Source organism: Staurois parvus, unplaced genomic scaffold (assembly GCF_062004578.1).
Source record: "Staurois parvus isolate SC_StPar_1 unplaced genomic scaffold, SC_StPar_1.0 ptg000601l, whole genome shotgun sequence".
Lineage (NCBI taxonomy): Eukaryota > Metazoa > Chordata > Amphibia > Anura > Ranidae > Staurois > Staurois parvus.
In genome coordinates this window covers 1,055,613-1,199,791 of record NW_028318397.1, presented here as the reverse complement: position 1 = coordinate 1,199,791, position 144,179 = coordinate 1,055,613, and the positions used below count along the sequence as shown (strand labels likewise).

The 144,179-nt window shown below is 44.7% G+C and overlaps 2 protein-coding genes across 3 annotated transcripts; one reads left to right on the top strand and one right to left on the bottom strand.

The window, feature by feature from the left end:
* Nucleotides 1-34,877: 34,877 nt before the first annotated feature.
* On the bottom strand, nucleotides 34,878-51,157 carry HSPE1 (heat shock protein family E (Hsp10) member 1). The gene is made up of 4 exons (XM_089692700.1): nucleotides 51,000-51,157; nucleotides 39,242-39,406; nucleotides 35,116-35,205; nucleotides 34,878-35,025 (listed from the first exon to the last, which is right to left on the bottom strand). The coding sequence occupies exons 1-4, from the start codon at nucleotides 51,000-51,002 to the stop codon at nucleotides 34,975-34,977; spliced, it is 309 nt and encodes a 102-aa protein (XP_089548826.1). The 5' UTR covers nucleotides 51,003-51,157; the 3' UTR covers nucleotides 34,878-34,974.
* Nucleotides 51,158-51,166: 9 nt separating this feature from the next.
* Nucleotides 51,167-92,051, top strand: HSPD1 (heat shock protein family D (Hsp60) member 1). Of its 2 annotated transcripts, none has more exons than XM_089692698.1 (12): nucleotides 51,167-51,299; nucleotides 51,892-52,076; nucleotides 69,529-69,781; nucleotides 71,921-72,003; nucleotides 73,068-73,163; nucleotides 73,861-73,954; nucleotides 84,653-84,821; nucleotides 85,374-85,473; nucleotides 88,426-88,671; nucleotides 88,803-88,977; nucleotides 90,153-90,331; nucleotides 91,617-92,051. In XM_089692698.1, exons 2-12 carry the CDS (start codon nucleotides 51,903-51,905, stop codon nucleotides 91,773-91,775), a joined length of 1,728 nt encoding a protein of 575 aa, XP_089548824.1. In that variant the 5' UTR covers nucleotides 51,167-51,299; nucleotides 51,892-51,902; the 3' UTR covers nucleotides 91,776-92,051. The 2 variants fall into 2 exon arrangements, with proteins under 2 accessions (XP_089548824.1, XP_089548823.1); XM_089692697.1 differs by lacking the exon at nucleotides 51,167-51,299 and adding an exon at nucleotides 51,381-51,576.
* Nucleotides 92,052-144,179: the final 52,128 nt, after the last annotated feature.

Sequence of the window (144,179 nt, the reverse complement as noted above, 5' to 3'; positions counted from 1 at the left end):
GCCGTGTCCGAGGTGCACGGTCGGTGACAGATCGCACTGCTGCGCCGCTCTGCATTAGCGCAAACTGCGCATGTGCGGGAGCACGCCAAATGGCGTGCACCCAGAGTGCAGAGACACCTTTGAAGCCGCCAAACGGCCATTGGTCGGGCGGCTAATGGTTAATGACACAAAAATGCTTAATGATCTAATGGAGTTGTGGGATGAGGGGAATCGTTCCGATTAAACATCTGCTGCCCTTGAAGCAATTGCGGATGTGGTCAGCTCCTCCCAGGGGGCTGCCGGTTTAACCCCATGGATTTTCCCACCCCCCAACTTTATATAACCCAAATCTAGAGTATTTCCTACATTACAGGGAAATCTCAACATATGGTCATTTACTCAGCAAGTGACTAAAGAAATTGAACAAGTGACATGGAAGGGAGGATCAACACCAAATTTAACATCAGCTCAAATGACAGTTGTGTCGAGTTTGAAACACAATCACCACATTGTTATCAAGCCATCCGATAAGGGTGAGAATCTGGTAGTGATGGATTATAAACAATAGAAGGAAATGGTACTAGACATCTTAAACAACTGGGAATGGTATAAAAAGATTTCTGAAACCTATGTTAATCAAGTGATTACAAGATTAGAAGTTTAATTAGCCAGACATTTAATGAGGGCATTATAGACAAGAAGACTTGGGGATATTTGAATGTAAAATCTCCCAAGACACCAACTCTATATGCTTCACCTAAAATCCATAAGAGCTGGACCCATCCCCCTGGAAGACCTATAGTATCGGGAAGGGGCTCCCTTACTGAACCTGCTAGTCAATTAGTCGATGACTATTATCTATGCCCACATGTTCAAGCTTCGACTTATGTTCGAGATATAATGGATCTACTAAGGACCCTGGATGGGATTTGTATCCCAGAAGGGGCTTGGTTGGTAGCAGTAGATGTGGAGGCCCTCTACAATTCAATCCCCCATGACATGGGGGGTGGAGTTGTAGAGTGTTTAATTGCAGAGCCAATACAATCAAACAGGCCACTACAATAAGTTTATTCTTGATCTTTTATGGTTTGTTTTGACAAACAATATATTTATGTTTTGGCGCTCCCACTACCTCCAGGTGCAGGGAGTGGCGATGGGGACATGTTGTTGCCCATCATACGCTAACCTCGTTTACAGAGAGGACATGCATGAATATCTGAATAAGGTGTTAATTTGGCGCAGATTTATGGATGCTGTCTTCATGATCTGGACTGACTCATTAGTGGAATTACAGGCATTTATGTCAATTCTGAGGCAGAATAGTTTCAACCTCAAATATACAAAGAATTGTCATCAGGAGACACTTCGTTTTCTGGATGTCTAGATTTTTGTTGACGGTAGTTTAGGCTCTGCCCTCTATAGAAAAACATCCTTGGGGAATACTCTCTTATATGCTACCAGCTCTCACCCGGAGCCTTTGGTGTCAAGTATACCATATAGCTAATATCTTCATTTAAAAAGGAACTATACTGATCAAGGGGACTTTGAGATAGAGGCCAGGGCCCTTCAGAACAGATTAAGGGAAAGGGGCTATAGCAAATCGTATGTCAAAAAAGCTTGTCAAAAGGGCTAATGGTCAGGACAGACAATCTCTGATCCATCAGAAGAAAAGAACTAGATCCAACACTCAGAATGTCAGGCTCATAATGTGGTACTCAATGAGACACAAACAGGTCCATCAAATGCTGAATAGATATTGGTATATCACTGTCATTGGCGGACGATACAGTATCAAAATACTATGTAAAGAGTTACCCAGAAATAACATATAGAAGGTCTTCATCACTTAAAAATCAACTGGTCCAGAGCCATTATTCAACTAAATTTAAGATTAGGCCTAACATCACTGGTACAGTCCCCTGTGGTAGGTGTAATTTCTGTACATTCATCTCTAAAGCATGTCAAATTACCTTACCAAATGGCCTTATGTACAGTGGGGAAAATAATGATTTGATCCCCTACAAGATTTGGCAAGTTTGCCCATTTACAAAGAAATTAAGGGTCTATAATTTATATTTTAGGTGTATTTTAAAATGATAGAGCCAGAATATCAATCAAAAATCCAGAAAAAAAACATGATATAAATTGAGTTGCAGTTCAGTGAGTAAAATAAGTATTTGATCTCGAAGCAAAAAAATGACTTGATACTATGTGGAGAAACCCTTGTTGGCAAGCACAGAGGTAGTTGGTTACTAGGTTTGCACACATCTCAGGAGGGATTTTGGTCCACTCTTCTTTACAAATTTTCTCTAAATCCTTAAGGTTTCTTGGCTGTCACTTGGCAACTCAAAGTTTCAGCTCCCTCCATAAATTTTCTATAGGATTAAGCATAATGTTTTCACCTTCATGCTGGACTGTAGGGATGGTGTTCTTGGAGTCATATATAAAAAGGGGAAAAAAAAGGAGGGGAAATATAGAGAAGCCAGGGAGTCCACTAGAGTTCAAGAAAAAATGATGAGGTGCCTCCAGGACAATCTGAAAGGGGAGCTACCTAAGACAATACTGTAGAAAACAAAGGTAAAATGAAAAAAGGCTACACACCTAAAAGGCTAATCTCAAAACTTATTTATTCTTAGAAAACATACAAAGTAAAATCACATTGCATCAGGGACCTGGTGCTCACTCCCAATCAAGAGCCCCCTTCCCCAGCATGGAGGTAATCTCCCTCAAAGGACACTCACTGATGGTGCAAACAGTGTCCCCTGTGTGCATACCACACCCGCACCTCCCAGATGGAAACCCAACTCACCCCACCTAATCACAAACACCCCCAAAAATACCTCCCAAGTACCCCAACTGTCCTCAACAAGCCTCCTACCCCTAAAAAACAACAAATCCCCGAGAAGACCCCCCTAAGGTACCCCAATGCTCCTCCCACAATAACCCTCATGAACCCACCTAGCCAGCCACCTCGCTCCCTAAAAGGGAAAGAAGGAAGCTGAGGTATAAACACTAGCCCACTATCGCACCCCTTCCCCCCAGACCCCGCTAGATCAAATGTCCAATCCCCCAACACACCTGGCATATCAAGGGATATACCTATGGATGGTAACAAACTACAATAGAACACAACCTGTACACATGAGCAATGCACTGAACCACTGAAAACCTGAAAGACATGAATAAGTATGATGGGCTATAGCCTCTGAAGTCCAATCAAACAATCAGGTAACTAATGCACTAGAAAAAAAGTAATGTTCTGGTTTGGCCAATCCAAAGAAAAAGGTATATCTGTGATGTTATCTAAAGGAGTATATCCACTGTACCATGAACATGAGGATGTTGAACAGACAGCCTGCGATAGTAAAAACAGGCTGGGCGCCAGGCATGGACAGATAGCACTCAGTAGAATTGAGCCTCTAGGATGAAATCCAATCAGCATGGGAGCAAAAGGATGTGGTGTCAGCACTTGTGGTAGTGAGCTCTCTGATCCACAACTTGGGGTTCCCCAGGGCGCAGAGTCTAAGCCCCAGCCTGCTTGTTCACCAGGGCCCCTGATGGTGGGGATGGACTTGGAGCAGGCTGGGACCAGGTCGCAGCCCCCAGGTACACCCAGCTGAGGTAGAGGAGACCGCTAGCAGGGTACAATGGAAGAAGACACAGGGAATCCAGTAGGCAAGCCGAGGTCAGGACAGGTGGCAAACAAGCAAGGTTAGGAACGAAGCTGGGGTCGGTACACAGATAGACTATAAAGAATTCACGAGATAAACACGTGGGAGCTCCGACAACAGACGTTGCTCAGGCAAAGTGAGACCCACTGAGCATGTCTTAAACAGACAAGCCAGCTAGGAGGCAGGCCAGGAAGTGATGGAAGGGAAGGACATAAAGCCAGAGGATAGCAGACGACACGCACAGGTGAGCACAGAGAACACACACATGAAGGAAACAGGAACAGCAAGGAGTTAAGACTAAACAAACAAGAGGCTGCAGTCTAACTTGTGACAGTACCCCCTCCTCTTACGAGGTCTCCCCACTTTTTTTTTTTTTAGGGCCAGGCTTAAGGGGAAACTTCCGATGAAAAAATCCCACCAGACGGGGAGCAGAAACATCAGTAGAAGGAATCCAACACCTCTCCTCAGGACGATATCCCTTCCATTCAATAACATAGAATCCAAGATTTGCTTGACTTCATACTGATCCGAAGTACTCGCTATTGGGGAAGGATGACGATGAGGACGGTAAAACCTGTTGATAATATACGGTCTCAGAAGGGAAACAAGGAAAACATTAGGGATTCTCAGATGTGAAGGGAGGAAAAGTTTGAAAGCAACAGGATTGACCTGGCGGAGGATGGTAAACGGACCAATGAAACGAGGAGCAAATTTCATAGAGGGTACTTGTAGATGGATATTCTTGGTAGAGAGCCAAGTCTTGTCACCAGTGCGAAATTTGGGACTCACGCGGCGATGGCGATCTGCAGCCGTTTTGTACTTGGAAGCTGCCAGATGTAAATTCTTGGAAACCTCTGCCCAGATGGAATTGAATGATTGTTGTGACGGGAGTGACTTTTGGGAGTGGGGGGACCTCTGTGTCAGCTCATGTTCTCCCCATTATGTTTAAGGCACCCTGTGCCTGTTAGGGGGTACAGGGTATAAATGTCCTAGTATTGTGTATTGGTGTGTTGTCCTTTATTCTCGGCCATGTGGCTGTCCTTTGTCCTTGCCATGTGCTGCAGCCCATTGTTCTGTGTCTTGGTTGGATGGGGAGGGGTGATGTTTCCTGTAGCCCTTCCCACTGATGGGGTGGGCTGATGATGTGTTTCCTGTTCCTGGTTGTGTTTCCCCACCCTGTGTATATAACTTGTTTGTGTAGAAATAAAGAGTTGACTTCCTGTTTTAAGAAGAGTTGAGTGCTGTCTTTACTTTCCTGCATGATCAGCGGTGGTGTGGTCCGTGGATAGCGTTCGGACAGGGGAAGCTGCGGTATAACGGAAGTGGTCGGGATTCGGTTCCGTTACAATCATTGTTTATCTGCAGCCACGGGTACCGTAAAGGAGATAGGAACAGGAAATGGCACCAAAGGATGATGACCACACACCGTGAAGAAGGGGGACTCACCAGTACTGGCACGGTTATTAAGGGCAAACTCTGCCCATGGTAGAAGGTCTACCCAATCATCCTGATGGGCAGTTATGAAGGCACGAATATAGCGTTCCTTGTTCTGGTTGACCCTTTCGGTTTGGCCATTAGACTGCGGGTGAAAGGCTGAAGAGAAGTCCAACTCGACTCCGAAGGACGTGGCTAGAGCCCTCCAGAAGTGAGCTGTAAATTGAACCACTCTATCCAAAAAGATGTGAGAAGGCATACCGTGAAGATGGAAGATTTCTTTAATGAAGGTGGAGGCCAACGTGACGGCCGAAGGAAGTCCCGGAAGTGGCGTTAGGTGGCACATTTTAGAAAACCTGTCCACAACCACCCAGATAACAGTGGAACCAGCTGAAGGGGGTAGTTCAGAAATAAAGTCCATGGAAATGCAACGCCAAGGTTCATCTGGAACCGGTAGAGGTAAAAGAAGACCTGCTGGAGCAGACGTGGAGGACTTAGATTGCACACAGATGGAGCAAGCCTGGACATATTCTTCAACATCCTTCCGCAGTGAGGGCCACCAGTAATGACGCTGCAGGAAGGCACAGGTGCGTTGTACCCAGGATGTCCAGAAAGTTTAGAGCCGTGTGCCCATTTGAGTAGCTTGGGACAAAGGGCGGGAACCACAAAAGGTATTTCCGGGTGGGATGCGGTTAAGCAGAAGATGAGTGGTGGCTAGAATCTGATTAGCAGAAATGATAGGCTCCGGTTCAATATGACACTCAGAGTCAGCACTGCCAAATGATCTGGACAAGGCATCCGCATGGGCATTTTTGGAACCGGGCCGGAAGGTAATGTCCAAATTGAATCTGGAAAAGAAGAGAGCCCATCGTGCTTGTCTGGGATTCAAACGCCGGGTGGACTAGAGATACTGGAGGCTCTTATGATCAGTATAAATCAGAATGCGATGTGGGGATCCCTCCAGCAGATGTCGCCATTCCTGCAGTGCCAGCTTTATCGCCAGCAATTCCCGATCATCGATAGTGTAATTCTTTTCAGCATCCAAAAATTTCTTAAAGAAGGCACAAGGACAGAGTTTACCATCATGCATTTGGAGCAGGACGGCCCCCACTCCCAAAGATGAAGCATCTACCTCCAAGAAAAAAGGCTGAAAAATGGCCGGACGTATGAGAATTGATGCAGAGAGAAAGGTGGATTTTAGTCTGTGGAATGCATCGACTGCCTCAGAAGGCCAGGTTCTGGTGCTGGAATCCTTTTGAGTCAAAGAAGTGATTGGGGCCACCAGCGAAGAATAGTTAAGAATGAACTGGCGATAGAAGTTAGTGAATCCCAAGAAGCGCTGTGTGGCTTTCAACCCAGAGGGCTGAGGCCAGTTGGAAATGGCTTGGAGTTTGGCAGGATCCATAAGCAAGCCTTTATCTGTGACTATGTAGCCTAGAAAAGGAACCAGAGTTTGCTCGAAGAGACACTTCTCCAACTTTGCATACAGGCGGTGTTCCCGAAGACATAGGAGAACAGTACTCATGTGCTGATGAGGAGTTTCTAAATCTGGAGAAAAAAATGAGTATGTCATCGATAGACAATGACACAAACATACAGATCAGAAAAAATGTCATTAACGAAGTTCCGAAAGACGGCTGGAGCATTGCACAAGCCGAAGGGCATCACAAGATATTCATAATACCCGTCTCTAGTTTTGAAAGCTGTCTTCCACTCATCACCCTCACGGATCCTAACCAGATTGTATGCTCCACGGAGATCTAGCTTAGTGAAAATTCAAGCATCACGGAGTCTGTCAAAGAGTTCAGAAATCAGAGGTGATAGCATTGAGACCCCTATAATCAATGCAGGGTCGTAGCGAACCATCTTTTTTCTCCACAAAGAAGAAGCCAGCCCCAGCAGGAGAATTGGACTTACGAATAAATCTCTTTTTGCAGATTCTCCTGGACGTATTCAGACATGGCTTGAGTCTCAGGAATGGAGAGAGGGTCAACTTTACCTCGTGGTGGAGAAGACCCAGGTTGGAGGTCAATAGCACAATCATAGGGACGGTGAGGCGGCAAAGAGTCAGCAGCTTTCTTGCAAAAGACATCTTGGAAGGCCTGATAGTGTGGAGGGAGTATCGGAGAGGTGATTACTTCAGCTACAGGTATACACCTAGGAGGACTCACTTTAGGGAGACAAGTAGAGATGAGCGAAGTATTCAAAAATTCGATTCGACTGATTCGGCGAATTCGTGAAAAATTTTTGATTCGAGTCGAATATATTCGCCGCAAATTTAACTTATAAAAGGGTGTTTCTAGGCTTCAGAGAGCCTTTATATTAGTGCAGAACACTGTACCTTTAATTTAAATGCCCTTGGAGTCTGCTGGGGAAGAGAAATAATACTGACAGTCAGTATGACATGCAGATGAGTGCCGTCGATCTTAGAATCACTCATTTGGGCAGTGTGGAGCCACAGTGTGAGCCACAGTGTGGCGGTGGAGGCAGCAGCAATGGGAGGCCATACAGCACCCTATGACAAAATGGAAACCACCAGCAGTGTGAGGAGACCTGAAAGTGGCACATGGCAGAGTGTGGCGATGGAGACAGCAGCAATGGGAGGCCGTACAGGGACCCATGACACACTCTGGACCTGGCAGCAGCATGAGGAGGCGGTACAGGGGCCCATGACAGATTACGGGCCTGGCAGCAGCATGAGGAGTCGGTACGGGGGCCCATGGCAGATTACGGGCCTGGCAGCAGCAATGGTAGGCCGTACAGGGACCCATGACACACTCTGGACCTGGCAGCAGCATGAGGAGGCGGTACAGGGGCCCATGACAGATTACGGGCCTGGCAGCAGCATGAGGAGTCGGTACGGGGGCCCATGACACACTCTGGACCTGGCAGCAGCATGAGGAGGCGGTACAGGGGCGCATGACAGATTACGAGCCTGGCAGCAGCAACTTGGACAGGAGGACGTTCAGCTTCTGCACCGTCGGATGCGTGCTCGCAAACTGTTGTCTCTTGGAAACGGATTCCAAGAAAGACTGCTGACGGAATCCGTGAAGAGGAGTAGCAGGAGAAGGAGCATCTGAACGAGCGGAATATGCCAACAAGCGACAACAGGGGCCCATGACAGATTACGGGCCTGGCAGCAGCATGAGGAGTCGGTACGGGGGCCCATGGCAGATTACGGGCCTGGCAGCAGCAATGGGAGGCCTGTAATCTGCCAGCACCCTATGACAAAAAATGGAACACACCAGCAGTGTGAGGAGACCTGAAAGTGGCACATGGCAGAGTGTGGCGATGGAGACAGCAGCAATGGGAGGCCGTACAGGGACCCATGAGAGACTCTGGACCTGGCAGCAGCATGAGGAGGCGGTACAGGGGCCCATGGCAGATTAGGGGCCTGGCAGCAGCAATGGGAGGCCCGTAATCTGCCAGCACCCTATGACAAAAAATGGAACACACCAGCAGTGTGAGGAGACCTGAAAGTGGCACATGGCATGAGACACTGTGGACCTGGCAGCAGCATGAGGAGGCGGTACAGGGGCCCATGGCAGATTAGGGACCTGGCAGCAGCTATGGGAGGCCCGTAATCTGCCAGCACCCTATGACAAAAAATGGAACACAACAGCAGTGTGTGAGGAGACCTGAAAGTGGCACATGGCAGAGTGTGGCGATGGAGACAGCAGCAATGGGAGGCCGTACAGGGACCCATGAGAGACTCTGGACCTGGCAGCAGCATGAGGAGGCGGTACAGGGGCCCATGGCAGATTAGGGGCCTGGCAGCAGCAATGGGAGGCCCGTAATCTGCCAGCACCCTATGACAAAAAATGGAACACAACAGCAGTGTGAGGAGACCTGAAAGTGGCACATGGCATGAGACACTGTGGACCTGGCAGCAGTATGAGGAGGCGGTACAGGGGCCCATGGCAGATTAGGGGCCTGGCAGCAGCTATGGGAGGCCCGTAATCTGCCAGCACCCTATGACAAAAAATGGAACACACCAGCAGTGTGTGAGGAGACCTGAAAGTGGCACATGGCAGAGTGTGGCGATGGAGACAGCAGCAATGGGAGGCCGTACAGGGACCCATGAGAGACTCTGGACCTGGCAGCAGCATGAGGAGGCGGTACAGGGGCCCATGGCAGATTACGGGCCTGGCAGCAGCAATGGGAGGCCCGTAATCTGCCAGCACCCTATGACAAAAAATGGAACACAACAGCAGTGTGAGGAGACCTGAAAGTGGCACATGGCATGAGACACTGTGGACCTAGCAGCAGCATGAGGAGGCGGTACAGGGGCCCATGGCAGATTAGGGGCCTGGCAGCAGCTATGGGAGGCCCGTAATCTGCCAGCACCCTATGACAAAAAATGGAACACACCAGCAGTGTGTGAGGAGACCTGAAAGTGGCACATGGCAGAGTGTGGCGATGGAGACAGCAGCAATGGGAGGCCGTACAGGGACCCATGAGAGACTCTGGACCTGGCAGCAGCATGAGGAGGCGGTACAGGGGCCCATGGCAGATTAGGGGCCTGGCTGCAGCTATGGGAGACCCGTAATCTGCCAGCACCCTATGACAAAAAATGGAACACAACAGCAGTGTGAGGAGACCTGAAAGTGGCACATGGCATGAGACACTGTGGACCTGGCAGCAGTATGAGGAGGCGGTACAGGGGCCCATGGCAGATTAGGGGCCTGGCAGCCTGGCAGATTACGGGCCTCCCATAGCTGCTGCCAGGCCCCTAATCTGCCATGGGCCCCTGTACCGCCTCCTCATGCTGCTACAGCCGTACGGCCGTACAGGGACCCATGAGAGACTCATGAGAGAACAGCAGTGTGAGGAGACCTGAAAGTGGCACATGGCATGAGACACTGTGGACCTGGCAGCAGTATGAGGAGGCGGTACAGGGGCCCATGGCAGATTAGGGGCCTGGCAGCAGCTATGGGAGGCCCGTAATCTGCCAGCACCCTATGACAAAAAATGGAACACACCAGCAGTGTGTGAGGAGACCTGAAAGTGGCACATGGCAGAGTGTGGCAATGGAGACAGCAGCAATGGGAGGCCGTACAGGGACCCATGAGAGACTCTGGACCTGGCAGCAGCATGAGGAGGCGGTACAGGGGCCCATGGCAGATTACGGGCCTGGCAGCAGCAATGGAAGGCCCGTAATCTGCCAGCACCCTATGACAAAAAATGGAACACAACAGCAGTGTGAGGAGACCTGAAAGTGGCACATGGCATGAGACACTGTGGACCTAGCAGCAGCATGAGGAGGCGGTACAGGGGCCCATGGCAGATTAGGGGCCTGGCAGCAGCTATGGGAGGCCCGTAATCTGCCAGCACCCTATGACAAAAAATGGAACACACCAGCAGTGTGTGAGGAGACCTGAAAGTGGCACATGGCAGAGTGTGGCGATGGAGACAGCAGCAATGGGAGGCCGTACAGGGACCCATGAGAGACTCTGGACCTGGCAGCAGCATGAGGAGGCGGTACAGGGGCCCATGGCAGATTACGGGCCTGGCAGCAGCTATGGGAGGCCCGTAATCTGCCAGCACCCTATGACAAAAAATGGAACACAACAGCAGTGTGAGGAGACCTGAAAGTGGCACATGGCATGAGACACTGTGGACCTAGCAGCAGCATGAGGAGGCGGTACAGGGGCCCATGGCAGATTAGGGGCCTGGCAGCAGCTATGGGAGGCCCGTAATCTGCCAGCACCCTATGACAAAAAATGGAACACACCAGCAGTGTGTGAGGAGACCTGAAAGTGGCACATGGCAGAGTGTGGCGATGGAGACAGCAGCAATGGGAGGCCGTACAGGGACCCATGAGAGACTCTGGACCTGGCAGCAGCATGAGGAGGCGGTACAGGGGCCCATGGCAGATTAGGGGCCTGGCAGCAGCTATGGGAGGCCCGTAATCTGCCAGCACCCTATGACAAAAAATGGAACACACCAGCAGTGTGTGAGGAGACCTGAAAGTGGCACATGGCAGAGTGTGGCGATGGAGACAGCAGCAATGGGAGGCCGTACAGGGACCCATGAGAGACTCTGGACCTGGAAGCAGCATGAGGAGGCGGTACAGGGGCCCATGGCAGATTACGGGCCTGGCAGCAGCAATGGGAGGCCCGTAATCTGCCAGCACCCTATGACAAAAAATGGAACACAACAGCAGTGTGAGGAGACCTGAAAGTGGCACATGGCATGAGACACTGTGGACCTGGCAGCAGTATGAGGAGGCGGTACAGGGGCCCATGGCAGATTAGGGGCCTGGCAGCAGCTATGGGGGGCCCGTAATCTGCCAGCACCCTATGACAAAAAATGGAACACACCAGCAGTGTGTGAGGAGACCTGAAAGTGGCACATGGCATGAGACACTGTGGACCTGGCAGCAGCATGAGGAGGCGGTACAGGGGCCCATGGCAGATTAGGGGCCTGGCAGCAGCTATGGGAGGCCCGTAATCTGCCAGCACCCTATGACAAAAAATGGAACACACCAGCAGTGTGTGAGGAGACCTGAAAGTGGCACATGGCAGAGTGTGGCGATGGAGACAGCAGCAATGGGAGGCCGTACAGGGACCCATGAGAGACTCTGGACCTGGCAGCAGCATGAGGAGGCGGTACAGGGGCCCATGGCAGATTACGGGCCTGGCAGCAGCTATGGGAGGCCCGTAATCTGCCAGCACCCTATGACAAAAAATGGAACACAACAGCAGTGTGAGGAGACCTGAAAGTGGCACATGGCATGAGACACTGTGGACCTAGCAGCAGCATGAGGAGGCGGTACAGGGGCCCATGGCAGATTAGGGGCGTGGCAGCAGCTATGGGAGGCCCGTAATCTGCCAGCACCCTATGACAAAAAATGGAACACACCAGCAGTGTGTGAGGAGACCTGAAAGTGGCACATGGCAGAGTGTGGCGATGGAGACAGCAGCAATGGGAGGCCGTACAGGGACCCATGAGAGACTCTGGACCTGGCAGCAGCATGAGGAGGCGGTACAGGGGCCCATGGCAGATTAGGGGCCTGGCAGCAGCTATGGGAGGCCCGTAATCTGCCAGCACCCTATGACAAAAAATGGAACACACCAGCAGTGTGTGAGGAGACCTGAAAGTGGCACATGGCAGAGTGTGGCGATGGAGACAGCAGCAATGGGAGGCCGTACAGGGACCCATGAGAGACTCTGGACCTGGAAGCAGCATGAGGAGGCGGTACAGGGGCCCATGGCAGATTACGGGCCTGGCAGCAGCAATGGGAGGCCCGTAATCTGCCAGCACCCTATGACAAAAAATGGAACACAACAGCAGTGTGAGGAGACCTGAAAGTGGCACATGGCATGAGACACTGTGGACCTGGCAGCAGTATGAGGAGGCGGTACAGGGGCCCATGGCAGATTAGGGGCCTGGCAGCAGCTATGGGAGGCCCGTAATCTGCCAGCACCCTATGACAAAAAATGGAACACACCAGCAGTGTGTGAGGAGACCTGAAAGTGGCACATGGCATGAGACACTGTGGACCTGGCAGCAGCATGAGGAGGCGGTACAGGGGCCCATGGCAGATTAGGGGCCTGGCAGCAGCTATGGGAGGCCCGTAATCTGCCAGCACCCTATGACAAAAAATGGAACACACCAGCAGTGTGTGAGGAGACCTGAAAGTGGCACATGGCAGAGTGTGGCGATGGAAACAGCAGCAATGGGAGGCCGTACAGAGACCCATGAGAGACTCTGGACCTGGCAGCAGCATGAGGAGGCGGTGCAGGGGCCCATGGCAGATTAGGGGCCTGGCAGCAGCTATGGGAGGCCCGTAATCTGCCAGCACCCTATGACAAAAAATGGAACACACCAGCAGTGTGTGAGGAGACCTGAAAGTGGCACATGGCAGAGTGTGGCGATGGAGACAGCAGCAATGGGAGGCCGTACAGGGACCCATGAGAGACTCTGGACCTGGCAGCAGCATGAGGAGGCGGTATAGGGGCCCATGGCAGATTAGGGGCCTGGCAGCAGCTATGGGAGGCCCGTAATCTGCCAGCACCCTATGACAAAAAATGGAACACACCAGCAGTGTGAGGAGACCTGAAAGTGGCACATGGCAGAGTGTGGCGATGGAGACAGCAGCAATGGGAGGCCATACAGGGACCCATGAGAGACTCTGGATCTGGCAGCAGCATGAGGAGGCGGTATAGGGGCCCATGGCAGATTAGGGGCCTGGCAGCAGCTATGGGAGGCCCGTAATCTGCCAGCACCCTATGACAAAAAATGGAACACACCAGCAGTGTGAGGAGACCTGAAAGTGGCACATGTTTGGGGCATGATTCATGGCGGATTTAGTCAGTTGTGTCAGGAACTGGTGGTTTGAAATCCAGACTAATCCACGCCTGATTCATTTTCACAAACATGAGTCTCTCCACACTTTGGGTGGACAGTCGTGTCCTCCGCGGAGTTACAATACCTCCTGCCGCACTAAACACGCGCTCCGATGCCACGCTACTGGCCGGGCATGACAGCCTTTCAAGGGCAAATTCAGCTAGTTGGGGCCAAAGGTCAAGTTTCGTTGCCCAGTAGTCAAGGGGATTGTCTACCTCGGTTGGCAGGGTGCTGTCCAAGTAGGCCCAAGCCTGTTGTTTGAGGTCCTGCTCCAGGTCCACCTGATGCTGCTGCTGCTGCGGCTGGTTAGTAGTTTCCTCACTGCGCTGGTGAAGAAAGCTACTCATCATCGACTGCAGACTGAGGCAGCCGCTGCTGGTGGAGCTGCCACTGCTCCTACCACCCCACCCCTCCCCTGCTGCCATGGCAGCGGAACGCGAGCGCACAGGGCCCACAGTGTCTGAGGATGGACGTTGGCGCACAAAGGCAGAGGCCAACTGACTACATAGGTGGTTTTTATAGTACGTTATTTTGGCCTCTCTCTCAGCAGGTGTGAAAAAGGCCACCATTTTTGAACGGTAGCGAGGGTCCAACAAGGTGGACAGCCAAAAGTCATCCCTCTGTCTGATGGTTATTATTCGGCTGTCGCTACACAAGCAACCGAGCATGCTATGGGCCATTTGTGCCAAGGAATGCGAGGGACTCCCTGCCTCCATCTCCACAGCATACTGCCACGGTGCGTCTGGGTCCTCTGTCTCCTCCTCCTCCTCCTCTACCAGATGCTCCTGCTCCTCCACTCCTGTCCGCCGAGTGGAAAAACCACCCATTTCACTCAATAATTCCTGAGCACAAATGTCCTCCTCTACCTCCTCCTCTTCTTCCTGTCCTGCCCCCACAGGGGTCATGTGGCGTTGAGATCTGTGCGCCACGTCTACCGCACCCTGACCAGCCATTGTTAACAGCATTTGTTCCAGGACGTGCAACAGAGGAATGACGTCGTTCATCCCATAGTCCTGCCGACTCACGAATAGCGTGGCCTCCTCAAAGGGCCTGAGCAAGCGGCAGGTGTCACGCATGAGCTGCCAATGGCTGACATCGAAGTTACACAGGGGAGTACCTTTATCCGCTTGTAACATCAGGAAATCGGTGATGGCCTTTCGCTGTTCGTAAAGGCGGTCTAACATGTGTAGGGTTGAATTCCACCTTGTTGCAACGTCGCAGATCAGGCGATGCTGTGGAATTCCGTTCTGCCGCTGCAGCTCAAGGAGGGTGTGCTTTGCGGTGTAGGAATGGCTGAAATGCATGCAAAGTTTACGTGACATTTTAAGGATGTCTTGCAGTGGGATGGTGGATTTTAGGAACCGCTTGACAACCAGATTGAACACGTGAGCCATGCATGGCGCATGGCACAACCTTCCTTGACGCAGAGCAGACACCATGTTCTTTCCGTTGTCGGTCAACATGGTTCCGATTTTCAGTTTGCGCGGAGACAGCCATCTGTCGATTTCTCTGTTCATTACACTGAGAAGTTCCTCCCCTGTGTGACTACGTTCGCCAAGGCATACCAGGTGCAGCACAGCGTGACACCGTTGCGCCCTGCACATGTGATATGCCGGTCGGGTAATGGGACTTGGCACGGGGGTGGCGGCTGAGGACACGGCGGAAGAAGAGGTGGTAGAGGCGGACATCTTTGCCGGACCAAGGACGTGCAAACGTGGAGGCAAAAGCGGCGTGACCTCTCCAAGTTGCTGGTGCGGCTGTGACGGCACCACGTTCACCCAGTGGGCCGTAAATGACATGTACTGTCCCTGACCGTAGTTACAGCTCCACACGTCGGCGCTGCCGTGCACTTTGGCAGAGACCGACATGCTCAAAGACTGGCCCACCATCTCTTCTACATGTGAATGCAGGGCTGGCACTGCCTTTTTGGCGAAGAAATGACGGCTTGGCACTCTCCACCGCGGCGCGGCACAAGCCATCATTTCTCGGAAAGGTGCCGAGTCCACCACTTGGAAAGGGAGGGACTGCAGCACCAGCAACTTGGACAGGAGGACGTTCAGCTTTTGCACCGTCGGGTGCGTGCTCGCAAACTGTTGTCTCTTGGAAACGGATTCCAAGAAAGACTGCTGACGGAATCCGTGAAGAGGAGTAGCAGGAGAAGGAGCATCAGAACGAGCGGAAGATGCCAACGAGCGACAACTCCCCTCAGCAGAGGTGTTGGAGCCTTGACTGGCTGATAGAGGACGATTGACGTCGGGTGACGGAGCAAGTAACAGAGCGGGTGATGGAGCGGGGGCTGGGGCAGGCAGAACCGCCGTATCTTTATCACGGTTTTCCCAGGCCACCGAATGGCGATGCTGCATATGCTGACGCAACGCTGTAGTCCCAACATGGGCCCCCTGGCCACGCTTGACTTTCTGGCCACATAGTCGACATACGGCTACGTTTACTTCCTCGGGCGGCTTGACAAAAAATTGCCACACCGCCGAGTAAGAAACTTTGCCCCCGATACTCCTCACTGGCTGACTGCTGCTTCCTCCGTGCACACCGGCACCACTACTGGCCGTGGTGGTAGGCTGCAGTGGAGCTGGTGCTGTACTCCGTGGCCGTTTGCCTCCACTGACACTGCTGCGACCCTGCTGCCTCCTGGGCAACCCACCGACTGTTTTGCTCGCTGCCAAGCTGCCACCCTCTTCTCCTGATGATGCGGAAGCAATAGCCTGATGACGACGAGGCTGCCAAGTGCGATCAGCCTCATCATCATCAATTAGGGTCTCCGCCTCACTACTAGCCCCCTCGGCTGCGTGTGGGTCAGGAGACAGACCTGTCTCTAGACCGGCTACCGAGCCACTCTCCTCGCCACTACTTCTTTACCTGGCTGCTGAAGAGGCGGATGTCTCCCCCCGTTCCTGACCGCCCTGTTAGCTCTTCCTCACTGTACAGTGGGGCTGAGCCCACAGCATGCGATACTTCGCTTGGTGAGGGAACACCAAAGGACAGGGGCAGGTAGAGGACACGTGATTTCAGTGGGCTTGCTCCCGGGCCATGCCAACTAACGGTTGTGTCTGACGTACCCACCGACCGTTGGCTGTAGGTGTCAGAGGTGACCTGGGAAGAGGAAGACGACCGAGCCAACCAATCGATGACGGCAGGGTTGTCGGTGGAGACACGACCGCTGGATGACACCGGGAGCACTGGCCTCTGGCTGCGACTAGTGCTGCCTCGACCCCTTCCTCTGCTGCCACGTCTGCTCGCTCCTAAAACATTGCCTCCTCTGCCACTCCTCTGCATGTTGTCTGACATACTCTTTAATTAAACGATTCTGTGTCCCTGAGTAACAATTCTGTGTCTGTCCCTGAGTAACAATTCTGTGTCCCTCAGTAACAATTCTGTGTCCCTCAGTAACAATTCTGTGTCTGTCCCTGAGTAACAATTCTGTGTCTGTCCCTGAGTAACAATTCTGTGTCTGTCGCTGAGTAACAATTCTGTGTCCCTCAGTAACAATTCTGTGTCCCTCAGTAACAATTCTGTGTCCCTGAGTAACAATTCTGTGTCTGTCCCTGAGTAACAATTCTGTGTCTGTCCCTGAGTAACAATTCTGTGTCCCTCAGTAACAATTCTGTGTCCCTGAGTAACAATTCTGTGTCCCTCAGTAACAATTCTGTGTCCCTCAGTAACAATTCTGTGTCCCTCAGTAACAATTCTGTGTCCCTCAGTAACAATTCTGTGTCCCTCAGTAACAATTCTGTGTCTGTCCCTGAGTAACAATTTTGTGTCTGTCCCTGAGTAACAATTTTGTGTCTGTCGCTGAGTAACAATTCTGTGTCCCTCAGTAACAATTCTGTGTCCCTCAGTAACAATTCTGTGTCCCTCAGTAACAATTCTGTGTCTGTCCCTCAGTAACAATTCTGTGTCCCTCAGTAACAATTCTGTGTCCCTGAGTAACAATTCTGTGTCCCTCAGTAACAATTCTGTGTCTGTCCCTGAGTAACAATTCTGTGTCTGTCCCTGAGTAACAATTCTGTGTCCCTAAGTAACGTTTCTGTGGCCCTAAGTAACGTTTCTGTGGCCCTAAGTAACGGTTCTGTGGCCCTCAGTAACAAATCTGTGTCCTTCAGTAACAATTCTGTGTCTGTCCCTAAGTAACAATTCTGTGGCACTAAGTAACAATTCTGTGTCTGTCCCTGAGTAACAATTCTGTGTCTGTCCCTGAGTAACAATTCTGTGTCTGTCCCTGAGTAACAATTCTGTGTCCCTCAGTAACAATTCTGTGTCCCTCAGTAACAATTCTGTGTCCCTCAGTAACAATTCTGTGTCCCTCAGTAACAATTCTGTGTCCCTCAGTAACAATTCTGTGTCTGTCCCTCAGTAACAATTCTGTGTCCCTCAGTAACAATTCTGTGTCCCTCAGTAACAATTCTGTGTCCCTCAGTAACAATTCTGTGTCCCTCAGTAACAATTCTGTGTCTGTCCCTCAGTAACAATTCTGTGTCCCTCAGTAACAATTCTGTGTCTTTCCCTCAGTAACAATTCTGTGTCCCTCAGTAACAATTCTGTGTCCCTCAGTAACAATTCTGTGTCCCTCAGTAACAATTCTGTGTCCCTCAGTAACAATTCTGTGTCCCTCAGTAACAATTCTGTGTCTGTCCCTGAGTAATAATTCTGTGTCTGTCCCTGAGTAACAATTCTGTGTCCCTAAGTAACGTTTCTGTGGCCCTAAGTAACGGTTCTGTGGCCCTCAGAATTGTTACTGAGGGACACAGATTTGTTACTTAGGGACACAGAATTGTTACTCGGACAGACACAGAATTGTTACTTAGGGACACAGAATTGTTACTCAGGGACAGACACAGAATTGTTACTGAGGGACACAGAAACGTTACTTAGGGCCACAGAAACGTTACTTAGGGCCACAGAAACGTTACTTAGGGCCACAGAAACGTTACTTAGGGACACAGAATTGTTACTCAGGGACAGACACAGAATTGTTACTGAGGGATACAGAATTGTTACTGAGGGCCACAGAATTGTTACTTAGGGCCACAGAAACGTTACTTAGGGCCACAGAAACGTTACTTAGGGACAGACACAGAATTGTTACTGAGGGACACAGATTTGTTACTGTGTCTGTCCCTAAGTAACAATTCTGTGGCACTAAGTAACGTTTCTGTGGCCCTAAGTAACGTTTCTGTGGCCCTAAGTAACAATTCTGTGGCCCTAAGTAACGTTTCTGTAGCCCTAAGTAACGTTTCTGTGGCCCTAAGTAACGTTTCTGTGGCCCTAAGTAACGTTTCTGTGGCCCTAAGTAACGTTTCTGTGTCCCTCAGTAACAATTCTGTGTCTGTCCCTGAGTAACAATTCTGTGTCCCTAAGTAACAATTCTGTGTCTGTCCGAGTAACAATTCTGTGTCCCTAAGTAACGTTTCTGTGGCCCTAAGTAACGGTTCTGTGGCCCTAAGTAACGGTTCTGTGGCCCTAAGTAACAATTCTGTGGCCCTAAGTAACAATTCTGTGTCTGTCCCTGAGTAACAATTCTGTGTCCCTAAGTAACGTTTCTGTGGCCCTAAGTAACGGTTCTGTGGCCCTCAGTAACAAATCTGTGTCCCTCAGTAACAATTCTGTGTCTGTCCCTAAGTAACAATTCTGTGGCCCTAAGTAACGTTTCTGTGGCCCTAAGTAACGTTTCTGTGGCCCTAAGTAACGATTCTGTGGCCCTAAGTAACGATTCTGTGGCCCTAAGTAACGTTTCTGTGGCCCTAAGTAACGTTTCTGTGGCCCTAAGTAACGTTTCTGTGGCCCTAAGTAACGTTTCTGTGGCCCTAAGTAACGTTTCTGTAGCCCTAAGTAACGTTTCTGTGGCCCTAAGTAACAGTTCTGTGGCCCTAAGTAACAGTTCTGTGGCCCTAAGTAACAGTTCTGTGGCCCTCAGTAACAATTCTGTGTCCCTCAGTAACAATTCTGTGTCTGTCCCTGAGTAACAATTCTGTGTCCCTAAGTAACGGTTCTGTGGCCCTAAGTAACGGTTCTGTGTCCCTCAGTAACGGTTCTGTGTCCCTCAGTAACAATTCTGTGTCCCTCAGTAACAATTCTGTGTCCCTCAGTAACAATTCTGTGTCCCTCAGTAACAATTCTGTGTCTGTCCCTGAGTAACAATTCTGTGTCTGTCCCTGAGTAACAATTCTGTGTCTGTCCCTCAGTAACAATTCTGTGTCCCTCAGTAACAATTCTGTGTCCCTCAGTAACAATTCTGTGTCCCTCAGTAACAATTCTGTGTCCCTCACTAACAATTCTGTGTCCCTCACTAACAATTCTGTGTCCCTCACTAACAATTCTGTGTCTGTCCCCGAGTAACAATTCTGTGTCTGTCCCTGAGTAACGTTTCTGTGTCCCTAAGTAACGTTTCTGTGGCCCTAAGTAACGGTTCTGTGGCCCTAAGTAACGGTTCTGTGGCCCTCAGTAACAAATCTGTGTCCCTCAGTAACAATTCTGTGTCTGTCCCTAAGTAACAATTCTGTGGCACTAAGTAACGTTTCTGTAGCCCTAAGTAACGTTTCTGTGGCCCTAAGTAACGGTTCTGTGTCCCTCAGTAACAATTCTGTATCCCTCAGTAACAATTCTGTGTCTGTCCCTGAGTAACAATTCTGTGTCCCTAAGTAACAATTCTGTCTGTCCCTGAGTAACAATTCTGTGTCCCTAAGTAACGTTTCTGTGGCCCTAAGTAACGGTTCTGTGGCCCTCAGTAACAAATCTGTGTCCCTCAGTAACAATTCTGTGTCTGTCCCTAAGTAACAATTCTGTGGCCCTAAGTAACGTTTCTGTGGCCCTAAGTAAAGATTCTGTGGCCCTAAGTAACGATTCTGTGGCCCTAAGTAACGATTCTGTGGCCCTAAGTAACGTTTCTGTAGCCCTAAGTAACGTTTCTGTGGCCCTAAGTAATGTTTCTGTGGCCCTAAGTAACAGTTCTGTGGCCCTCAGTAACAATTCTGTGTCCCTCAGTAACAATTCTGTGTCTGTCCCTGAGTAACAATTCTGTGTCCCTAAGTAACGTTTCTGTGGCCCTAAGTAACGGTTCTGTGGCCCTAAGTAACGGTTCTGTGGCCCTCAGTAACAAATCTGTGTCCCTCAGTAACAATTCTGTGTCTGTCCCTAAGTAACAATTCTGTGGCCCTAAGTAACGTTTCTGTGGCCCTAAGTAACGTTTCTGTGTCCCTAAGTAACGATTCTGTGGCCCTAAGTAACGATTCTGTGGCCCTAAGTAACGTTTCTGTAGCCCTAAGTAACGTTTCTGTGGCCCTAAGTAACGTTTCTGTGGCCCTAAGTAACAGTTCTGTGGCCCTCAGTAACAATTCTGTGTCCCTCAGTAACAATTCTGTGTCTGTCCCTGAGTAACAATTCTGTGTCCCTAAGTAACGGTTCTGTGGCTCTCAGTAACAAATCTGTGTCCCTCAGTAACAATTCTGTGTCTGTCCCTAAGTAACAATTCTGTGGCCCTAAGTAACGTTTCTGTGGCCCTAAGTAACGTTTCTGTGGCCCTAAGTAACGATTCTGTGGCGCTAAGTAACGATTCTGTGGCCCTAAGTAACGTTTCTGTGGCCCTAAGTAACGTTTCTGTGGCCCTAAGTAACAGTTCTGTGGCCCTCAGTAACAATTCTGTGTCCCTCAGTAACAATTCTGTGTCCCTCAGTAACAATTCTGTGTCTGTCCCTGAGTAACAATTCTGTGTCCCTAAGTAACGTTTCTGTGGCCCTAAGTAACGGTTCTGTGGCCCTCAGTAACAATTCTGTGTCTGTCCCTAAGTAACAATTCTGTGGCCTTAAGTAACGTTTCTGTGGCCCTAAGTAACATTTCTGTGGCCCTAAGTAACGATTCTGTGGCCCTAAGTAACGTTTCTGTGGCCCTAAGTAACGTTTCTGTGGCCCTAAGTAACGTTTCTGTGGCCCTAAGTAACGGTTCTGTGTCCCTCAGTAACAATTCTGTATCCCTCAGTAACAATTCTGTGTCTGTCCCTGAGTAACAATTCTGTGTCCCTAAGTAACGTTTCTGTGGCCCTAAGTAACGGTTCTGTGGCCCTCAGTAACAATTCTGTGGCCCTCAGTAACAATTCTGTGTCCCTCAGTAACAATTCTGTGTCTGTCCCTGAGTAACAATTCTGTGTCCCTAAGTAACGTTTCTGTGGCCCTAAGTAACGTTTCTGTGGCCCTAAGTAACGTTTCTGTGGCCCTAAGTAACGTTTCTGTGGCCCTAAGTAACGTTTCTGTGGCCCTAAGTAACGATTCTGTGGCCCTAAGTAACGTTTCTGTGTCCCTAAGTAACGTTTCTGTGTCCCTAAGTAACGTTTCTGTGTCCCTAAGTAAAGTTTCTGTGGCCCTAAGTAACGTTTCTGTGGCCCTAAGTAACGTTTCTGTGTCCCTAAGTAACGTTTCTGTGTCCCTAACTCTCTCCCTGAATACAGCCAGGTCTGCCTCTGTTGAATGACTGGAGGCAAATGGAGAATTCTAAAATGGCCGCCATTTATAGCTCGACCATTACACAGTGCTGGCTGGCTGGCTGCTGATTGGCTAATGCGATCACATGTCATGAATGAATGCATTATGGGTCAGCGCGCCTTGTCTGCGCACCTTCCCAGACATCCCCGCTCCGTCGCCGCACATGTCGCCGCCATTTTAGGAAAAATTTCAATTCGCGCATCCGAAGTCTGCTAATTTTCGGATTCGGCGCGAATCGAAATTTTCCTAATATTCGAAACGAATTCCACTTCGCCTAGTTCGATTCGCTCATCTCTAGAGACAAGTCTTATGGCATTGTGACCCCCACGACAATACTTGGCCAGAGTTCCAGTCAAGATAGGGTGAATGTCTCTGCAACCATGGAAGTCCCAAAATGATGGGACTTGAAGACTTAGGAAAGACCAGGAAGTTAATTTCCTCACGATAAACACCCACATGCATAGTTATGCTGCTAGTTCGAAAGCGTAGAGGTCCTAAAGCCAAGGTAGAGCCATCAACTGCAGATACTGATACGGGCGTCATTAAGGGAACAAGAGGAATGCCCAATTCAGCAGCCAAGGATTGTTCGATGAAATTTCCGGCTGCCCAGAGTCCACATAAGCTGAAACCTGGTATGAGTTCAGAGCCCAATGGATGGAGACAGGTATAACAATTCGAGGGAAGGAAGCAGAGTTCAGGTTCTGGTCTAGATCTCCTCCCTCAAAGTGACCTAGAACCAAGAGTTTCCTGGTCGGACTGAACAAGACTTAATTACATGACCCTTAGCCACACAGTAAAGGCATAGACAAAGTCTTAGGAGACACGATCGCTCTTGTGGCGTAAGGCGTGTTCGACCTAACTGCATTGGTTCCTCGGAGCTATGGAGGTAGGTGGTTCAGGGAATTTTTTGAAAACAGGAGCAAACGAACCCACTTGGGAGTGACGTGGACCAGACTTTTCCAGATCTCGTTCCTGGAAGCAGACATCGATTTGGATGCTAAGAGCAATCAAGTAATCCAGGACGGTGGGTATGTTTCTTCTGGCTAATTCATCCTTAACCCGGTCTGCTAGACCCTGCCAAAAGGTTGCAAACAAAAGCAAGAACAAGAGGCTGCAGGCTAACTTGTGACACATGGATAATAAAGCAACCAGCGGAAATGAATCATCGGTGAAATACGAGTATCTGCCACAGCAACACAGGGTCGCCAGTACTCACTGTGTGATGGAAGCGCCAAGGTCCTGTACATCAAACCGCGGCTGAGAGTCGCAGTATAGTGACCATGTCCTATAGAGGGAACAGGAACGGCTGCTAGTAGATACCCTTTCAAAAAAGGACTTGGTGGAGATGTTTACGAAATTGGAAATGGTGGTTAAGCAGGAGGTGGGGAACCTCCAAAGCGATCTGGGTCATGTGCTGACTCAATTGGAGGAGTCACAGAAAAAGGTAGAGGAACATAAAACACAAATCGAGAATTTAGAAGTGCAAATAGAAAAAAGACGATTAGAGATGAGAGAATTATTATTTAAAGCGGAGGATCAGGAGAACCGTAATAGAAGAAATAATCTAAGGTTTAGAGGCATTCCTGAAGGAAAAGGGCAAGAGGAAAATCTAAAGGAGAAAAACAAAAAAATCTGCAATCCAATAATGGGAAAACCAGAGACAGACTGTATAAAAACGGACAGCGTATATAGGGTCAGAAGGCCAAAGGGTATTGCAGTAGAAAGCCCCAGAGACGTGATAGTTAGATTTCGGGACACGGGAGACCGAGACCTAATATGGAAAAGATTGCGGGAATTCCCTGAAGTAGAATTCGAAGAATCTATCATTCAAATTTTTCCAGATATTTCCCCAGAGACATTGGCGAGAAGGAGAGCCCTTAAACCTCTCCTAAACCACATGAGAAAAAAAAGTCAGATATAATTGGGGATTTCCTTCTTTCTTAGTGGGGTGGAAAGATGGAAGATCGGCAAGACTGAGATTCCCAGAAGATTATGAGGACTTTTGTGGAAAACTAGATTTACAGAAAGTGAACATAGAGGGATGGTTTGATGGGGCTAGAGGGAGGAATACCCGGGTACCAAGTAGAGGGCAACAATTAGATAGGAGGTAGATCTTACAGGTTGAGCGCAGGGTTGTGGGCACGGGACAGAGAGGAGGGGAGGAGAAGGGGGGGGTTTATCCCCCCCCTTTTTTTTTTCCTTCCCTCTGTCCAGGTGGCCCCATTGAGTGACATCAGAACTTCGGAGCTCCTCATGGGTTTTATATCCCTTTAGATGAAAGATCAAGGGGATAGATGAGGGACAAAGCAGGCCGGCAACTCCGGGAGGCCCAGCATAAGATTATTTATCTTTAGGAGATGTCATCTGTACAGATGAAAGATAGGTGGTTAGGCTGCGAGTTCCACCCCAATCAAGGAAGTGCTAGGGGTGATTTTTCTAGACAAATTCCTAGGCTTAATGTATGCCAGGGAGGGGGGTGGGGGGAGGAGATGTGAGGGAGGGGGGAGGTAATGGGGCGGGAAGGGGTAAGAAAGGGGTTTGGTAGAAGATATCTGTATCCAAGTAGAAACGAATGGAAGGGAATAGATCAAAACAACATTAGACAATATGATTGAGACTAAGTTTATGACCTATAACATGAAAGGGTTAAATTCACCTAGGAAAAGACATAAGATACTTAGGGAAGTACAACAATATTCGATAGATATTGTTTTCCTCCAAGAGACCCATCTATTAAGAAATACCAATGTGAGGTTATACTCCAAGTATTATCAAACTTGGATAAATGCGGATTCCCCTGTAAAGGGAACAAAAGGGGTAGCAACTGGTCTTTCAGCAAAAATTGACTTCCAACTAGAGGAGAGAATGGAGGATTTGGAAGGCCGATTTTTGTTTATCAGGGGAAAGTTACAAGGAAAAGAATATACATTAGCTAACATATATTGCCCAAATAAAAACTCAGCGGGATTCCTGGAAGGGACCATAAGGAAACTTAGGGAATTTAAAAAGGGGAGTCTGGTAGTGGGGGGGGATTTTAACCTGAGTTTGGACCATAGATGGGATGTGTCATCTGGGGGGGAGGATGTTAGGGAGCGAGGAGCCAGACACACAAGGAGGTGCAATTAAAGGTAGGTTTATTTATACAAAAACAAGACAAGAGTCTATGCAAGTCCGACAGCAACAGCGGATGACTTGGTATGACTGACGTACTCTTGCCGAGGTCGTCTTCCAGGATAATCCAGTTGAGAACCAGCGGGAATCGTAGACAAAGCCGGGGTCAGAAGCCAGGAAGAATGGTCGCCAGAGCCGGGGTCAGAAGCCAGGAGGAATGGTCGCCAGAGCCGGGGTCAGAAGCCAGGAGGAATGGTCGCCAGAGCCGGGGTCAGAAGCCAGGAGGAATGGTCGCCAGAGCCGGGGTCAGAAGCCAGGAGGAATGGTCGCCAGAGCCGGAGTCAGAAGCCAGGAGGAGTCTTCGCCAAAGCAGAGTCGGTATCCAGGAGAGCAATGGGTTAACTGAGCAGGAGCTTGCTGCTGTGCAACAGACAGGGCACGAATGCAATGGACAGCTACAAACAGCAGACTTAAATGTGATAAGCCGCCACCTCCTGGGAGGAGCCGCAGAGGGCTGAAAGCATAAAGGATCCCACAAGGCTTTGCAGACACCTAAGATGGATGCCAGCACATGGACCAGCACAAGCCCCGAGGAAAGGTAGGACCGTGACAGAGGAGGGAAGGAGGGAAGGAGAGAGGAGTCTCAAATCGTTGAAGAGATTATTGTATAGATACCAGTTGGTGGATATATGGAGGATAAACCATCTTAGAGAAAGAGATTGTACCTTCTTCTCCCAAGCCCACAGTCCATATTCAAGGTTGGGCTATATTATGGTAGAGCATAGACAACTGGAGACAGTGAAGGGATCAAAAATAGAAGTAATGTCATTGTCAGATCATGCCCCAGTCACAATGAGGCTCCAAATAGAGAAGAGTGAGGAAAAAACCTTTTCTTGGAAACTGAATGATTCACTTTTACAGGACCCTGAAGTTGAGAAGAGAATAAAAAAGGAAACTGAACAATTTTTTGAGATAAATGAGACTGAGGGAATGCCTGAGGCAATAGTATGGGAGTCGCATAAAGTTTACATTAGAGGATTACTGATCGCTATAAGTATAGAGAAGGAAAGAGGAAAAAAAAATAAAACAGGCTATAGAAGACCTACAAAAACTGGAACAAACGCATAAAAAGGAAAAGGGGATGGATAAATATCAGAGGATAATACAAAAAAGAGATGAGTTGAGGGAACTGATGGAACAGGATACTAGGAGGATACTTAGTAGAATGGCAAAAGAAAGATACCAATGGGGAAATAAACCAGGAAAATACTTAATGAGAAGACTCAGGAACAAACAAGTGAGGAACTTTATTGAAAAAATTAATGAGGTATAAAAAAAAATATTGTTTCGTTGGTACTGGGTTCCGGCTCGGTTGGCCCGGGCTAACCCTGCCTGTAGTGATCAATGTTTTCGGGGTTGTGGCCATCGTGGAGATGTATTGCATATCTGGTGGTCAAGCCCGAGACAGTTTCGTTTTTGGTCTCGTGTGTTTGGCCTCCTTTTCACCTTGTTCCATCTCTCCATACGCCAGGATGCTCGGTATGCTTTGCTTCATTGCCCCATACCGGGCCTCTTGGCTCACCAGCAGAAGTTGGCTTCCTATCTGTTTTTATCGGCCACTAGAACAATTGCTCAGGCCTGGAAGAGTCCGTTTGTCCCTCTTCAGGGGGTGCGGGATCGTATGACCACTATGATGCTCAACGAACAGATGTCGAGTATTTGCAACGACTCCCAACGTAAATTTTTGAAAATATGGGAGCCGTGGTTGCAATATGCCTTTCCCTCACTCCCCCCGGCTAGTCTGGGGATGTAATGGCATTCGGTATTGGCGCTCTTGGACCCCTGCTCTTTGCCCCCTTTTTTTTTCTTTCCTCTCTCTCTCTCTCTCTGTGTGTTTTTGGTGTGACTGGACAGCTGCATTTAGTTGTTATAGGCAGTTACATTAATGTTTTGCAACTTATGTGCCATTGATAGCCCCTGCGTGGGTGTATTTTTTGCCCTGTTGGCGTTAGAGCACTGTTTTTCATTTTTTTTTATCTGTGCAATTGATAGCCCCTGCGTGGGCGTGTTTTATTGCCTCTGTTTTATATTGTTTAAAAAAATTTATAAAAAACATTGAAATAGAAAAAATGAATGAGGGGAAGGGAGAGATTTTGTATAAAACATCAGATATAGCTAGGAGGTTTCCTAATTATTATAGCGAACTATATAATGTAATAAGGGGTAAGGATTATGGAAGTAAGGAGGAAGAGAGAAAAAGAAGACAGGAATACCTAAGTGAGGTGGACCTTAAACGAGTGGCAAAAAAAAAAAATTAGAAAATCTTGAAAGCCCAATTACCCCAAAGGAAATTAATGATGCCTTAAAAAGTACAAAAGTAGGTAAAAGCCCTGGGCCAGATGGGTACACAGTAAGATATCTGAAAAAATTTAAAGAGATATTGGTTCCCAAAATATGTAAATATATGAATGCGATAGGAGAGGGATTAGAAATGAGGGAAGAATCCCTCAAGGCATATTACCCTCATTTTGAAGGAGGGGAAGGGTAGCTCCCAATGCGCAAGTTATAGGCCGATCTCACTGTTAAATGTAGATACTAAACTGTATGCAAAAGGTATTGGCAACAAGGTTGAAGGACCTGATGTCGGATTGGGTGCACTTGGACCAGGTGGGGTTTATACCCGGAAGAGAAGAGAAGAGATAATAGTTTGAGATCTTTGATGTTGGTTCAAAAAGCTAAAAAAGAAAAAACATCCGTGATTCTATTGTCGATTGATGCAGAAAAGGCATTTGACAGGGTCATTTGGGGTTCATGTTTGATGTATTGGAAAAACTGGGAATGGGAACCAGAATGTTGAATTGGATAAAAGGATTATGTAAGAACCCAACAGCGGCGGTAAAAGTAAATGGAACCTACTCCCAGTTTTTTGGGATGGATAATGGAACTAGGCAGGGGTGCCCCCTATCCCCCATGTTGTTTGTGTTGTCATTAGAACCATTGTTGGAGAGGGTAAGAAGAAGGATATAAGAGGGATAAAAATAGGAGAGAGGGAACATAAAGTAGCTGCATATGCAGATAATATGCTGTTTTATGTGGCAAACCCTAGGATAACACTGCCCAACTTAATGAGAAAACTAAAACAATATGGAAGAGTACCAAATTTGAAGATAAATCCGGTTAAATCGGAAATCCTGAACATCAATCTCAAAGACATAGAAAAGAAAAGGCTGCAAGGAACATTCCCTTTTTCCTGGAGGAAAAATGAAATAGGATACCTTGGAATAAAATTAACTACATCAGTAAAAAGGTTATATCAAACGAATTATGTTCCCCTGATAAACGAAATTAAAGACGAGTTGAAGAGACTAGTAAAAGGAGGGGCCTCTTGGGTTGGAAGAATTAATTTAGTTAAGATGGTGATACTCCCAAAGATTCTGTATAAATTTCAGATGCTTTCGATATCACTACCTGGAGTTTTTTTTTTAATAATCAGAAAGATGATTACTAAGTTTATATGGGCAAATAGGAGGCCTTGGATAAGTTACAAAGTGTTAAGTAGAGTAAAAGCAAATGGAGGTCTGGGGCTACCAAATATAAAAAATTATTACATGGCTGTAATTTTGTCACGGGTGATAGATTGGTTTTTTAACTCACAAAGGAAAAGTTGGGTAAGAATAGAAGGGGAACTAAGTAAAGCACATTTAGATAAAATGATTTGGATACCACACGGGTTTCGTACCCTAGATGCAGAAACGAGTAAACTGACTTGGATAGTACTGGAATCATGGGATAGATTACACAATAAGGAAAAATGGAAATTTAACTCGTTATTGATACCTTTATTTGGGACAGACTTTTTTTGCACCGGGAATTGTTAAAATAAGTGGGAGATGGATAAAAGATAAAAAAGCACGGTTGAAAGACATTATAAAAGGGGGGAGATTAGGCACGTTTCAGAAATTAAAAGAAAATAAGGATTTGTTTGTTAGATTTGATGAATGGAGGTTTAATCAGTTATTACACTTTGTTGCAAATTTACCACAACCACTGAAGGAGGGAGAAGATAAGAATCCATTTGAAAAATTAATGAATGCTGATGTAAGCCCAAAACATATCACCTCAAGGACATATAGGATCCTTATGGATTTGGAGGAAGTAGAGCCCCCTGCGTACTTGGACAAATGGGAAAAGGAATTAGGAATAAAAATTAATCCCCAGCAAAGGAAAGGTATCTTTAGACTGACACATAAAGTAACAAACATGCGTACTGTAGAGATGAACTTCAAGTGTTTGGCAAGATGGTATGTAACACCAAGTATAGCCCATAAGCAGCAAGGGGAGTGCTCCCCATGGTGCTGGAGAGGATGTGGAGAAATGGGTAATATGGGACACATCTGGTGGAGTTGTCCAAGGATACAGGATTATTGGAGGGAAATAGCTCACTATATCCAGGAAATAAGTGGAGTAAATATCCAGGGAGACCCTCTGAAATGCCTATTCTATTATTTTGAGCCCTTAGAAGTATATACGAATAAAGTTCTGTATCATTTAATTAGCGCAGCTAAGGGCTTAATACCAAAGTTCTGGTTACTAGCAGACGTCCCCAAGATGGTGGATTGGGTAGAGAGGGTGGAAGTTACTTTTAGAATGGAAGAACTGAGATGTCTAGAAGAGGATAAGATGGGAACGTTTGAAAGAACATGGAGTGTTTGGAGGACATTTAAAAACTCAGAAATGTATGTACAATTAATTAGAGCAAAGGAGGTAGACTAAGAAGTTATAGTAATGCTAGACGAAAGGAAAGACAAGGAAAAATGGATACAGATAGAGATAAGGCTGTGATGACAAGGGGGGGGGGGGGGGAGGGTTTAAAAGAGGGGGGGAAAAAAAAAAAAAAAAAAAAACGCACACACACACACGGTTTTAGTTAGCACACATTTGCAAATACATACGTAAGCCACAGAGCCACATCACGGCACCCTGATGTTCTGTGGTCCTAACTCTACAAATTTGAGTCCCCATAGTAGAGGCACATGTATTTAATGGATAGACCTAGGACAGGTGCTCATCAGGGAGCCCACCCCTCTTAAAGGAGGCACAGGAGCGCAAAGTACACCCAGCATATAGCACAATGGCAGCCAGGGTGCCCAGTGCACCCACTCACCTAAAAACCCGTTTTTAAACGCATACTGTTAGACAGGTTAATTTGGTTGTTGGCAAGCGTTGCCCGGTTCACGTAGTCCTTGCTTCATAAGCCGGTTATAGACCTGGGCAGGTGCCATGTTTTCCTTTACTGTTAGTTTTTAGGTGAGTGGGTGCACTGGGCACCCTGGCTGCCACTGTGCTATATGCTGGGTGTTCTTTGCGCTCCTGTGCCTTTAAGAGGGGTGCACAGCTGGCCTACATTGTAGCAGTAAAGCTACAGTGCATAGTCAGCAAGCAGTTAATGAATGACCTGATTTTACCTAATGCAGGTGTACTAATATGTGAGTGCTTTTGTCATGAAAAATGCAAAACACACTATTTAGGCAGGAGATCCATAAGAAGAAAAGCAGAAATCTGCCAATGAAGAATGTTAGGACCAGGTCACAGACATTTTAAGGTTAAAAAAAATAAAATTAAATGCTCAAATACAACTTTAACCTCTTCATGACGAGGGTCAAAGCAAATGTTAACACCCAAGCCCAATTTTGCCAACGTTGACACGTGTTAGTAGAACTGAACATATAGTCAGGTCCATAAATATTGGGACATCAACACAATTCTAACATTTTTGGATCTTTACACCAGCACAATGAATTTGAAATGAAACAAACAAGATGTGCTTTAACTGCAGACTGCCAGCTTTAATTTGAGGGTATTTACATCCAAATCAGGTGAACGGTGTAGGAATTACAAGAGTTTGCATATGTGCCTCCTACTTGTTAAGGGACCAAAAGTAATGGGACAGAATAATCATAAATCAAACTTTCACTTTTTAATACCTGGTTGCAAATCCTTTGCAGTCAATTACAGCCTGAAGTCTGGAACGCATAGACATCACCAGACGCTGGGTTTCATCACTGGTGATGCTCTGCCAGGCCTCTACTGCAACTGTCTTCAGTTCCTGCTTGTTCTTGGGGCATTTTCCCTTCAGTTTTGTCTTCAGCAAGTGAAATGCATGCTCAATCAGATTCAGGTCAGGTGATTGACTTGGCCATTGCATAACATTCCACTTCTTTCCCTTAAACTCTTTGGTTGCTTTTGCAGTATGCTTTGGGTCATTGTCCATCTGCACTGTGAAGCAGCATCCAATGAGTTCTGAAGCATTTGGCTGAATATGAGCAGATAATATTGCCTGAAACACTTCAGAATTCATCCTGCTGCTTTTGTCAGCAGTCACATCATCAATAAATACAAGAGAACCAGTTCCATTGGCAGCCATACATGCCCATGCCATGACACTACCACCACCATGCTTCACTGATGAGGTGGTATGCTTAAGATCATGAGCAGTTCCTTTCCTTCTCCATACTCTTCTCTTCCCATCGCTCTGGTACAAGTTGATCTTGGTCTCATCTGTCCATAGGATGTTGTTCCAGAACTGTGAAGGCTTTTTTAGATGTCGTTTGGCAAACTCTAATCTGGCCTTCCTGTTTTTGAGGCTCACCAATGGTTTACATCTTGTGGTGAACCCTCTGTATTCACTCTGGTGAAGTCTTCTCTTGATTGTTGACTTTGACACACATACACCTACCTCCTGGAGAGTGGTCTTGATCTGGCCAACTGTTGTGAAGGGTGTTTTCTTCACCAGGGAAAGAATTCTTCGGTCATCCACCACAGTTGTTTTCTGTGGTCTTCCGGGTCTTTTGGTGTTGCTGAGCTCACCGGAATGTTCCTTCTTTTTAAGAATGTTCCTAACAGTTGTTTTTGCTATCTCACTGATGGGATTGTTTTGTTTTTTCAGCCTAATGATGGCTTACTTCACTGATAGTGACAGCTCTTTGGATCTCATCTTGAGAGTTGACAGCAACAGATTCCAAATGCAAATAGCACACTTGAAATGAACTCTGGACCTTTTATCTGCTCATTGTAATTGGGATAATGAGGGAATAACACACCTGGCCATGGAACAGCTGAGAAGCCAACTGTCCCATTACTTTTGGTCCCTTAACAAGTGGGAGGCACATATGCAAACTGTTGTAATTCCTACACCGTTCACCTGATTTAGATGTAAATACCCTCCAATTAAATCACATCTTGTTTGTTTCATTTCAAATCCATTGTGGTGGTGTATAGAGCCAAAAATATTAGAATTGTGTCGCTGTGCCAATATTTATGGACCTGACTGTATCACCACAACTACTTAGTGTATCAAGGTGGAGTAGAACCCCCCCCTAAAATTTACCTGTATGTTTTTATGCCATTATCAACCAACACCAAAAAGGTCTTCAAAATAAATTTTGCAACTCCTGACAATCGCAGCAATGCCACATACGCGTGTGTGTAATTTGTCCTTTGTGCCCACAGTAGGACCAGGAAACAATAGTATGTATTTTATGTTGTTTTTTTTTTCCCTAACTTAAACACACTGACAGTAACACGGACATTGCAGCTAAATAAAAAAACTTTTCTTTTTCTTACTCAAAAAAGACCCCCACTAACTTCCACTTGCACAGCCACTGACACAGACACTTATGCTGCTACTAAATTGACAATTACTGCCATTAAAGAGTAACGCCATTTTTGTAGATGAAAATAGCAAAAAAAATATATACATATTATACAATTATGACACAAGTTATATTTTAATTGTTATTAAAAATTCCTTTTCAATCTGCAGCACTATAAATTTTCTGTAAAATGCTATGCAACATGGCAACCTGGAGGAGCTCTGTATACAGATGGTGTACAGAACTCCCCCAGAAACATCATTTCTTGCTTGTGGGATTGGCTTCCCAGAAGTGTTCACTAAGATACAAGTCAGATTTTAAACATCACCTGCAACAAAAGTTTCATTTTTTGAGATACAGCCAAAGGGAAGTCACATTTAAAAGGATGCAGACGCAGCTCTGCAGATGCAGCAGTTTATTGATAATTTTGAAATCACTCCCATACAGATTCACTCTGCACATGGACACAAACAGCTTTTTTTTTTTCAGAGCACCACAATGTAGGACTCTGCATCAAAATTTATTTGAATCCCTGCAATGTACCTAGGTCACCAAGAGGGGAAGGTTTTTTTGTCAACAAATATGGACTTACATTGTCACAAACACCTACACTCACACTAACTACACTAGATCAAGCCCTGAACGAATTAATCTTTGGGGTTTTTTTTTTCTTAAACATATATTTTTGCAGACATGTCCTCTAGGATGCAATGCATCTTCTCTTCAATATGAAGGAAAGTGTGTTTATCCTCTTCAAGGGAAAAACACAGGGGCAGGCTTCAGACTAAATGATCACTGTGATAGCCAATCAGGCTATTGCAGCGATCATGTGATTGAGGTCCCCCTGGGTCCCGATCATTAGGAGAGACCTGGAGCTCAGTGCTGGGAGCATGCAATCAAGTGTGCTCCCAGCACAGAAACTGCAATACATATATGTGGCACCAAGGTTTGAAGTCCACTTCCTGGACGTCACATATATATGGTCGTAAAAGGGGGAAGTTAAAAAGAATAGAAAAAAAAAAAATAAAATACACATACACATACACACACACACACACACACACACCGTATTTTTCGCTCCATAAGACGCACCTAGGTTTTAGAGGCAGAAAACAGGAAAAAAAAAATTCTGAACTAATGGACTGCAGACATAGTACAGGAGATGACCAGAGACTGCGGACAGCACAGGAGATGACCAGAGACTGCGGACAGCACAGGAGATGACCAGAGACTGCGGACAGCACAGGAGATGACCAGAGACTGCGGACAGCACAGGAGATGACCAGAGACTGCGGACAGCACAGGAGATGACCAGAGACTGCGGACAGCACAGGAGATGACCAGAGACTGCGGACAGCACAGGAGATGACCAGAGACTGCGGACAGCACAGGAGATGACCAGAGACTGCGGACAGCACAGGAGATGACCAGAGACTGCGGACAGCACAGGAGATGACCAGAGACTGCGGACAGCACAGGAGATGACCAGAGACTGCGGACAGCACAGGAGATGACTGCTGACCTTTGGGGAGGGGGGGGGGGGGGGAGCGGGTACCTGAATTTGGCAGGTACCCGCTCTTACTTCCGTGGAGTTGTTCTTTGATCTTACCTGTTCCTCTATCCAGCCGCCCGCTGTCTTCCCGGCTTCTTTAGTGTCGGCGCTCGGCATGACAGCCGGGTGCCCAGTGCGCATGGGCGAGAAGCACTTGCGCTTTGTGATTGGTCCGGCGGCTTCTGGGATCTGTCATGTGTCCCAGGTACCGCCTTACCATTCACAAAAAGCACCGCTTCTTGCGCGTGCGCACTTGGCACCCGGCTGTCAAGCCCAGCGCCCACACTACAGAAGCTGGGAAGACAGCGCGCCACTTGATAGAAAAACAGGTAAGATCAAAGAACAACTCCGCGGAAGTAAGAGTGGGTACCTGTCAAATTCAGGTACCCGCTCCCCACAGGTCAGCAGTCATCTCCATAAGGTCCCGCTGCAGAGCTGAGCGGCTGGCCCGGTATTCTGACACGGCGGCGGTGGAAATACCGGACCGGCCGCTCGATATTCGCTCCATAAGACGCACTGACATCCCCCCCCCCTTTTTTTGGGGGGAAAAAAGTGCGTCTTATGGAGCGAAAAATACGGTGTATATATATATATATATTTATAATCACACAGACACTTGAATAAAAAGGACAGTGCAGAGTTTCATGTTTTTCCTAGTATTTATTAAAGCAGTTATTTACATAATTAAACGGTCAAGGTTGTCTGGAATGATACATAGAAACCATAATTGCAGAGCTTTATTTCATATATTTTCCCAAAATGTCACCATCTCTGAACAAGTAGTATTCCTGTGTAAAAAAAAAAAAAATTGTTATCAGTACAGCTAATTAGGTCATGAGTACAAATGATGGAAAGACTTTATAATTTGTGTTACATACTTTATCATCTAGCACAACTTTGGTGCCACCATATTCAGGAAGTAATACTTTTTCACCAACAGCTACACTGACTGGATAAACTTCCCCACGCTAAAAAAAACAAAAAAAAAAAGTTAGTGTATACACACTAATTCTAAGCATAATTACATACAAATGATTATACAGAACAGGGTAAAACTCTGAGCAGTCCTAGAGAACTTTACATTTTTACTGAACAGAACAGTTTTGACAACCCTAAAGCTCACCATACCCGATTCAAGTTCAGTATTATAATGACCGATCTAAAAATGGAAGTAAAGGCTACATAAACAGTACTGTGCAAAAGTTTTAGGCAGGTGTAAAGAAATGCTATAAAGTATGAATGCTTTAAAAAATATTTTAAATAGTTTATTTTTTTTATCAATTTACAAAATGCAAAAGTGAGCGAACAGAAAGGTTTGGCTTCAAACCAGAATCAACTCTTACACTTCTTAAAAAGTAAAAAAACTCAGTGATTTTTTTAGGGTTAGAGTCAAGTGTATGATTAACCAATCATACCAAGCAGGTGCTAAATGATCACCAAATTCATATATAGTTGTGCTCAAAAGTTTGCATACCCTGGCAGAAATTGTGATTTTGGTATTGATATTGAAAATATGTCTGATCATGCCAAAAAATGCTCTTTTATTAAAGGATGATGAACATTTGAAGCCATTTATTATCAAATAGTTGTTTGGCTCCTTTTTAAATCATAATAACAGAAATCACCCAAATGGCCATGATCAACAGTTTACACACCCTGGAATGTTTGGCCTTGGTACAGACACACAAGGTGACACACACGGGTTAAAATGCCAATTAGAGGTTAATGTCCCACATCTGTGGCTTTTTAAATTGCAACTAGTGTCAGTGTATAAATAGTCAATGAGTTTGTTAGCTCTTACATGGAAGCACTGACTAGGCTAGATACTGAGCCATGGGGATCAAAAAAGAACGGTCAAAAGTCCTGTGGAACAAGGTAATGGAACTTTATAAAGATGGAAAAGACAAAAAACGATGTCCAAAGCCTTGAATATGTACTGTTGAATATGTGAATATCAGTACTGTTAAATCACCTATTAAGAAGTGGAAAGTTTACGGATCTCTTGATACCAAGCCAAGGTCAGGTAGACCAAGAAAGATTGCAGCCAAAACTGACAGAATTGTCTGGGATTCAAAGAAAAACCCACAGGTAACCTCAAAAGAAATACAGTCTGCTCTGGAAAAAGATGGTGTGGTTGTTTTTAAGGAGTACAATATGGTGATACTTGAACAAAAATGAGCTGTTTGGTCGAGGTGCCAGAAGGAAGATTTTACTGAACCAATGCCACAAAAGAAGCCCAGTTACAATATGCCTGACAACACCTTGACATGCCTAACCAGGTCTATTTGTGTCATTGATGCAGTAAAGGCTTCTTTCTGGCACCTTGACCATGCAGCTCATTTTTGTTCAAGTGTCAACATATTGTGCTCCTTCAAAACAAGCACACTGTCTTTTTCCAGAGCAGCCTGTATTTTTCTTGTGGTTACCTATGGGTTTCCCTTTATATCCTGAACAATTATTCTGGCACCTGTGGCTGCAATCTTTCTTGATCTAATATACAACTATGGTATCCCAAACAAACTAAAAAAATTTTTTTAAATAAAATCTGAAGGCATGGGAATAAGGTACATTTTATATAGTGCAAATGTAAGCATTCATTAAAGTATTATTTTAAGAATCCCATACGGAATTACACTATATCCTTTTTTTTATATACGGTCTACATATCTGTTGGAGCATGGGTACTATGAGTACTATGGAGTACTTCCTAAAGAGCCATGATGACATATAGGAGAAGGTTGCTGATGACATCATAAAAGTGCAACTCAGGCTTGGAAGGATTTCGTTGGAGCTTGGTGTACACCTCCCTGCATTATTAAGGCGTTTGATTGTTGTTTCGGTAAGGGTATTTATGCCTTACACTTTAGATGTCTACACTTAAAATGGTCACTTGGATAATGTTACTCACAGAGTGACGCAAAATCACAGTTGCTACACTGTGTTCACTTTACACTCTGATACCACGTTTGATTTGTTTTTTGAAGTTGCACAGTGCATAAAGTTCTTATTGGTATTAATTGTTTATTTATAAAGTTAATTCAGAGTTTTTTTTTGTTTTTTTTTCTTTAGGTTCGCATTTCCTTTGGGAGCCAATAGGAAGGCTCGTCAAAGATCTGGATAATTTTCCTTATTGGAGTTTGGAATGACTTACTTTTTGGACACTAGTGAATGGTTTTTTAGGATTATTTTTACCTATAATTTGGATGATTTTTATATTAATATATTTTATTTCACATTGATAGTTGTATTTGGATCAGCATATTGGGGTATTATTGTATGCAATCTTTCTTGGTCTACCTGTATTTGGCTTGGTATCAAGAGGTCCCAGAATTTTCTACTTCTTAGGGGAAGTGATGACTGGCATATTCAAAGCTTTGGACATCTTTTTATGTCCTTTTCCATCTTCATAAAGTTCCATTACATTGTTACGCAGGACTTTTGACAGTTCTTTTTTGATCCCCATGGCTCAGTATCTAGCCTAGTCAGTGCTTCTACGTACGAGCTAACAAACTCATTGACTATTTATACACTTGACACCAATTGCAATTTAAAAAGCCACAGATGTGGGACATTAAGCTCTAATTGGCATTTTAACCCGTGTGTCACCTTGTGTGTCTGTACCAAGGCCAAACATTCGAGGGTGTGTTAACTTTTGATCATGGCCATTTTGGCGATTTCTGTTATTATGATTTAAAAAGGAGCCAAACAACTATTTGATAATAAATGGCTTCATATGATCATCAACCTTCAATAAAAGAGCATTTTTTGGCATAATCAGTCATTATTTTAATATCAATGCCAAAATGTCACAATTTCTGCCAGGGTATGCAAACTTTTGAGCACTGTATAGGTTAAAACAGTGTCATTTAAACTGAAACAAAACAGCCGTGTAGGAGGCTTAAAACTGGGTGAGAAACAGCCAAACTCTGCTACTAAAGTGAGGTTGTGGAAGACCGTTTCATATCACAGGTTTTACACCATGGGCAAGACAAAAAGGGGGTTGATCTACTAAACCTGGAAAGTGCAAAATCTGGTTCAGCTTTGCGTAGAAACCAATTAGCTTCCATTTTCTTTGTCAAAGCTTAATTAAACAAGCTGAAGTTAGAAGTGGATTGGCTACCATGCACAGCTACACCAGATTTTGCACACTCCAGTTTAAGTAAATCAACCCCAAGGTAGTTGTATTGCATCAGCATACTACAGTGATGAGCTTATCTCTCCCTATCATGATTCTTGTCTGCACATGAACTGACTGGCTCATTATTCCTCTGATACACCAGTTCTGCTATACAGGAGACTGCAAGCAGCTGATACCAGGTAGTACCAATGTCTGGTGCTACCTGCTTTTAGAAAAATACATTTGTTATTTTAAAATGATTACAAAGATGCATTTACTTGGGCCTTTTATAAAACTGCCTAGAGTTCAGCTTTAAGGGCTCTGTCCCCCCAGATACTCTGCCATGTGTGTTTTGTTGCATTTTCCACTGCATTTGAAATGCATGGAGATAAACCCATTCCCTTTACCTCACTGTGTTGCCCTGAGGCAAGCGTCTTCCATGCAGAGCCTTCTTTTACCGTTGGCATTTCTAATGGGACATGCGGCTGCACATACACAGCCGCTGTGTCTTAACATGAGTGTGTGTGCGGGACCCTGAATGCATACAGGGTGCTGTATGCATTTCAATAGGCTGCCCTACATGCGAAAAATCAAACAAAAGAAACACAACCCTTTTCTTCTTCATCACTATGCATTTTGGTGCACATAAGCAATGAAGGGCACCCCTGCGCACTTGCAGCATTTCTGTGTGTTGCAGGAAATGTGCACAATTTTGTGTGCATTGCCACAATGCATAATGTGCGACAAGGATAAGACAAGGATAAGACAAGGCCTCAGTTTTATATATAACAGTAATACCTATTGGCTTGCTGATACACACATGAACTCTGACAGAAAAAAAAAAAAAGAGAGAATTTGAGAGTCATTTTAAATTTTGTTTGTTTTACCTGCCCCCTAGAGCCTTCTCCAACTGCTACTACTGTTGCTTGCAAAACTTTGCCTTGAGCTTTTTCAGGAAGCATAATTCCTCCTTTGGTGACAGTTTCTTGACAAAGACGCTCAACAAGGACACGATCAAATAAAGGGAGAAAGGTTTTAAATGCTTTTCCTGCCTGTTGATCAGAAATAAAGTGGGAAAAGAAAAAAGATCTTTAGATGGTAAGAGTACACATAGAAACAATGAGAGACATTTTATTTAAAGATAAGTTCCAGGCATGGTATATTTTTGTATTGGTCTAGACACCGCTATTTCATTGATCTCCACTTACTTTCAGGGGTGTGCAGGGCAGATGGCCTGATGCATTGTGACTACAAGGTCAGCCACTCAGCACGGGTGCCATTCAAGGAAAGTCCTGCATTTTCTGAGTGAATGCAAAGCATTCTCTGATCAGATGAGGTGGAGTATATGACAACACAGTCATTTGGGCTGGCCAATCAGATGGCTGAAGGTCATGAACCTGGAAGATCAGGTAAAGAGGTCAGCTGTGACAACGCTGGATATTGTGACTGTTGAATTGCCAGAGGGGTCCCTTTGCTAGGTAATTCTGCCACAGAGTACAAAAATACGGTGTATACTCACACATTATAACCCTGCACATCAGCAGTGGAGTTTAATTCTGATTTCATGGATCTGAGTAACCAGACATGCTGAGAAAGTACAACATGCACAGGTCAGTGTATATCTAGGAGAAACATTGCTGGTAGGCAAAGAGTCTCCTCTGAGATAGACAAACGAAACCAGCGCTCCAATCTTCATGCAAACCAAGGAATTGCCAAAATGCCAATCGAAGAGGTGCTGCCCTTCTGAGATCGGGAAATCTGATAACTGGTAAATGAAAACAAACAAGGGCGCACTCTCATCGTGCATTACCGTGGTATACCACGTAATTTATTAAATAAAAAAGGATGTATACTCACAAACCAACGTCATTATAGGCAGTATGAGTGATCCACAAAAACAGTCACAATACAACTGTGTCTAATAATGCGGATAAGCTGACGCGTTTCGGGTGCTGAACCCCCTTCCTCAGAGGGTTGTGAGTATACATCCTTTTTTTATTTAATAAATTACATGGTATACCACGGTAATGCACGATGAGAGTGCGTCCTTACAGAGTCTCTTCTGTGTTAAAAGCCTACCTGCCAGCAATGGTTCATTGTTTGGCTTTAAATACAGAAATTTATAGACAGAACACTAAAAGGAGGATACTTCTATCAATGCTGGTAACTTTCATGCTCATACCATTGTAAAAAAAAAAAAAAAAAAAAAACACTAAAATGTGAAGGACAGTCTGCCTACATGCTGAGGATCAAGGGCAGCTTTGCTTCTATCACTTAGAAAACAAGGTCTCATCAACATCAACTGTCAATGTCCAAGGATAACCCTAGAAGTACATTTAGCAGCTCAAGGGGAAATTATTCCCTCCCATCCTAACAATCACAAGCATATGAATCAGATAATTCTGGTTACATGGTGCATATAAAGGAGGAATGCTACAAACTAGAGCATAAAAAAAAAAAATAAAAAAAAAAAAAGGAATTCAGAACACAAAGCTCTTCTGCTTCTCAGTCCTGAAAGCTGTCCTGCTGTAGGGAAGCCATGCCAACAAACTGAATATTGTCCCAGTTGGCACACCACACCAAAGCATGAAGTGTTTGTGCTGTGCTAAAACGTGAGGGCACTGCAATGTCCGAGTGTCTACACTGCTGTATTCATTTGGCTCTCCAACATTCTCTTCATTAAATATAATGTAAAATATTTTTTGCTCAATGTCATTTTGTAATTTTGAACATTTAGGTCTCAGGCTTTCTCCTGTACAGTGTGTTTTTGTGCACTCATGTATCAATGCATAGCTACCTAAAGCCATCCGCAATCATTTATATCTATGGGGGCTGTACACAGCACCAGGAACTCCCAAAGACAAAAATGCTAGTTTGTGGTGTACTGGAAAAAGCATTAATGTGCATTTTTATACACACTTTTATATATTTCATTTTAACAAAGCAAAAGCTGGAAGTTTATATAACTCCTAGCCCAGGGGTCTGCAACCTTTAAGACATAAAGAGCCACTTGGACCCGTTTCCGAGAGGGAAAATAAGACTGGGAGCCGCAAAACCATTGCAACATTTAAAACAAATCCGACACTGCATATATTGCAAAAAGCGCTCTGGTCATGAAGGGGGTTTAAGGGCCCAGTAAGCAAAGGGTTAATCAGGGCCACAGTGTATCATCATAATCACAATCATAGCCTTAGGTCAGTGGTGGGCAACCTTTTTTTTCAACTGAGCCAAATCTCGCCAAAACCACGATTAAAATTTATTTTGAGAGCCACATTTTTAAAACTGAAAATACATCCCCCATAGTAATTCATCCCCCCTATAGTAATTCATCCCCCCTATAGTAATTCATCCCCCCTATAGTAATTCATTCCCATATTGTGTCAATTCACTTACCTGTACTCCGCGCGTTCCTCTCGCCGTGTTCCCGCGCAGTTCTGGTCTTCAGGGCGGACTGTGAGAGGAGAGGAGTTCGTCACGCTGCCCCGCCTACATCCTGACAGCCAATGGTTGCCACGCTCCGCGGGCCGGATTATAAGGTCCGCCGGGCCGTAGTTTGCCCATTGCTAGGCTAGCTGCAGAGTCCTGACTTTTGGGGCGGCCGCCCGAGAGGAGGGAGGGGAGCGGGCGCCCGGCACACAGAAGAGCTGCATTAACCTCCCTGGCGGTATGATTCCTTCCGATTTTTTGTGCTGAAAGCGGTACCATTTTTTCGCATGGAAATCGTTTTTTATTGTAGGCTGTAATTTTTAGGAAAATTTCCCCACCAATCATTATCACTCAATTCTGCAAGTGGTTCTGATTTACTATCGCTGTTCTCTAGCCGGTCTAAAACCGCTTTTGACCTAAAGGGACGCTTTTTGGACGCCATGGACTTTTCTAAGTTTCCAGGCAGAAAGAACAGACAAAATGCAGGCAGGGCGCCGGACAAAGCACTAGGGACAATATGTATGTGAAATGGGATGAAACAGCAATGTTTTACTATTGAAAATTGAAGAAAAAAAAAAAAAAAAAAAAAAAAAAAAAAAAAAACACATTTTTTAAATTTTTTAAATTTCCCGCCGCCGGCGGCGCCCGTACGTCCCGACGTCACAGGGACCGGAACACAGAAGCCAGATGCCGGCATCGGCCGGAGGAGATGGCCGGGGACGCTGCAGGGGACACATCGCGGGAACGAAGGACAAGGTAAGTGCTGCAGGGACCCCCAGAGCAGCGCCGCATGGTAAGCCTGAGTGTAGCTCGTGGTATAGAAATTCTACCACGAGCTACACTCGGGAAAACCGCCAGGGAGGTTAAAAGAGCCGCGGCTTGCCGACCACTGAGCTACGGCAACCCTATTGCCTGTCACCTGGTGGGCAGTGTGCTCCGGAGCCGCAGCAAAGGTGAAAAAGAGCCGCATGCGGCTCTGGAGCCGCGGGTTGCCGACACCCGTCCTAGCCAAAGGGGAGTAATGATTTATGCATTCAGTTCTTTCCTTTCAAAGTCCTATTTTTACCTATCACACGTTTACATCAGGAAACATGGTAAAATATGAATAGTTGTAGAAAAGATCACAACAGCAGACTGCATCACATACAGTAATTTATATTCCAAACAAATAATTTAGCACTTTACAGATTTTTACAGTATCAATCACATCAGTTGCTACCCCAGAAAGTAGAGCTTACAATCTAGGTCGTCTGTTACTTCCAATTTCTTTTCGTGGGGGGGGGACTGAACTTCAACCACTCAGGGAAAAACCATGCAACAAGCATAAACAGACATACAAAGTCCATGTGGACAGTGTCCTTGGTGGAGACAGGAGTCAGGACTGCAGACCTGAAAAGGCACAGGCAGAATTTGTACACTGAGCAACCACAGAACAGATCCCTTATACATTGCAAAATGCTGTGGAGAAAGCTATAGGATCAGCTGGCTTTTCATTGCAAAACAATACGTATGTTCACTGATCAAATCCAACCAAGGTTGCTGCAAAAAAGACAGGACTCCAACCACGCAAAACAAAGAAAATAACAGATATCAATAGTAAGCAGAAGAGGTATGTTGGCCTGTGTGACAAAGTCATACAATTTATATAGGTCCATATGTTGGCCCTCCATTTAGCCCATTTTCTTATCCAAAGCAGCTAATAGACAGGAATGCCAAGAAGGAAACCACTATGGGTGACTGCAACACTGCTGGAGACTGAACAGTTAAAGCGCTCCAAGGTGATTATTTTTCTCAGCAACTGGGCCACGGGCAAAACAATCTAAAGCAGGGGTCTCCAAACTTTTTAAACAAAAGGGCCTGTGTAACGTCCTTCAGACGTTTTATGGGCTGGACTGTGGCCAGCAGAAGTAGAAAATACCCCAGAATCAGTGGGAGTAGACAATGCCTCAGGCTTAGTGGTCAGTGAAAGAGCAAAAAAAAAAAAAAAGAAGACAGTGCCTGTGGCCAGTAGGAGGAATATTGCCCAATTGTTGGTGTCAGTTGCAGGTATTATGCACTACTGTTGGTCAGTGGAAGGATTGGTGCCTCATCATTGGTGTCAGTTGGAAGAATAGTGCCTGTATCAGTGGTAGAAAGTGCTCAGAGGGCTGGAAAAAGGCAAGCAAAAGGCCGCATCTGGCCTATAGGCCGCAGTTTGGAGACCACTTATCTAAAGTAGGGATGCACTGAAATATCGGTGGCCGAAACATTTCAGCCAAAAACACCCCTATTGGTGGCCGATATAAAAATAAGCACCGATACAGGTGCCGAAAATAAACCCGCCGCCATCGCTCGGTGGTTCTCAACCTTACCTGAGACACCACTGAACGATCCCGGCGCTGGGCATAGAGATAAGCGGAGGAAACATGGTCTTCACTCATCTCTACGCACTTGGAGAACCGGAGCAATGTCACTTCTGATGTTGGACATTTTTTTTTTTAAAGCGCTAGATGCTTTTTTTTTTATCTAGTGCTTTACATTGTAGAGTAGAGATGGGGGGTCTTATTGACCCCATATCTCTCCATAAAGACCTGTCATTATTTCTATAGATCCATTATCTCCTGCGCTCAAAGACTCAGATCAAACGGGCGTTAGTAACAAGTAGCGTGTTGTGTGTTCAGCCGCTGGTGATCAGAGGTTGTGCAGCTCTATCATGAAGCTGGGGAAGCTTGATAAAACTGTAAAAGATGAAAGAAAGAGCGCACAAACCTTGCGCATTACCTCAATAAATAGTGGCTAATTTTATTATTAAGGAAATATGCTCACAAAGTGATGGTATAACAGGCATAAGTAACCATAATCCAAACAGGGTTACAGGTAAATCCAAAAGGGGGGGGGGGAAATGAAGGCTAACGCGTTTCGAAGGGTGCTCCCTTCTTCATCAGAGCTGGGTTGAACAGATAGAGACCTCAGTATGGCAGAGTTCCCATGGCAAGGAGATATTCAGCCACTGAGTGTCAGTATTACAGCAGGCTGAACTGGACAGTGAATATCTGAGATCTAGATTCTGGAGAAGTACAGTTAGCCTTGGTTCACACTATGAATCACACAGGAACCATACCACATTACTGTAAAATTCACATACAATTCAGTGTGGTGTGATTGGAATGCAGCGTGGGAAATACACACAGATCGTGGGTTTCCTGCACCGCATTCTGGTGTGAACCTAGGCTTAAAGGTAGAACAGATTCAACTGTAGGATTATTGCTAAACACGTGCTAGAAAATGATATTTACCTTTCCTGAAACAAACAAGGTAAAATTATCTGGTGAGGGACATTTCAGTTTTAGGTGGGGGGTGCGAATTCACATGGAGATAGGTGAAGAGTTTATTATGGATATTTCAAAGAATATAAGGAGGACTATACTGATGTGGACACAGATTAACCTCCTCGGCGGTATGATTCTTTCAGATTTTTTGTGCTGAAAGCGGTACCATTTTTTTGCATGGAAATATGTAGTTTTTTATTGTAGGCTGTAATTTTTTGGAATAATTCACTGAAATCTGTACGAACAAGAGTCTAGTAAACATCCCGGGTAGGATAAAATTTGAAACACGAAATCATAAATTATAATTTAATAAATAATCATAAAAAATATTATAATAATAATAAATTTAATTCAATAATATAATCAAACCAAAAACACTGAAATTTGAAATACAGAGGCAAATTCGCACATCGCTGAGTAAAGTTGCAAAATCGTTTTCAGTGTCTGATGACGAATTTCCCCACGAATCATTATCACTCAATTCTGCAAGTGGTTCTGATTTACTATCACTGTTCTCTAGCTGGTCTAAAAAAACGCTTTTGACGTAAAGGGACACTTTTTGGACGCCATGGACTTTTCTAAGTTTCCAGGCAGAAAGAACAGTCAAAATGCAGGCAGGGCACAGGGCAAAGCAGTAGGGACAAAATGTATGTGAAATGCATTGAAACAGCAATGTTTTACTATGTAATAATAATTTTTTTAAAAAATGATATTTTTAAAAAATTTCAAATTTGCCGCCGGTTCCGGCGCCCGTATGTCCCAACGTCACAGGGACCGGAACACGGAAGCCGGATGCCAGCATCGGCCGGGGACGCTGCAGGGGACACATCGCGGGAGCGAAGGACAAGGTAAGTGCTGCAGGGACTCCCTGAGCAACGCCGCATGGTTAGCCCGAGTGTAGCTCGGGGTTACCGCTTTTGGTACTGACATTTTACCCCGAGCTACACTCGGGAATACCGCTAAGGAGGTTAAAGAAATCAAAAAAGGGTTTTGTATACACCATATGGAATTCTGTGGGGCTGTCAAATTGAAATTGTTGGTGCTTGCAGCCCATTCGTGTATATACATCTACTGAAGCCAAGCACCGAGGTCAGTGTCTGGATAATCTGTTCTCAGTGCACTCCCTCCCTCACTGGCCAGTGCACTCTTCACACTGACAGGCACATGACTGAGGAGGTTTTAAATGCAGTGGTAGGAGGCTCATGGGGAAAGAGACTGGATCCCTTCCTCTGTCCTATCTATCCCAACGCTCCTTCAGCGTTTCCTACAACGGTGCCACCTCCTCCTCACTCCCCCTCTCTGTTGGGGTCCCCCAGGGCTCTGTCCTTGGACCCCTTCTCTTCTCCATCTACACCTCCTCCCTTGGCAAACTCATACACTCCCACGGCTTCAATTACCACCTCTATGCTGATGATACTCAAATCTACCTCTCCACCCCTCACCTCACCCCCACATTCTCCGCCCGCATCACTCACCTCCTAAACGACATCTCTGACTGGATGTCGCTCCATTTCCTCAAACTCAACCTCTCCAAAACCGAGCTTCTCATCTTCCCCCCAGCCCGCGCCCCCCCCCATCCTTTCCATCACTACCAACACCACCACCATCAATCCCGCCCAGCAAGCCAAGGTCCTTGGCGTCATTCTGGACTCAAACCTTTCCTTTCAACCTCATATCAAATCTCTCACAAACACATGCAGACTCCACCTCCGCAATATCGCCAAGATACGCTCCTTCCTTACCCCAGACACCACTAAACTACTAGTACACTCCCTGATTATCTCACGCCTGGACTACTGCAACTCCCTCCTCACCGGCCTACCCCAGTGCAGGCTCTCCCCGCTTCAGACCATCCTGAACTCAGCGGCCAGACTCATCCACCTCACCAGCCGCTCCACCTCTGCCACCCCCCTCTGCCTCTCCCTCCACTGGCTCCCCATTGCCCAACGCATTAAATTTAAATTGCTCACCCTGACCTATAAGGCCATTCACAACACTGCCCCTAACTACCTCACCGACCTGATTCCCAGGTACCACCCTACCCGTACCCTTCGCTCTTCACAAGACCTCCTATCTTGCTCCCTGGTCTCCTCCTCCCACGCACGACTGCAAGACTTCTCCAGGTCCTCCCCCATCCTCTGGAACTCACTACCCCAATCCATCAGACTGTCACCTTCCCTCCTCACCTTCAGGCGCTCCCTGAAAACCCACCTCTTCAGGGAAGCCTACCCCACCCTCACCTAACAGCCGCTGCCCTTCCCTCCTCCTACCACTCCATCCCCCACAGCCGTTTCCTCCTGTGCCTCTACCCCCTCCCTCCTAGATTGTAAGCTCGAAAGAGTAGGGCCCTCTAACCCCTCGTGTGCTGTTTGATGTTACTGTTCTGTTTCATGTATTGTCCCCCCTCTATTGTACAGCGCTGAGCAAACCCTTTGGCGCTATATAAACTCGATAAATAAATAAATCAAGTCAGCCTTGCTGTTGATTTACAGCATTCAGCAATGAGCGCAATCTGTTGCTGCTATTCGACAAATTGCAGCTTTTGAATACAATGTATTTACAGGTATTAACTTAGAGGTAGCTTGTGTTGACATGTGGGTCAGACTGATAGGCAAAGGATGAAGTGTAACCGAGTAAAATGATACTGCAGTGAACATATGTACAGGAGAGTGGCATGAAATGGATACTGGTCACTTGGGCTTATATTATTATTATACAGGATTTATATAGCGCCAACAGTCTGCGCAGTGCTTTACAATATAAGGGAGACAGTACAACTACAATACATTTCAGTACAGAAGGAATATGAGGGCCCGGTTAGTGGAGCTTACACTACAAGACTCAAGGGGTATAGTTGGCAAGGTTTGCCTTACGTTTATCAAAAACTTTTGCTTAGCACTGCCCAAACATTCACACTATTTATAAATTCTGATGTCTTTTTTGATGGGAAGACGCACAGTGCTTTCACCTGACTATAGAAGGGTAAATGTTATATAACCTACTCATTCACCAGATAAAAGTGAACAAATCATTCAGGCTAGCATGCCCATAGTCAGAGGACAGCAAGTAAGCAGCCCCCGCCACACTGATACCAGCAAAACAGGGCTACTCCATACAAAGCACCAGTGCACATGTTGTATAGGCATTAGGCTCTTTGGCACCCCAGAGGCCAGGAGAAGGTGTCAACAATAAACTCAGATAAGTATACATATGGCGGTAGGGCGAGTTACTTCAGCTCAGGGTGGTTAGGCAGTAAGTGCCTTGTATCTAAAGGTCTACTTATCCGTTAACTTGGAGAGAGGATACAGGAGATGGTGGCAGAGCTTGAAGACAACAGCTAAATCTTTTATGATGAAGCGGGAAATGGCTTATGAATAGAATTATATATACATACCTTTCTTCAGCCTGGAAGTTCAATCTCCCTACAGCTGCATGCATGAAAAAAGAATCCAAATCCAGTTATAAATCCCTTTCTTCCCTCCCACCAAAAGAAAGAAAAAAGGTTTCTTAGTATTAGTTCTGTTAGTTCTCCAGCAGGCAGAGGATCACTAGTTGACCATGACTATCCTACACAATAGGGATACACTTACAACTCTAACCTTTGATGACCTTGAAAGTTACAGTTTATAAAATCCAGCATCTTCATTTAAAGTTCTTTTTTCGAAAAACCCGACAGCTAGGCTTTTATGACAGTATGCTGTACATACTTGCACAATATACGAGGCTAAAAACTCCTAGGGCCCAAACTGCAAATTAATATACAAACCACTGATCCACACCAGGATATCTCCTCAACTGGCTGGTCTCCCAACTCTTCATGCATGTCCTTCATCTGCCCATAAAGGTTAATGGTCATTCCAGACATATGCGCCTAACTGGTCATGAGCCAGCCTTTATTTTTTTTTTTTTAGCTAGACCATAAATATTATCCAGGATTTGCACAAACGTGTGAACAATTGGGTTGCTGCATGACACAAATGCTGCTCAGCCAGCCAAGTTAATGTAAAATTATAAGCCCACGAGGCCTGTACATTCATCTACAGTACAGGACTCTTTCAATCCTGATTGCCAGTGCACCAAACATACATGAACAGGCACCATAGGAAGCAATGTTATTTCACATCATGCAGATTGGATACAGTTTCAATTTGCATATGTGTGAACAGGCACAAAGCGTGGCAGGAAAGGCCTCAACTGGTAAAAGTGCACAAATGACGGTATAACTGCACTTTTACTCTGAGCAGACATGAATGTCATCCCCTATCTTCAGTAACACTCCCTCCTTCTCTGAGACCCAATGGCCTTTAGAACTCAGCAGCTTTTAGACAGGAATAAAGATGGGACAATAGCCAGGCTGACCTTGTGATAAGTTGAGATAGGGACTGTTCTATTCTATGGACAACCTGGTGCTCATCTCCATGTATGCGTCAAGCTCTTGCTCAGAACAAATCAGGACAGCTGGTGACAGGCCACACTCCTAAAGCGAAGGTTTGCAGAAGATAAGGTGGCGGTAGTGTAACTAAAGCCAGAGAAGGGGGCTTTTAGGTTACGGTGGGCAATAGTTTTGTTGAGGGTTTTTAATTCCTGCTGGTTAGCCAGCTGGGGTCCAAAATGTTATGGTTGTTACCAGCACTTCAGTTTACTACAGAGAACTCTCAAACATTCCACTCCAAGGGACTCCCAGCCAGGCTTTACTTCTGTGCGTCACCTCCATTTATTGGTAGAGAAAGGCCATTTGTTTCCTTTTTAAAGACATGAATGTGCACTGAGCACATCCAAAAAGAATTATGAAGTGGCCAGGGGGGACAGACAGTGAAGTTCATAGAGATGCATTGACAAGTATAAGACTTGGGGATGGTGTTGGGGGGGGGGGGGGTGTAATGTTAAGCGCATATTCACATTGGTGTCCTGAGAAATTGATCTATGAGGTGCAAACATAACTTTATACGTCTCAGATTAATTTCTCCTGCATTTAAGGCCTTATACACAAGGGGCAGCAGGGCACAAAATGCATACGTATATCCCCACCTGGTAGCCGCCATACAAGTCAATTACAGGATGCGGTTGTATACAGGTATACACCTACTTGTGGAAGCAAGTGCACACAGTTAAATGTACACCTCTGGGAGCACACTGTGTCTAGGGGTGTACATTTTACATGTGTGTGTGTACAGCTACATCCTGTAACTTCTATGGGTGGCTCAACACAGCAGCTGCGGCTCCCCATGAGCAAATGCACTTGAATTTCACATCATCCATCCCCCAGGCACCTGTGTCTAGGAGGTCTAAATGTGTGTGTAGATGTGTGCAAAGCATTTACTTTTTCCCTGGACACAGATTTCTAAGTCCTCATGCACACTGGATGTTTTTACAGCTGTTTTTGGCTTTTGATATTTTAATACTACAGCCAGTAAACTCCCCAGCATGTTACCCTATGTGTCCATGCACACAGACTGTAATCAACGTTTTTTGGCAGGGACGTTTTTTTGACTGGAACTCTATAAAATACGAAATGTCCAAAATGATACACCTCTTGGGCTACCTAGACTCAGATAAAAGAATATAACGATGGAAGATCAGAGCAAATAAAACACGTCTTCCAGACACATGGAAAGGTCACAGAGCCCATCTATAGTTCTGATTGGCTGGCAGGTATCTGCACTCTCACGTGTTCAGTCCAGGGATAAGGAAATCTAAAACAGAATAAAATGAAATATCTTGTGTGGAAAGGCAGCACACCTACAGACTGGCGGTAAGTGCCCCCCCGAGGAGGCCAGAGGGATGAAGAGACTCACCCAGGGGTACAAATACCCCCTCAATGAAGTAGAGGTACACGTGTCACGTAGAACAATGGACACCCCCACAAGGGGGACAATGGATACAAATAACTCCCCTCTGCCACCTCACTTACCATAGCGAACGATTCTCCTGCCTTCCCTCACTGCCAATGCTGGACTAAGAGCTCCTCCGGCTCCCCCACGTGAATACAGAACGCCCAGCACGCATGCGCGACCTATGGAGGGCGTGTCCTAGCTTCAATGTCACCCAGAACGTTCTAAATTATCACTTGTATAACAGAACGTGCACGGCGCTTACAGTGCCTGCAAACGGGGAGCGAGGTTAGTGAAGAAAAAGCAGCGAAGAAGAAATCCGAGCAGCCATCACAATAGCATCCGGGTTGAAGGTTTCTGTACCTCCGACCTTGAAAAAAGTAAGGCAGTTCCAGAAACTTCTGGAACACAGGCCCCGAAATCTGCATGCGGCATAGCCAGGAGGGGAAGTAGCGCTGTGAGGAAGTGGCCGGGGTAGTGCAGGGAATAGGGAGGCGCCTATACATGTTCCGGGGCTAGGCGCTGTTCTAGCCTGACCGACACACGTGACTGGAGGAGATTTCAGAGTGTTACAGCCTGCTGGCTCATTCAGTGTGAGACACGTGTGTGTGTGTGAGGGAGAGTACCGGCACCGCTCTGCTCTACGGGACTACACAGGTAATAGCGGCGGGGACAGGACCCTCCGGGGACGCAGCACTTTGTTCCTGGCTGCCAGCAGACGGCTTCTCGTTCATTTATTTGGTGGTAGACTAGTTCCTGTGCCTTGTGCGGTGTCCGTCGTGTCATTCTCCATAACTGACACCTTATGTGTCTGACTAGCAATGAGGCCCTTGTCATGTAGGTGACCTCGGAGTGCCTGCTGTGTTTACATGTAGACCTGTGTGACACTTCTCCCTAGATCTAGTGTTCTAGTGTGCATTCATGGCTTACACCTCTTGTCATGCATGTGTTTGTCACTTGTTGTTTTACTAGACATCTTCAGAATGCTACGTTTGGCCACCATACTTCGCCAAGTGCGCCCAGTGTCTCGCACCCTGGTGCCTCGTCTGAGCCGAGCCTATGCTAAAGATGTGAAGTTTGGAGCAGAAGCCAGAGCACTTATGTTGCAAGGTGTTGACCTTCTAACAGATGCGGTTGAAGTCACCATGGGGCCAAAGGTATGTGCGTGTCCTCACATGATGTCTATGTGCCTTTGCTTAGTACCCACAGCTTACAGTACAAGTTAAAGTCCAATGCAGGCCATACATGGCTCAAATTCCAAACCCATTTTCTTTAGAAAAATCTGAATTTTAGTGCGTTTTGTAATCTGATGGTGCCACCATTGATTTCGAAATTCGACCAACCAAGCCTTTAATTTCACCTCATGTTGCTACAGAAAAGAATTTTTATGGCCAAGAATTGGCTTTTCTTTCCAGGTCACGGCTCATTTCTTTTCCAGTTCCATTTCTTGCTCGATTCTTCCATCATTTATTAGAAATTCCTTAATTTTTAAAAAAAATTTCTAATGTGCCCGATCACTCAAATTCAATGGTCGCTAGAAAATTGGCCATTGCTGTGGCCCATTATTGGTGCGAAATTTGAACGAAAAGTCTCTGAAAAATTATTTCAGAATTCAACCCATGTATGGCCAGCTTAAGGCTGGCCATACATTATACAATTTTCTGTACAATTTCCTTTGAATTTACCCTCAGCTATGTAGTGCAAGGGCCTGCCTAATTGGATACAACTGAAATTGTTGTATAGGTTTGACCTCATACTATATGCTTTTTAGTAAATCTACAAGAAAATTGTATAATGTATGGCCAGCCTTAGTTTAGTTAAAAAAAAAAAAAAAAAAGCACAAGAGACATTACATCTCTTAAACAAGATGTGTCCCTTGTGCTGCTGAATCCTTGTTTATCAGAAATCTTCCTACTCTGATGACCTTCTGGTGCAGCAGGGGTTAAAGCGGTATTAAACCCAAAATCAAACATTTATTATATTGCAGCTTACCAATGCTCAGATGTAATGGCTGTATTTTCTTTCTTTTAATTTCAACTGGTGATCCCGGCAATAAGTCTCTTTTCGCAAAGTGCTGTTCAAAAGTACAAGCTATCCTGCAAATCTATTAACCGCCTCCCACCCACCATATAAGGAAATGATGGCCGCAAGGCGGTTCTTTTGTTTTGGGAGGACATCGTATGACATCCTCCCACTCTAACCGCACGTGCACGCCCCCAGGGGCACGCAGCAATCGTTTGCGCGCTGTGTCCCTGGGACACAGTGGATCACCGATCAACAGAAAGAGCCGATGACGTTGGCTCTGTCATGTGATCAGCTGTGTCCAATCACAGGTGATTGCATGTAAATAAGGAAATGCCGGTTATCGGCATTCCTCTCCTCACGAGCTGTCATGCTCAGAGGGGACATGTACACTGATCATCAGGGCACTGATGATCAGTGTTCCCTGGTGATCAGTGTAGCCCCATCAATGCCATCTTCCAGTGCCCATCAGTGATGTCTGTCAATGCTCATCAGTGCCACCTACCAGGGCCTCCTCATCAGTGCAGCCTATAAATGACCATTACTGCAGCCTCATTAGCGCACATCAGTGAAGGAGAAAAATCACTTATTTACCAAAGTTTATAATAGAAACTTTGAAAAAACTTTTTTCAAAATTTTCAGTTTTTGCTTTATTTAGCAAAAAATAAAAACCCCAAAAGTGATCAATTACCACCAAAAGACAGCTCTATCTGTCTAAAAAAAAAAAAAAAATGATCAAAATTTCATATAGGTACAGTGTTGCATGACCGCGCAATTGTCATTCAAAGTGCGACAGCGCTGTAAGCTGAAAATTGGCCTGGGCAGGAAGGGGGTATAAGTGCCCTGTAGGCAAGTGGTTAAAGTGCGGAGACAAATCCTTTACCACTGACAGGAGTGTTTAGAATCCGGTTTTTATCTGTGTAAAACCTTTATCTCAAAAGAAAACCAACTGTTGCTGTAACTACGGTGTGAGCTGGAGTTCAGCTTTAGGCTGCATGCACACTAAGCTAAAAAAAGAATGGCAGAAAAATGCTAGATGAAAAACTCTCAGTGTTTTTGTGCCAGCTTTTAGCAGCAGTTAGTGGCATTAACCGTTTTTTTTTTTTTTGTTTTTTTCTTCTGGCAAATCGCTCCAATAAACCTAAACCCCTCCCTCAAAAACGAAAGCTTCAATAATGCTTCCAGACTAAAAATTGTGCATGGACACATAGGATAACAATATTTGCTTCTAGAAGCAGAAAAATCATGCTGAAAAATCTGCTGCTAGGAGCGTTTTTAAAGCTAGTTTGCATGGAGCCTCAATTTGTTAGTGTGTATCTAAGTCAGCTGCTACATCTAACACTGCCCGTCCCCCATACTGACAATGCTGCTGACCAGAGGTGCCCCTGTGCTATTTCATCAAGAGTGGGGGCACTTTAATACAGGAGGTGTTACTGACCAGATCACCAGGTGAGAACGGGGGAAAAAAACCTAAAGAAGAAAACTAATAAAGCCACCAAATTGTGGATTAATAAACTAGAATATATTTACATTTCTGGTGTGGGGTTTAATATCGCTTGATAGCACTAAGAGCCCTGTCACAGGAAATCATCAAGCACCTGTATATGCAAATGCCGGCATTTAGCATCTACACGTACAGCACATTTTGTAATTCGGTCCTATGGGCAGAACCTTGCAGTAGCTATGACTTCCAGGCACCATTAACAGTAATATTTTATGCTGTATGCCGGTAAGCCTGCAAACTCATCATTGTGCACCAAAATATAAACTGAATTATGTGGATAAATATTTTGGATTAAAACCTAAATTTAGTGTAAAATATAATAAAGAATAAGCATAAGGGACTTCATTTACCTTCAGCAAGATGTGTCCCTTTTCCCGCTGTATCCTCATTTAGCAGAAATCTTCCTCCAATATACCCACCAAATCCTGCAATCTTCCAGTGCAGCGGGGGGTTAATAGAACTAAGACCTGACAAAGGCAATCATCAAGCGTGCCCAACTATGCCCACACTTTCCACCCAGTTCCTCCATTCAGAGAAGTCATACTACAGCTTCCATGAATGCAATGTGATCTATGAATGCAGGATGGACAGATGGCATGACTGAAACAGCCTAACTGGAGATTCTCTCAAGTCATCTTCCAGGATGGCACACCTGAAAATAGGCCTGTGGTCCTGAAGATTCCCAGAAATATCAGAAAATCTAACTGGGGATTTTTCTAAACTTAGGCTTTCATTCTAAATGTTTATCAACGTAATTCACATTATATTGAGGTGCATCGCCATGACAATGAGCTTGCACGCATATAGACATCGTAAAATATTCCTGTGTTTGTGGTGCCTGGAAGTCACAGCTACTGCATGGTTCTGCCCATAAGAACAAATTACAAAATGTGCTATAAGTGTATAAATGCTGGTACTTGCATAAGAGTGTATTTTCCTGAACGTGACATTTGGGAAAATATACCTTTTGCACATGCGCCTGAAAATACAAGAACCAGTGTTTACACCTGTATAGCCATTACATATGTCCAGTGCATTTTGTGATTCATTCCTATGGGCACATTTACGTAGCAACTGGAGCTTCGGGGTTCCACAAGTACAGGTGTTTTTTTTTTTTTTTTTTTTTCTTTTCCTCCTGTATGACTGTAAATATGTCCTGATGAATGAGCTTTAAATGTTGATTCACAGACATGCATAGCTCTGTGAAATTGTGCTTCACCCTTTGCTATGAGAGGACATCAGGGGTGTTCCTAGGGTTGGTGACACCCCCTCCGACAATGCCCCACAGAATGAATCGGATCTGCGGATTGAGCATAATGGATCGGATCCATCCTGCGGGGATCGTTGGCTTGCTTTACAACTTACCTTTCTGTGAAGTGGGTCCGGTTTCACCCCGTGCGGTAGGTGTCACCCGGTGCGGCGCGCCCCCCCCCCGCACCTGCCACTGGAGGACATGTCGTAACATTAGGTAGTACAGAAGATAAAATCTATAGGCTGGTCTTGCATACAGGCCAGAACACAGCCAACTAGCAGTCTGCACATTCCAAGGTAACAACCATGTTCCTAAAGGGAAAAAGATTCTGTGAACGTTGTAACCCTTGAACAGGAAGCCCCTTAGTGTGTGTGTGTGTGTGTGTGTGTAAACCCTCAGTGCAAAGTATTTGGGGTGAAGGGGTTACCTTAAAATTTTCAAGCTTTTAGTTCTATGTATTCCAGTGACAATAATAATTCAAATGTAATCAAGTGCAGCAAATCTATTCAATGAAACTAGTCCCATCTGCAGAACATCTTAATGTGAATCCCTTCATGGTGAAAAAGACACTCGTCAGATAATAAACCTCTGTAAACCAAGGTTTAATTACTTTTCTAAAACCAATAGCCCAAATCTCTACCACAAGTAGCTCCACAACTGGCAGTTAAGCACTCTAATCCTGGGATGACATTGCCTGATTCCACTCCATACAAAGATACTCAATTCACGGAATTGTTGAGGAATATGCTGTCCATAATATAAACATAAGGATAGTTTTGCAGTATTTATAAAAATTTATATAAAACCAAGTACTAAAAATGATATACAGGTGAAACTCGAAAAATTAGAATATCGTGCAAAAGTTCTTTTATTTCAGTAATGCAACTTAAAAGGTGAAACTAATATATGAGATAGACTCATTACATGCAAAGCAAGATAGTTCAAGCCGTGATTTGTCATAATTTTGAATATGGCTTACAGCTCATGAAAACCCCAAATCCACAATCTCAGAAAATTAGAATATTACATGCAATCAATAAAACAAGGATTGTACATAGAACAATATCGGACCTCTGAAAAGTATAAGCATGCATATGTACTCAGTACTTGGTTTGGGCCCCTTTTGCAGCAATTACTGCCTCAATGCGGCGTGGCATGGAAGCTATCAGCCTGTGGCACTGCAAGGTGTTATGGAATACCAGGATGCTTCAATAGCGGCCTTCAGCTCTTCTGCATTTTTCGGTCTCGTGTCTCATCTTTCTCTTAGCAATGCCCCATAGATTCTCTATGGGGTTCAGGTCAGGCGAGTTTGCTGGCCAATCAAGCACAGTAATCCTACGGTCTTTGAACCAGGTTTTGATGCTTTTGGCAGTGTGGGCAGGCGCCAAGTCCTGCTGGAAAATGAAGTCAGCATCCCCATAAAGCTCGTCTGCGGAAGGAGGCATGAAGTGCTCCAAAATCTCCTGGTAGACTGCTGCGTTGACCCTGGACTTAATGACTCACAGTGGACCAACACCAGCAGATGACATGGCTCCCAAAATCCACACAGACTGTGGTAACTTCACACTGGACTTCAAGCATCTTGCAGTGCGTGCCTCTCCATTCTTCCTCCATACTCTGGGTCCTTGGTTTCCAAATGAGATGCAAAAGTTGCTCTCATCAGAAAAGAGGACTTTGGACCACTGAGCAACAGACCAGGTCTGTTTTTCTGTAGCCCAGGTAAGACACTTCTGGCGTTGTTTATTGACAAGAGGAATATAACATTTGAAGCCCATATCCTGTGTGTGTGTGTGTGTGGTGGCTCTATATGCACTGACTCCAGCCTCAGTCCACTCCTTGTGAAAGTCCCCAAAACTTTTGAATGGCCTTTTCCTGACAATCCTCTCCAGGCTGCGGTCTTCCCTGCTTCTTGTGCACCTTTTTCTTCCACACTTTCCCTTCCACGTAACTTTCTATTAATGTGCTTTGGTACAGCACTTTGGGAACATCCAACTTCTTTTGCAATTACCTTTTTGAGGCTTTCCCTCCTTATGGAGGGTGTCAATGATGGTTTTCTGCACAACTGTGAGGCCAGCAGTCTTTCCCATGATTGTGATTCCTACTGAACACGACTGAGAGACCATTTAAAGGCTCAGGAACCCTTTGCAGGTGTTATGGTTTAATTAGCTGATTAGAGTGGGACACTTTGAGCCTAGAATATTGCACCTTTTCACAATTATTTTAATTTTCTGAGATTGTGGATTTGGGGATTTCTTGAGCTGTAAGCCATGATCATCACAATTATGACAAATCACGGCTTGAACTATCTTGTTTTGCATGTAATGAATCTATCTCATATATTAGTTTCACCTTTAAAGTTGTATTACTGAAATAAATGAACTTTTGCACAATATTCTAATTTTTCGAGTTTGACCTGTAAAGCTGCCTGAAACAAAAAAAAGAAAAATCACATGGACTCCACTGCTCAACACTGGAGACAGCGGCATGTGACGTCAGTCAGTGTAGCAAGCTTTGTCCTATGTGCTTTGTCCAGCTGGGCATCAGGGGCTGTTTGTACTGATGAAACCACTTTTTTGTTTATCTCATATAACTTTGTTGAGCAGTGTAAATAAACTGCACAGACATCTGAGAGACATCAAAAATTGTTTGCATCATACTTGGATTCTGACACCATCAAGAATTATAGAGATTTTCCGCTAAAATGTACAAATAGACACACAGGCATATTATTATTTATTTCAGATGCTTCTATAACGCCATCAATTTACTCAGCGCTTTACATACCGTATTTTTCGCTCCATAAGACGCACTTTTTTTCTCCCCCAAAAAAGGGGGGGAAATGTCAGTGCGTCATATGGAGCGGCCGGTCCGGTATTTCCACCGCCGGCCGCTCAGCTCTGCAGTGGGACCTTACCTGTTCCTCGGTCCATCGCTGCGCAGTCTTTCCGCGCCGGCTTCTTTAGTGTGGGCTCTTGGCTTGACAGCCGGGTGCCCAGTGCACATGCGCGAGTAGCATGACAGGTCCCAGAAGATGGCGAACCAATCACAAAGCGCAGCACTTCTCGTGCATGCGCACTGGGCACCCAGCTGTCAGCCGGGTGCCCACACTAAAGGGAGGACAACTCCGCGGAAGTGGGAGCGGGTACCTGTCAAATTCAGGTACCCGCTCCCCCTCCCTCCACAAAGGTCAGCAATCATCCCCTGTACTGTCCGCAGTCATCCCCTGTACTGTCCGCAGTCTCGTGGTCATCCCCTGTACTGTTCGCAGTTCCTGGTCATCTGTACTGTGTCTGCAGTCCATTGTTTCAGAATATTTTTTTTCTTGTTTTTCACCTCTAAACCTAGGTGCGTCTTATGGTCAGGTGCGTCTTATGGAGCGAAAAATACGGTATATATTGTACATTAACATCAGTCCCTAACCCTCAAGGGGTGTACAATCTAAGGTTCCTAACTCACCTTCATATATACACATACTAGGGCCAATTTAGAAAGGAGCTAATTAACCTATCACCATGTCTTTGGAGTGTGGGAGGAAACCGGAGCACCCAGAGGAAAGCCACACAGGCACAGGGAGAACCTGTAGACTCCAGGCATGTGGTGCCGTGGTTGGGATTCAAACCAACAACCCTAGTACTGCCAGGCGGAAGTGCTAACCATTTAGCCACTGTGCTGCCCTTGCCCTTTATATTGCATAAGCATGTCTTGTTCCTCCATAAGCAAAGTCAATGTAAAACACTAAATAACCCCTCAACACACCAATAGTCGGTCTATAATAAAATCGACTGGGTCCAGGGGGTGGCGTACCTAACCATGGTGCCCAGAGCTTATCAAATTTGCCAAAACACCCTCTATGCTGATAGATATATTTTTCAAGTCATAAACCATCTCCAATCTGGGATATCCATTCTTTCAATGTAGGGGGATCGGACGACTTCCAGTGCCTTAAAAGTAACTTATGGACCTGGAAAAGTGTCCTAAGTTGTTTTAATATAGAAATCAACTTTAGCCAACTTCCCACTCACTTTTCATAAAACAAACTGAGGAAGTCGCGTGATAACGGGACGTAACGCGTAGGAACGTGGTGGCGTATTTCCGGCGTGGACACAATCTTGCTACACCTAAACCCATGCAAGTACACCCATAGCATATGGTTTTAATGCTTGAGTTTGTTTTATGAAAAGTGAGTGGGCAATTGGCTCAAATTGATTTCTATATTAAATGGTTTTACACTATGGAAGATCTTATGTTTTTACCTTGATTACAATGTGAGTTAGCTGTATCACATCTATACATACCTGGAGGGGATCCTGCTGCCTTTAACGCACATAACTGAAGGGGATATCACCGCTTTGGGAGGATATCATCCGCAGAGGAGATTTTTATCGTGGAGTATCCTTTTGTGATCCTACAAGTGTTTTTTGACCCGTTTGGGTCCCTGCAAGGAGGTGAGGGGGCATTTCAGCCGTTTTAGGATTATTTCCCATTGGTTGTTACACACATCCACCATATCACCTGCACGTTTGAAAAAGTCGTTGGACCACTTGGTGTTTATGCACCTTTGAACTTTTTTTCATATATATGTGTTTATTTTTTTTCTGATACGGTTCTTTATATATTTTTTATATATATATATATATATATATATATATATATATATATATATATATATATATATATATATATATATATATTTACAAAATTGAGATTTATCCCCTGTTAGAGATTCACTTATTTCTCACTTTGGACTTTTATTTTTTAGACAAGCATTAGTCGCTGTGATTGGGTTTTGTTTGAGTGATATTAATCCCAAATTAAGGCATCTGTTCCACGTTATTTAGTCATTTTTCACATTTAATTCAGTCCCATTTGGACTGTTTGGATTCATAATATATTTCTTTTCAAGTCACCATGTTCAATCACTTTTTGGATGTCACTTTGGATCCCTGAGTGGATCACTTTGTAACCTTTATCTCAGTCACATTTGGACCTGTTAGAGTTCACTTTCGAACCATTATGTTTCACCACCTTTTTTTCACTATAAGATCCCAGATTGGATCACGTTTTTTGTCATGTATGTAATTATACTAGTATAATTTTGTTTAATAGTTTTACAGGTTAGCACTGCACCATTTGATTTAGTCCTCCTGTATCCTTGCACTGTGGACTTTGAGCTGAATTTTTGGTTTAGTGGCACCTGCTGACAACTTCTGTGCCTTGCGTAGCCATACAGGATATACAGTTAGGTCCATATATATTTGGACACAGGCACAATATTAGTTTTTGTTTGATTAAAACATATTCAAACTATAGTTGTATAATGGATATGGGCTGAAGGTGTTTCATGGCCAGGTGTGGGCTACTCCTTCATTATTTCTTCATCAATTAAGCCGGTAAAATTTCTGGAATTGACTCTAAGTGTGGTATTTGGAATCTATTGCTGTGAACCTACTTCATGCATTCAAAGGAGCTGTCCGTGCAAGTGAAACAGACCATTGTAAGGCTTCAAAAACAAATCAAATCCATCAGAGAGATAGCAGCAACATTAGGAGTGGTCAAATCAACAGTTTGGTACATTATGAGGAAAAGAACGCACTGGTGTGCTCAGTTGCATAAAAAGGTATGGACGTCCACGGAAGACAACAGTGGTGGATGATCGCAGGATCCTCTCTATGGTAAAGAAACGCCCATTCACTACATCCAGACAAGTGAAGGACACTCTCCAGGAGGTGGGTGTATCATTCAGTCTACAATCGAGAAGACTTCATGAGAGCAAATACAGAGGGTTCACCACAAGGTGCAAACCATTCATAAGCCAGATTAGATTTTGCCAAAAAAAGATCTAAAAAAGGCTGACCAGTTCTGGAAAAACATTCTTTGGACGGATGAAACTAAGATTAATCTGTACCAGAGTGCCAAAAAGTGTGGCGAAAGCTTGGAACAGCTCATGATCCAAAGCACACATCTGTAAAACATGGTGGAGGCAGTGGGAATGTATGGCTTCCAGAGGCACTGGGTTATTGGTGTTTATTGATGATGAGACAGAAGCAGCCGGATGAATTCTGCAGTGTTTAGAGATATACCGTCAGCCCAGATTCAGCCAAATGCAGCAAAGTTGATTGGACGGCGCTTCACAATACAGATTGACAATCTTCCAAAACACACTGCAAAAGCAACCCAGGAGTTTTTGAAGGAAAAGTGGTATATTCTGCAATGGCCGAGTCAGTCACCTGATCTCAACCCAGTTGAACATGCATTTCACTTGCTGAAAGCAAAACTAAAGGCAAAAAGACCCACAAAGAACTGAAGACAGCTGCAGTTAGATTCTGGCAAAGCATCAGAAAGGAGGAAACCCAGTCTTTGGTAATGTCCATGGGTTCCAGACTTCAGGCAGTCATTGCCAGTAAAGGATTCTCAACAAAATCTTAAAAATGAACATTTTATTTATGATTTATATTAATTTGTCAAATTACATTTGAGACCCTGAAAATGGGACTGTGTATAAAAATGGTTGCAGTTCCTAAAATTTGTACTTGCTTCATGTCTGACTCCCACTTAACCACTTCCCGACCGGCCGTTGTATATAAACGGCCGGACGGTGGCACTGCAGGGTCGGGTGGCCATCTATAAACGGCCTCCCCGCACCCTGCTTGTGCGCGCTCCCTGGGAGCGCGCAGCACCGCGATCCGGTGCCCGCTGTGTCCTCCGGACACAGTGAAACACCGATCGTCGGTCCCGATCATGTGATCACTGATTGGCCAATCGGTGATCACATGCAAAGTAGTAAGCAAGATGTCACTTGTGACATCATTGCTTACTATGTGTGAAATCTGTGAATGATCACAGAGGTCACATGGTACAAGGCTATTCACAAAAGCCTTGTACCATGTGACAAGCTGTGACCAATCACAGCTCACTCTGTATTTCTCAATGAGTGCAGGAATGCACACAGAGAGAAAGAGAAATGATTGCTTTTACATCCTATATGGGTGTAAAAGCAATCAGTGTAAAAAAAAAAAATCTTTATCACCCCTCACAAGTAGTACAGTGTCATCATGGTGACACTGTACTGCTAGGGTGACAGTATGTAAAAAAAAAAAAATAAAATAATATAAAAAAATAAAATAAAAATAATGTTTAAAAATTATAATTTTTGCTTATAAACTAATTTGGATTTTTTTTTTTTTTTACTAAAAAGATAACGGAATAAATTTTGGCTAAGATTTATGATGAAATATTATTTATTTGCAAAATTTTATAAAAAAAAAACACTTTTTTTAAAAATTTTTGGACATTTCATTTACATAGCAAAAAAAAATACAAATCCCAGTGGTGAATAAATACCACCAAAATAAAGCTTTATCTATCTAAAAAAAATGGTAAAAAATTCATTTGGGTACAGTGTTGCATGACCGCGCAATTGTCATTCAAAGTGTGATAGCGCTAAAAGCTGAAAATTGCCCTGGTCAGGAAGGGGGTAAAAGTGTCCAGTCTGGAAGTGGTTAAAATACCCTGTATAGCCTACCTGAGAGTATATTTATTAAATATATGTAAGATATAAGTTATATTACTTTCAATGTTTCACAGTATAAATTAGTGTAGTGATTATCTGCTGTTCTTGTGCTATAAAAGGCAATACATTTTTTTTTATTTTACCATCATCATTACAGGTGATAAAAAAGCATGATGCTGCTACTAAATATCTTGTGTTGGCCATACACGCGTTGATTTTTGGAGAATATTCATACAAATATTCTGCGTACTTTTGATGACTGTCCAAAAATTTAATTTTGCTTTTTAACATTTAATCTTAAATTTAATGTAATTTCTGAACGAGAGCCCCCATATACTGTCAAAAAAATGTGTTTGAGAAGTATCCTATTTTGTTCCTTCGAATTTTCCCATCGCTCTGGTTGAAAACTAACATCAATTTGACCCGAACAAGTAGGAAATTGACCAAATGCTCTTTCTAAGGAAAATTTATGTATGGCCAGAATAAGTGACAGCAAGCGCAGATAACAAGGGAGTCTCTCCTTCATAATATTATATTACAGTCCTGTCTGGAAATTTGCAAAACAGCATTTAAAAGAAGTAAAGAAAAAAAAAAAAAATCGCTGAATCTGATATGTACCAGATTCAACCTCCTACTGTAATAGTATATACATCTCCTCTGTCTGTTCTCAGAGTGGGTTAGATATTTTGTTCCCCAACCATATAGCTGGTTATTTACCATAGAATTTCAAGAATAAGTTGTGGGGTATTTTTTTTTTTTTTTTTGTGTTAAACTTTACATTATTTAATTCTACACCAAACTTCTCCCCCCCCCCCCCCAATTTATTAGAAACAACAATTGACCATCTAATCAATTTATGAAAATAAATTAGTTGCAGCCCTAAATACTGTGCTTGGCTGCGCCCACCTTGTTTGTTCTATTTTCTTTTTGTGACATCCTTTTGCCTCTTAATGAGCAGCAGTAGCAAAATTTTGTTTCTTTTCACTCTGCACCTGACCAGTGGTTTACTCTGAAGAGGAAATCCTTTTTTTTTTTTTTTCTCCTTTTGTTGCTTTTGGGCTTATGTCTGTGTATGTTTGTTTATACTCCTAGTAGTTTTCGGTTACCATACTCTATCTATCCAATCAGGCACGCCCTTGCACTACATACAGTAGTTGGTAGATCTGAAGGAGGTTGTACAAACTTTTTGTAGCGTGTGGTTGGTCGATCAATTTCCACCTGTCTTAAGTTGATTTTTAAGTTGGCAAGGATATATACACCTCTTTATAACTGGGGACCCATTAACACTATCGCTTGTGCATTACTGTAGTATAGGTTACCTGCATTGGTGGGACGCTGTGCCACTGATTCTGAATGACAACCAGCGCAAGTTGCCAAGGTACATGCAGCACAGCAACACATTGTTTGACACTGCAATGTCATAACAAATAAGAATGCGTCATTCTTGTGTGTGCAGCCTAATAATTTTTAATTGACTGCCTTAACACAATGCATGTAGATAAATGGCATAATGTATGTCAACACACCATGATGTGAATGGTCCTGTAGAGTATTTCATTCTGGTCCATCTGGATTATCATTTCATTTAATGGTAAAATGCAGTGGGCCGTGTCAGCCAGTGGTCATCTGAGAAGGATTCCAGTGCTGTGATTTACATCTTTGCTCTGCCCTCTGAAACCTTGGAGCTTTGCATGTTCAGACTTCTTTAAGTTAATTCTATAAAACAAAATTGAAACCATTCCATGGAACAAGCAATCAAACACCAGTGGAATTGGTACCATTTGTATGAAACTAAAGAATATGCAAAATACGTGTGAACAAGGTGTCCATCAATTAAAGTGTTTGTTCACCAATGCCAGAAGTCTGCCAAGCAAAATAGGTGAGTTGGAAGCTTTTATTGCATGAAGAGAGCTATGATTTAATTGGTATTACTAAATCTTGGCTTCATTCTTCACATGACTGGGCCCTTAATATTCCTGGCTATGTTCTCTTTCGGAGAGACAGAGTAAATAGGAAAGGTGGTGGTGTCTGTCTCTATGTGAGAAGTGATCTCAAAGAGTCTGAAAGAGGACCTAGTTGATGGAGAATGCGCTGAGGCTGAAGTATTATGGGTGGAACTGCACATGGGGGTGTGTACTACAAAGGTAATCATTTGGAGTTTGAGTCCCAGTGTTAATGAGGAGGTGGAGACTCCGCTCCTTGCACAGATCAAGGGCTGCAAGGGCTGGGACAGTGATTATATTAATGGGGAATTTAACTACCTGGAAATTGACTGGAGTAACAGTACTGCTGAAACAGTTAAAAGGCAAACAGTTTTTAACCTACTACAGGACAGTTTTATGGTACAGTTCATATAGGCCCCTACTAGGAATGATTCTCTGCTGGAACTGGTAATGTCAAACCATGCAGAGCTTATTACGATTGTTCATATAAAAGAACATCTGGGTAGCAGTGACCATAACATGGTTTCATTTATTGTTGGCTGTAAACAGCAAGCACATACGAGAAATCTAAAAACTCTCAATTTCAAGAGAGGTAATTTTCCAAGGCTGAGAGCTGCTCTCCAAGACTTAGACTGGGAGGGAATATTGGCATTGATGAACACAACACAGAAATAGGAGTTCTTCAAGAAGACTGTATGTGAACACCCTGCAAAATATATTCCCATGGGCAACAAGTTTTAAAAGGCTAAAAATCAAACCTATGTGGCTTACGGCCAACGTTAAAAAGGCTATAGATAATAAGAAAAGCGCTTTTATTCAATTTAAAAATGAAGGAACACTATCATCGTTTAAACATTACAAAGATTAAACAGAATATGCAAAAAGGAAATAAAGGCCGCAAAAATTGAAAATGAACGACAGATTGCAAAAGATAGCAGGACCATCCCCCAAAAATTCTTCAAATATATATATTTCAGGATAAAGAGAAGGCAAATTTATTTAATACCTTCTTCAGCTCTGTGTATAGAAAAGAGTATGGGGGAGCTCTTGTCCATAATGGGCATTATATTGACACAGCTCCAGATGATCCACATTGGCTCACAACTGATATGATCCAAAAATATTTAGACAGTATAAAGCACCTGGACCGGATGGCATACACCCACGTGTGCTTAAAGAATTGAGCTCTGTCATTTCAAAGCCATTGTTTCTAATTTTTAGGGACTCTTTAATGACTGGCATAGTACCACTGGATTGGCGTAAGGCCAATGTGGTTCCAATATTTAAAAAGGGGTCAAAATTTTTACCAAGTAATTATAGACCTGTTCATTTAACTTCTAGAGTTGGGAAGATACTGGAGAGTTTAATAAAAGACCACATAGATGAGTTCTTGCTGGAAAAAAATATTTTAAGCAACAGACAGCATGGATTCATGAAAGACAGAAGTTGTCAAACAAATCTGATTTCTTTTTATGAGGGAGTGAGCAAAACCTTGGACAGAGGGGTGGCAGTGGACGTGGTATACTTGGATTTTGCAAAAGCGTTTGACAGTTCCCCACACATGGCTAATGTGTAAGGTAAAGTCTACGGGCTTGGAAAAATCTGTATGTAAGTGGTTAGAAAACTGGCTAAAAGATCGTGTTCAGAGAGTAGTAGTTAATGATTCATACTCTGAATGGTCTGGGGTCATCAGTGGTGTACCCCAGGGTTCAGTGTTTGGGACCCTTACTTTTTAATATATTTATAAACGATATAGGGTCTGAGTTTAACTATCCCATTTCAGTCTTTGCAGATGACACCAAGCTTTGCAGTGGAATAACGTCCTTACAGGATGTCTTCAACTTACAAGCCGACCTCAATGCACTGTTTAATTGGGCAACTATGTGGCAAATGATATTTAATGTTGATAAATGTAAGGTTATGCACTTGGGGGCTAAAAATGTGCATGCATCATACATTCTAGTGGGGGTACAACTGGGGGAATTGGTGGTGAAGGATCTGGGGGTTCTGGTAGATCACAAGCTTAATAATGGCATGCAATGCCAAGCTGCGGTTTCTAAAGCGAGCAGAGTTCTCTCTTGTATTTAAAAGAGATATAGACTCCAGAGAGAGATATCATATTACCCCTGTACAAATCATTAGTAACACCTCATCTGGAATCTGCAGTTCAGTTTTGGGCACCAATTCACACAAAAAGAACATTGGGGAACTTGAGAAAGTACAGAGAAGGGCAACTAAACTGATAAGAGGCATGGAGGAGATCAGCTATGAGGAAAGATTAGAGGAACTGAATTTATTCTCTTGAGAAGAGGAGATTAAGGGGTGATATGATCAACATGTATAGATACATCAGTGGTTCAAATAGTCAACTCTGTGTAGAGCTATTCACCCAGAGGACAAGGGGGCACTCTTTATGTCTGGAGGAAAAGAAATTTATTCTCCAAACACGGAAAGGTTTCTTCACAGTGAGAGCTGTGAAAATGTGGAATAGACTGCCTCAAGAGTTGGCTCTGGCCAGCTCAGTGGATTGCTTCAAAAAAGGCCTGGATTCTTTCTTAGATACACAGAATATAACTAGATACTAACAGTTATAGGTAAAAGTGATTCAGGGAATATCCGATTGCCTCTCGGCGGATCAGGAGGAAATTTTTTCCCAGCAGGTACAAATTGGATCGTGCTTTGCTGGGTGTTTTTTGTTTTTTTTTGTTTTGTTTTTTTTTGGGGGGGGGGGGTTGCCTTCCTCTGGGTCAACTGTGGGTATATGATTATAACTTTTTTTTTTTCTTTCTATGTTTGAACTGGATGGACTTTAGTCTTTTTTCAGTCGGACTAACTATGTAATCCCCTTGTATGAATGGGTCGTGGTAGAGTGCAGACCTTGGAACCCAAACCAGTACAATTTACCTCCTTTAGATACTGAGGTATGTAGGAAATGTATTGGGAAGTTTATACTTCCAGCATTCTCCAGAAACTGAAACGTAGAACAGGCCTTTGACATCTTGATTGGATATTTCTCCAGGCAACTTCAATCCAAATACATTGATGTTTCCTATCCTCAGCAACGTCCTTCATGTGAGACACATTTTTTCCTTTTTCCCGGGCATCTCTCAATCAAATATCTTGGAGTGCACATTATAGCAATAAGTTCTATTACCTCAATTACCTAACCTTAGTGGCATCCAAGCAATGTTCTTATACAGGATTTATATAGCGCCAACAGTTTGCTCAGCGCTTTACAATATAAAGGGAGACAATACAGCAACAATACAGTTCAATACAAGAGGGATAGGAGGACCCTGCTCCTTGGAGCTTACAATCTAGGAGGGAGGGGTTAGTGGTACAAAAGGTAACTGTGAAGAATGGACTGGTAGGAAGAGTAGAAGATTCCATTCTTAGCTGAGAGCAGGATAGGCTTCCCTGAAGAGAGAGGTTTTCAGAGGTCTCCTAAAAATGAGCAGAGTAGGCGATAGTCTGATAAATTGGGGTAGAGAGTTGCAGAGGATGGGAGAAGCTCTGGAGAAGTCCTGGAGATGAGCATGGGAGGAGGAGACAAGGGAACTAGAGAGCAGGAGGTCTTGTGAGGAGTGGAGAGTACAGTTTGGGTGATGTGGAGACAAGATTGCTGAAGTAATTTGGGGCAGAGTTGTAAATGGCTTTATATGTTATTGTTAATGTTTTGAATTTTATCCTGAATCTCTTGATCCAGTAAAAAGAACTCTTGGCTAGTAGACTTTCTTTAAGCTCATTCTCCAAACAAAGTAAACATGATATTCTGGTTAAGTGCAGACGAGATGGTACTGCTGGATTATGCCACATGGCAATCTATTATATGGCAGCTCCGCTCAGCCCTATCACGAACTGTTTTGTATATGCATGGGGAAAAAAAAAAAGTATGGGTGTCTATAGAGCTGCACACTTCACCTATCACACCCACATCTTTTTCCCTGGGTCTGATCAAAACACCCTTCAACTCCCCCCTTCCCTTTATGACTAGAAATTTGGAACTTTGCAATCCATGCTTACAATATCTTGTCTCATGTCAGCCCACTGATCCTTCTCCACCAATGTTTTTGCCAACCCAGACTTTTTCCCTAGTATGGTGGTGTATCCCCAGGTTTCTGAAATCCTAACCCTCCCCAGTAATGCAAGGTATGATTGCTGATGATTCCAAACCATTAGCAAAATTGTGTGCTGCAAATCTTTCGCACCCTGGCAGGTTGCTTCACTACTTTTAAGAACTTTGCACTTGAATCATAGGCATGGAAGTGGCTTGGGGACTTCAGAGGTTTGTTGCCATTTTGAAAGTGCGAGTTAGACCTAAAGATAGATATATATTTTCTTTTTCCATATAACAGTATATTTTTCTCATCCTTTTTAGGGAAGAACTGTCATCCTTGAGCAGTCGTGGGGGAGTCCTAAAGTAACCAAAGATGGTGTCACAGTTGCGAAAGCAATTGATCTAAAAGACAAATACAAAAACATTGGTGCTAAACTAGTTCAAGATGTTGCCAATAATACAAATGAAGAAGCAGGTGATGGCACAACTACAGCAACTGTCCTTGCTAGAGCAATTGCTAAAGAAGGTTTTGAAAAAATCAGTAAAGGTGCAAATCCAGTGGAAATCAGAAGAGGTATGTATTGTACACGGTATTTCCCTCAGTAATACAAATTATTGCAAATGTCACCATCATTTGCAATCTCCCATCTAGATATCCTGCATTTGTTGGCAAACAGTCAGTGCATCATGGTTGCAGGCTGTTTAAAAGTAGTCCTATTATACAATTCTTTCGATCAATAACTAATTCTTATAAGACGGCCTAGTACATCTTGTGTGCTTTTTTGGTAAACTGTATTGCTTCGCAAGATACTGTGGCACTTTAGAGCATGGAACTCTTGCATAGTGCTCCTCCAGCTCAGGCTGCCAGTGGTCAATTATTAAATGCAATATTTCATATCTACCTCATTGAACGTAAATAGAGGGGATTGGCAAAGAAAACTAAGTTTCCCCTTCAAAAGACCTGTTGAGCATCAGAGTTTTAATACACTTGGTGGTGTTAGAAATTAACAATTAAAAGGGATTGTTTTACAGGGATGTTCAATTTATATTGCCCAACACCCGGGATACTTCCGGGCGCCGGGCAGGTAATTTTTTTGTTTGTTTTTTTTGTTTTTTTTTTTATCTTTTAGCCCTGCTGCAGGCAAGCAACAGGGCTCACCTGTCAGGTGGAAGCTTTCGTTCAGCTGCGCTGCCACCCGATTGCTTCCATACTGCCTATAACCGTGCCAGCCTCCACCCTCCTGCCCGTTATGTCTCCTGGGCTCCGCTTGCCCATCTGCGGACTCAGGACTGGTTCAGCGGGTGCCGGCGGGTATAGAGCAGGGAGGAGAGTGAACACGTACGCTCCCCTCCCCTTGTCCTGATTTGATCCCCATTGACAGATTTTCCGGCCATCGAGGCCGGGAAAGAATGTAATGCAGTGTGATGTGCAAGGCATTACATCCAGTGGAGTACAGGGGAGACCTCCAGTGTCTTTTAGACCCTGGATGTCTCAAAGAGAACCTGTCACCAAAACTCCTCACATTGTCCCCTATGTGAAAAAAAAAAAAAGTTAGGAAAAAAAATTAATTGTAAAAAATTAGTTACACCCAAGAACATACACCCCCCACATATTCGCACGTACAAACGTAAAAGCATTCGCTGGGATACCTATGCATGCAAATGTCAATTGCGATGCACATGTATGTCACCGCACAGGCCAGAATGAGTGCAATAATTCTAGCACAAGACCTCCTACATAACGCTAAACTAATGACCTATAAGGGGCTTTAAAGTGTTTCCTATAGAAAATGTTGGGTACTAAAGTTTGTCGCAATTTTACGAGCGCGTGCAGATTTAAGGTTTGACATATTGGAAATCTATTTACTTGGTGCAACCTCATCTTTTTACCAAAAAATTGGATAATTCTTTTTTTTTTTTTTTTTTTTTTTCTGTAAAGCCATAGCTGTGATTCACACACCTCTTATGGACAGCCAGGCACCTGATGACCCTATTTGCTGTATTAGCCTTGCAGCGCTCTGTCGCCTCTCTGCAAGCAATGTTTTCATTACATAATAAATCGGTATCTAAATACTGACCTTTTGTCTGAGTTTCCAGGTGACACAAGGAGACTAAAACTGAACTAGAAAATAATTGCAGATCATTTATAAAACCTCTGTCATGCTGCAAGTTTGGGAGCAAAGGGTACCTGAACAGGATTACAAAGTTTACATTTATATATGTAAATTAAGTGCTTCAGTTTCCAATTTAGAGGCGAGTTCACACTACATGCCTTTCGGTTGCTTTTTTTTTCTGCATCCAAAATGCACAGTAGGTTTTATGGTTGTCCAATGTCCTAGTTCACAATAGTGCTTGGAGTTCCAGTTGCAGAAAAAAAGTAGTTGCATTTTTTTTTTCTGCACAGAACTGTACTGGAACGCGATATAAACTCACGGGAACGCACATGTCCCTATTTAAATGGAGGAAAAAGAGGGGGGGAAAATTAACTGGAATGCATAAAAAGCAATGGAACATGTCAAAAACGCGCATGCAAAAAAAGCATCCGGAACACATCTGTACTGCGTTTCTATAATGTGAACCAACCCTTAATGTGCAGTCCCCTTTTATCATTACGGTCCTATGTTACTTCTCAAGGGCCAAGTGTTTTCATGCTAAACTGGTAAATACACAAAAGCTGCCTAGCTTTAAATTTTTTCCTAAATTGGTTTTACAGGTGTTATGTTGGCAGTGGATGCTGTAATTACAGAATTGAAGAAACAGTCAAAACCTGTAACAACACCAGAAGAGATAGCACAGGTAATCATTTTCTAGTCAGTTTTGCTGTGTGGTTTTCATATATATATATATATATATATATATATATATATATATATATATATATATAGCAATAATGAACAAAAATATATATTCATAATAAACAAATCAAAATGCAGTTCAATGATCTAATAAATAATGGTTAGAGTTTGAACCAGCAATTATTTTCAAATATTAATGAATTAGGACTAACTAGGTCTGAAAATTCAGTGTAGGAAATGCTCAGTAACTTGGCAACATATGACAATGGCTATGCAGATTAACCACATGATCTCTCTACATCCAGATGCTCAAAGTGTACCTCAGCATGAATTGATTTGGAATACCATACACAAGACAATCCAATAAACTTAGAATCTGAGGTCTTAAAACAAATGTTCCACTAAGTTGTCTATTTTGCCATTTATATCCAGCTAAACCATTGGCTAGAAGCTGAAAGCAGCTTTAGTGATATTTCAAAGGACATCCTCCTCCAGAGAATTGAAATGAAGATATTTATACTGCAGTTAAAATCATTTTAAATGGACTCCGGTGCTAGCCATAAGTTATTAGACTAGACTGCTTAGCTGGAGATAAAAGGCTTGTACAAATTGCCTGCGGAAAATGAAAGTTATACGTCATCAATATAGATTCCGTGATATCATTGATGTCAGCTTTAAGTCAGCGCACTTCTGTGTGTTTCTGTGTTTGTCTCTCTCTCGTCTCTGACCATCCTCTAACTTTTGTCAAGCCACAGTTTTTTTAGTGCCAATGTAATATAAAGAAGACAAGGCAACTATTGAATCACTTGATCTATAGACATTGATTGACAGATGTTATACTTCCTTCCTCTTAAAATGTGTTGCAAAACAAAATGCAGAAGGCCATTCTCTAGGGGAGTGTCCTATTTGCTACTAAGTCAAACAAAAAAAAATAAATCAGTCCATTTCTGCTAGGTGAAAGGGGTGTGTCCTTCGCATGATTAATTCAGGTGTGTGCTTATTGATCTCCTGCTATTCATTGCATTGCAGTATGATTTAGATACTTTGCTAATCTAATTTTTACAGGTTGCTACAATATCTGCAAACGGAGATCATGAAATTGGCAAAATTATTTCGGATGCTATGAAAAAAGTTGGTCGAAATGGTGTTATAACTGTCAAGGTATGTATTGTTTAATGCGGGTAAAGGGTCTAAACCTTGCAGAATTAATGTACCTTGATGGGGCTGATTTACATTTGCCTCAATGCGGGATTGCTAATTTCTTCCAGTGAATTTAGCCTTCTGTGCCTAGAGGTATGTATAGTGCTTCTGAATTTCCAGCATATTTGGACACCCAAAATCTGGCAGACTAGAGATTTAGCTACTTAAGATAGGTGAGCATGCCCTTCACAAAATCATCCCCATTTCTGCTGTTGGCAGAATCTAACATTAACAGGGCCATAACTTGTCTTCACCTATAGTTATTTTGCTACCCTTCCGCAAATTTTTTCTAGGACCAAGCTCAAATCCTCCATGATCCAACATAGTATATGTGAGTGAAGTCTCCATTTTGGCAGCATTTGGGTTTAGTTATGGATTTTGAATTTCAGCCGTGTGCAACTGAACGAAAACAAGATAATTGGCAACATTCATTGGTGTCATAAGTATATAATTACTTGTGTAGCCTAGCCCTCCATATCCAGTACCCCTGATATAAGTACTCCTGCCTGTTTCTTCCAATTTGTAGGACATTTACATATAGCTAGTTGAATTTATATTGGCTGTATATATGAAATATTGAACAAATCTATAACAGAAATATTTGGTAAGTGCTGCATTTTACTTTGTTATAAGTGAATACTGCTAAATATTTTTACAGGACGGAAAAACACTTCATGATGAGCTGGAGATAATTGAAGGATTGAAGTTTGATCGAGGCTACATTTCTCCCTATTTTATAAACACTGCTAAAGGTAGGTGGTGTTTTGTCTTTTGTTTTTGGTTTTTTTTTTTTTTTCTTCCCTTTTTTCTAATTTGAAGTGTGTTTAAACATTGGAAAGTCCAAACTGTGCATTCAGAGATCTTAAGCTATGTCTGTCCCACATAAGATGGTCCCTGGAACATACCCTTTCTTTTAATAAGTTCAGTATTGCTCAGAGCAATAGTAAAGCAGCAATAATATTCTAATGGTAGGGAAAAAACAAGCTGTCCAATTACAAAAAGAAAAGCAAAACCAAGTGTAGTGAGCAACAACTAGAGCTTTCTTTTGGTGGTGTTTAATCATCACCGGGGTTTTTATATTTTGCTAAATTAACAAAAAAAGACCAAAACATTTTTAAAACAAAAAACACGTTTTTCTTTGTTTCTGTTATAAAAGTTTGCAAATAAATAAACAATTGTTCTTCATAGGTTTAGGCCAAAATGTATTCTACTACATGTCTTTGGCGAAAATAACCCAAATTAGGATGTATTATTTAGTCTGTAGGAAAGTTATAGAGTTCACAAACTATGGTATAGATCTGAATATTGATCAATCCTGAAGTACTGACTGCCAATCTAATTTCTTGAGGTCCAAGAATGTCAGAACAGTACAGATATCCCCCAAATGACCCCTTTTTGCAAAGTAGACAGTCCGACGTACTTCATAAGAGGCATGGCAAGTTTTTTCAAGTGCAGTACATCATTCTCATATAACTGGCATGGCGGTGATCATGGACACTGACTGGTGACAGTACGAAAAAAAAAATATATTTATTTTTTTTTAATTTTATTTATTACTTTTTTTTTCTCTTGTGTTAAGATTTTTTTTTTTTCATATTTCATTATGACCAAAGTAGTATACGGTTACCATAGTAACATTGTACTGCTTCGGGGAAGTGATCAGTATTGTTTTTTTTTTTTTTTTTTTTTGTGCTTAACTGTGATTTGGCCACAGCTAATCATATGACACAGCTGAGCTGTGATTAGCCCAGCTTGTGCATGTGATCACTGTGACAATTCACAGCTAGACACACTAGTATACAATGGATGGCATGAAAGGAAGCCATCCATTGTATACAACTGTCATGTGACCTGCTGTGATTAGTCACAGCAGGTCGCATGGTACTGGCAACAGGGCCAGTACACAGATCTGTCATCGGCCGTGTCTGAGGTACACGGCCAGTGTCAGATTGCGCGGCTCTGCAGGGAGGCAAACTGCGCATGCCTGAAAGGACGCCATATGGCGTACACCCGGAGAGACAAGCTGGAGAAGTGGAGATGTATATATTTCAAATGCAGTGTTTTTCGGTCCATTTCACATGGGGTAGGTTCCGATTTTTGCTCAACAGGGGATTTATCTACTGATCCTCTGAGCACAGCGGGAGATGACAGGTCCATGTCTGCTCAGTTTATGCAGAGCTGACCCTGACCAAGCCCACTCAGCCGGCCCATGGGCAGCCGGGTGTAAACTTGACTACATTACGATGTGATCCACGTAGATGGAGGTGGACGGATCCCCCTTCATTTTTTTTTTTTTTTTTTTTTTTTTTTTTTTTATACACTGTACATTATTTCTCTCTCCTCTGCCCTCTAAAGCAGTTCATCAAACAGATCAGTTTCATCAGATGCTGTACAAGCCAGGAACGGCTTGTAAATAAACCGGAAGTGATGATGTCCTCAACACTTTCTGTTTCTGACGTCACAGAAGAGGAGTGGGAACATCCATTGTTTCCACTCTGTACAAGTAATGTGAAGCAGTCACATCGGTACCGGGCCCGGTAAAGGTGGGGAGGGACCCCTTTCCACCTCCGGTAAATGCGGTTAAGCGGCTGTATAGCCACTTGAATCTCATTTACTTTGAAGGGAATCGCTGACAGAAAAGAGAGGTACCAGGTTCAGCCATGATACTGGTATAACCACTTAACTCAAGGCCGTTTTTTATATGTACAGCCAATGGGTGGAAAGTGGTTAAATTTAAAGAATAGTATGACAGAAAAAATAATGGAGAGCTTCAACAGAAGAGGAGGTAGGGAGAGCAGGGAGGAGAGTGGTTGTGACCCTCCTGCCGGATTGTTCCAAATAACCCAATATAATACAATTGGGGAATGTTAAAGCTGTTTGGCTAAAGAGACACTTGCAAAGTCTCATGCCAAAAATGCTAATTTAAATGCTGCTTGTGTTCTCTCTTCTTTTCTTTTCTTCTTTTTTTTTTTTTTTTTTTTCTTTTCCCTCTTTCTCCCCCTCCGCTCTTTTATGCCTGACACCCATGTTTTTGGTGGAGACACAGTGCCTTGAAAAAGTATTCATACCACTTGAAATTTTCCACATTTTGTCATGTTACAACCAAGAACGTAAATGTATTTTATGTGATAGATCAACACAAAATTGTACATAATTGTGAAGTGAAAGGAAAATGATAAATGGGTTTTAAATTTTTTTTTTTTTTTTTTTTTTTCTCAAATATGTGAAAAGTGTGGTGTGCATTGGTGCTCAGCCCCCATGAGTCAATACTTTGTAGAACCACCTTTTTGCTGCAATTACAGGTGCAAGTCTTTTTTTTTTTTTGGGTATGTCAAAGCTTTGCACATCTAGAGAGTGACATTTTTGCCCATTCTTCTTTGCAAAATAGCTCAAGCTCTGTCAGATTGGAAGGAGAGAGTCTGTGAATGGCAATTTTCAAGTCTTGCCACAGATTCTCAATTGGATTTAGGTCTAGACTTTGACTGGGCCTTTTTTTAACACATGAATATGCTTAGATCTAAACCACTCCATTGTAGCTCTAGCTGTATGCTTAGGGTCTTTGTCCTGCTGGAAGTGAACCTCCGCCCCAGTCTCAAGTCTTTTGTAGACTCTAACAGATTTTCTTCTAAGATTGCCCTGTATTTGGCTCCATCCATCTTTCCCATCAACTCTGACCAGCTTCCCTGTCCCTGCTGAGGAAAAGCATCCCCACAGCATGATGCTGCCACCACCATGTTTCACGGTGGGGATGGTGTGTTCAGGGTGACGTGCAGTGTTGGTTTTCTGCCACACGTAGCATTTTGCTCTTGGGTCAGAAAGTTCAATTTTGGTCTCATCTGACCAGAGCACCTTTTTTCCACATGTTTGCTGTGTCCCCCCCCCCCCATGGCTTTTTGCAAACTTATGGCTTTCTTTCAACAATGGCTTTCTTCTTGCCACTCTTCCATAAAGGCCAGATTTGTGGAGTGCACGACTAATGATTGTCCTGTGGTCAGATTCTTTCACCTGAGCTGTGGATCTTTGCAGCTCCTCCAGAGGTTACCATGGGCCTCTAGGCTGCTTCTCTGGTTAATGCTCTCCTTGCCAGGCCTGTCGGTTTAGGTGAACGGCCATGTCTTGGTAGGTTTGCAATTGTTGTGCCATACTCTTTACATTTTCGGATGATGGATTGAACAGTGCTCTGTGAGATGTTCAAAGCTTGGCATTTTTTTTTTTTTATAACCTAACCCTGCTTTAACTTCTCCACAACTTTATACCTGACCGGTCTGGTTTGTTCCTTGGCCTTCATGATGCTGTTTGTTCAGTAAAATTCTCCAACAAACCTCTGAGGGCTTCACAGAACAGATGTATTTATACTGATATTAAATTATACACAGATGGACTCTATTTACTAATTAGGTGACTTCTGAAGGCAATTTGTTCAGCTAGACTTTAGTCAGGGGTATCAGAGTAAAGGGGGCTGAATACAAATGCTCACCACACTTTTCAGATATTTGTAAAAAAAAATTTGAAAACCATTTATCATTTTCCTTCCACTTCGCAATTGTGTCACTTTTGTGTTGGTCTGTCACATAAAATCCCAATAAAATAAATTTGTTTTATTTAAAGAGCGAATGTGCGGGCGGCCAGAGCGGATGCGATGATGGCCGCTCCACTCCTTCCCTGCACCCTTAGGGGGGGGGACACAGTGGACCATGACCGCGTTCCTCCTGGCCACTCACCCAGTTGGTTTGCGGAGTAGGTGGGGTACCTCCGATGCCCACCCGACCGGCTGGAAGATCGGTGGGCAACTCCCGCGCTGCCCGCTGAAGAGGGGAGGTGGTGGCAAGATTCTGACTGGCGCCGGATCTCGGAGCTCCTCATCTACAGAGGAGATACAGCCTCTAACACAACGGGCCCAGCTCACCTCATCCAGTCCTGGGACACAGTGACTGCTCCCCAGGCTCGTGTGAGTGTGTATTCTGCTCATTCTGGGTCTATATCTAGCCCTGTCGGGCCTCCCCCTCAGGCTGCAGCCCTGTCACCGGGACAGGAATCACAAATTTCCTCCCTACTTAATAGGAAAATGGCAGAGATATTCAATAGCCAGCTCAGTGGCCAAGATTCTGCTCCTGATGGTCCAATTCTTTCTCCAGCTGTACCCCAGCACTATTCAGGGGATTCTGTTTTTATTGCTTGTTTTGCTGAGTTACTTCAGAGGGAATTAGAAAAAGCTACCACTAAACTAGCCTCTGATCTCCGGCAGGATTTTAGGGCTATCGGAAGCCACTTGGAGAACATTAAAAATAAAGTTGATGATACCGTTCATAGTGTGTCACAGAATTTTTTCAGGATTACGGACTTACAAGATGAGGAAGATTATACAAAGATAGACGACCTTGAGGACTGAGCCCGCCAGTACAATTTCCCAATTGGAGGCCTACCGGAAACGGCTAAAGGTATCGCTTAATGTGCCACTTCCTTATATTGTCAGCAGTTCCGGATACTGATGAAATTCACACTGAGATTGACTGCATCCATAGAGCTCTGATCCTCTTAAAGCCTAATGGAACCCCTTGAGATATAATCGTAAATCCTCACAGAATTTGAAGCAGTGATGCGGTACGCAAGGGAAAATCCAGACTTGGAAATTGATGGATACAAGATTCGGGTCTTTGCCGACATTTTTCAAGCTACTGTCCAAAAAAAGGAGGGCGTTCAAACCGTTACTGTCGCCTTTGATTCACAGAGACATCCTCTATAGATGGAACTATCTTTTCTGTTTACAATTTATTTAGAATGGCCAATCCTACGTTTTCTGAAGGAGAGAAAATCTTGCTGAATTTGGGCTTTATTTTCCTTAGCCTCCCATCGTGAAATTCTTCCAAGGCTGACTGCCCTCCTCCACTTTCACCTCTATGGTCTCCATCTCCCAGGAAGAATAAATCTGCTACTCCACTTCCTAAGGAACTTTTATAGTTCCTATATGATTTTCTAGTTGGCGGGGACCTCTTTGTGGTCCTATTTGAGGACATTGGCCTCCGCCTTTGTTGTTTTTGCATTATTGTTACTTGAGCTATGCACTCTAGTAGTGATACGGGACAGAGAACAGCAATATCTATTAGTTAAAAGCCACTTGGGAGGAAATTTGGTAACTTTTCTGATTTTACTATGCCCCCAATGTGAATCAATTAGCATTTTTTCGATCCCTGTTTCAAACTATATTCCTGGAGTTAAAAAGGCGATGTAATTTTGGCGGGGGATTCGAATCTGGCCTTAGATCAAAGGCTCGATAAAACGCATACAACTAAACTTGGATCCCCTCCGAAACAGTCGTGCATTTGCACAACTTTTGTATCGCTGTAACTTGATAGTCGCATGGAGGGATGCCAATCCTACCTCCAGAGACTACACCCATTTTTCTAGAGCTCATAATTGCTACTTGCGTATTGATCACATCTTTCTCCCTACAGAGATGCTGTCTAAACTGATTTCAGCTAAAATTGTGTCGACACCCTGGTCAGACCATGACTCGGTGATGTTAACGCGCTCTAATTTAACTGTCAACTTAGCCAAGCCACATTGGCAGTGAGTCGATCCGCCTCGGCGTCCATAGAAATCTTATTTTAATATCAATAAAATGGAAGATACAACTCTTGCTTTTAACTGGGCAGCTCACTAAGCCTTTGTCAGAGGTATTTTTTATGCAACTAGCTTCTAGACTTAAGCGATCTCACGAAGATTTGACATCTGCCAAAACTAGGGAATAAGAAGCTTTGTTAGCCCAACACACAAATACCCCATCCCCGGACCTATTACTCAAGGTGGAACAAGCTCGACTAGAACGTAATCTTTGCCTCACTACGAAAGCGGGAAAAACAGCTACTTTGGCTGAACCATACATTTTTCACATGGCGGGATAAACCTGGTTCTCTTGGCACGTAAACTTTCTCCTAAACATACTTATTCAGCCCTTCCTAAGCTTAGGCTTTTGGGAGGTCAAATCTCACAGGATTCTCAGAAAATCCTTCAGGAGCCCTCTTTGCTTCAAAATTTTTTTGGGACCTTTACGGTTTCCAATCATTGCTGAAGCCCACGGGGAACTTATGGAACAGCCTATAACTAGCGACAAACTGGGTAAGGTTCTTAAAATGCTAATGTCACATAAGTCCCCAGGCCCTGACAGCTTAACTAATATTTATTCTAAAACTTTTTATGAACAGCTTCCCCCCCTACATATGGCTCTTCAATTCCGAGAGAGGGAGAGGGGGGGGGGGAGAGGGAGAGAGGTGATTCCTTTGGACGAAAATAGTCTATATTAGCGTTATCCCTAAACCTAACAAGGACACTACTGATATTCTTAACTATAGGCCTATCTCATGACCTGAAAATCCTGACAAAACTTCTGGCCCTGCACCTTAATTATTTATTTTTTTTAGCACTATATATTCACAAAGATCAATTGGGTTTTATATCGGGTCGTCAAACATTAGATCAAATTCGTAGGTCTATTGCTTTGATTTCCAGTGTTTGCTCTAATTGGGATACCCCTCTCTATTGGAAACGGTTGCTCTTCTCTTTAGACCTTCATAAAGCTTTCGATGGCTTACCCTGGGACTATTTGTTTACTATCTTTTTTTTTTTTAATTTAAATATTTTATTGATTTTTCAATTAAATACATATTTCCATCGGTTTCTCAAAAAACATACAAAACCATTACTTATTTCCCCTTCTATGACTTTTCCCCACCCCCGCCCATCCCACCTCCCTTCCATCTCTCCATCTCCCTCCCCCACTCCACCCACTCTGCATCCCCCTTTCTTCCCTATAAAAGCAATAGGGACGTTCATGTCATCACACACTATATAGCTTCCTATATTTCACCTTCAAACCGAGTTCTGCCCATTTTTTCCATTTCACATAGTATAACCCCATCTTATCTTCATACATATGGTAAAGTTTCTCCATCCTACAGATCTGGTTCACTCTATCTACCTAATCATCTTCCTTCGGCACCTCCTGCCTTTCGCCAAAAGTTGGTTATCAGACCTTTTTAATATCTTGAGAGCTTTTGGATTTGGTCCTACATTTCTTACCCTATTACAGTCCTTATACCATACTCCCTCAGCTCAAGTGTCCATTAGAGGTTACAGATCCCCCGTATTCCCAATTCGTCGCGACACCAGACGAGGTTGTCCACTCTCCCCATTACTTTTTGCACTGGCTATAGAACCCTTGGCTATAGCAATTTGCCCTTACTCTGGTATTCACGGGATCCACTGCGGTCAAAAGGAAAATAAATGCACTTTATTTGTGAACAACGTTCTAATGTATATTTCCTCCCCTCTAACTGCCATACCTAATCTACTATCTCTTTTGCACCATTTCTCTGAACTCTCGCTGGGCTCTTTTAAACTCTCAAAAGACGACGACACTCAATGTCTCGTTCCCCTCTTCCATGGAACAACAGCTTAAGACTATGTATGATTTTCAATAGGCCAACACCTCTTTACCCTATTTAGGGATTAATTTTGACAGCTTACATGGAGACCCTTTATCAAGCAAATTATCCCCCTCTTTTCAAACGCCTTAAAGAAGATCTTCGTCATTGGGCTGCCTACTGTTTCTTTGTTTGGCAAGATCAACTCTGACTACTGTATTTTTTTAGGACCTTACCAATATCGATTCCGAGACGTGCGCTACAGACCGAGGTGCTTTTTGACTGGAACAATAGAAGGCCCAAGATGAAACAAAAAAACTCTATACGCTTTGAAATCTCATGATTGCAGTGGCCTCCCTAATCTTCACACATATTTCCATGCCGCCCAAATTGTGCAATAGGCTTATACTACTGCTAAGGGATCTATTCTCCTTTGGGTTTCTATTGAAGCTCTTTCCTGTAATTCCTTGGCGGTTAGTGCCCTACTTTGGCTCCCTTGTCAATCTCGCCCTCCTATATTGTGTCCCTCATTACCTTTCTCGTTGTCGGTCTGGGATAGCGTAGGCCATCGCAAATCCCTAGCTTTCTTGCACACGCCTTTAGCCCTCTGTATTCTGTAATCCTGAATTTGTACCTGGCTTGGTTCTGGCTACGTTCCAATGGTGGATTAATAAGGGGCTACTGCGAATAGAAGATTACCTGTGGGGGGGGCCAAATTTCCCCTCGTCAATATTTTAAAGACAAACTGCAGATGCCTCCCACTGAAATTTTTTAGATTTTCTCAAATTGCCTCTTTTATCCGCTCCAAAAATTATTTTACTAGATGGACCACATATTCTTACCACTTTCGAAATCTCCTGTCAAAGTAACAATCTTTCTAGAGGCTATTTTTCTACGGTGTATGCACTTCTTACTGATCCAAGTTGTAAGCGTCCCTATATGGATCAATGGGAACGGGACCTGAATATGAGTTATGATCTATCAGACTGGCGAGATATAGCCTTGGCATTATCCAAGGTTTCGATCAACACCACCTTAATTGAAGCAAACTATAAAACTTTGAGGTGGTATCTGGTCCCAACTCGGATTGCGAGCATGCATCCTCCGACTGCTTTCCCAAGGTGCTTTTGGCGTTGTGGCCAGACGGGGTCTATGTGTCACGTCTGGTGGCAATGCCCAATAGCAACTAGATTTTGGATCCACATATTTATTCTAATCTATACGGTGATGGGGGTGAATGTCTATCTGTAGGGCTCCGGAGACAGCCCTCTTCCATAAGTTTACAATATCAAAGAATTCCCTTTTAAACTGCTTGCCTATATGCTGTTAGCAGCAAGAATTGCTATAGCTGAACATTGAAGTTCTAGTATTCCTCTTGAATATATTTAAAAATAATTTTGAACTGGATCATAATCAATGAGACTTACCTGTGTTTTATACAACAATACTACCAAATTTGACAAAACATGGGACCCATGAATTCAATATACCTCCGTACCTTGATCCTCACAGAGGTGACCCTCTTCTTCCTTATTTCTTTTCTTACTTTATACTGTCCATTTTTTTATTCCTCCATGCCACGAGGCTGGTTGAGCCTATTTGAATTTGTTCTACAACATTTGTCATGTTTTTTTTTAACGCTGTGTGCTTCATGAAGCTACTATTACTGATTCTCATTCCTATGGGGGAACTCATGCGAAATATATTCACTGGCCCTACCAGAATCACCTCGTGCTGAACTTCTAAATTTACAAGATGTGTCTGTGGTTTTGTAACGAACCGCCTGACGCCACCCCTAGCAATCCACTGGTCAGGTTTCCCCAGAGCGCGGAGTCTAAGTCCCGGTTCACTTGTTCACCAGGGCCCCTGATGGTGGGGATGGACTTGGCGTGAACCGAGATCAGGTCGCGGCTCCTGAGTGCACCCACCAGTGGTAGAGGAGCTCGCCAGAGGTTCCTGCAGGGTGAGAGCCTGATGTGAAGAGGCAGGGATACCCCGACAAGATGGATGAGCAAGTGCGTGGTCAGACAAGCCGAGTCGGTAGCCGTGGGGTCGGTGCGGTACAAAACAGCGGGCAGAGAATGGTCTTGTCACATGCCAGGTCAGCAACAGATCAGATCCACAAGGGGGCATCCAGGAGAAAGGTCAGGCAAGCTAGGGGTCAGGGCAGGAGAAATCAGCAAGGTCAGAGCAATCTGGGTCAGCAGTAATCAACAATAGCACAGGTTCAGGAACAGAATACAGGAAAGACCATACGGCAACCAGTGACAGCACAGGGAGGATTTAAATACCGCGCCCTGCGCTGTCATTGGTGCCAGGCGCGCACCCGTGGTCCCGAGTGCGCATGCGCGAGCTCCGTTGCCGGCCAGGACCTAGTGCCCGCACACCAGTGCGAGTCGGCACACTGCGCCTGCGCTGAGCCCAACGCCGCCGCGGCTCCTGACAGGTTTGTTACTACAAGTGTTCTTTATGTATTAATGATACCTTCTGTTATATCATGACATTTCTCCTTGATGTTATTTGTAATTTCAAGGGGTATGAATACTTTTTCAAGGCACTGTACAGAAATAAAACATGGAAGGTTATCATATTTATTGTACTAGAAATAGTACAATAATAGTTTTTATTGTAGTTTTTGCCCTTGTTCGGGAGATTCCAACTCCCGTTCTGTTCAACACCCACCAAATAGCAAATGAGGAAAAAATATTCCAATTTGGGACACAGATGGCAATAAAAGTTGACAAAACTTTCCTAATCCTCTCCACTCTTTCAAAAACTTGAAAAAAAAAATGATTTGACTTAAGTTGGGCTTTAATTGGCTGAAATATTTGCTACAGAAAATATCTGATGCGGAATTAAATTTAACAGTGTAAATTCTAGAATATTGTGTACAGTAGTACATCCAGGATTTATTAGAGCATTTTTTTTTTTTTTTTTTTACAAATTATTTTACATAACATTTTTCAACTTAATGATATCATTCCATGGCAATCGAGAACAAAATCTGTTTTGTTTATTTTTTCTTCACAGGTCAAAAATGTGAATTCCAAGATGCGTATCTTCTGCTTAGTGAAAAGAAAATTTCTAGTGTTCAGTCTATAGTTCCGGCTCTTGAGATTGCCAATGCCCACCGCAAACCTTTAGTTATAATAGCTGAAGATGTCGATGGGGAAGCTTTGAGTACTTTAGTTTTAAACAGGTAATGGAGGGAAAGATATTGATGACTCCGTTGCTGATTAGACACAGAATGATATAGATGTGTGGGGTTGCCCAAGTGCATGTGTGTAAGGCAATGGATCATTCCTCCTGAAAGGCATATGTATTAATAGCATTTCATGTATATCTGCATGCCCATGGAATGTCCGAGGCAAAGAAAGTTTGACAATAGATAATTTATTGCTTATTCTACAAAAATATTCTGAAATGGCACCCCTAGAATAGATTATAAATTGAATCATGGTGATATTTCAAACTTCAGTCACACATCTCTCAATGTTTTGAATGTTGTAATAAGTCACCCAGCCTAGTTACATGGCGACTATTTTTGAGAGATAGAGATAAATAATTTTTTTTGGTATGTGTGTGTGTGTGTAATGAACAATGATGGAGCGCAATTACTTTTGTCAGTAAAAAATGTGTAGGTTCTTTTCTTTGCGGGAGGGTACCAACAGGTTTTGTCTACGGCTGTAAATATACAGTATGCATGTATTGTATGGTAATATAAATTTGACTGTAACATTTTCTTTTTTAGGCTGAAAGTTGGTCTTCAAGTAGTTGCTGTGAAAGCCCCAGGTTTTGGTGATAACCGGAAAAATCAGCTTAAGGATATGGCCATTGCTTCAGGTGGAGTTGTAAGTTGGCATAGCATTTTGGAAACCCTATTTGAATTGTAGTGTAATTTTGATTACCAAATTCCAACATTCAACAGAATGTGACCCCTCTGTGCAGTGTGGTTTTTGTGGTCAAATTAACTCTGAGAGCTGTGTTACAGCAGCAGGGTTATTCAATGCTAGGAATGTTCCATTAATGACCCTGGCAAGAAAGGATCTCCTGGTCTTCTGTGTTGGGTTGGGGGGGGGTCAGGGGCAGAGGGAAACAGCTTTGTCCTGTTCCACTTAAGGCCTGGCATGCTACACCCTCTTCTTCTTATCCACCCATTTTTTTGTAATTTTTAGCACTGATAGTTTGACAGTTACTCTGCCATGCAACACTGTACCAAAAGTTTTTTTTTTTTTTTTTTTCTTCTTCTTCTTCTTTAGACAGAGCTTTCTCTTGGTGGTATTTAAAAACTACTGGGATTTGTATTTATTATGCAGAGCAAAAAATGCTAGAACAGTACAGACTCCTCCGCAATTACTTCTTTTTGGAAAATGTTTACCCCATGTTGGTCTAATTTTCTGCCAAAATTTTTTGTTAATGAAGAAGTATGCTGGTATTGAGATGGTTTCAGTGCTTCCCTTGTAAACCTTTTTAACTATTTGATTCTCAGTTTCAGCACTCTACTCTCCGTCCTCTCCTTGCGCTGTGCTTTCTTTAGAAATTGGAAGGCTGCTAAGCCACTCCTGGGAGTGGGTAACAGAATGAGCTTAGCTACTGAAATGAAAACTTATTTCTGGAAATTTTGCATATGCCTGTGGCTATAGAGTGCTTGTTTTGAAGCTTGTATACTGTCTTCGTGTGTACACTACATATTTGAATGTCCATAGCCTGGCCAGTGCTCTACCTCCTTAAAGGAGCAGATTACTTTGTGGAAGCAAAATAATTTCTGAAGTCTGTAAATATAAGGTGTATCTCTTTTGCAGGAAAAGTCTTTTCTTTTTCTTTTAATGCTGGCCTTTCTGTGGTCCCAGTATGTTTACAGGATACGTCACTTCAAGACTTTACTTTCCTCTGCTCTCCATTTACAAGAGAATTGTCTGTCTGAAGAGGTCTGATTTATGGAAAGGTTTCCAGGCTTAGGTTGGAGACTATCCACTGCAAGCAGCTGGACTCTGTAATCTTTATTACTACAAAAGTGCAATGAGAATTTTTGATTTGCCTGTAAATTCCATATCTTAGGAGGACAGTACAGGACACATCAAACTTATTCGTACACCATGGAACATCCCTAATCAATTAATACAAGGGTGGGCAACAACTAGGCAAGATCGATGCCAAACGGTCCACGAAACAGTTCAAACTCCAGGTTCAGAATGCCGCTGTAAGATCCTTGTGGCTGAATGCTGCGTCCCTAGATGATTGGACATTTACCTAGTAAAGCTTTGAATAAGATAAACTGAAGACCATGTAGTGGCCTTACAGAGTCTTGGTACCTAAAGGCCCAGGATACTCAAACAGATCTGGTGAAGAGGGCACATAACTGCACAGGAGGAAGCATTTGTTTTTTGAACATAAGCGCTTGTTTGTTCTTAATAAAATTCCTTATCCACCGTGCAATGGTAGGTTTTAATGTAGGGTATACCTTGCGAGGTCCAGCAAAGAGGACAAACAGGGAGTCTGTTTAATGGAAGCAGTAGGTCTTAGATATACTCTAATGGCTTGAACGGTCTCCAAACACTGGAGAACGGTCTCCAAACGCTGGAAAACAGCTGATTTTACTATAATCTCATGAGATTACAGTAAAAGATCAGTTTACTAAGCAGAGGTAAATTATCGCTGCTTAGTTTGTGGTCCCTCAGATTCTCCAGCTCTGGACTGGAGAATCTGGAGGGAGAACACAGATCTCCAGTGAAGAGCTGAACAGTTCTCCACTGATCTCCTGAGTGTCATAAACTGTGAATGACCAGAGAATAGCTGCAGTCCTCTGAATCACAGCTATTCTCTGTGTCCTAAACGGACACCTATGTCCCTAGTACAGTCGGGGATTTTACAGAGCAGTGTTGGCAGCTTCAGCACATGCTCAGTTTTTAGTGAGTTTCTATGCTGAGCACTTCTTCCCTACATAATGAAAAGTGACAATGTAAATTAAACAGTGTGTTTTCATAGGAAATGTGACATAGGTGAGATTACTGCTTTTGTCAAGTTTGTTGAGTACCTGAAATAGAGCTACAATAGAATGCTGAGACAGGTGTTAATACTGGGTCTTGCTCTGGTGTAAGGGATACATAGTCACTCTGAGTTTGAGTGTCCTGCAGACCTTTAGCACAGCAAATGTTCGCCTGTTTAGAATTTGGCTCCTTTTCGCCTGATGTCTACAAGTGGGGATATTCCCCTGTGGGGTACTCAGAGTAGAGTGTGAGAGATGGGGTAAGCGTGTCCTGATGGATTACATAACCCAGGTGTTGACTCATCATAGCGAAAGGGCAGGAGAATTGGGCCTGAGTGGTGTGATGTAACCCCGGTAAGCCACATGAGTTCTGAGTAGTCTAAGGGTACTGGGTTCCATAGCAATGGACCTAGACTTGGACAGCACCTTGAAGCTAACTGCTAAGGGGAGCTCCCCATGCAGAATATGGTGCCTGAAGCAATTTTACAGGCTGTCACCACAGCATGGGGTCCAATACAGCTCCCAAGGTTGCACTCATACATCCAGATGTACTGCTTCCGCATAGACATTAGAAGACAGTGAGTCTGAGTGAAGAATCAGGAGATAGTATAATAGAAAAACAAATGTATAAACCTGTAAAGCTGATTTCTATGGCATTAGCAAAATACTGAGCACTTATAGGAAAGGTGCCCCAGGAGGGGAGTGTCCTCAATAGCTTGTCATTGTCCAGTCAAATGAAGGTAAAGAATAAAAACTTTAGATGTAGAATTATGGTTGCATGTGCGCATATAAATGTATAATATTTTATTTTGCATAGGTTTTTGGAGAAGAGGCTCTCAACTTGAGTATTGAAGACATTCAGCCACATGACTTTGGAAAGGTGGGAGAGGTAATAGTTACAAAGGATGACACTATGATATTGAAAGGAAAGGGAGACAAGTCACAGATTGAGAAAAGAATTCTAGAAATCCAGGAGCAGTTGGAATCTACAAACAGTGAATATGAAAAAGAAAAATTAAATGAGAGACTGGCTAAGCTTTCCGATGGTGTTGCTGTACTAAAGGTAAGGATTTTAAGCGTCTTGTATGGTGTGTGTATGTGGTGTGTTTTTTTTTTTTTTTTTTGTTTTTTTACTTCCCCCTATGTTTGTTTACGCTTGGGCAGCCACTAACTTACATATTGAACACCCTTTAGGTTGGTGGAACCAGTGATGTTGAAGTTAATGAAAAAAAGGACCGAGTGACAGATGCTTTAAATGCCACACGTGCAGCAGTAGAAGAAGGCATTGTATTAGGAGGTGGCTGTGCACTATTGCGTTGTATACCAGCACTGGACTCTCTGACACCATCTAATGAGGATCAAAAAATTGGTACTTTGTGTTAACTACTTTTTTTTTTTTCCTTTTTTAATTGTCAATTTCCAAGTTTATGTTTGGTGTTTTCCAAAATGTGTCTGACATCCCCAGTCACGTGCCAGGAAATGTGATGGATGTGTATAATGTAAGCAAAGAATAAAATTAGTACAGCTGATCTTTTAGAGCAGACCAACCTGGAATTTTTTAAATGCTTGACTTAGACATATTCTTTATTGAAACACCCATTTACTTCCCAAAGCGTGCAGGGTCTTTGTACTTCTGTGTACACATCTGAAAGTTATGAGCATCCTTTTTTTTTTTTCTTTTTTTTTTTCTTCTTTCTAGAATGCATTTGAATGTACAACAAGCCTTAATCAAATTGAGTAAAAAAAAAAAAAAATAAAAAAAGTCACCTGAGCATTATACGGTATTGTTGGACTACAGTCGCCTGCTCATGTAACTAGTCCTCCTCCAGTACCCTTGAACCTAGGGTGTTTCTTACCTGCAGATGACAGCTTCACATGCCTTACTGTTACGTTTTGCTACCTATCGCATTTTGTGGTCAGAAGAGGAAAGGCCAAAGTGCTGGTTTAATAGTGGGACTGTCGAAAGCACTTGGTGTAATCGGAATCTAACGTTGTTGAATCTCTGCTTATTGGAGCCTCTTTGCTCAGCTTTAAAAGTTAAATAAGGAAAGGAAGTGCTGCACCTTATGGGTACTTCAGCTGTGCCGTGTAGCTTATGACAGTGGCCCTTATGAGCAGTTGTTTGAAAGTTGATCTAGGCCCAAATGCTAAAATCTTATAAGCTTTAGCATGTTCTTGTAACTTCAGAATTAGTTTCAGCTGTGTGCTGTTTTTTGTTTTTTTTTCTTTTTTATATCCATGTTTCCATTACAATATCTTGTAATGCTGCAAGTCAAGTCTAAAGCCTTGAACACAGGGGCCAAAACCATTCCGTTCACCAGAAACTGTCCAACTCTCAGCCCATGTGTACACCCTTCTATCGAACGGCATGCTGGAAGAGCCATCATGTTACCTGTATCCAATCAGTGTGTTCTGGAGAAGGGGGGGGGGGGGGGTAGTACCATTCTACAATTTGGACATAGATTTGGGTATCCTTTTTTTTTTTTTTTTTTCGCTGCTAAAGTTGCAAATGATATAATATGCTCTGTTTTTGTTTTTCAATAGGAATTGAAATAATCAGAAGAACACTGAGAATCCCTGCAATGACGATAGCGAAGAATGCAGGTGTTGAAGGATCGTTGATTGTTGAGAAAATCCTGCAGAGCCCTGCTGGCATAGGATATGATGCCATGGCTGGGGAATTTGTGGATATGGTGGAAAAGGGCATAATTGATCCCACTAAGGTAACACTAGAACCTTTTTAAAAATGTTTTCTTTTTTTTAAATCTGTTTGTTTTAAATCTTCAGTTGCGTACTGACAGGTGTTCTTTAATGCGGAACAACACCTTATCTGCGCACCACAAAGCAAAAATGCTATTTTGATTAATTTTTAATATTCAAAGCAAACTTCCCCTTCCACCCATATCTCCATGCTTTATTTTGCTGAGAAATCACTTTGAAAGACGCTAGCATTTTTGGAGAGAGAGAGAGAGAGAGAGAGAGAATATGATTCATGCATCATTGACTTCCTAGAATCAATCTGCCCTTACTTCAGGTAAACAAGTACTTGGCTGAAAAAAAACCCTCCTCCCCTCCAAAAGACATGTTTGTTACTTAAAAAAAAAAAAAAAAAAATCTTTATCACTTTAATGCCTCCACCAACCGCCTGACTACAGCCTGTCATGTAAAATAGGAAATTCAGTGAAAAAAGATTTTGGACTTTTAAGGCACCACAGTTCCAAAAATATATTTTTTTTATACATCATTTAAAATCGCCAATGTCATGTAAAATACCTATTCCTCCCATTCCACGGATATTTACAGTGCAGCTTTGCCCAGTATTGCACATTCTTTGCTCAGAAAGCTTCCCCACTTGAGTCTCTACCTGGCATGCTTGCCACAGCCCCGTTCATTCCTGCGAGCCCCTCCACCATTGCAATTTGAGCATGTAATACACTTTCCTAAAATGGATTACCTGGAGAAATTTTTAAATTGTTATAAAGGCTAAACATTACTACCTCCCTCTCCCCCCCCCCCCCCCCCATTTTACTTCCCTGAGCCCTCATTCAATCCAGCTCTGCGCCCATCTGCAGCTCTTCTCTCCCTTCACTTTCTTTTCTCTCAGGCTTTGCTCTGCTGTCAGTCAAGGGTTGAAAGAGTTGGTGGGCAGGGCCAGGCCCCCGCTGTCTGTGTCAATAGACACAAACAGGCTCAGCAATGAACCCACACAAGTGCCTCCATAGAAAGTGGCTTTCTATGGGGGCACTCGGCCGAGGGGAGGAGCTAGGGCTGGTGTGGGACCCAAGAAAAGGGTGTGTGTTTTTTGTTTTTTTTTTGTTTGTTTGGGGGGGGGGGGTTGTTTTTTTGTAAACCACATTTACAATCAAAGTGGAAAGTCAGTCTGACGAGGCCACACATTGAAGCTTTCCTATGAGTAGTGTTGTTGATGTATTGAAATGTGTAATTCTGTATTTTTGTTTTTTTTTCTAATCAAGAAAAAAAATTTTTTTTCTTCCTTTTGGCAATTAGGTTGTACGGACTGCTTTAATGGATGCAGCAGGTGTAGCTTCTCTTTTATCAACTGCAGAAGCTGTAGTGACTGAAATACCAAAAGAAGAGAAGGATCCTGGCATGGGAGGCATGGGCGGTATGGGTGGCATGGGTGGAATGGGAGGAGGAATGTTCTAAAGGACTCTTGAATAGAGAGCGGTTTACTGACTGTGCAGCACCTACAGTTGTCCAGAAGTCATGAAGGCCAGAAGATCCATAATGGCAGAAAAAAATGTGCAGCGTTGATGACGATGACAGAAACTGCATAATCCTCATCATGCCTTTTGAATAATTTATTACAGATTCATCTTTGTACATTCCTTAGGTGTCTGTACCTGTATTTTGCATTTGGCAAATTGTAAGTTTTTTTTTTTTTTTTTTTTTTTGTTTTTTAAATAAATTTTTCAACAGCGATACTTGAACAGTGTAATTTTACTAAACCGTAGAATTTTACATTTTCATTTTTTTTCTGCAAAAATTACTATCACCCTTAAAGTGTAATATAATTCCTAAATAAACAGTAGCTATTTCAGATTATTCTAAACGGTTTGCATAGTGCATATTTTCAACCCAACATTAAGAGTCGGATATAGATGTTTCCAGGGCTGATACTTGCATACATGGTAAATGTTACATGATATAAGTACAATGCTACTTTCAGTTATAGGTAACGGAAGTGCAGTTATGTTTTGCTTGCACCCTCTAGTGCTGACATCACTAACTGGCAGACTGCGATCCTGATCCGGACCAAGTCATTATTCCATTCAGTTCGGCCGCAATTTAGGAGACGGCTCTTCTGCTAAGCCGCCGTCACTGCTGTCATCCTCATCAAGCCAACATTGGAGGCAGGACAGTTGGTCGGATGGACAGCGGGAAGTGCATCAGTCAAGAACTGACATTGGAGGGCAGGAGCTGACAAGTTAACCAGCAGGTGGTTGATTGCTAGCAACCAATATCAATCTGGTGACCAGAAAAAGTTGTGCAGCTCCCGCCCTCCTTCCAGAACTGTCCTACCTCCGATGTAAGCGCTAGGCCAGGGGTACTCAACCTTTCGATAAGTGAGGGCCACTTAAGAGATTTGGTAACCATTCGTGGGCAAAAGAAATGGTTCAGAATCTCACATTTTTTATTTTGAATAGCATAATGAACATTTTCGTCCTGCAGCTGGTGAAAAGGAGAGGAGGAGAAGCCAGCTGATTTGTATTTATCCTGTCCAAGTGTAACAGGAACCAATGTGACAGGGAGGCCGCAATGTCCTCCTGGAGCATGGGAGTTGAGCTAACCTGCAGCAAAGCCACAGGTGCACTGTGCTGCACCTGCAGATTAATGTGAAAGCAGCCTAATCCTTTTGTAGGTGCTAATATGCTCAATGCGAAAGTGCAGTGTATGTGTGGTTTAATACACTGAACTGTTCTTCTTCCAGCTTCTGCTGGCATTGCTCTCCAGGCTGCTAAAAAGGTCCCAGGTGAGGTGTACTTGGTATCACTCCACCACAGGTGCCAGTGCTACAGGGGAAGCATCGGTTTATGTGGCTCCTGCTGGGATGGTGGGTCAGCAAGTCCAGATCACGGTCAATGGGTTGCCAACCCTATGTATGCAGTTTCCTGGTTTGAGGTCAAAGGGCTCCAAGGGTCACAGGTTGAGCACCCTTGCTCGTGACTGATATGCCTCCTGCCATTTTGTCCAGTGTAGGTAGAACAATGAAGAAAGAAAAACAAAGAAATGGGCCACAAAATCAAGAGGGTAAGTTGTAAACCAGCTCTCTGACTCGCCTAAAATTTGGAGAGGGTGCATATACCTGAAAAATATAACCGCTGTGAAGAACAAACTGAAAAGTAGGCAATGATTAAGCACCCAAGCAGAATAGCGAAGAATAAAAAATGTCCAAAACTTTTTATTGATCAAACATTAAAAAGTCACAAATCTTGAAGAGAATTGGTACTGATACCTTCCAGGAATAGAGCGACCAGATTGTCAGCCTTTAAACATTAACCGTTAGCCGCCCGGCCAATGGCCGTTTGGCGGCTTGAATAGCGCTGCAGCTTTCCGGGTGCATGCCATTTGGCGTGCTCCCGCACATGCGCGGTTTGCGCGGTTGCAGAGCGACGCAGCAGTGCAATCTGTCACCGCCTGTGCACCTCGGACACGGCCGATGACAGATCCGAGTACCGGCTCCCGTTGCCGGTACCATGTGACCTGCTGTGACCAATCACAGCAGGTCACATGACAGTTGTATACAATGGATGGCTTCATTCATGATGCCATCCATTGTATACTAGTGCCTAGCTGTGAATGGTCACAGCTAATCACATGCACATGTCATGTGATTAGCTGTGACCAAATCACAGCTAAGCACAAAAAAAAAAAAAAAAAAAAAGCTGAATGAATCGATTTCATTCATGTAAATGCTTGCTTATAGCAAAGTAATTCTTGGCTATAAGCAAATTGTGTAAAAAAAAAAAAAATACTGATCACTTCCCCAAAGTAGTACAGTGTTACTATGGTAACATTGTACTATTTTGGTCATAGTAAAATATGAAAAAAAATCTTAAAAAAAATTAAAAAAATGTAATAAAAAATTAAATATAAAAAAAAATTAAAAAAAAAAAATATATTTTTTTTTTTCATACTGTCACCAGTCAGTGTCGCTGTTCACCGCCATGCCAGTTATATGATGACGCTGTACTGCACTGGTGACAGTATGTAAAAAAAAAAAAGTGAAAATAATTTTTTTAATTTTTTAATTTTCCGAAAAATTATGACAAAAAAATACAACTTCAAAAAACTCGCCATGCCTCTTATGAAGTACGTCGGACTGTCTACTCTGCAAAAAGGGGTAATTTGGGGGATATCTGTACTGTCCTGACATTCTTGGACCTCAAGAAATTAGATTGGCTGTCAGTACTTCAGGATTTATCAATATTCAGATCTATACCATAGTTTGTGAACTCTATAACTTTCCTACAAACTAAAAAATACATCCTAATTTGGGTTATTTTCACCAAAGACATGTAGTAGGATACATCTCGGCCTAAATTTATGAAGAACAATTATTTATTTGTAAACTTTTATAACAGAAACAAAGAAAAATGTGTTTTTTTTTTTTTTTCAAAATTTTTGGTCTTTTTTTGTTAATTTAGCAAAAAATAAAAACCCCAGCGGTGATTAAATACCACCAAAAGAAAGCTCTAGTTGTGTGAAGAAAATGATAAAATTTTAGTTTGGGTACAATGTTGTATGACCGCGCAATTGTCATTCAAAGTGTGAGAGCACTGAAAACTGGCCTGGGCAGGAAGGTGTAAAATTGCACGGTATTGAAACGGTTAAAAATGAGCAGTCTGGATTGCAATGTCAAACATAGGTCAATAACATGTCGCATATGTCCCAATGGGCTGTGAGCTCCTAACTAGTGATGGTTCGAACCTAATGGAAGTTCGACCACAAACTTTTAACTCAATGCAAGTCTGTGGGACTCGAACTTGTAAATTCAAATCTGCCCATCTTGAAGGCTTATATGCAAGTTATTGGCCATTAAAGGGGTATGAGGACTCTCGGGTATTGCCCTGAGGGACATGACCTGATTCCGCATTCACTAAAGGGTTAAAATTGTGAAACATATTAACGCTTACTTATTCTCAAAGGTGGGGGAAGCATCAGGGGGCTAATGAGCCCACCTGCCCGCAGACCCCCACATCCACCTGGCAAGGGTTGTGGGAAAGAGGCCCTTGTCACCATCGTCATGGGGACACCTTCCCAATACTGAAGGCACGTGACCTGGCAAGGCTCAGGGAGGGGGGCACTCATTCATCCCCCCTCCCTTTCCTGGCCTGCCTGGCCTGTGCTCGGATCAAGGGTCTGGTAGGCATTTAGGGGGGACCCCATGCTAAAAGCTATACCAAGCCCTTTAGGTGGGGTTCCCCCTAAAGGGCCTGTTATAGCTTTTAGGGGGAACCCCATGCACTTTTAAACTTTTTTTTTTTTTTTGTTACTGTGGGCTTCTTCCTAACCTTCCTACCATACCCAAGGGGTATGGATTGGGGGGAACCCTATGCTGTTGTGTTTTTTTTGTTTTGTTTTTTTCATGTATTTTTTATGCTATCTTTCATTTCTGTAATTTTTTTTTTTTGGGAGAGAGTATTCTCCCCTCTGTCTTATAGTGTGGGATGGGGACTGTGTACTGAGAGAGGGCAGTGCATTGTGTGGGGTGTTTGGCGGGTGAATAGTTGGTGGTGCCTTTACATCGTAACCCTGCAGAGTTATTCGACAAGTGCAGGATTGGACCCTGCTCTAAATATTCTCATTATATGCATCTGTCACACAGGTGAGGAAAAATTGGGCCTTGGATGTTAGTGGTGCCTGAACACTGCAACTCCTCAGTTACTTTTGCTGGGGGCAGTAATGGGCCCTGCTGTTTTTAATTGTTAACAATTAGAGAAAAAAATGTACAAAACTGAAATTACATGCACCTGTCCAAGCAGGTGCAGAAAAATTGGGTGTTTTTGTAGTGCCCTAAACCAAAACATTGTTGGAAGCTATCATAATCAGGATTCAGAAATAGGATAAGCAGTACAGGCAGTCTTCTTCAGGGACCCCAGATCCCTAACAAATATAATCAGTTATATCAGCATCAGGGTCTTGATAGCGGCTGTTGATCCAGGTCTGATTCATATTGATAAATGTCAGCCAATCAACGAAGTCTGGACAGATGTACTCTTTTATCCATCACAAAACCTCCAGCAGCACTGAATGCAGGACAAGCCAGTAGCTTGAAGCAATATTGAGCAAGTTCTGGCCAGGGATCCATCCTCAAGACCCAGTAACCCAGTGGATGCTCAGTTGAAAAGGTCTCAAAGTCTGCTTTTGCCCCTAGATAATCCTGCACCATATGATGCTGCCGATGGGTGCTTAAACCTAAGAGCCCTGGGCGATGAGGACTAAAGAATAGTTTAACCACTTGCGCTCCTGAGGATTTACCCCCCTTAATGACCAGCCTCTTTTTGCTACTCAGCGCTGCATTAAGTCAACTGATAATTGCGCGGTCATGCAATGCTGCACCCAAACGAAATTTACGTCCTTTTTTTCACACAAATAGAGCTTTCTTTTGGTGTAATTTGATCACCTGTGCACTTTTTATTTTTCACGCTATAAACAAAAAAAGGCCAAAATTTTTGAAGAAAAACAATATTTTTTACTTTCAGCTATAAAAAATATATAGTAAACTCAAAGTTGGTTATAAATTTAGGCCAAAATGTATTCTGCTACATGTTTTTGGTAAAAAAAATCCCAATAAGTGTATATTGATTGCTTTGTGTGGAAGGTATAGCGTCTACAAACTATGGTATAAATACTGCAATTTACGCCATTTTTCTGCCATACAGCACTGCGCTAGTTTAACGGATAATTGCGTGGTCATGCAATATGGTACATAAATAAAATTTACATCCTTTTTTTTCCCCCACAAATTGAGCTTTCTTTTGGTGGTATTTGATCGCCTGTGCGGTTTTTATTTTTTGCGCTATAAAAAAAAAGGCTGACAATTTTGAGGAAAAAAAAACAATATTTTAGACTTTTTGCTATAAAACATGTCCAGTAAAAAAAAATGCAAAAATCAAATTTAGTCATAAATTTCTGCCAAAATGCATTCTGCGACATGTCTTTGCTAAAAAAAAAACCCAATACATGTAAATTAATTGGTTTACGTGAAAGTTATAGCGTTTACAAATGGCGGGAAAGATACTGGGATTTTTAGTTTTTTTTTTATACTAATAATGGCGGCGATCAGGGACTTATGGCAGCGACCAGCGACTTATGGCGGGACTGCGGCGGACATTCTGACATTGGGGGGTACTGACTTGGGGTCACTGACATCCCCAAAAACACTAATACAGTAAACAGTGCAAAAAAAAAAAAAAACTGACACTGTACTAACAGCAATGGGGAGGAAGGGGTTAACTTTATTTTGAAGGAAAGGGTTATAGGAGTGAGGGGAGTGTTTTACTAGGGGGCGGGGGTGTGTGCTGCACGGGACAAGGCTGATCGAGAAAGAGAAACTGTTCTTTCTCGATCAGCTCATCCTCGAGCTGACAGGGAAGTGACCGACAGCACAGCTACTGCAGCTGTGCTGTCTGTCACTGTTTGCCGCCGATCGCCAGGACATAGCCGCTAAGGAGCTCACCAGCCTTGTGGCCTCGAATGGTGACGGGATAGTGCATGCATCCTTTATCAGCAGCCACTGGCATGGCGAAAAGAAGCCAAGCTTCCCTGAGCCTGTCCTTGTGCCATACTCACACAAGTACTCATTGATGGACCTTTGCTGCATGTGCAGCCGCTGCAGCATTGCCATTTTTGAGTTCTACCTGGAGGGCATGTCACAAATGATGTGGTTGGTGGGCAGGTTGAATCCCCGTTGAATGTCAACCAACCAAACACTGTCCGTGTATGACCGCTGGAAATGGCCACAGACTTTTCTGTGCTGCCTCAGAAGAACTTTAAGCATGGGTACCTGTTCAAGAAATTCTGCACCACCAAATTCAGGACATGTGCCAAGCATGGAACATGTGTCAAGTGTCCCTGTTGGAGGGCGGAGAGAAGGTTGGTGAAATTGTCGCATACAATCATTCCTGGCTCAAGCTGCCGTGGCATCAACCACCTCTGAGCTTTCCTCTACAGAGCTGACAGAATCTCTACCCCGATGTGGCTCCTGTCCCCTAAAGAGACTAGCTGAAGGGCCACATGGATTCTTTTAGCCTGACTGCATAGTCCCTTGAACACTGCTGATTCAGAGGACAATTCAGCAGAAGAGGCCATAGGGGAAGAAGAGGGGGTGGAGCAGACAAATGTGGCATAATCACCACCAGCTTTTTGGAGGCGTGGTGGCTGAACAAGCTCCAGCACTGAACCCTGTGCTGCATCCTTCCCAGCTGCCAGCAGAGTTACCCAGTGCGCCAAGAAGGATATGTAATGTCCCTGACCATGCCTGCTGGACTATGTGTCATCAGTAATGTGGACCTTGCTGCTGACCGCCCTGTCCAACAAGGCCAAAACATTGCCTTCCACATGATGGTACAGAGCTGGAATGTCCGTATGTGAAAAGAAATGTCTTTTCTGAAACCTGCCACTGTGATACAGCACATTCCACAAACTCAAGGAAGGGGGCCTATCAGATGGAAAGGCAGCAGTTGTAACGCTAGCAATTTGGCCAAGCTAGCATTTAGACGCTGAACATGTGGAAGGGTGGGACAGTCTTTTTTTTTACAGTTCACCAACTGGGGTAGCGAAATTTGCCTGGTGAAATCAACAGGTGGTGTACTGCTAGCAGATTGGGTGCAAGGACCTGTGGCACACATTGCTATACCATCACCCCTCTCAGTGGAGGCTGTTAAGAAGACTTGAGGTTTTATAGTAGGGGTAGAGATCCCAGATGAGGAACAAGGAGAAGTCTGCACTTTTTAAGGATGTGGGTCTTTCAGGTGCTGTGTCCAATGGGCTGCATGGCAGGTCATCATATCTCTTATCAAGCATGTGACGTCCAAGTGGTTGGTGTTTTGGCCACGCTTGATCTGCTTCAGAGACTGCAAACAGTGATGCTGTGGTCTGCTGCACATGTTGAAAAAAGCAAACACCATTTAACTTTTGGAAGTCACCTGGGAGTCAGCAGCACCCTGCATCTGTGGAGCTTTGTCGTGTAAGGAAATAGGGTGGCTGCCCTTATGCCTGCCCCTGGAGGACATCCTGCTTCATTGGAGTTGTGCCTCCTCACACTCCTTCTCTGTTCTCTCTGGCACCCAAGTACAGTCAGTCACCTCATCATCCCCTCCCTCCTCATCACTGGAGCCAACTTGACAGTGTGCTGCAGCTGGGGGAACATGACTGTCAATTTATTTTCCCTCGTTGGCACCCCCTCTCTCTAGGCTCACGTCACTCCCTTCCTCAATCTGGGAACCAACATTGGAGCATTCAAATTGCTGTGCATCCTCCAGCAACATGTAACTGACACTATGAATAATTCTGGTGACTCCTCCATGCATGATGGTGGGGCTATGGAAGGAGCAGCTGTGGTGGAAAAGGAGCCTGGGGAATAGGCCACTTTGGCAGCTGTGGTGGAAAGCAAATTAGTATGACCTTGGGTGACAGAGAATGGCTTAGTTATCCACTCCACCACCTCTTCTGCATATTGTGGCTCAATAACATGGCCAGCACTGGAAAAAAAGAACAATCGTACCCTGCTTGCAGAGGATACACCATGTCCACCACCACCACCACTTTTCACTGTGGACACAGAGGCTGCCTGCTCTCTCTTAGCTGCCTGTGAGCATCTGACTCTCCTTGTTGGCTTTTCAAACGTGATGGGGATTTTTTTAGGGGATTTTTATAACTTTTAATTTTTGAGTATGGGATGGGAATTTGGTGCTTGGGCACAATACTTTTGTGCTTGGTGCACTATAAACCGTTACTATTAACTTTTTTTTTAACAGAAAATAGGGGGAAAACTAAGAAATCCAAAAAAAATGGTAGAGCAGAAGGAAGAACAGCAGCAACTCAGAAGTAGTAACAGCAATTATGCCCTTATAATGTTTTCTGCTGCTGTGGCAAAAAAAAACCCCATTCAATTTAGAAAGCCACAAAAAAAAAGGAACCACTGCTGACACAGAAGGAGGAAAACCTGCGACAGAAGTGGGAACACTAAAGATGCAGCAAAAGAAAATGATGCTGCAAAGAAAAAAAAAATGGGAACAATGACACCACTACACTGCTCCACAACACCGCACTAAACTGTCTACTATCAAACCACTATCTCCACCAACACCCTACACAAGGTTGTTGTGTAAGCAGCCTTATATAGTGTGGGGCGAGACTTGAGACTTGACCAAACATAAAGAAAAATTAGAGAAGTGGCCCCATGGGATTGTCACCCTTGTTTTTTATATAAATATCACTATTAACCACTTTCCTGACCAGGCCATTTTTTGCGTTACAGCGTTACTGGGATGTAGCCATGACTGGGATTAGAACCCATGACCCAAGTGCTGTAAGTTCTGAGCTCTAACCACTAAACCAATGTGGGAGACACAATTTGAGATACAATGTAGAATAGTTACATTGTTTAAAAATGATAAAGCGAGCGCTGGTCAAATTATATAGACTACTAAAATGGTATTACACAAGATAAATATAACCACGAACAGTAGTGCATGAACTCGTGAAAGGTCATCCACCCTTGTGACAGTGTACTACACTATTAAGCACCTTTCTGGCTCCTGTGGCTGAGCTAATTCCTCCCCAGGACCATTTGGGCACCCACCCTGATAGATGGATGGATGGCTGGAGCTGGATGACTAACCCATAGCTGCCAGCATACCGCTGCACCCCCAGATGTGTGATGTGTATAACCCATGCGCATTAATACTTTTGTTCTGGTGAGTGTAGACCAGTCCCAAGGGTGGTTTATCTTTCACGAGTTCATGCACTACTGTCCGTCATGGAGAAACCACACGTGCCATTCATAGGCACTCTCTGAGTTGGTACTCTCACACGAAGGACATTCCATTATTCAGGAATGATTATATAAACTTATTTTAGCACCATTTACCATTTTACATCATTATTGCAATTATTTGCACTTTTTGGTTTTTACATGCGTTCATTATTGATCACATGCATTTATAGCGCTGCATTTGACTTTAACATAGAATAGTTACGTGATTAAAGGGAATGAAGATATATCATTATATTGGGAAATTAGAACTATCCAAATTATTTGAGATATAAGTGTGACAATGTTTAACATTTGAAAATAGAATGTATGACATTCATTAGTAAATGCATTAGTTGTCTGATAATTTTGGAGAAACAGCAAAAAAAAAAAAAAAATTATAATATAGGTGTACTAATTATGTTACATTCTAAGTATTCTCTTATGCTAAGAGAAAAACGCCAATGCCGGAGCTTGTGCGCCATCTAGCAAACATATCCGGTATTGCACCTAAAAATGTGCCAGACGCGATTCCACATTTACTAATAGCAAAGTAGACGTTCGTCAATAAGATTGCTAGACGCTGCTCAGAAGACTGACAGGTCTCGATTGATTTAACTGTCTGCCTGAATGTTCAGAGTCTGCTAGTAGACTCAAGTCTTAGTAAATCAGGGCCACTGTGACTAGATTACACTAAAGCATTTGATACGATACACAATTAATGCTTAATGTACAAACTGAGGTCCTCTGAAATTGATATTGTACATACTTGGACAGAAAACTGATTGCAGGAGCATATCTAGAGGGTGGTGATTAATGCTATATTTTCTGAATGGTCTAGAGTTGTGAGTGGTGTGCCCCAGGGCTCTGTCCTGGGACCAATTATTTTTAACTTGTTCATAAATGATATAGAAGTTACATAGTTACAGTTAGTCTGGCTGAAAAAAGACAAAAGTCCATCCAGTTCAACCATAAAAATAAAGTTATAATTCTACACCCACAGTTGATCCAGAGGAAGGCAAAAACCCAGCAATGCATGATCCAATTTGCTCCTGCTGGGAAAAATACTCCTTCCTGATCCGCCGACAGGCAATCGGATATTTCCTTGATCAACTTTACTTATAAATGCTAGTAACCAGTTATATTCTGTGTATTCAATAAAGTATCCAAGCCTTTTTTAAAGCAATCCACTGAGCTGGCCAGAACCAACTCTTCAGGGAATCCATTCCACATTTTCACAGCTCTTACTGTGAAGAAACCTTTCCATATTTGGAGATTACATTTCTTTTCCTCCAGACATAAAGAGTGCCCCCTTGTCCTCCGTGATGACCTCAAGGTGAATAACTCTACACCGAGTTCACTATATGAACCACTGATGTATTGTTACATGTTGATCATATCACTCCTTAACCACTTGCCCCCCTTAATGACCAGGCCTCTTTTTGCTACTTGGCACTGCACTAATTCAACTCATAATTGCGTGGTCATGCAATGCTGCCTCCAAACGAAATTTGCGTCCTTTTTTTCACACAAATAGAGCTTTCTTTTGGTGGTATTTGATCACCTGTGCGCTTTTTATTTTTCACGCTATAAACAAACAAATACCAAAAATTTTGAAGAAAAACGATATTTTTTACTTTCAGCTATAAAAAATATATAGTACACTCAAAGTTAGTTATAAATTTAGGCCAAAATGTATTCTGCTACATGTTTTTGGTAAAAAAAATCCCAATAAGTGTATAGTGATTGCTTTGTGTGAAAGTTATAGCGTCTACAAACTATGGTATAGATACTGCAATTTACGCCATTTTTTTGCTATACAGCACTGCGCTAGTTTAACGGACAATTGCGCGGTCATGCAATACGGTACATAAATGAAATTTTACAAGCTTTTTTTCCCCACAAATTGAGTTTTCTTTCGGTGGTATTTTATCGCCTGTGCGTTTTTAATTTTTTGCGCTATAAAAAAAAAGGCTGACAATTTTGAGGAAAAAAAACAATATTTTGGACTTTTTGCTATAAAACATGTCCAGTAAAAACAAATTTAAAAATCAAATTTAGTCATAAATTTCTGCCAAAATGCATTCTGTGACATGTCTTTGCTACAAAAAACCCAATACGTGTAAATTAATTGGTTTACGTGAAAGTTATAGCGTTTACAAATGGCGGGAAAGATACTGGGATTTTTAATTTTTTTTTATACTAATAATGGCGGCGATCAGCGACTTATGGCAGCGATCAGCGACTTATGGCAGGACTGCGGGACAGCGGCGGACATTCTGACACTGGGGGGGAACTGACTTGGGGTCACTGACATCCCCAGTGACACCAATACAGTGATCAGTGCAAAAAAAAACACTGACACTGTACTAATGGCACTGGGGAGGAAGGGGTTAACTTTATTATTCAGTGAAAGGGTTAACTGTGTGAAGGGAGTGTTTTACTAGGGGGCGGGGGTGTGTACTGCAGGGAATACCGCTGATCGGGACAGATAAACTCTTCTGTCCCGATCAGCGTGTCAGGAGCTGTCAGGGAACTGACAGAAAGCACAGCTACTGCAGCTGTGCTCTCTGTCACTGATTTCCACTAATTGCCGGCACATAGCCGGTAGCGACCGGCTGTGACCCGGCGACTGACATCTGCAGCCGGGATCGGCAGGACTGGTAGGGCAGTGGCGCGCCTCGCGTGTGCCCCCTACCTGTTTTAAAAACACACGTTTTAAAACGTGGTTTTGCCCAGCCGTGCCGCCCTGCCGCCGTATTTCTACAGTGGCTGGGCGGCATGTGGTTAATCTCCTCTTCTCAAGAGAGAATACATTCAGTTCCTCTAATCTTTCCTCATAGCTGATCTCCTCTGTGCCTCTTATCAGTTTGGTTGCCCTTCTCTGTACTTTCTCCGGTTCCCTAATATTCTTTTTGTGAATTGGTGCCCAAAACTGAACTGCATATTCCAGATGAGGTACTACTAATGATTTGTACAGGGGTAATATGATATCTCTCTCTCTGGAATCTATATCTCTTTTAATACAAGAGAGGATTTTGTTCACTTTAGAAACCAAAGCTTGGCATTGTATGACATTATTAAGCTTGTGATCTACCAGAACTCCCAGATCCTTCTCCACCGTTCATTCCCCCAGTTGTACCCCCACTAGAATGTATGATGCATGCATATTCTTAGCCCCCAAGTACATAACTTTACATTTATCAACATTAACCACTTCCAGTCCGGACACTTTTACCCCCTTCCTGTCCAGGCCAATTTTCAGCTTTCATCGCTATCACACTTTGAATGACAATTGCGCGGTCATGCAACACTGTACCCATATGATTTTTTTTGCATTTGTTTGTGACAGATAACGCTTTATTTTGGTGGTATTTATTCACCACTGGGATTTTTATTTGTTTTGCTATGTAAATGAAAAAGTCCAAAAATTTTGAAAAAAAAGTGTTTTTCTTATACAATTTTGCAAATAAATAGTATTTCATCATAACTCTTGGCCAAAATTTATTCCGTTATTTTTTTAGTAAAAAAAAAAACCCCAATTAGATTATAACCAAAAATCATAATTTTTAAACATTTTTTAAAAATTTTTAATATATTATTTGTTTGTTTTTTTTACATACTTGTCACCCTAGCAGTACAGTGTTACCATGGTGACACTGTACTCCTTTTGATGGGTGATGAAGATTTTTTTTTTTTACACTGATTGCTTTTACACCCATAAAGACTGTAAAAGCAATCATTTCTCCTTCTCTCTAGCTGCATTCTTGCAGCCATTGAGAACTACTGAGTGAGCTGTGATTGGTCACAGCTTGTCACATGGTACAAGGCTGTTGTGAATAGCCTTGTACCATGTGACCTCTGTGATCATTCACAGATTTCACACGTAGTAAGCAATGATGTCACAAGTGACATCTTGCCTACTACTCTGCATGTGATCACTGATTGGCTCCCAGGGAGCGCGCACAAGCAGAGTGCGTTGAGGCCATTTATAAATGGCCACCCGACCCTGCACTGTCACCGTCCGGCCATTTATATACAACGGCCGGATGGGAGGTGGTTAAACCTCATTTGCCACTCAGTTGCCCAATTAAACAGTGCATTGAGGTCAGCTTGTAAGTTAGAGACATCCTGTAAGAACGCTATTCCACTGCAAAGCTTGGTGTCATCTGGAAAAACTGAAATGGTATTTATAATCTCAGACCCTATATCGTTTATAAATATATTAAAAAGTAAGGGTCCCAACACTGAACCCTGGGGTACACCACTGACAGCCCTAGACCAATGGTCGGCAATGCGGCTCTTTACACGCTTTAATGCGGCTCTTGTGTGCCGGGCGCCCGCTCCCCTCCCTCCTCTCGGGCGGCAGGGACTCTGCAGCGTGATCCAAAAAAAAAACAGCCAGGGCAGCGCGCTCAAATGCAATGATTGGCCAGTCTCGCTGCCACTCACATCCTGATAGCCAGTGATTGGCTGTCAGGAAGTGTGTAGGCGGGGCAGCGTGATGAACGTGAGAGGAGCTAGGCTCCTCTCACAGTCCGCCCTGAAGACCGGAACGGCGCGGGAACACGGCGAGAGGAACGCGCGGAGCAAGGTAAGTGAATTGACACAGGGTGGACTTGGCTTACTACTTGCTACTTACTTACTACTACTATATGAGGGATGAATTAATATGGGGGATGAATTACTATGGGGGGATGAATTACTATAGGGGGGATGAATTACTATATGGGGGATGAATTACTATAGGGGGGATGAATTACTATGGGGGATGAATTACTATATGGGGGATGAATTACTATGGGGGATGAATTACTATATGGGGGATGAATTACTATATGGGGGATGAATTACTATGGGGGATGAATTACTATATGGGGGATGAATTACTATATGGGGGATAAATTACTATATGGTGGATGAATTACTATGGGGGATGAATTACTATATGGGGGATGAATTAATATATGGGGGATTAATTACTATATGGGGGATGAATTACTATGGGGGATGAATTACTATGGGGGATGAATTACTATGGGGATGAATTACTATATGGGGGATGAATTACTATGGGGGATGAATTACTATATGGGGGATGAATTACTATATGGGGGATTAATTACTATATGGGGGATGAATTACTATGGGGGATGAATTACTATATGGGGGATGAATTACTATATGGGGGATGAATTACTATGGGGGATGAATTACTATAAAAACCTATTGAAACTAAAAACAGTGTACCATCCTATGTATTTTCAGTTTTAAAAATGTGGCTCTCAAAATAAATTTCAATCGTGGTTTTGGCGAGATTTGGCTCAGTTGAAAAAAAAGGTTGCCCACCACTGCCCTACACCATTCAGAGTATGAATCATTAACCACTACTCTCTAAATACGATCTTTTAGCCAATTTTCTATCATTTACATACGGATTTTCCCAAGCCTGTATACTTTACCTTACACATTAGCTGTGTGTAGGGAACTGTGTCAAACACTTGAAATATGTAGTCCAGCCTCAATGTCTGCTGATGATACAAAGCTAAGCAGGAAAAGCCTATGGGTCCTACTGCTGGTTGTGCTTCCTGTGAGACCAGGAAGTCAACTCAGTCAAGACAAGACAAGCGTCTGATAAATGTTTAGGGATAGGGGTAGAAGAGCTAGTGGGACATTTTTACTTTAATGCAGGGAATGCATTAAGGAAAAAAATAATACAATATTGAATTTGGAACCACTTTAGTACTGACAAATATAAAGTAATGCACTTGGAAGCTAAAAATATGAATGCAAGTTACTAACTAGGGGGAATCAATGATGGAAAAAGATCGGGGAGTCCTAGTAGATCAAACTCAGCAATAGCATGTAAAAGCAAGCAAGACTAGAAGACTATAAGCATACATGTAAAATGGGTATTTGGTCAAGAGCTAATCTATAAAATTCTACCACTTTACAAAACTCTGTTTTGGCCACAACTTGAATATGCTGTAAAGGATGTCTTTGAACTGGAGAGAGTTCATAGAAAGGCAACAAAGCTAATAAGAGGGTTGGAGGACCTCCGTTATGTGGAATGAATATAAAAATTAAACATATACTCTCTGGAGAATAGGTGCTTAAGAGAGTATGATTGCAATATACAAATCTTTAAATGGTGAAGCTAGCATTGAAAGAGTGGGTGATGTGTGGCGTAAGCTTCCAATATTAGCCCTGAAATGCCAGGATAGTAGAAGCCCCCCCCCCACCCTCAAATGACCCCTCTTTGGAAAGTACACATTCCAAGGTATTTGGCTAAGGGGTATGGTAAGTACTTTGCAGATCTCATTTGTTGCCACAAGGCTTTGGAAAATGAAGAAAGAAAACAAAAATGTATTTTTTCTGTTTCAGAACCTTGTGACATAAATTATATTTGCAAAATACTTACTTGCCTCAAATTATTTGGAGTGTCTACTTTCCAAAAAGGGATCATTTAGGAGGGTGTTTGTACTATCCTGGCATTTCAGTGCCTCTGAAACTGTGATGGGTAGCGAGGAAGTGACATAAGGAAATATGCCCTTTGAAAGCCTGAAGGTGGTCATTGGATTTTGCATAGCTTTCACCTGTCCCTGATTTGAAACAAAGTCCCTATGTCACCCTTTCAGCTCATTTGTCCCTCATTTTGGTCTGATCTATAGAGTTGTATATAAAATGCACTATTTATCTTTCAAAAAGTGTTTCCCATGGCTAAATCATTTATCCAGTTTCTAAATTTCTGCACTGGTATATTTCAAAAGCCAATATAAAAGGCATAGTAGTGGTAAAAAAGGCACTTGTGGGTTTAACTAATTTTTTTTGTATAATTCTCCTTTAAGGGGGCGTGGCAGGGGTGTGTGTCCTCTGCCTTCATACTTTTGGTAAAAGGTGTCCCTCTGCCCTATCGTAAAAAATTGGGAGGTACGGATTTTGGGTGCCTGTATGTGGCTAGAGTGCCAAAAAGTCTCTCACTTGTGGTATCCCCATACTCAGGAGAAGTAGCAGAATGTGTTTTGGGGCATTATTCCACATATTCCCATGGCATGTGTGGGCAATATATAATTTAAGTGACAACTTTGAGTAAAACTAATTTTTTTGTCATTTTCCAAAAATTTGTGGCAAAAAGTAAAATCTTCCATGGACTCCACATGCCTCCCAGCAAATTCCTTGGTGTATCTACTTTCCAAAAAGGGGTCATTTGGGGGGTTGTACTGGCCTGGTATTTAGAAATGTGATAGGCAGTCAGAAAGCAAAAGCTGCATAAATTCCAATAAATATCCCATAGTTTGTAAATGCTGTAACTTTCACTCAAACCAATTAATATACACTTATTGGAATTTTTGTTTACTAAAAGACATGTAGCAGAATACATGTTGGCCTAAATTTGAGTTTATTGGATATTTTTTTATAATGGAAAATAGAAAATTTTTTTTTAAAAAAAATAAAAAGAAAGCTCTATTTCTATAGGACAGAAATTGTCAGAGTCCTGTCCACGGCAGAAGTTCTGGAAGATCTGGCATTTCTGCCAGTACTCTGCATGGCCGCAGGAGTACACATCAACCTCAGTTTGGTGCCAGACAGCCTTTATAAGGAGGCTCATCACTTCCTTTTACCGACTTGACTTGCTCCTGGACCTGTCTACTGTGCTTTACTCCTGATCTGACCTCGGCTAGGCTTACGGATACTCCCTCTCGCTCCTCTATGTATGACCTCGGCTATCCCATCTGACTACGTCTGCTCTGATTCCCACCTGGTACCTGACTTTGGCTTGAACCGACTACCCAGTAAACAACTAAACCCCGGAAGGGCTTACATACCATGCACAGGTGCCTCCAGTCTGCAGACCTATCTCCGTGCACCAGCTGTGCTTCTGAGTGGACCACCAACCAGCACTCCTACAGGCGACCTGTGCAACTTTGGGCCAGACTCCCGCTGTCCCACTCTCAGGGGAGTCCAGAACTTAGCCGCAAGGGAAGCCCTCTCTCCATTGGCCTCCGTCACCAGGTACGTGATAGTATCATCCAGCCAGTATGTCCGAGGCCAAGAGAGGCGCTTCCGCACTAGAGGCCCTGTGCCAACAGATGATGGCACTTACCCAAGCAGTGAAGGATCTACAGCAAGGACACTTCCAGCTAGAAGGGCGTCTTCATTCCCTCTCTACTTCCATGGACCAGGATCCCTCTGCCAGTTCCAATCCAGTAGCCGCACCTGCCAGTCAGTCTCCTGCCACCACTCCTGCTATAGTGTTACCACCTCCGGAACCCAGAGTTCCTACTCCTGAAAGTTTTCTTGGGGATCGAAGTAAATTCAGAGCTTTCAAGAATGCCTGTGAATTATATTTTCCTCTGCAACCCAGGACCTTTTCTCTGGAAGTGGTCAAGGTCGGGTTCATCATCTCTCTCTTGTCTGAAGAACCTCAGTCTTGGTCACATGGTCTTCTGGAACAAAAGAGCCCAGCACTTAATTCAGTGAGTGAATTCTTTGAAGCCATGGCTGTCCTCTACAACAATCCCCAGAGGACCTCCACTGCTGAGTCCCCTCTCCATGCTCTACTACAGGGTCGGTGGCCTGTGGAGGACTACATAGTGGAGTTCCGTAAATTGTCTGCAGACACCGGTTGGAACGATGTAGCATTGAAGTACCAGTTCCGCCTAGCCTATTGGATGTCTACACTCCCTACTGCGGACTGTTACTCAGCGCGGTGTTGACCCAGCTGTTCTTTTATGATGTGCCTTGACTTTATTGTCGTTTGTGAGTACAACACCTACTTTATTTCCTATTAAACATTTTTTATGGTAATGCACTAGGCCTGTGCACCCTCTGTTTGTTCTTTCCTCATTCAGTATATTTGGATTCCCCCGGTCTATTTTGAGGGCAGCAAGGTGTGCATGTTCCAGGACATTCTTAATGTGGTTGTAGCCTGCATCGAGTCCATCCCCAAGCGCAGGAGCATTTGTGTTTGCTGGTTCTTCGCCTAGGTCTATCCGAGTCCCACAAGGCCGAGTTAGTTAGGGTGGAAGCTCCTTCCTCAGAGAACCTTATCCTGCTCGGCAACCCATCAATACTTCGGAGGTAGAACCTATGCAAATTGGCCTTCTTCGACCTGCCCTAACTCCGGAAGAAAGGCTACACAGAGAGCAAGGCAACCTCTGTCTTTACTGTGGGGCCACGAGCCACTTCCTGCGTAACTGCCCAGTACGACCAAGTAAGTCCAGCCAGGCCCATCCTTCATACCTTCAGCTATCTTGGACTTTGACCACCGACTGCAGGACCTGACACATACATTTTCTCTGTGGAGCCATGGCTTTCCTTGCGGCATGCATGGCTGCCATTTTTAGCCACTATATTGCACCGCTATATGTGGTATGTCATATATCAATCTTTGCCTATCATCATGGCACGTTTTGGGCTGTCAACAGGATTCTGACCCAGCAGTGGCTGATAAGCTTTCCCTACATTTGGAGGATCCTCACTTGCTAACACACAGGATTCAACTTCACTGACTTCAGCAACTATCCCTGCATGGGCTATAGGTCTGTGGATGACTATCAGCTGCTACAGGTTTGACACAAGCTTTCCACTTTATTATACCTGTATCTTCTGTGGACCTTTACTGAACTGGGTCTCTACCTGACAATCCCCTGTGCTCCATTATGTAAGGCATTTATATATTATGCATATTACCGGCTCCACCAAACAATTATGCCATCTGCATGATACATGTTTACATGACAATCATTGACTGGCCAAAAGATTTTTGAGATATTGGGCATATCATGTCATATATTGCCATTTTTCCTGCCATCATCTAACCACTCTTGATATATTATAGAGATGTATTCTACATAATTTTGCATTACAAGCGTATCATCACGGCACATTTGGGGCTGGCAACAGGAATCTAACCCAGCAGTGGCTGATAGCTTTCCGTATATTGGGAGGATCTTCACCTGTTAACACACAGGATTCAACTCCACTGACCTCAGCAACTATCCCTGCATGGGCTACAGGTCAGTTGATGACTATTAGCTGTTACGGGTTTGACACAAGCTTTCCACTCTACCATATCTGCATTTTTTGTGGACTTTTACTGAACTGAGTCTTCACCTGACAACCCCTTGTGCTTCAAGTATTCAAGGCTTCTATATATTATGCATATTATGGGCTCCACCAAGCTATTATGCCATCTGTATGATACATGTCTACATGACAATCATTGACTGTCTAAATGACCCTTGGGATATAGGGCATATTATGTCATATATTGCCATTTCCCTTCCATCATTAAACCACTCTTGCAATATTGAGGAGATGTATTCTACATAATTTTGCATTATAATCCTAACCGCATATTCTTGATGAGAGATCTGTCATACTTTCATACATCACTTGATATCTGAGGAATGACTTTCAGCTTTTTACCCTGATACTAGGGATTATACCAATTATTTTTGATGGTTGCATCAAGGATCATGTTTATCTAGATTTATTATTATGCACTTTTCATGTATGTTTACATGGTTATGTGTTTTATACATGAATCCTGTCCTTGGTACTCACCATACCTTCTTGAGCTATCTATATCACCACCTGCTTGTCATCTTCATTGTCTTGTTTAAATTTTGATACTATTCTATTCATCACAGGTCTACTATTCATTACATCCTTATGGGACTTTTTGGATGTCTAGTGCTGTCCAGGTTGATCTTGCCATTCTGCTTTTGACTTTCTTTCCCCCTGGGTGGTGGTGAGGTAATTTCTTGTGTATTTTTTGTGTAATTTTTGTATATTTTGGCTTACCATGCCATACATGTCTTTGTGATATTTGTGCTTTTTTTACTGCAAATTAAATTATTTTTGTCTATCATTTTCAAGGCTGCAGTTTGTCCTCATTTGGACCCCCTTTTAACCTCTGGGTCCTTTACCCCCTGGTCTTTTTTCTTTATTTTCCCATTTATGATTAGGGTCCTGAGGACACCACATACATATATCTATGTGAGTCAGCATTATTTATAACTGGGTCACTATCTTTATTTGGTAATTTCTGACCCTGAGCTTTGGGAATCCTGGTGTGTTCTATTTTTTATTTACTTTGACCACCCATGTCATTCTCCCCATGTCTTTGCAGGTGGCTGGAAGGGACGTCAAGTTGCGGGCAGTCGTTGACTCAGGAGCTTGTAACTGTTTCTTAGACATCCAATTGGCCAAGGACTTACACATCCCTCTTCCCTCTTCTGCCTAAGAAACAGAGACTTGATGTCTTACTTGCGGATGGCACTACTCCAAGTTTTGGACCTGTTACCCAGGAAACCATTCCTATTCTTGCAACCACCGTGTCAGGGATCGGTGTCCCTGCCGCGATGCACCGGGCAGCACATGTGCAGAACACTGATGCACCCTAGCCAGCAAGCAGCAGGAACTGGGTGATGGCGACGGCTGCACATGCGCACTAGCGATCGCGGACGTGCGTGTGGCACCAATGACAGCGCAGGGTGGGCTATTTAAACAGGACTAGAGGTATGTCAAGTTGCCGTTTGGTCTTTTGTGCTCTGTTCCCGATACCTGATCCTGTGTTTATTTTGTTGCTGACCTCTGCCTTGTACCTGACCCTGCTGATTGTCTCCTGCTTAACCCTTGGCTTGCCTGACCATCCTTCTGCCTGATCCTCTGTACCGCGTTGTCCGCTAGTTACTGAACCCGGCTTGTGACCCCGACCATTCTCTGCCTACTCCTCCTCGCTGCCCGCACATTGCTGACCTGGCCTACCTGACTACGCTTCACGTCACCCAGACGATCCATCCCGCACGGATTGTTCCCGGTTACCAGGTCTGCCAGCCTCTTCACATCAGACTCCTTTACCTGCACTCCTCTGACGGTGCTCTCTACCATTGTCAGACATACTCAGGGGTCGCGACCTGGTCTCAGTCTGCTCCAAGTCCATCCCCACCATCAGGGGCCCTGGTGAATAAGCAGATTGGGACTTAGACCCCATGCCCTGAGGAACCCCGTGCGGTGGACCGATAGAGACGCCGCCAGGCGGATTGTGACAGTACCAAACGGCCAGATGTCGGAGCCTGGAAGAGGACCATCCCCATTGGAGGACATATGCCAGCACCTGGCGGCACTAACCCAGGCAGTAAAGATGCTGCAGGAGGGTTATACCCACTTGGAGGGTTGGATTCAGACATTGACTACTTCCGCCCCTGCACCCCAAGATTCGGGTCTCACCTCGTCGGCCGGAAGTCTCCCGGAAACTTCTGCTGGAGCCGCGGCCTCTATGCCCATACTGGAACCCCGTGTACCCACGCCGGAGCGGTTCAATGGCAATTGCCTGCCAACTTTACTTCAGTCTGCAGCCGCGGACATTTTCCACGGAATCCATGAAGGTGGGGTTTGTCATTTCATTGCTGCAGGACGAAGCCCAGGCCTGGGCCCACCGGCTACTGGAGACCCATCAACCACAGCTGGAGTCGGTTTCAGCATTCTTTGAAGCAATGGCACTTCTTTACGACGATCCACAGTGAACAGACTTAGCTGAATCGGCCCTACAAACACTCAGACAGGGTCGTAGGGCGGCCGAGGAGTATGCGGCAGAGTTCAGGCGCTGGATAGGAGATACGCAGTGGAACGACGCGGCCCTGCGCCATCAGCTCCGCATAGGTTTGTCCGAGCCTTTGAAGGACGAATTAGCCAGGGTAGGCATACCAGCCACATTAGAAGACCTCATCACTCTGGCCATTCAGATTAACCGATGGTTGCGGGAACGCAGAATGGAAAGGTCCGGGCAGAGTCAGAGGCCTACATGGGTGTTACCCCGTGTCCCAGTGCAGGCCGCATTGTCTACTGGGAACTGCTATCGGGAGACAGTAGACGCACCTGAACCTATGCAAGTGGGGTTAACTCGTCCCTCATTAACGTTCGAGGAACGCCAGAAACGCCGGCTCAACAATCTATGCCTGTACTGTGGGGAAGAGGGCCACATGGTACGTTCCTGCCCAGCAAAATTGGGTAAGTGTACATCTGTTTTTTCTGCCACATCTTCCACTGCCATTAATAGTTCTAGTTACTTAGCAGTACCTGTCTCGTTCCAGCTTCCCAGAAGGACCGTATGAGCAACGGCAATCGTTGATTCTGGGGCCTGTAGCTGCTTTGTAGATCTAGGGTTTGCAGCACAGTATCAGATTCCCCTACAAACTAAGGAATGTGGATTGAACATCTTTCTGGCTGACGGGTCCCGAATCAAATCGGGAGTGGTAGACCTGGAGACCCCACCTCTCTGTGTTACAGTGGCAGGGCACCACCAAGAGTTCCTTCATTTGGATGCCATCGCATCCCCTTTGTTTCTAATTATTCTGGGGCTTCCTTGGCTACGGGCACACAACCCCCAGATTAATTAGAAAACTGGGACCCTCCAATTCAGCTCCCCATACTGTCAGGAGAACTGCGCTCTCCAGGCACCTTTGACTCCACGCTCGCTGTTATGCTTAGACACTGACGCAGAATTGCGCAACTCATCCCCCCGGCTTACCACAACTTTCTCGACGTGTTTAGCAAACGAGGAGCGGACAACCTTCCCCCACATAGGCCCTATGACTGCCCGATTGACCTGCTCCCAGGATCTAAGGTACCCTTCGGGCGAATTTCTCCCTTATCAGAGAGAGAATTGGGGGTGCTCAAAGAGTATATTGATGAAAATCTTCAGAAGGGGTTCATCCGCCCTTCCACATCTCTGGCCGGGGCTGGAATTTTCTTCGTCGAGGAGGATAAAGCCCTGAGACCCTGCATGGACTACAGGGAACTCAATAAGATCACGGTAAAGAACCGCTACCCACTGCCCTTGGTACCAGAATTATTTCAGAGGCTCAGGACAGCATCCATTTTTACAAAATTGGATCTAAGGGGGCGCCTATAATTTGGTCCGCATTCGGGAGGGAGATGAGTGGAAAACTGCCTTCCGGATGAGGTTCGGACATTTCAAGTATCTGGTAATGCCTTTCAGTCTGTGTAATGCCCCAGCAACCTTTCAGCATTTCATTAACGATGTGCTCAGAGACTTTCTGGACATTTTTGTGGTCATCTATGTAGATGACATCTTAATCTTCTCTGCGTCCCTGGAAGAGCATAGGGGTCACGTTAGAAGTGTGCAAGGACGGCTCCGTCTACATGGGCTGTACACAAAGGCAGAAAAACATAATTTTGAGCAATGCAGCATTTCCTTCTTGGGGCTAATCATTTCCACCACTGGGGTCGCCATGGACCCCCAAAAGATCTCTGCGATTCTAGAGTGGCCGGTGCCGGTGGACAAGATGGGCGTGCAGCGATTCATTGGCTTCGCCAATTTTTACAGAAAATTTATCAAGGGCTTCTCAGGCCTTGTGTCCCCCATCACCCAACTCACCAAACAAAGAGTGCGTTTTCAGTGGACACCTGAGGCACAGATGGCCTTCGAATCCTTGAAGAGGCTGTTCACCGAAGCCCCATATTGAGCCATCCGGACACTTTGTTACCCTACATCTTAGAGGTGGACGCATCTGAAAACTCGGTAGGGGCTGTACTATCCCAGAGGAAGGGCGTCAAGGAATTGATGCACCCTGTGTCATTCTCCTCCAGAAAACTGTCGCCTGCGGAGACGAACTATGATATTGGAGACCGGAAACTACTGGCCATCAAGGCAGCATTAGAGGAATGGAGGTACCTACTAGAGGGAGCCATGCATCCAATCCTAATCTTCACGGACCATAAAAATCTGGAGTACCTGAGGACGGCGAAACGCTTGAGACCACGTCAGGCTAGGTGGGCACTCTTTTTCTCTAGATTTGTGTTCCACATAACATATAGGCCTGGATCAAAGAACACAAAACCTGACGCACTCTCACGTATGTTTGAAGACCCTGAAGAACCCCACAAACCAGAGACCATCCTGTCTTCTGGGAATTTCCTCATGTTACAGACCGAGCTACGGTCCCAACTACAGGCTGCGTCCGTAGAAATGCTGAGCTCACCAGGGGTTTCTTTGCAGAGTAAGGAAGGACTTTGGTGGAAGGAGGGACAGATCATGGTGCCCAAAGAGTCCCGCACCGCAGTTTTGGGTCACTGCCATGATCATCCCCTGGCTGGCCACTTTGGGGTACGGAAGACATGGGAACTCCTGCAACTTGTGTTCTGGTGGCCCAGCATGACTAAGGATTGTGAAGCGTATGTAAAAACCTGTGCGGTCTGCCAGAGAAACAAGCCTTCCAGGAGCAAGGCCTGGGGTCTGCTACGACCTTTACCCATACCTAAGAGACCATGGGAGATGATCTCCATCTATTTCGTTGTGGAGCTCCCACCATCCCAAGACCATACCGCCATTTTCGTGGTGGTGGACCGCCTGTCTAAAATGGCCCATTTCCTGCCTCTGAAGAACACACCATCAGCTGCCAAGATAGCACAAGTTTTTGTAAAGGAAGTGGTAAGACTTCATGAAGTCCTGAAGGACATCGTTTCAGATAGAGGGGTTCAGTTTACCTCTAAATTCTGGAGAGCACTGTGCGAGACTCTGGGAATCAAACTGTCGTTATCGTCGGCATACCACCCACAGACCAACGAGCAGACGGAACGTACAAACCAGACCCTGGAGCAGTATCTCTGATGCTACACTTCGTTCCTCCAGGATGACTGGCTGACTCTCTTACCGCAGGCCGAATTAGCTTATAACAATGCGAGCCACTCCGCTACTCTACAATCTCCGTTTTTCGCCAACTACGGATTCCATCCTACATTTCTACCTGACACGATTCCAGAAAGTCCAGTACCGGCTACACAAGATATGTTACAATTCTTCTCAGCAAATAACAAGGTGCTACAGGAGGCGATCACAAAAGCTCAGGAAGATAGTAAGAGGGCCTTCGATAAAAGAAGGAGAGGCAAACGTGTTCTGCACCCGGGGGACCAGGTCTGGCTGGCCACAACAAATTTGAAAATGACTTACCCATCAAGGAAATTAGGACCAAAATTCATGGGTCCATTCAAGGTGAGACGGAAAATCGACGAGGTGGCATATGAACTCATACTCCCCGAATCCTTTCAAATACACCCAGTGTTTCATGTGTCCTTGTTGAAGCCCGCGGCACCGGATCCATTCCCGAACCGGGGATCTAGACCTCCGGAGGCCATAAACATTGATGGGGAGGAGGAATTTGAGGTGGAAACAATTCTAGATTGCAGGAAAAGGAGAGGCCAGATCCAATTCCTTATTAAATGGAAAGGTTACAGCCCGGAGGAAAACTCGTGAGAACCAGCCCAGAACGTTCATGCCCCTAGACTGATTCAGGAGTTTTTTCGTAATCGCCCACACAGTAGAAGACAATTGGGCATCCGGCGGCTGCCCATGGGGGGGGCAATGTCAGGGATCAGTGTCCCTGCCGCGATGCATCGGGCGGCGCATGAGCAGAACACCGATGCACCCTAGCCAGCCAGCAGCAGGAACTGGGCGACCGCGATGGCCGCGCATGCGCACTCGCGATCGCAGACGTGCATCTGGCACCAATGACAGCGCAGGGCGGGCTATTTAAACAGGACCAGTGGTATGTCAAGTTGCCGTTTGGTCTTTTGTGCTCTGTTTCTGATACCTGATCCTGTGTTTATTCCGTTGCTGTCAAGGTCCTACCTTTCCTCAGGGTTTGTGCGGCTCCATGTGCTGGCATCCATCTTGGGTGTCTGCTAAGCATTGTGGGATCCTTTATGCTCTCAGTCCTCTGCAGCTCCTCCCAGGAGGGTGCGGCTTATCACATTTAAGTCTGTCGGTTGCAGCCGTTCTTTGCATTTGTGTCCTGTATGTTGCATTGCAGCAAGCTCTTGTTCAGCTCTCGTTGCTCTCCTGGAAACCGACTCGGCTTTGACAAAGACTCCTCTTGCTCTGACCTTTGGCCCGTTCTGACCATTCTCTGCTTTATTCCTTTACCTGACCTCCTGTTGCTGAACCCGGCCCGTGACCTGAGTATTCTTGCCTACCGTCTTGTACTGTCTGTTCCGCTGTTATTGACCCGGCCTGTCCGACCACGCTATACGTCTTTCCATCTGGTCCCTACTCGCTATACGCCATTGGCGGCAGCCATACCGCAGCTGGGGTTACTGGGGGGTCGCGACCTGGTCTCAGGCTGCGTCAAGTCCATCCCCACCATCAGGGGCCCTGGTGAAGGGCAGCCTGGGGCTTAGACTCCGCGCCCTGAGGGACTCCGGTCTGTGGGTCACCAGAGGCTGTCGCCCGTTGGTGCGTGACCTTACCATAAGGCCTGCGTTACCATTCCACCGCTCCAGCCCTGACACTACACGAATGCCATGAATCCTAACAGAGCAAGTACGCCTTCGCTTCCCATGTTAGTCAGCAGACTTGATCAACAGGATCTCTTGTTGGACCAGTTCGCTCAGGCATTGCAGACTCTGCTTGCACGCACCACGCACCTTGCTTCTGGTGCTATTAGGCCGGATTTCACTCCAGTGGTCGCTTCCGCTGCTGCTCCGGTTGTTGCGCCTACCTCCGCATCTGCTGCAGCACCCGCGGTGCCCCTCTTCCACAGCGCTTTGGGGGTGAGCCGAGTCAGTGTTGTGGTTTCCTTAACCAAGTGGGCAATTATTTTGAGTTATTACCCGCTTTCCCTACGGAGAGGTCAAAGGTGGGCTTCCTAATCTCGCTGCTCTCAGACAAGGCCTTGGCCTGGGCAAATCCCTTATGGGAGAACAATAACCCGATGATTCACGAGTTTGCCGGTTTTGTTGCCACCTTCCGTAGGGTATTCGACGTGCTGGCCCGCTCCGCCTCTGCTGCCAAGCTGCTCATGTCCATGCATCAGGGTTCACAGACCGTTGCCGAGTACGCCATAGAATTTTGTACCCTGGCGGCAGAGGTGGGCTGGAACAATGAGGCTCTGGTGGCTGCTTTCTCTCATGGCCTTTCAGATGTGTTGAAGGATGAGATTGCAGCCAAGGAACTGCCGGTGGAGCTCGAAGCACTCATTTCCTTCCTAATCCTGATTGACACCAGGCTCAGGGAGAGGTCTTCACTTAAGGAGCGTCTGCGGAGGCCTCCTAACCAATTGGCGCCTACGTTTTCTGTCCCACCTGCACCTCCCACATCTCCTGGGGAGGGCTTGTCTGGCGAAGAGCCCATGCAGCTGGGGTTTGCTTGCCTTTCCAAGGGGGAGCGGGCCTCTCGGCGTCGGGAGGGTCGCTGCCTGTACTGTGGTCTCGGTGGGCATTTTCGGCAGTCCTGTCCAGTCCGTCCGGGAAACGCTCGCACCTGAGATCCTGTCGGGGGCAGATCTTGGGTGGAGTTTTGTCGTCCCCGGAGTCCCACAAAAATAAACCACTAATCACTGTTGTCCTCTCTTGGGCGGAGGGTTCGGTGATGGCCCAGGCGCTGGTAGACTCTGGTGCTGGCGGGTTGTTCATGGACAGTTCGTTTGCTGCCCAGTACCCCATTCCCCTGCAGTCTCGAGTTACCCCATTGGTTCTCGAGGCGATAGATGGCAGGCCCCTGCAACCACCGCAGGTTACCCACGAGACCCTGTCGGTTGAAGTAGCTATTGGGGCTGTTCACAGGGAGTTGGCCTGTTTCCAGGTAATTTCTTCTCCGCACTACTCCGTGGTTTTGGGGTATCCCTGGCTTCAGAAGCACAATCCAACCTTTAATTGGTGAACGGCTGAGATTCTCTCGTGGTCTCCAGTGTGGGGCCAGTTGCATCCGTGGGCAGGTTAAGGTGTTGTGTGCCTCATCAGACTCTGTGTTGCCTACTGACTATGGGGAGTACCTGGACGTGTTTGGCGAGGTGCGCGCCGGTGCGCTGCCTCCCCATCGTCCATACGATTGCACCATAGCCTTGCAACCAGGTGCCACTCCTCCTCATGGCAGGGTGTATCCTCTTTCGGTTGCGGAGAATCAGGCCATGGAGGAGTACGTTGCGGATGTGCTTTCCCGGGGGCACATTCGCAAGTCTACTTCCCTAGCAGGAGCTGGCTTTTTCTTCGTAAAAAAGAAGGGCGGTGAATTGAGGCCTTGCATTGATTATAGGGGCCTCAATTGAATCACGATTAAAAATGCCTACCCAATCCCATTGATTACCGAGTTGTTCGACCGCCTCAAGGGAGCAATGGTCTTTACCAAACTCGACCTTAGGGCAGCGTACAACCTCATACGGATCAAGGAGGGGGACGAGTGGAAGACCGCGTTTAACACCAGAACCGGCCACTATGAATCCCTGGTGATGCCCTTCTGGTTGTGTAACGTGCCCGCGGTCTTTCAGGAGTTCATCAATGATGTCTTTTGTGACTTGTTGCAGCAGTGCGTGGTGGTTTACTTGGATGACATCCTGGTTTACTCTGTCTCCATGGAATCTCATATCCAGAATGTTAAGCGGGTGCTGCAACGGTTATGTGAGAACGAACTTTTCTGTAAGCTCGAGAAGTGTGAATTCCACCGATCCCAGGTTGCCTTTTTGGGCTACATCATTTCCGCGGTGGGATTTTCCATGGACCCTCAGAAGGTTTCGGCGGTTCTGCAGTGGCTTCATCCCAATGGTCTTCGGCCCATTCAGCGCTTTTTGGGTTTCGCCAACTATTATCGGAAGTTTATCAGGAACTTCTCCACGCTGGCCAAGCCTCTCTCAGATCTGACCAAGAAGGGCAGTAATCCCCACGAGTGGTAATCCGAGGCCATCTTAGCTTTCAAGGCTCTGCAATCTGCCTTCGCTTCAGCTCCGATACTGTCTCATCCCAATCCTGGGTTGCCCTTTGTCCTCGAGGTTGATGCATCGGAGACAGGAGTAGGCGCCCTCCTGTCTCAGCGTCGGTCACCCGATGGACCTTTACTTCCCTGCGGGTTCTACTCCACGAAGCTTTCCTCTGAAGAATGCAACTACCAAATTGGAGACAGGGAGTTGTTGGCCATTATTCAGGCTCTCAAGGAATGGAGGCACCTGCTCGAGGGTTCTGCAGTTCTGGTCCTCATTCTCACTGACCACAAGAACCTGACGTATCTCTCGGAGGCTAAAAGATTGACGCCCCGTCAGGCCAGATGGGCTTTGTTCTTGTCGTATTTTAATTATGTGGTCTCCTATTTGCCTGGCTGTCCAGGGAGGACTCTGAGCCGACCTCGGTCATACCTCCGGATCAGATCCTGGCTGCCATTCGTACCAGCCTGACTTCTCCCCTTAGGGAGCAGATTTTGGCGGCTCAAACTGATGCTCCTCCTGAGAGACCGGATGGTAGCTGTTTCGTACCTGAGGGATTGCGTACCCACTTGCTGCGTACCTACCATAATTCCAAGACTACCGGTCATCCGGGGAGGAACCAGTTGTCCTGGGTCGTCTCTTGTTTATTCTGGTGGCCATCTCTCCGTTCCGACATTGCCTCATATATAGCGGCATGTTCTGTCTGTGCCCAGAACAAATCTCCTCGGCATCTTCCACTGGGCCTTCTGCAACCCATTCCCAATGGGGAGCGTCCCTGGTCACACCTGGGCATGGATTTTATTGTAGACCTCCCTGCGTCTCGAGGCCATACGGTCATTCTCATGGTTATCGATCGTTTTTCCAAGATGTGCCATTGTGCAAGAACTGGCTACGGTTTTTGCCAAGGAGATCTTTCGCTTGCATGGGTTGCCTAAGGTGATTGTCTCAGACCGTGGGAGTCAGTTTGTGTCCAGGTTCTGGCGCACCTTCTGCTCCCAGTTGGGTATCAAGCTTTCCTTCTCTTCGGACTACCACCCGCAGTCCAATGGGGCTGCGTAGCGTTCCAACCAGGCCCTGGAACAATTCCTTCGCTGCTATATCTCAGACCATCAAGACAATTGGGCCGATCTTCTGCCATGGGCGGAGTTTGCCAGAAACTCGGCTGTCAACTCCTCCTCCAGGATGTCTCCCTTCATGGCCAACTATGGGTTCCAACCTGCGGTATTGCCTGAGTTGTTCTCACCACAGGATATTCCGGCTGTGGATAACCATCTTGCTGCCCTGCGTTCTTCGTGGGGGCAGATCCAGAGGTCCTTGAAGGACTCAGCACAGCGCCAGAAGTTCCAGGCTGATCGTAGACAGTTGCCTGCTCCTTCATACCAGGTCGGAAATCGGGTGTGGTTGTCCACTCGCAACCTCAATCTTCCCAAACTGGCCCCCCATTTTGTTGGTCCTTTCCGCATCCTCCGCAGGGTAAACCTGGTTGCCTATGCCCTTGCTCTTCCTGCTGGGATGCGTATCTCTAATGTCTTCCATGTATCCCTGTTGAAGCCTCTAGTCTGTAATCGCTTTACTGCCTCTCTGCCTCGACCCCGTCCTATCTGGGTTGACGGGCATGAGGAGAGCCGCATCCTGGACTCTTGATTGGTCCGCGGTTGGGTGCAGTTCCTGGTCCATTGGCGCGGTTATGGTCCCGAGGAGCGTTCCTGGGTTCCTTTCGTGGATGTTCATGCTCCGGCCCTCCTCTGCGCTTTTCACGCCCGCTTTCCCCAGAAGCCTTATGTTGAGCAGCGGAGGGGGAGGGGCCCTTGAGGAGGAGGTACTGTCAAGGTCCTACCTTTCCTCAGGGTTTGTGCGGCTCCATGTGCTGGCATCCATCTTGGGTGTCTGCTAAGCATTGTGGGATCCTTTATGCTCTCAGTCCTCTGCAGCTCCTCCTAGGAGGGTGAGGCTTATCACATTTAAGTCTGTCGGTTGCAGACGTTCTTTGCATTCGTGTCCTGTATGTTGCATTGCAGCAAGCTCTTGTTCAGTTCTCGTTGCTCTCCTGGAAACCGACTCGGCTTTGACAAAGACTCCTCTTGCTCTAACCCTTGGCCCGTTCTGACCATTCTCTGCTTTGTTCCTTTACCTGACCTCCCGTTTCTGAACCCGGCCTGTGACCTGAGTATTCTTGCCTACCGGCTTGTACTGTCTGTTCCGCTGTTATTGACCCGGCCTGTCCAACCACCCTATACATCTTTCCATCTGGCCCCTACCCGCTATACACCATTGGCAGCAGCCGTACCGCAGCTGGGGTTACTCGGGGGTTGCGACCTGGTCTCAGGCTGCGTCAAGTCCATCCCCACCATCAGGGGCCCTGGTGAAAAGCAGCCTGGGGCTTAGACTCCACGCCCTGAGGGACTCCGGTCTGTGGGTCACCAGAGGCTGTCCCCTGTCGGTGCGTGACCTTACCATAAGGCCTGCCTGACCATTCCACCGCTCCAGCCCTGACAGTTGCCGACCTCTGCCTTGTACCTGACCCTGATGATTGTCTCCTGCTTAACCCTTGGCTTGCCTGACCATCTGTTATAAACCGCCTGGCAGAGTCTCTAGCAGCCCACCGCACGGATGCCCTCAGGGGGCGGGGTCTAAGTCCCAGCCTGCTGTTCACTAGGGCCCCTGATGGTGGGGATGGACTTGGTGCAGACTGGAACCAGGTCGCGACCCCCGAGTGCGTCCTGCGGTGGTAGAGAGTACTGACAGGGGAGTGCAGGAACGGAATCTAATTGGAAAAGGTAGACAGATACACTGGTCTGATCCGAGCCGGATGGATGGATGGTCGGGTACGGTATGCGAGGTCAGACAGGCCGGGTCGGTATTATGCGGGCAGCGAGGTACAATAGGAGCGAGCTAAGAATGGTCAGGTCACAAGCCAGGTTCAGCAGGATGCGGGCAAATACAGTACAAGGGATCAGACGGAAGAATAGTCAGGCAAGCCAGGGGTTAAGCAGGAGAAGAGCAGGATCAGGAACAAGCAGAGGTCGGCAACGGAGTATACAGCAACACAGAATCAGGAACAGGATACAAGACCAAACGACAACTTGACATACCTGTTCCTATGTTTAAATAGCCCGCCTCCCGCTGTCATTGGTGCCAGGCGCGTGTCCGCGATCCCGAGTACACATGCGCAAACCCCGCCGCCGCCGCCATGCGCGCCCAGGTCCTACCGCCCGCTGGGTAGTGAGTGTTGGTGTTCTGCGCATGCGCCGCCCAATGCGATGCCGCAGAACATCCGTATCCTGACATTGCCCCCCCCCTACGGGCAGCCGCCGGATGCCCAACAGTTCTCTCTTGCGTGGGTGGTTGTCAAAAAAGAATCCCGAATCAATCTAGAGGCATGAATGTTCTGGGAGGGTTCCCATGAGTTCTCCTCTGGACCATACCCTTTCCACTGAGTGTTGTTACCCTTTCCACTAGTGAGTGTTGGTGTTCTGCGCATGCGCCGCCCGACGTGATGCCGCAGAACACCCGTATCCTGACACCATCCTTCTGCCTGATCCTCTGTACCGCGCTGTCCGCTAGTTACTGAACCCGGCTTGTGACCTCGACCATTCTGAGCCTACTCCTCCGGTACCTCGCTGCCCGCACATTGCTGACCTGGCCTGCCTGACTACACTTCACGTCACCCAGACGATCCATCCATCCCGTACGGATCGTTCCCGGTTACCAGGTCTGCCAGCCTCTTCACATCAGACTCCTTTACCCGCACTCCTCTGACGGTGCTCTCTACCATTGTCGGACGTACTCAGGGGTCGCGACCTGGTCTCAGTCTGCTCCAAGTCCATCCCCACCATCAGGGGCCCTGGTGAATAAGCAGATTGGGACTTAGACCCCGCGCCCTGAGGAACCCTGTGCGGTGGACCGATAGAGAAGCCGCCAGGCGGATGGTGACACACTGACTCATCAGGAGTTTATTCGTTTTGACGTAATCAGATCCCCCATGTTTCCAGCCATCCTAGGAATACCCTGGTTGAAAGCCCACAACCCACAGATCAATTGGCCCAAGAAGGAAATCATCTTTTCTTCAGAATATTGTTTACAACACTGTGGTGCCCCTGCTCTCACCAATTCTTCTGTATGTCTCAGTCCAACCTTCACCAGAGGCCAGTCAATCAGTTCCCTTTCCCTACCACGGCTTCCTGGATGTGTTTGATAAGAAGAAGGCCGACACATTGGGTTCTCATCGGTCTTACGATTGCCCAATTGAGTTATTCCCAGGGGCAGAAATACCATTTGGGCGAATTTTCCCATTGTCCGAACTTGAACCGGAAGCCCTCTGGCACTATCTAGACGAGAATCTCAGATTCATCCGCCCTTCTTCCTCTCCTGCCAGGGCTGGTATTTTCTATGTAGAAAAAAGGAATGGTCTCTTAGACCTTGCATTGACTACAGGAAACTTAATAAAATTACCATCAAAAACCAGTATCTGTCATGATGGTGGCGTCAGACCCCAGACCTTCTCACCAAACTCATGACCGAAGGACTGGCCAATGCAGACTGCGATGTGACGTGCGTAACAATGCCATACCCAGCAGCACCCTACACAGCGATTTTCCAGCTAATGAATTTCAATCTGTGCCTGCAGCCTGAATGCGCTTGTTACTGAGTCAGGTTAATTACGCAACTGACCCTTACACACTGCCACCACACCTTTTTTGTACAGAGAAAGAGGAAACTCTCTTTATCAAATATACACTATAATGGTTGAAAAGTCGTCTGACCAATACGGTCACCGCAGGCCGATTGGGCAGAGGAATAAACAAACACAGTAGCGTCTCTTTAGAGGCAGGAATTCGTAAATTGCAATTAAGCGCTTTAGAAACAGTCTAACACTTTCAGAAAGAAAGATTTATTACTAAAAGAGTCAAACAGGTGCAATCAAATATTTACAGAAAAAGATGTAACTAAGATATAAATATATACATAGAAAACAGCATAGCACAGCAAAGAGATAACAGGGAGAAGTTAAAGGGTTAAGTTACTTGCCATTTAAGCTGTAGATGTAAGCAGATCCAAGTTGCAGAGCGAAAGGGTCTCCCCAGGTGGTATTGATGTTACAAAATGGGAGATGTCTTCAACTTAACTTTTTAGGCCTGCTAGCCTGTTTTTAAAGTCCCCCAGGGGTGGCTCTGAGTAACTGACCAATACTCTGTTTAGGGAGGGATTGTTGGGCAGAACTCTGAATTAGAACCAACATCTTTCATAATCCATATTTTGGCCTATAACTTTCCAGCTGCACAAGCGACAATCTCTCCGCGGGTATTTTATTATGCAAATGAGTCTAGGGATCATGTAGATATGAATTATGAGATTGTACGTTACACGGTGTACGAGTTTTATGTTTTGGCTCCCTGGAGCCTGCGAAACGAGTGGAGAGACCTATCAGATCATCCGTCTGTGCGTTGGCCATCTGACAAGGTGCCCGGTTTTTATGTAAGTCTTCCATATTTCAAGATATGTAAAATAGGGGAAAAACTGACTTGAGGAATGTTCATTTAATTCTGTCACCTACGATGCTAGGTTTTATGAGGTTAAAATCTCTTTCAATTCCTGGGAAAAGCTGCCTTATCTCTGTTACGAGGTGAGAGATTCCACAGGTTCTTGGGCAGAGCGGCTCTGTCTCTCTTGGGGGGCTTTGTAGCTCTGGGCCCCCTGCTGCTCTAGCCTGCTAGTGACCCACAACCAGATGTCGCTGTGGCTGAACAGAGAGGGAAGGGGGGAGGATGCAGGAAAATATATGTCAGGATGGTTAGTCCCTTCGCCAAGATGGAGGTTGAAACCAAAATGGTTGAACTGCGTCCATCTCTGATGCGCGCTTTTGCGACAGTATGCTCTTCCTCTGGTGCCCAAGTTGTTTCAGAGATTTCGAACAGCCCGAGTGTTCACTAAATTGGACTTACGGGGAGCCTACAATTTAGTCCATATAAGAGAGGGCGATGAGTGTGAAAGGAATTGGCTCCTCTCGTTCCTTCCTGTAGCTACCGACTCCCGTCAGTCCCCTGGCCCTGATCAATGTCTGTCCACAGGCCCGGAGTTCCCTTTGAGATACAGGAAGTTGCACACAGACACAAGGTGATATCTCAGAAGGAACTGAATTTATTCTTCCGTGTTTAAACTTATATATGAAACTTAAAACAATACATAGAAATATAAGAACCAATCAATTGACAGGTATGCATTGACCAATCAGAATATTATATACGTCAGTAATGCCCAATCATTTAGCATTTATGTTAATTATTATTATATGCGTCAAGCATGAACTTTTGATCAGTATAGAAAGTAGACAACTTCCCTTTTAGCGCTGGCTATAGTTTATTAATACTCTTGCAACAGGAAAAAGCCCACCGCAGACTTTCAGTCTTGTGCTAGGTAGAGGAAAAAAGGAAGCTACATCTGAAGGGAAAAGAGGAACCTCAGACTCTTATCGAAAGTAAGAAACAGTCTTAAAACACAAATTCATCTTTAAGTACTGACATAAGTCTTAAAATGGATTCTTATCTTAAAATGGCAGATCTTAGGCTAAGAGACAAAATGGCGGTATGGTAATGCTGAAAGGCTAATTCCTTCAAACCCCCTCTTAGGTCACGCACGTGACCTTACACCTTTTTTACAGGTTGGTACCTGGGGCCCTTAGTAGGTCCTTTATCAAGATACTGATTCCACATGGTTCTAGTAATGGTGGCGTCAATAAGTTTCTGCATTAAACCTTGGATGCAGGGGATACAACAGCAACCACACAGAGTTAATACTGCAGCAGCCATTACTATAGAAATCAGCATAGTTTTCATCAGAGTTCCCCATCTACCAAACCAATTTTCAAAAAAACCAGCTAGTGGATTTTCTACTCCTGAGTTTTCAGCCAATTCTTCAGACAACATTTGGAGGCCTTGAAGGGCTCTAGTAATGCTTCCATCAGGAGCGGTGTTATTGGGGATAAAAGTACAGCAGTAGGAACCAAACATTTTACATACTCCTCCTTTCTCAGCTAATAACATATCAAGAGCAATGCGGTTTTGCCAAGCAGTAAGGGATATTGCATCAAGTTGGGCAGAGACCCCCTTTAGAGCATCTCTAGTATAGTTAACAAACCTTTGTTGATTATAATAAATGTAATTAATCCAATCCACATTTTTGTTAGGCTGTAACCATACAGCAATAGAGGCAAACCCTGCAGCAATCTGGTCCTGAGCTTTAAATTCATCAGGGACTCCTCTTGGTACACCTATAGCATCTATGTAAACTCTATTATCAAAGGAACCACGGGGTGCATTTCTTTTATACCTTCTAGATCTGGATTTTTCCAAGATGGGCAAGCTTCTTATCCCATCTTCTACTTTGATCATAAAGAAAGGCATGAGAAGATGGGTCAGAGCGCAGCTTCCCTTCCATCTGCTGGGGAGTCTGGCTCTGAGTCTCATATCTCCACACAGCCACCACACATCTGACAGTTGCTGCCGGTGGTCCTGAAACCATTCCTTCCGGTAGCCTTCTGCGGAGGTGCGGATGGTCTTAACACAGTAATTAGGTGGGAATGTACCTAAATCTTTACCCTTAGCATCATCATGTTCAAAGCAGGTAAAATTTCCTGGTACCGGTTTAGAGGCCAAAGGTAAATTTCGTAATCCGGTAACAGGGAACTTCTTAACAAAATCAGAACATTCCTTCTCAGTGATGTTATCTTTATACATTCTAATTAGGCAGGACATATTAGTTTCTTCTTCTAACAAAGGAACTGTGGCAAGTAGGGGGCGGGGATTGGCACATGAAACACAGTCTCCCTGTCCCTTACTTTTAATGGTCCATCTCACCCATTCAATCCATTCATTTTTGTCAAGAGTAACCAGTTTCAATGCTTAATCTGTCTTCTGATTGCATCACTACTCCTGTCACCTCATTATCCAGTCGATTCCTAACTTTGGGGAATGAATTGTCTATGGTATTGACATGGACTCTTGGGGAGGGTTTTACCTGTAATATGAAGTTGGCCCAGGGGTCTGTTCCTGACACAGTTATTCCCAACCTATATTCCCCACTATCTCTGACCTGTGGGTTCCTTATTGTGAAAATGATATTCCCTTGGCCTTTTGCTATAGAGATTCTTTGATAGGTGCCTACGTCATCTGGGGAAATTCTAGCTGATTTGGTCTCCCATTTATGGGGGTCTGTTGTCCACCATACATTCTCCCAGTCACCACATGACTTATCCTTCCCACACATATATACATTATGAGGTCCAAGATCATAAGTAACTTTAGTCGGGTCAAACACCTGGTTCTTAGTCAGAGTAAACACTATGGTCTGGTTTGAATCCTCAGTAGTCAAGACTGGCGTTTCCTGTACCCCCCATCCCTTATCTGGTACAAAGGACACTCTTCTCAACCTTCTCTTAGTGCGCGTTAGACCTTGTTTCTTTCTGACACTAGAATGTGGTGTACTATGGTTTTGTGTGTGCACTGGTTCTGCATTATCTGGGTCACTAGCTTGGATGGAGGTATTACATATACTCTTAATCACTCCATAATCATCTGGGTGATAAATACAGTTAGTTATTGTCCATACTGGGAGGAACACAGTCAGGGCTGCTAGTATGAGGAAGCAAAATGTCTGCCCAGAGTTCTGTGAGAGCATCAGAAAGGTCATCTTCTTCAAAGACTTTTACACCGGCTTCACTTCCTTTTTCTTCTTCTGTATCTGTGTCTTTGCCTTTGTCTTGCTTCTTAGGGACTTGGTTCACCCTTTTTACACGGCTGGCATGGATCCAGGCCTTGGAATCCTCAGTCAGGACAGCGGTCCTGGTGACAGCGATCACAGAAGTGGGGGGCCCAAAGGGATACTCTTGCTTCCGATTCCTATGGAGGGCTTGTATCACCACACGGTCCCCGACTTGGAAAGAGTGAGTTGGTTCCTGTGAAGAAAGAGGAAAAGTGCGAGCAACATTTCTTTCAACCTTGTCCAAAGTTTCAATAAGTTTTCTCACATATTCCTCCTGAATCAATTCCAAATCCCCTCTTTCTACCATGAGTGGCTGTCTGGCCCAGGGAGTGGGAAAGGGCCTACCCATTAGAACCTCAAAGGGGGAGTAACCTGTCTTTTTAGAAGGAGTCATCCTTACCTCTGCCAAAACTGCAGGCAGTATTTTCTTCCAGTTTGCAAAGGTACCTCCAGTAGCTTTCCTAATTTTATCCTTGAGGGTCCTATTCATCCTTTCCACTATACCTGAGCTCTGAGGGTGGTAAGGAATGTGAAACTTCCACTCAATTTTGAGTGTTTTCACCAAATCCTGACACACCTTGGCCACAAATGCTGGACCGTTGTCAGAATTAATCTGGAGTGGACATCCCCACCTGGGAATAATTTCCCGTGTAAGGATCCTCACTACAGTTTGGGCATCTTCTTTTGTGGTTACAAAGCTTTCTACCCAGCGGCTAAACATGTCCACAATTACCAAAAGATATTCTTGTCTTTTTCCTTCCTTTGGCATGTGTGTAAAATCTACCTGTAGGTGAGTAAAAGGTGTTGATGGGTATGTCAGGTGTTCATGTCTTGCCTTGTGAGGATTGTTTGGGTTATTCCTTATGCATGTAATGCATCTAGACACATATGATTTTACCAAAGAGGGAAGGCCAGGAATGAAAAAATCATTATCCAGCAGTTCACATGTAACCTGCCATCCCCTGTGACCTACTCCATGATACTGTGAGATGAACAGAGGTGCACTGGCCTTTGGAATGCATGGTCTCCCCTCTGTGACACAAAGTCCAGTTTGTGGATTTTTTGTCACACCAGCTGCATTCCACTGCTTAATATCTTCTGAGGTAGCATATGTCTGTAAATCCTGCAATGTTTGATCCAACAGTGGCATTTCAGGGGTGAGCATTGGCATCTGGATCATGGCAGGCTGGGTAAGGGCCGCCTCTTTTGCTACTTTGTCAGCTAAAGCATTTCCCTTTGCAATATCAGTTTGTTCATTTGTGTGTGCCCTACAGTGTAGGATAGCAAGGGATCTTGGCAGTTGTATGGCTTTGAGTAAAGCCTTCACCAGAGATGAATGTGAGATGGATTTTCCATCTGCTGCAATAAATCCTCTCTTTTCCCAAATTATTCCAAAATCGTGGCACACGCCAAACGCATATCTGGAATCTGTGTAAATATTTACATCCTGACCCTCAAAAAGCTGACATGCTCTTGTAAGGGCTATCAGCTCAGTGGCCTGTGCTGACTGGTATGGGATGGGTTTTGCTTCAAGTACTTTATCTGGCAACTGCACCACCGCATATCCTGCATGGTAAACAGTGTCAGTGGGTCTCGAGCAAGAGCCATCTACAAAAACATTCTGTGCCTCTGGAAGAGCCACAGAAGACATATCCTGTATTGGGGAGGTGTCCTGATGAATCAATTCCAGGCAATCATGCTGTGGAACAACTTCATCCTGCTCTCCCTTTAAGCCTAATAAGGCATTTAAAATTGGAGCTGGACCTGAAGTGGGAGAAGTATATTTTATTCTCAACTTAGGGTTTGACAACAGTATAACCTCATATCCACTAAGTCTCTGGGCTGACATGTGTTGGGTATGTATATTCTTGAGTAGAATAGACACATTGTGGGTGGTATGTAAGGTGGTCTCATGTCCCAGAGTGAGTGACGTAGCCATTTGGACCACCATAGCGCATGATGCTAGTGCTCTGAGACACGCAGGCATGCCTTGGACCTGTACTGGAACCATTTTTGAGAAAAAAGCAACAGGGCGGAGTTTTCCTCCATGCTCCTGGGCCAGGACCCCTGCCATAGTTTTACAATTTTCCCTAGCATACAGATGAAACATTTGATTATATGCGGGCAGACCAAGACCAGGGGCTATTACCATAGCATTTTTCAGATACACAAAAGCATTGCACATATCATCTGACCATTTCACAAGATCTGACATTTCTGAACCTGTGGCTTGTCTCAAAATGTTGTCATAGTAGGAACAGTCAGGTATCCATTGGCGGCAGTAACCAATCATACCAAGAAAGGTGAGCATGTCTTTCTTGGTCAATGGGCGGGGCAGACCCATAAGAGCCGCAGCTCTTTTGTTGCTGACTTTCCTTTCACCTTTTGTGAGAACAAAACCAAGGTATTCAACAGTTTTCTGACACCATTGTAGCTTTTTCTTAGACACTTTATGACCACATTCACATAACCAGTTCATGAGATCTACACTATCCCCTTGGCTGGCTGCCCGATTAACACTACAGAGAAGCAAATCATCTGCGTATTGAACCAAAACTGAACCATGGCGAGGAGTCCATGGCTTTAAGGTAGCCTGGAGGACAACAGAGTAGACCACAGGCGAATCTACATACCCTTGCGGTAATTTACACCAAGTAAGGGTCTTTCTCCTGTAATGAAACGCAAAAATTGGGCGTGTCTCCTTGGCAACAGGGATTGAAAAAAATGCATTTGTCAGATCAATCACTGTGAAAAACTCAGCATCAGCTGGGATGGAGGAAATGAGTGTTGGTACATCAGGCACTATTGGAGCAATGGGAATCACAAGATCATTAATGGCCCTCAGCTCCTGCACAAATCTGTAAGAGCCGTCCGGCTTCTTAACTGGATTTATTGGGCTGTTGTATGGTGAAATCCCCTCTTCAAGGACTCCTTCCTTGAGAAAGTGTTCCACCATGGGCGCTATTCCTTCCTCCTTTTCTTTTGACAAAGGGTATTGTTTGTGAAACACAGGTTGAGCCCATGGCTTCAGTGTGGCCTTATATGGAGTGCAGGAAATGGATCCCACATCCAAGGCACTTTTTGCCCAAACTTTGTCATTAATTGTTCCAGCAGGAAATGAGGGGTCTTCTTTAGTAATCATTGTCATGGCAGGGATGATTGGCATTTTGGCAGAATGAGCCACTATACCACCTCTCTTTGTGGATTTCAAGTTGATGTTCAACTCTCCCATGAGGTCTCTCCCTAACAAATTAACTGGACAATTGGGTATTATTCTACAGTTGCAAGAAAAAGTATATGAACCCCTTGGGATTACGTGGAATTTTGCATGAATTGGGCATAAAATGTGCTCTGAACGTCATCTAAGTCACAACAATAGAAGAACACAGTCTGCTGAACATAATACTACACAAACATTAGATGTTGCCATTGTTTAATTGCACATAACATGTAAACATTCACAGTGCAGGGAGGAAAAAGTATGTGAACCTTTGGACTTAATAACTGGTTGACCCTCCTTTGGCAGCAATAACCTCAACCAAACGTTTCCTGTAGTTGCAGATCAGACCTGCACAACGATCTGGAGTAATTTTGGACCACTCCTCTTCACAAAACTGTTTCAGTGTAGCAATATTCTTGGGATGTCTGGTGTGAATCGCTCCCTTCAGGTCATGCCACAGCATTTCAATCGGGTTGAGGTCAGGACTCTGACTGGGCCACTCCAGAAGGCAAATTCTGTGCTGTTGCAGCCATTGTTTTGTTGAATTACTTGTATGCTTTGGGTCATTGTCCTGTTGCATCACCCATCCTCTGCGGAGCTTCAGTTGGCGGACAGATGGTCGTATGTTTTCCTGCAAAATGTCTTGATAAACTCTGGAATTCATTTTCCCATCAATGACAACAATCCGTCCAGGCCCTGAAGCAGCAAAGCAGCCCCAAACCATGATGCTCCCTCCGCCATGTTTTACAGTGGGGATGAGGTTTGATGTTGGTGTGCTGTGTTTTTTTTCTCCACACATAGTGTTGTGTGTTCTTCACAAACAACTCAATCTTGGTTTCATCTGTCCACAGTATATTTTGCCAGTAGTGCTGTGGAACATCCAGGTGCTCTTTTGCAAACTTCAAACGTGCTGCAATATTCCTTTTGGACAGCAATGGCTTCCTCCGTGGTGTCCTCTCATGTACTCCATTCTTGTTTAATGTTTTCCTTATTGTAGATGTGTCAACAAAAATGTTAGCATGTGCCAGAGATTTCTGTAGGTCTTTAGCTGACACTCTGGGATTCTTCTTTACCTCATGCAGCATTCTGCTCTGTGCTCTTGCAGTCATTTTTACAGGACAACCACGCCTAGGGAGAGTAGCAACAGTGCTAAACTTTCTCCATTTGTAGACAGTCTGTCTTACCGTGGACACATGAACATCAAGGCTTTTGGAGATACTTTTGTAACCCTTTCCAGCTTTATGCAAGTCAGCAATTCTTGATCGTAGTTCTTCTGAGAGCTCTTTTCTGCGAGGCATGGTTCACATCAGACAGTGCTTCTTGAAACCAGTAACCCAAAACAGGTGTGTGTTTTTTTAAGGGCAGGACAGCTGTCAGCAACACATCCAATATCATCACACTGATTGGAGTCAAGGTTGGCTCACTCCTGGCTCCAATTAGTTCTGGGAGAAGTCATTAAGCTAGGGCCTCACATACTTTTTTCTCCCTGCACTGTGAATGTTTACATGTTATGTGCAATTAAACCATGGCAACATCTAATGTTTGTGTAGTATTATGTTCAGCAGACTGTGTTCTTCTATTGTTGTGACTTAGATGACGTTCAGAGCACATTTTATGCCCAATTCATGCAAAACTCCACGTAATCCCAAGGGGTTCACATACTTTTTCTTGCAACTGTAAATGAGTGATCTAGCAGAGTGATTCCCTGTATGGGGTCAAAAATTGGAAGAGGCGGTGTTTTATAAGTCTTGGTCAGTATCCCATTTATTCCCATAGAAGGTTCAGCATTCATTACCTCTCCCTTATAATAATCCTCACTCAGACTCGAACGAGTTGCCCCGGAGTCCAACAAGAATGGGGTTAATTTGCCCTGTATATGCAAGGATACAAGGGGTTGTTCCTTATAAGAGTGAGAGACAAGCGGGAATGCTGGGATACCACCTTCTGGGCACCTTCATTTATTTTGTGATTGTGTCTGCCAAGAGATAGGAAACCTCACATTCTGCTGTGGGAGGTCCCTTTGTGGTTGGCCTGGGGAGGGGCTATGCTGGGCGTGGTCATGATTTTCATATGGACATTGATTTCTCCAATGATCCTCAGCCCCACAGTTAAAACAACCCGTGTCCCGTCCCCTATTATTCCTCCCTCTTCCCCTAGACCGGCCTCTGCCTCGGTTATGAAACTGTTGAAATTGTTGAAATTGAAATTGTTCTCTGGTACAAGTGGGCCATTCAGAAATCATCTGTTTTACAGTTAACATGACACTGGGTTTTAGATTGGACAGGAAAGTCTGAATCAGTAGACTATGCATGGTGTCTTGCAATGTCAGTCCTGCCTCTTGTGTCCATGTCTCATTAAATCTTTTCCAAAAATCTAACACAGTTTCTCCTGACTTTTGCTTGCAGGCTACTGCGGTACGGAGGGAGGATCTAGATTGGAAAGCTCGTTCCATTTCTTCTGAGACCTCTCTCCACATATTGTCCCTACCATCTTCTGTGTTTAATTTATAATTTGTGGCAGTAATGTCGCCTGCTTCTAAGATGGATATGGTCCCAACATTACCCCAATTCCAAGGGGAAGTTTGTCCCAATATTCTATCGAGGATAAGGCGCATATCCTCTTGTGTGTAATTTCTACCTTTACATGCTTTCTTCAAATAGCTCACAGTAGCCGTTGAAGAAACAGTGGGTCTTGGACAATGTTTGACAATCCTATTTATGTCTTCTATCTCAATGGGTTTCTTTAATAGATTGTCTCCTATTGTCATGAAGGGCATCTGTTGTGTATTGGAATCAATACCATATTGGGTATTATGGCGTGTGTGTGATGGACTTAGCATGTCCACTATACCTAGACTATTAGCTGCTCTGAACAGCAGAGAGCCTGAACTAGCGGATTCATCAACAAGTGAGTCATCTGCTTCAGTAGTTGAAGAAACAGCTATTCCCCCTGTCGCTCCCTGTGTGGTAGGACTTTGAACCACACCCTGGGAAGGCGCGGGAGTTTGAACTGTACTAGGCTGTGTGGTAGAAATGTGAACAGCACTAGGTATTTGAGGGGTCTGTGGAAGTGTTGGTGCTGGTGGTGCTGGAGGTGCAGTGGGGTGTTGGACTGCATAATGTCCGGCTAAAAAATCAATATCTTCTTCAGTAAGAGATGGATAAAGTTTTGTGGGCTGTGGGACAGGTGGGACATATGGGGGAGGGAATGGCATGAGAGGGTGTGTGGGTCTGTCTATTTCTGACTCTAATGCATGTATTTTAGTGGCATCTACATTTCTAGCTTTGGCTTTATTTTGTTTCCCAGTTCGTCTATGAAACCAGAGAGGGGCAAATTCTAACCAATTTTGTCCACCTTTGGTCATGTATTTCTGATCCCACACAGGATCTCCCTTATACCATGGGAAAGCCTGTTTATCCCCCAGACAGAGACCCCTAATCATATCCATATGAAAAGTATCATTACTCCCATCACGGGGGAACGGGTCAACACTTCCCATGAATTCACTCCAGTCTGCTAATTTATCCACCCAGGGGTTAACTAGATAGTAATCTGTCCCACAGATACGGGCTACATAATCTTTACATGTCTCACCAACATTTGGGGGAGGGAGTTTATCCTTACTTTGACCACTTCCCATTTTTTACACTTACAAAGGTCTGTGTTACAAATCTGTCCTATAGACTGTCCCAAAAAACAGGGGTCAACTTCCAAATGACAATTTACTTTATAAAAATGTCTGGACTTAAGATATTTATTGGGTCTTTCTCTAGTGGTTGACCAAAAGTGGAGATTATAACCTGGATATACAATACTTCTAATAATATCCTGACTCTGACTAACTCCCACTTTTCTAACAATAAGCCTACAACACAATTTGAACAAGACATTCACATAGGCACCCAACTCCGTGTCACCATGCTATCACCTTCTCTAGGTCATCAGCCAATAAGGCCTAGCTAAAGGGGTGGTGCGTCTTACAACGGAAGTTGACAATACCTTCAGTAACCGCTGGCCCATACACTTACCAACTGGGCACTTGTGTCACACAAATTATCTTATACTTCTATGCGATAGGAAGAAAAGCAAAGAGTTGCAGGACAGAATTGATCAACCCCGGACTTTTCCTGGTTTCTTCTCAGAGAAACTCTTTCCCAGTCTCTTCTCATAAGAGACTGTGCAGTTCCCAAAACTGCCTCTAGTCTTTTCCAAAAGACCTTGTGCTTCCCACAGCACTTTGCGCCTGGCCACTGGCGTCTTAAGACGCAAAGCCCAGTGCTACCTAAGGGCATGAGATTTTAATCAGAGCCTTTCCGGCAAGAGACTATTTGGCAGAATGACAAAAAATCTTACTTACCAAAAAAGGGTGATTATCTCATCCCGGACGAGCCCCCAATTGAAAGGAATTGGCTCCTCTCGTTCCTTCCTGTAGCTACCGACTCCCGTCAGTCCCCTGGCCCTGATCAATGTCTGTCCACAGGCCCGGAGTTCCCTTTGAGATACAGGAAGTTGCACACAGACACAAGGTGATATCTCAGAAGGAACTGAATTTATTCTTCCGTGTTTAAACTTATATATGAAACTTAAAACAATACATAGAAATATAAGAACCAATCAATTGACAGGTATGCATTGACCAATCAGAATATTATATACGTCAGTAATGCCCAATCATTTAGCATTTATGTTAATTATTATTATATGCGTCAAGCATGAACTTTTGATCAGTATAGAAAGTAGACAACTTCCCTTTTAGCGCTGGCTATAGTTTATTAATACTCTTGCAACAGGAAAAAGCCCACCGCAGACTTTCAGTCTTGTGCTAGGTAGAGGAAAAAAGGAAGTTACATCTGAAGGGAAAAGAGGAACCTCAGACTCTTATCGAAAGTAAGAAACAGTCTTAAAACACAAATTCATCTTTAAGTACTGACATAAGTCTTAAAATGGATTCTTATCTTAAAATGGCAGATCTTAGGCTAAGAGACAAAATGGCGGTATGGTAATGCTGAAAGGCTAATTCCTTCAGAGTGGAAGACCGCCTTCAGAACAGGCTTCGGACATTTTGAATACCTAGTGATGCCGTTTGGGCTATGCAATGCGCCCGCTACGTTTCAACATTTTGTGAATGACATCTTTAGAGAGTAATTTAACCTTTTTGTGATCGTCTACCTGGACGATATCCTAATTTTCTCTACCTCACTGGAACTCCATCATGATCATGTTAGGAAAGTGCTAAACACTCTAAGGATGCATGGCTTGTACGCCAAGGCAGGGAAGTGTGAGTTTGAGAAGCAGTCCATCCAGTGCCTAGGGCTCATAATTTCCACCGAGGGAATCTCCATGGACCCTCAGAAAGTATCTGCTATCCTGGATTGATCTGCACCTTTAGACAGGAAAGGGGTCCAAAGATCTGTGGGTTTCGCCAACTTTTATCGGAAATTTATTAAGGGCTTTTCCACAATCCTTGCCCCTATTATTCAACTCACCTGCCAGCATACACGATTTTGCTGGAGCTAGGAAGCTCAAAAAGCGTTTGAGCAAATAAAAGATCAATTCACCTCTGCTCCTGTTACAGCATCCAGAGCCAACACTCCCCTTCATCCTGGAGGTGGACGCATCTGAGGTTGCTACAGGAGCCGTAATCTCCCAGCGCCAGGGCCCAAAGGCTCTGCTTCACCCAATAGCCTTTTGTTCTAGAAAACTGAGCCAAGCCGAGAGAAACTACAATGTGGGTGATAGGGAACTTTTAGCGATTATGATAGCATACGAAGAATGGAGATATCTCTTGGAAGGAGCCAGCCACCCAATTATGATTTTCACAGATCATAAAATCTAGAGTATCTAAGGTCCGCCAAGCGCCTAATACCTCGACAGGCTAGATGGGCTTTATATTTCTCCAGGTTTAACTTCAACATAACCTATCGCCCAGGATCCAAGAACGGGAAAGCAGATGCCCTTTCCCGCATGTTCCCAGAGGAGCCTTCTCCCCCCAACACCATTTTGTCTGCCCAAAATTTTTTGCTGATCCAACCCAGCCTAAAGTCTTCGATCAAGCAAGCCTCTGCACTATGTCCTGAACCTGAACAAAATTCACTTAGAAGGCAGGATGGTCTTCTGTGGCACAAGGATAAAATCTTTGTACCCCAAGAAGCAAGGTCTCAAGTTTTCAGGGCTTTCCATGACCATCAACTGGCTGGACAATTTGGAGCCCTTAAGACAATGGAACTAATCCAGTGATCCTTCTATGGCCCAACTTGAATCATGACTGTAGAGCTTATGTGAAGTCTTGCACAGTGTGTCTGCGGCACAAGGGAGACAAAGCCAAGGCTTGGGGGTTGCTGAGGCCCCTGCCCATTCCTGATCGTCCCTGGGAGATGGTCGCAATGGACTTCATTGTGGATTTGCTGCCCTCGGAGGGGTTTATCATCATTCTGTTAGTAGTGGATCCGCTATCCAAGATGATCCACACCAGAGACTGCACTAACCTTCATCAAAGAGATTGTCAGGTTACATGGTCTGCCCAGTAATATCGTCTCAGACCGAGGGGTGTAGTTTACGTCCAGGTTCTGGAGAGCCCTCTGCAAGGCCCTGAAGGTGGAACTCTGCTTATCGTCCGTCTACCATCCCCAGAGTAACGAGCAAACGGAGCGAACAAACCAGACTTTGGAACAATATTTACGGTGCTTCTCTGCTTTTTCTCAGGAAGATTGGGCATCCCTACTCCCATGGACAGAATTTGCCTACAACAATTCAATCCATTCTGCTACAAACCAGTTGCCATTTTGGGCCAATTATGGATTCCACCCTTCATACCTGACACTATTCCTGAAGCTTCGGTACCCGCAGTACAGGACAGACTTTCCATGCTACAGAACAACTGTAAAGTCCTCCGAGAGTCTATACTGAAATCCCAGGCTGATTATAAGAAAAACTACGTCAGGAAACGGAGAGGAAACCCTCCTCTGAAGATTGGAGACAAAGTTTGGCTATCAACTGCCAATCTAAAACTCCTGTGCCCATCACATAAGTTGGGTCCAAGGTACATTGGCCTTTTCCGGGTCAAAAGGGAAATCAATCCAGTGGTGTTTGAGCTGTGCCTTCTGGAATCATACAAGATCCACCCAGATTTCCACATCTCCCTACTCAAGCCAGCTGTTGCTGATCCTTTTCTAGGGAGGGTAAAACCACCTCCTCTGCCGATAACAGTTGGGGAGGAGACGGAATAGGAGGTTGAAGCAATGCTGGACTGCACAAGGTGGGGAAGACAAATCCAGTACCTGGTCAGATGGAAGGGGTACCTGTGTGGACGCGGCATCAGACCCCAGCCCTTCTCACCAAACTCGTGACCGAAGGACTAGCCAATCTAAAACCGCGCTGTCACGTGCATAACAATGCCACACCCAGCTGCACCCTGCACACCGATGTTCCAGTTAATTGGACAACGATCGACGTACCAGCAGCCTGAATGCGATTGTTACTGGTTCAGGTTAATTACGCAATTAACCCTTCACTCTGCCACCACCTCCTTTTTATACAGGGAAAGAGGAAACTCAGCAATACACTAGGATGATTGGTGTCAGGAATGGACTCGCCAATGGTGGTGGGACTCACCTACCTTGTGGGCTGCAGTACCAGGGCTGGCCAGTGGGTGCTCTCAGCAACCAGAAGCTCACTCCTGTAGTCAGCCATCACCTGAGGCTGATTGTAGGAGGTGTATTTAAGGAATGGCCAGACCTGCAGTCAGTGCCGTGGTGTTAGTTTCCCATGTGCCCTGTTTCCTGTCTCCTGCCTGCTCGACTCTCCTGCTTGACTCTGATAGAACTCCGCCTGCACTGACCCCGGCTATTCCTGACCATTCTTCTGCCTGCTCCCGTTGTACCTTTCTGCCTGATTGTTCCTGACCCGGCCTGCCTGACCACTCCACCTCCCAAGCTCTGACTGCACCTGTACCTATTAGTTTAATGTTTGTTTTGTTTTGCACTGTGTTTGTTTATTTTGTGCAGCTCATAATAAATATTATTATTATTTAATCATTTCTGAAGCCTGCTGTTTTCCTGTGTCAGTCCACACATCTCTGGTCTTACCTGGATCCCCGACGTTACACCAAGGCCCTTCCTGACCAGAAGTGGCTGCACAGGGAAGCCATCTTGGCTTATTGTTGCGAAGGATGCATCCGGAGGAGGTTATATACTTGTGTCTGCTAGTCTTTGATGACAAAGAATATGCCTATGAGACTCTGCAGGAGTATACCAGGGATCAGCTGCTAGAATGCATAGGGGTCGTGAATTCCCTGGTAGATCAGGGCACAGAGTTCTCTGAGGTGCAACCATTAATTCAGGCTTGTGTGGAGTTGGCTTCAGCTAGTACCCTTGAAAGCAGGGATGACTTTTTTCCCCCATTCAGTGCAGATCAAGTGGAATTGCTGGTATGGTTGTTGGAGGAGGATCCAGATTGCTTCCATGAGCATTATGCAGCTTGTCCATCACATGTGCTAGTGGAGTGTATAGACGCAGTGCAGTCTTTGGTCAGACAGGCTATGTGTAAGCGGAGTTGTGTTGAACCCATACTACAGTCCTGGGCAGACTTGTTACACCCAGCCTCAGTCAGCTTTCAACAAACCAGTCCTGCTTCTCATCATTCCTCTGCTCAAAGCTCTCTTCCTGCACTCCCAACAGCACCCACAATGACAGCCCAGTATACCCTGCTAACTACCACATGTCAGTCCCCTGCTCCCACTCGCTGCACCTATCCTGCCTTTAACCCTGTAAAGAAGTCCTCTGTAGCAACTGCTCCCTCCTTTGCTCCATCCCCCAGCTCTTCTCTGCCTACAGCTGCTCTATCCGTTTACAAACCTGTGCTTATTTACAGTGCTCCAGTAACTAAAACCAGGAAAAGGTGAAAATTCTTTCCAACCAGTACCACCCTGCCAGTATCCAAATCGGTCAGCCTGCCGTCTGAGAACCCGCCTTCCGTGGTTCAGCCTGGTGCCCCGCTGCCCGCAATTCAGCCTGATACCCTGATGCCCGATGACCCAGCGTACGCTACCCAGTCTGATGTTCCTACCCAGCCTGATGTTCCTACCCAGCCTGACAATCTAGTGCCCGCTATCCAGCCGGATGACCCGATCCGGCCTGATGACCCAATCCAGCTTGATGATCTGGTATATGCTGCTCCACCTGATGGTCTGGTGCCTGTTGCCTTGCCTGATGGCCCGGTGCCTGCTGCTCCTCCTGATGGCCCGGTGCCTGTTGCCTCGCCTGATGGCCCGGTGCCTGCTGCTCCGCCTGATGGCCCGGTGCCTGCTGCTCCTCCTGATGGCCCGGTGTCTGCTGCTCCGCCTGATGGCCCGGTGCCTGCTGCTCCTCCTGATGGCCCGGTGCCTGCTGCTCCATCTGATGGCCCGGTGTCTGCTGCTCCTCCTGATGTCCCGGTGCCTGCTGCTCCTCCTGATGGCCCGGTGCCCACTGTCGTGCCAGATGGCTCGGTGCCTGCTGTCATGCCAGATGGCTCGGTGCCCGCTGTCGTGCCTGGTGACTCGGTGCCCGTTGTCGTGCCAGGTGACTCGGAGCCCGCTCTCAAGCTTGGTGACTCGGTGCCCGTTGTCGTGCCAGTTGACTCGGTGCCCGCTGTCAAGCTTGGTGACTCGGTGCCCGCTGTTCTGCCAGATGACTCGGTGCCCGCTGTCGAGCTTGATGCCTCGGTGCCTGCTGGTCCGCCTGATGGCCCGGTGCCTGCTGCTCCGCCTGAGGACCTCTGCCGGCTGCCCAGCCTGACGTGTCTCCGTCCGCTGCCCAGCCTGACGTGCCTCCGTCCACTGCGCAGCCTGACGTGCCTCCGTCCGCTGCCCAGCCTGACGTGCCTCCGTCCGCTGCTCAGCCTGACGTGCCTCCGTCCGCTGCCCAGCCTGATGTGCCAGCCCCTGACCCAGGCGGTGGAACATTTTGCCCACTAAGGACTGTTTGGAGCGTCCTGAGGCCGCTCCTTGAGGGGGGGTACTGTCAGGAATGGACTCGCCAATGGTGGTGGAACTCACCTGCCTTGTGGGCTGCAGTACCAGGGCTGGCCAGCGGGTGCTCTCAGCAACCAGAAGCTCACTCCTGCAGTCAGCCATCACCTGAGGCTGATTGCAGGAGGTGTATTTAAGGAATGGCCAGACCTGCAGTCAGTGCCTTGGTGTTTGTTTCCCATGTGCCCTGTTTCCTGTATCCTGTCTCCTGCCTGCTCGACTCTCCTGCTTGACTCTGACTCTGATAGAACTCTGCCTGCACTGACCCCAGCACTGACCCCAGCTATTCCTGACCATTCTTCTGCCTGCTCCCATTGTACCTTTCTGCCTGATTGTTTCTGACCCGGCCTGCCTGACCACTCCACCTCTCCAGCCCTGACTGCACCTGTACCTATTAGTTTAATGTTTGTTTTGTTTTGCACTGTGTTTGTTTATTTTGTGCAGCTCATAATAAATATTAATATTATTTAATCATTTCTGAAGCCTGCTGTTTTCCTGTGTCAGTCCACACATCTCTGGTCATACCTGGATCCCTAACAATTGGTTAAATCGACAGCATACCGCTATCTCTACAGACCGGTTATACAGAGGGTTAAATACTCATAGTAGCGTTCTTCAGCGGCAGGGACTCGTAAGTTACATTCAGGAGCTATAGAAACAGTTCAACACTTTCAGAAAGTAAGATTTATTACCAAAAGGTCATAAGGGTGCAGTAAAAATATTTACAAAAAGAAGATGTAACCAATATATATATACAGTTGTGACCAAAATTATTCAACCCCCACTGAAATTGAGTGTTTTGGCCAGTTTGACATTGCTTTTGATCATTCAGTCATCTTGCTTACATTTACATTAAAGAGGCACTTGTAGGTCAGACAAATATAACATAACAGTTATAATGAAATAACCACAAATGTCTTTTCTGTGCTCACAGCATTATCAGTTTTATTCAACCCCCAAGTGACATTCAATCTTAGTACTTAGTACAGCATCCTTTTACAGTTATAACAGCTTTTAAACGTGAAGCATAGCTTGACACAAGTGTCTTGCAGCGATCTACGGGTATCTTCGCCCATTCTTCATGGGCAAAGGCCTCCAGTTCAGTCACATTCTTAGGCTTGCGCACTGCAACTGCTTTCTTTAAGTCCCACCAGAGGTTCTCAATCGGATTTAAGTCTGGTGACTGCGATGGCCACTCCAAAATGTTCCAGCCTTTCCTCTGCAACCATGCTCTAGTGGACTTGGAGGTATGCTTGGGATCATTGTCCTGTTGAAAGGTCCAACGTCTCCCAAGCCTCAGGTGTGTGACGGACTGCATCACGTTTCCATCCAATATCTCCTGGTACTGAAGAGAATTCATGGTACCTTGCAC

Bases quoted from the DNA above. Each gene is read 5' to 3' on its own strand.
- HSPE1 (XM_089692700.1), bottom strand. The intron at 35,206-39,241 runs GTAAAACAAACA...TGTTTTTTTTAG, and splicing joins GAGAAGGCTCTAGGGGGCAG to CGTGGGGAAGTTTATCCAGT. The intron at 35,026-35,115 runs GTATGTAACACA...TTTTTTACACAG, and splicing joins AAGTTGTGCTAGATGATAAA to GAATACTACTTGTTCAGAGA.
- HSPD1 (XM_089692698.1), top strand. From the start codon at position 51,903: ATGCTACGTTTGGCCACCATACTTCGCCAAGTGCGCCCAGTGTCTCGC. The intron at 88,978-90,152 runs GTACTTTGTGTT...GTTTTTCAATAG, and splicing joins TAATGAGGATCAAAAAATTG to GAATTGAAATAATCAGAAGA. The intron at 90,332-91,616 runs GTAACACTAGAA...TTTGGCAATTAG, and splicing joins GCATAATTGATCCCACTAAG to GTTGTACGGACTGCTTTAAT.